General features: G+C 45.9%; 2 protein-coding genes across 2 annotated transcripts; one reads left to right on the top strand and one right to left on the bottom strand.

Moving 5' to 3' along the window:
• Nucleotides 1-24,878: 24,878 nt before the first annotated feature.
• Nucleotides 24,879-39,199, top strand: psmd6 (proteasome 26S subunit, non-ATPase 6). Its single transcript, XM_078414559.1, has 8 exons — nucleotides 24,879-25,200; nucleotides 27,631-27,836; nucleotides 30,849-30,994; nucleotides 32,130-32,349; nucleotides 35,886-35,994; nucleotides 36,798-36,966; nucleotides 38,643-38,720; nucleotides 38,825-39,199. The coding sequence occupies exons 1-8, from the start codon at nucleotides 25,056-25,058 to the stop codon at nucleotides 38,919-38,921; spliced, it is 1,170 nt and encodes a 389-aa protein (XP_078270685.1). The 5' UTR covers nucleotides 24,879-25,055; the 3' UTR covers nucleotides 38,922-39,199.
• A 3,826-nt stretch (nucleotides 39,200-43,025) lies between these two features.
• On the bottom strand, nucleotides 43,026-117,668 carry atxn7 (ataxin 7). The gene is made up of 11 exons (XM_078413889.1): nucleotides 117,503-117,668; nucleotides 117,280-117,348; nucleotides 76,588-76,692; nucleotides 61,803-62,043; nucleotides 57,888-58,159; nucleotides 56,262-56,344; nucleotides 54,186-54,451; nucleotides 51,480-51,675; nucleotides 50,473-50,594; nucleotides 47,816-48,797; nucleotides 43,026-46,278 (listed from the first exon to the last, which is right to left on the bottom strand). The coding sequence occupies exons 1-11, from the start codon at nucleotides 117,666-117,668 to the stop codon at nucleotides 46,261-46,263; spliced, it is 2,520 nt and encodes an 839-aa protein (XP_078270015.1). The 3' UTR covers nucleotides 43,026-46,260.
• Nucleotides 117,669-119,369: the final 1,701 nt, after the last annotated feature.

The following is a 119,369-nucleotide window of genomic DNA, read 5'->3' on the forward strand; positions in this document are numbered from 1 at the left end:
ATAACATTAAGAGATCAGTGACATTTTATAAGTGTTCACAAAGGATGCCCAGGATTTTAAAACATTGTTAACGATTTCTATCTCAATTGTATTATGGTTTAAATTAAGAATGGAGTAGGAAAGAACTGCAGATGCTGGTTTAAACAATGATTACATAGAAAATAGGTGCAGGAGTAGGCCATTCGGCCCTTCAAGCCTGCACCACCATTCAATATGATCATGGCTGATCATCCAACTCAGTATCCTGTACCTGCCTTCTCTCCATACCCCCTGACCCCTTTAGCCACAAGGGCCACATCTAACTCCCTCTTAAATATAGCCAATGAACTGGCCTCAACTACCTTCTGTGGCAGAGAATTCCACAGATTCACCACTCTCTGTGTGTAAAAAAACCTTCTCATTTGTCCTTTATCTCTCTACATCATCGTCTATATCTCTCGTTTCCCTTACCCATAACCAGTCTGAAGAAGGGTCTCGACCCATCCCTTCTCTCCAGAGGCACTGCCTGTCCCGCTGAGTTACTCCAGGTTTTTGTGTCATTCTTCAAATTAAGAATGGATTTTTCTCCACAGTTTTCTAGTTGTGCTGGCCAATTGTAACTCTCCTTCGTGTGCTTGCCCTGGTGTGTGCGGATAACTGACTTGGATAATGATAAGAATGCGGGAGGTTTGTTTCCTGAAAAGATCTCATGAAACCTTTAGATCTTTACCCCGTTGTGCACATCAGACTTTGCCTATGGATCTTCCAGGTCCTGATCCGAAACGTCACCCATCCATGTTCTCCAGAGATGCTGCCTGACCTGTTGAGTTACTCCAGCACTTTGGGTCTTTTATTTGTAAACCGGCATCTACAGTTCCTTGTTTCTAAGATTTAGATGGACATGAGATAAACACAGGCAATTTGGAGCAGCGTAGAAGGGGTTTTGACCCAAAATGTCACCTATCCATGTTCTCCAGAGATGCTGCCTGACCTGCTGAGTTACTCCAGCACTCTGTGCCCTTTTGTAGATGGGGCATATCGGCCGGTATGGACAGGTTGTGTGGAAGGGCCGGTTTCAGTGACCTTATGCCTATGACTAACATTCAGTCCTAGACCGTGTCACAGTGCAAGTGGAGGAAGAGCAACAACGTGGCCACACAATAAAATGCGAATAAAAAATCGGTAGCATAGGAAAAGGCGAAATCTTCACAGTTTTTCTCTCTCTGATCTCATTGTTAACATCTCCCCACAGACGATGGTGATTAATGGTGTTGTGCGTTGCCACGGCAACATGGGCCTTCTATATTTTCTCCAATGTGTTTTTTTTATTGCAGGCTCTAAAATGTGGCCTTTAACACAAAGGCACAGTTTAGCGAGATGCATTTAGTTCACATGAAAAATGTGTTGAACCACACATATATTCATCAAATCTATTCTGTTGCAGTTACCCTGATGGCTTGTCATTAATGCTGTGGCTTTTCGTTTAACTTGACACTGATCATTTTGCACCTCAGTCCAGAATCCAGAATGCATTTTTTAAAATTTGTCTTTGTTTTAAATGACTAAAACTACAGTGGCACGGTGGGGCAGCGGTAGAGTTGCTGCCTTACAGTCAGTGCTTACTGTGCCAGAGACCCGGGTTCGATCCTGACGACGGTTGCTGTCTGTACGGAGTTTGCACGTTCTCCCCGTGACCTGCGTGGATTTCCTCCGGGTGCTCCGGTTTCCTCCCACACTCCAAAGACGTGCAGGTTTGTAGGTTAATCGGCCTGGTATCATTGTACATTGTCCCCAGTGTGCGTCGGGTAGTGTTAATGTGCGTGGGTCGCTGGTCGGTGGGCCGAAGGGCCTGTTTCCACGCTGTGTCCCTAAGCTAAACTAAACGAAAAAATAATCCTTGAAGTTAGTGATTAATTCTACATTATAGAACACAAAGTACCATGACATTCTTTTCAATCACTACATGAAAGGTACACTCTGTCTGCTTTTCAATGTTCTTGATGGTGTGTAAGTGTTTACAATAAATTAAAACCATTGAATAAAAGGAAATTGAGTTACATATAACCTAGAAGGTCATTTTTAAATGATAGTTTTAAAAATATTTTCTGTTGATTTCACAAGTTCACAGGTTATAGGAGTAGAATTAGGCCATTCGGCCCATCGAGTCTACTCCGCCATTCAATCATGGCTGATTTTAGATATAGATTTAGAGATACAGTGCAGAAACAGGCCCTTCGGCCCACCAGGTCCGCGCCGCCCAGCGATCCCCGCACATTAACACTATCCTACACTCACTAGGGACAATTTTTACATTTGCCCAGCCAATTAACATACAAACCTGTACGTCTTTGGAGTGTGGGAGGAAACCGAAGATCTCGGAGAAAACCCACGCAGGCCACGGGGAGAACGTACAAACTCCGTACAGACGGCACCCATAGTCTGGATCGAACCTGAGTCTCCGGCGCTGTATTCGCTGTAAGGCAGCAACTCTACTGCTGCGCCACCGTGCCGCATAATACCATTCTCCTGCCTTCTTCCCATCACCCTTGACACCCGTTCTAATCAAGAATCTGTCTGTCTCTGCCTTAAAAAATATCCACTGACTTGTCTCCACAGCCCTCTGTGGCAATGAGTTCCACAGATTAACTACCCTCTGACCAAAGAAGTTCCTCCTCACCTCCTTTCTAAAAGAGGGCCCTTTAATTCTGAGGCTCTGGTCCTGGACTCTCCCTCCAGTGGAAACATCCTCTCCACATCGCCACGTGTTTCCCCGGGAACATTTGCCAAACACTTTCCCTGGTGTTTATTGATTTTGACAGTATTGACCATTATATTTAATCATAGCCTTGATTTCCCAGGCAGCTGGGAAGCAGACACTCTCAAGGTTAATCTGACGGCTGTGATTATGGCTCTAGCCACCAACTAGCCAAATGGGCCTTCACAAAGCTGTACATCGTGCCCCCTGAGAGGGTCTGATGCTGGAGGCAATTTACAGCTCAATCATTACTTTGATTTTTGCTTTAACAAAGGATTTCCCCTTAATTGACTGTAATCTTCAGGACTGTTCCAATATTCTGTTACAGAAAAAAATTAGAAAGGGTGCAGCTACTTTTGACTGATCGATTGGATTTGATTAAAACATGGAAACATGGATTGAAACTTGGCCCTTCGTCCCACCAAGACCATCCTCATTCACACTCGTTCTAGGTCATCCCACATTTCTCATCCACTCCCTGCACACCGGGGGCAATTTATAGAGGGCTAATTAACCTGCAAACTCCGACGTCTTGTGAGGAGACCGGAGCACCCGGAGGCAACCCACAAGGAGAACGGGCAAACTCCACACAGACAGCACCCGAGGTCGGGATCGAACCCGGGTCCCTGGCGCTGTGAGGCAGCAGGCCGACCCGCTGCGCCACCGTGCCGCGTTTCCGAATAACATGGGATTTGAAAGCTTTGCTTTAGGCCAAAAAATATTGTAGGTTAGTTTCCAGAAACCATTGATGCCTGACAAATTATGTAAAATTATAGTCCATTACTGGGCCTTTGAGGGTGGTGAATCCATGAAACTTATTGCCATAGACAACTGTGGAGGGCAAGTCATTGGGTATTTTTAAAGCAGAGATTGATAGGTTCTTGATTAGTAAGGACGTCAAAGATATCGGGGAAAGGCAAGAGAATGGGGTTGAGAGGAAAAAGTAGATCAGATATGATCGAATGGCGGAGCAGACTCCATGGGCCGAATGGCCTAATTCTGCTCCTATGTCTTGAGGTCATATGGCATTTGACCAATAGAACAAATAATGCAAAGGCTGGCAGCGAAATGTTTTCATAGAGTTTTTCACCCTTGTGTGAGAAGGTTACCCCTCAGATTCCTATTAAATCTTTCCCCCCTTCACCTGAAACTTATGTTCTCCGGTTCTCGATTCCCCTACACTGGGCAAGAGACTCTGTGCGTCTACCTGATTTATTCCTCTCATGATTTTATACATCTCTATACGATCTCCCCTCATCCTCCTGCGCTCCAAGGAATAGAGCCCCAGCTTGCTCAACCTCTCCCAATAGCTCAGGCCCTCGAGTCCTGGCAACTATACTCTACACCCTTTCCAACTTGACAACATCTTTCCTGTATCATGGAGCCTAGAAGTGAACAGAATACTCTAAATGTGGCCTCAGCAACGTCTTATACAACTGCAACACGACCTCCAAACTTCTATACTCAATGTACTCTATTTTCCTCCCAGATTACTCGTCTTTATTTTCTATGCACATCTATTCTTCAAACTCAAAGAAGACAGCTATGTACGTTCTAATGAAAGATCATTGAAGTGAAACATCTCCACAGATGCTGCTTTCCTGCTGAGTTTCCAGTATCTCTATTTTATTTGTCGTGTCTTGCTTTCCGAGCTAAGTGTCCCGTTGGGATACGAATAATTAGATGGCAGGATGGAAAGCATTTCTTTAGTTAATCATATTTCAGGGTTTAAAATACTTGAGATAAGTTCATTATGTTCAGAAGTCATAGGAGCAGAATGAGGCCACTCGGCCCTTCGAGTCTACGCCATCATTTATTCATGGCTGATCTATCTCTCCCTCCTAACCCCATTCTCCTGCCTTCTCCCCACAACCCCTGACACCCGTACCAATACACGCGTACATACTTGTGCGTCTTTGGAGTGTGGGAGGAGACCAAAGATCTCAGCGAAAACCCACGCAGGTCACGGGGAGAACGTACAAACTCCGTACAGACAGCACCCGTAGTCGGGATCGAACCCGGGTCTCCGGCGCTGCATTCGCTGTAAGGAAGCAACTATACCACTGCTCCACCAAGCCGCCCACAAACTCCAGCACTCTGTGTCCTTTTGATTTAGCTCTTTGGGTTACTGGAATCAAGGGATATGGGGAAAAAGCAGGAACGGGGTACTGAATTTGGATGATCAGCCATGATCATATTGAATGGCGGTGCTGGCTCGAAGGGCTGAGTGGCCTACCCCTGCACCAATTTTCTATGTAGATGGAGCATCTTGGCCCAGGGCCTATTTCTGTGGAAGGGCCTGTTTCTGTGCAGTATGACTCCTATATGCTATGACAATAATAAAGTATCGTATTTAGTCCTAGACTCTGTCACAGTGCAAGAGGAGGAAGAGCAACAAATATGGCCGCCAGACCTACACTTCCTGTTTCTACATAAAAACAAATGATATTCCTCGAACTTCCCAAAACGTTCATTTGTTTAGACACAAAATGCTGGAGTACTTCAGAGGGACAGGCAGCATCTCTGGAGAGGAAGAATGGGTGACATTTCAGGTCATAGAAACATAGAAAAACATAGAAAATATTTTTTGGCCATTGGCCATTTGGCCTTTCGAGCCAGAATCTGCCATTCATTCTGATCATGGCTGATCATCCACAATCAGTAACCTGTGCCTGCCTTCTCCCCGTGTCCCTTGATTTCACTAGCCCCTAGAGCCCTGGAGACCCTTCTTCATTCTCGACCCGAGACGTCACCCATTCCTTCTCTCCAGAGATGCTGCCTGTCCCGCTGAGTTACTCAATAGACAGTAGACAATAGGTGCAGGAGGAGGCCATTCGGCCCTTCGAGCCAGCACCGCCATTCAATGTGATCATGGCTGATCATTCTCAATCAGTATCTCCGTTCCTGCCTTCTCCCCATACCCCCTGACTCCGCTATCCTTAAGAGCTCTATCTAGCTTCACAGTGTAGAGTTACAGGATAAAGTGAATGACGTTTAGTGTTCGATTGTCCTATAAACTCAAATTAGAGCGAGTCTGAGCCTCAGAGAAGCCAGGCAAACAACTGTACTGAGATGTGAAGTGGCTATAAAGGAGAAGCTAGGGACCAATACAATTTTATTAATATCTGAGGCAAATATCACTATCTTCAGTAACATCACCCAATCCACATTTAATCTTCCTTAGCAGACAAGAGCAACGAAAACAACATAATAAATTAAAATAAATTAAAACTAAACTAGTGTTTTACTTGAACTCATGGAATCGTAGAGTCATAGGGTCATACCCCTTGGGCCCAAACCTCTCCTGCATTGGTGCAGCACCCTCTCCTCCCCCACTCCCCCCTCCCCTCTCCACTTCCTCCCCCCTCCCCCTTCCCCCCTTCCTTCCCCCTCCCCCCTTGTCACGCTATCGTGTACCGTTTTGGCTGTAGTTCAGGAACAAACAAACAAACAAACGAGAGTTTTAGTGTATAGATAGTGCAGAAACAGGCCCTTCTGCCCAACGGGCCCACACCGACCAACTTGTCCCATTTACACTAGTTCCCACCTGCCTGCGTATGGCCCATGTCTAGTTTCGTTTAGCTTAGTTTATGGTCATGTGTACTGAGGTACAGTGAAAAGCTTTTGTTGCGTGCTATCCAGTCAGCGGAAAGACGAAGCACGATTACAATCAAGCCATTTACAGTCAACCTATCCAATCCGTGTACCTGTCTAAATATTTCTTAAACGTTGCGATAGTACCTGCCTCAACTACCGCCTCCAGCAGCTGCTTCCATTCGCCCAACACCCTTTGTGTAAAAAAGGTTACTGTGTCGCCCGAGGCCAGGATGATGGGGGGAATCTAAAAGGACATGCATTCATCTTGTGAGACGTGGAGGGGGTTTTGTGAGTGGAATTTGAGGGTGTTTTCAAGGAAGCCATATTTTTGGCACGCTGAAAAAGTGATGGCAGGGTGGAGAATGTGTTTGCTGTGCATTAGGTGGTGGAAATGGCATGTGAATGGCAAGGTTGTTGAGGGTAGGGGAATTCTGTCATGGTTCTGGGGACAATAGACAATAGACAATAGGTGCAGGAGGAGGCCATTCGGCCCTTCGAGCCAGCACCGCCATTCAATGTGATCATGGCTGATCATTCTCAATCAGTACCCCGTTCCTGCCTTCTCCCCATACCCCCTGACTCCGCTATCCTTAAGAGCTCTATCCAGCTCTCTCTTGAATGCATTCAGAGAATTGGCCTCCACTGCCTTCTGAGGCAGAGAATTCCGCAGATTCACCACTCTCTGACTGAAAAAGTTTTTCCTCATCTCAGTTCTAAATGGCCTACCCCTTATTCTTAAACTGTGGCCCCTTGTTCTGGGGAAGAGGAAGGAAAGAGTTCAGGATGGATGTGCGGGAAATGGGATAAGCAACCGTGTACAAAAATAACGTTCACTGTACGCCTCGGTACATGTGTCAAATGAAGTAACATACCCATAACCATAACCATACCAGGACCATAAATTGATTCAAGATTAGTGTTAATCACGGTGCAGGGAGTTACTTATCAAGGAGAAAGAGAGGAGAGCTGCTGAGGCATTGTGTGAAAAGTAACAGGAGAGAGAGAGAAAGGAAAATCAAGGGGTAAAAGGTTTATTTCAGGCATTTGGGGGAATAATCGAGGAAGGGAGGGAAATTTGAAGTAGTCGGTCACAACACTGATAAAACAAGCAACGTGCAGCAAATAGAGAGAGGAAGGGAGAATACTCATGTAGGGTGGACAAAAGATTGTCCGTGTATTTCTTAAAGGGAGATTTGCACAAGATCGACATGAGTTTCCATGACAACACCATTTAAATGGAGGGAGTTGGGTGGTGGGTGTATGGAACGAGCTGCTAGACGAGGTATTTAGGACAGGTATAATAACAGCATTTAAAAGACACTTGGACGGGAACATAGATAGGAAAGATTTATGGACCCACACAGGCAAATGGACCAACTCCAAAGACGTATGGGTTTATGGTGTAGGAAGGAAGAAGAAGAAGGGTGCTGACCAGAAACGTCACGTATCCATGTTCTCCAGAGAAGCTGCCTGACCCCCCCCCCCGCTGTGTTCCTCCAGTGCTTTGTGTCTTTTTCTGTAAACTGGCTTCTGCAGTTCCTGGTGCTTCTATCTCCTTGCTTCAGGCATTGCCTCCAATTGAACACACCTCCCTCTTTTGCAACGTGTCTGGAATTGATGTGAGAAACAGAGGGAAGAGGTTAGATGAAGCTCAGAGATTTGCGTCACACCACGAGGTGTTTGCATCCTTTGGTGAGTCACAGATGTATTTCCGACATGATATAAATTGAATAAGATCAAGTCTGCCCCTAGCAATTGCTGTGGCTGTTTAAATGTTCTATCATTTTAGCTCCCTCCGCTCTTGATGTTGCAATAGCCAGCTCGGTCATTTTTCATGAGCAATCTTTAATATGCTGACATTCATGCATTTTCTGCTTCCACCTTTTCATGAATTAAATGGAAATGGTTACAGCTGAATCTACATCAATTTTATAATGAAGAAACTAACAACTGGAGGCCAATTCTCTGAATGCATTCAAGAGAGAGCTAGATAGAGCTCTTAAGGATAGTGGAGTCAGGGGGTATGGGGAGAAGGCAGGAATGGGGTACTGATTGAGAATGATCAGCCATGATCACATTGAAGGGCGGTGCTGGCTCGAAGGGCCGAATGGCCTCCTCCTGCACCTATTGTCTATTGTCTATTGTAACTGCAGATGCTGGTTTACCCAGAGGATATACACCAGTGAGCCAAAACATTATGACCACTGACAGGCGAAGTGAATAACATTGATTATCTTGTTACAATGGCACCTGTCAAGGGGTGGGATTTATTAGGCAGCAAGTGAACAGTCAGTACTTGAAGTCGATGTGTTGGATGCAGGAGAAATGGGCAGGAGTAAAGACCCGAGCGACTTTGACAAGGGCCAAATTGTTATGGGCAGACGACTGGGTCAGAGCATCTCTGAAACGGCAAGGCTTGTGGGGTGCTCCCGGTCAGCAGTGGTGAGTACCGACCGACAGTGGTCCGAGGAGGGACAGACCACAAACTGGTGAGGGCAACGAAGGCTATCCCATCTGGTCTGGACCGACAGAAGGTCTACTGTGGCACAAGTCACAGAAAATTGTAATGGTGGTCTCGAGAGGAATGTGTCACAATACACAGTGCATCGCACCCTGCTGCGTATGGGGCTTCACACGGAGGACCAACAGCATATTAGGCAGGTGGTCATAATGTTTTGGCTCATTGTTGTAAAGTGCTGGAGTAACTCAGCGGGGTAAGGCAGCATCTCTGGAGAACATGGGCCTTGAGACTTTAGACTTTGGAGATACGGTATGGTACCAGGCCCTTCGGCCGACCAAGTCCACATGGACCAGCCATCACCCCGTACACTATGTATAGCTTGACACTGCACATGAGGGATGATTCACAGAAGCCAATTAACCTACAAACCTGCACGTTGGAGTGTGAGAAGAAGCCGGAGATCCCGGAGTAAACCCACGCAGGTCACGGGGAGAACGTACAAACTCCGTACAGACAGCGCCCGTAGTCAGGATCGAACCCGGGTCTCTGGCACTGTAAGGCAGCAACTCTACCCTATTAAAATGGAGAACAATACCTGAGTGTCATAGAGTCAAACAGCATGGAAACAGGCCCTTTGACCCAACTTCCCCAGGCTGACCCACCTGCCCCATCTACCCTGGTCCCACCAGCCCACGTCTGGCCCATATCCCTCTAAATCTTTCCTATCCACGTACCTGTCTAAATGTCTTTGAAATGTTGTTATAGTTTCTGCCTCCACTACCTCTTAGGGTGGCCAAGTGGCGCAGCGGTAGAGTTGCAGTCACAGCGCCAGAGACCCGGGTTCAATCCGGACTACGGGTGCGGTCTCTACCGAGCTTGTACCTTCTCCCCGTGACCCCGTTGTTTTTTTCCGAGTGCTCCGGTTTCCTCCCCTATTCCTCCCACATCCCAAAGTCGTGCACGTTTGTAGGTTAATTGACCTCTGTAAATTGCCCTTGGTGTGCAGGGAATGGTTAGGAAAGTGGGATAACAAAGAACAAGAGTGAACGGGGGATCGCTGGTCGGCGTGGACTTGGTGGGCTGAAAGGCCCCTCACCAGGTACTCACCAGGTACTTTCCCCTGCAACCGCAGGAGATGCAACACCTGTCCCTTTACCCCCCCCCCCCTCGACTTCATCCAAGGACCCAAGCTGTCTTTCCAGGTGAGGCAGGGGTTCACCTCCCCAACCTCATCTCATCTACTGTATCCGCTGTTCCAGGTGTCAACTTCTCTACATCGGCGAGACCAAGCGCAGGCTCGGCGATCGTTTCGCTGAACACCTCCACTCAGTCCGTCTTAAACTTCCTGATCTCCCGGTGGCTCAGCACTTCAACTCCCCCTCCCATTCCCAATCTGACCTTTCTGTCCTGGGCCTCCTCCATTGTCAGAGTGAGGCCCAGCGCAAATTGGAGGAACAGCACCTCATATTTTACTTGGGTAGTTTACACCCCAGCGGTATGAACATTGACTTCACTAACTTCAAATAGCCCGTGCTTCCCCTCTCTCTCCATCCCCTCCCACTTCCCAGTTCTCCCACCAGTCTTACTGTCGCCGACTACATTCTATCTTTGTCCTGCCCCCTCCCCTGAGAGCAGTCTGAAGAAGGGTCTCGACCCGAAACGTCACCCATTCCTTCTCTCCAGAGATGCTGCCCGACCCGCTGAGTTACTCCAGCATTTTGTGTCTACACAATTTGATTGTTCTGTTTTGAAACTTATGACAATAAATCACTCCTGACTCTTAATATAACGAGATACCAGTTGTGTTAACCAGCACCTGCAGCACATTGGAATTCAGTCAGGTCCTGGAGATGTTGTACAGTGGGAATGTCAAGCTCACTCTTTGGAAGAGCAGAAGTTAGCGTCAGTAACTGGTGGGTCTCTGTGTTTCATTGCTCATGACGCTCTTCTACAAGACACTGTCAGATTCACGGGTGTAGAGATGGCATATGTTGGCAGGTTCACTGTCATTACAGTTGCAAAGTCTGCCTCATTATCTTTCTAATCTGGTTGATCGCATGGTTACACTCCCTGCTCCACACTCCTCACACAACACTTACATCCTGACCCAGCTCTGAACTCCTTCTGATTAGGAAGCTCATATCTCTCTCTCTCTCTCTCTCTCTCTCTCTCTCTCTCTCTCTCTCTCTCTCTCTCTCTCTCTCTCTCTCTCTCTCTCTCTCTCTCTCTCTCTCTCTCCTCTCTCCTCTCTCTCTTCTCTCTCTCTATTCTCTCTATTCTCTCTCTCGATTCTCTCTCTCGATTCTCTATTTGCTCTTTGCTTGGTTTCCGATGCTTTAAATAGCTTTTTTCGATCAGAATTTCGATCATCTCATCCAAAAAAAGGGAGGTTGGTTTATATGGCCCTTTCCTTGGCCATTGGTGTCAGCTCAGATTAGTTCTATACCTTTCCATAACTCTAGTTTCCCTCTCCCCTGACTCTCAGACTGAAGAAGGGTCTTGAGCCAAAACGTTACCTATTCCTTTTCTCCAGAAATGCTGCCTGATCCGCTGACTTACTCCAGCATTTTGTGTCTACCTTCAATATAATCTGTAGGTCATCTGAACAAAAAGCTTCAGTGATGTAATTGCCCTTAGTCATGGAGTCAGAGTGATACAGCGTGGAAACAGGCCCTTCGGCCCAACTTGCCCACACCAGCCCACCTACACAAGCCCCACCTGCCTGCATTTGGTCTATATCCCTCCAAACCTGTCCTATCCATGTACCTGTCTAACTGTTTCTGGGACAGTCCCTGCCTCAACTACCTCCTCTGGCAGCTTGCTCCATACATCCACCACCCTTTGTGTGAAAATGTTTCCCCTCGGATTCCCAGTCAATCTTTTCCCCTTCATCTTGAACCTATGTCCTCTGGTCAAATTTCATTGATTTCATTGATCTGCAAGGGAAACTATTTCCACAGAAGTAGGCTTGGTCAGGCATTGTGATGCATATTGTTATACTGTGATAGCCATCGGTCTGATTTTAGATTTAGAGACACAGCGCGGAAACAGGCCCTTCGGCCCACCGGGTCCGCGCCGCCCAGCGATCCCCGCACATTAACACTATCCTACACACACTAGGGACAATTTTTACATTTGCCCAGCCAATTAACCTACATACCTGTATGTCTAGAGTGTGGGAGGAAACCGAAGATCTCAGAGAAAACCCACGCAGGTCACGGGGAGAACGTACAAACTCCGTACAGATGGCGCCCGTAGTCAGGATCGAACCTGAGTCTCCGGCGCTGCATTCGCTGTAAGGCAGCAACTCTACCGCTGCGCCACCATGCTCTCCTGAAATATAATTGATCTTGTACGTCTTACATCTAGTCGTTTGTTCTGTTTGAGGGCTTGAGCCTCTGTTCACGAGAGCGTGAACTCTCCGAGCTTTCAACGCCGCTGTAATTATAGGGTTCCGGATATATCCATGAATCATTTTCTTTATTATTACTCAGGCAGCGCACAGCATCTGTAAGACTGCAAAGATCAAGCCTATAAAAGTCCGCTTCTTATTGCTTGAAAATTAATTTCTCCAAATCTCGTGACATAGAACCAGTGTGAACGGGTGATCAATGGGTGTGGACTGCTTGATCAGTACGGGTGTCAGAGGTGATGGGGAGAAGGCAGGAGAATGGGGTTGGGAGGGAGAGATAGATCAGCCATGATTGAATGGCGGAGCGAACTGGATGGGCCGAATGGCCTAATTCTGCTCCTATCACTTTTGACTTTACGACTTGGTATTTCCTAACTGCATCTTTCAATCAATCAATGCTTTGATAAAATATTGACCGAAATCCATATGTTTGATCAGTTTTTTTTTACCTCAGATGATAAAGAATGGGAGGCAGCGGTCTGGAGGAAAGAGAAATGAGTTAGGAGTTAGTGAGGTATCGTGGGCCTCTACAATCAGTACCCCGTTCATGCCTTCTCCCCATACCCCCTGACTCCACTATCCTTAAGAGCACTATCTAGCTCTCTCTTGAATGCATTCAGAGTATTGGCCTCCACTGCCTTCTGAGGCAGAATTCCACAGATTCACAACTCTCTGACTGAAAACGTTTTTCCTCATCTCAGTTCTAAATGGCCTACCCCTTATTCTTAAACTGTGGCCCCTTGTTCTGGACTCCCCCAACATTGGGAACATGTTTCCAGCCTCTAACGTGTCCAACCCCTTAATAATCTTATACGTTTCGATAAGATCTCCTCTCATCCTTCTAAATTCCAGTGTATACAAGCCTAGTCTCTCCAGTCTTTCAACATATGACAGTCCCGCTATCTGCATTGATCAATCTAGGAATTATGTTATTATACAGGATCACAGAAGCAAAAGGGGAAACAGAAAGTTTTCACTAGTGGGAGAGTCTAGGACCAGAGGTCAAAACCTCAGAATTAAAGGACGTTCCTTTAGGAAGGAGGAGGAATTTCTTTAGTCAGAGGGTGGTGAATCTGTGGAATTCATTGACACAGAAGGCTGTGGAGGCCAAGTCAATGGATATTTTTCAGGCAGAGATAGATAGATTCTTGATTAGTACGGGTGTCAGGGGTTATGGGGAGAAGGCAGGAGAATGGGGTTGAGAGGGGGAGATAGATCAGCCATGATTGAATGGTGGAGTAGACTTGTTGAGGAAAATGGCCTAATTCTGCTCCTATCACTTATGAACCTATGAAGAAGCTTGAAAGCGCGCAGCAACTCAGCTTCTTTGCCTCTGCTTTCAGGCATGTGATGAAACAGGCCTCTAAAGCCGCCATGAAGTGAGTGCAGAGTATGTGTGTGTTTTGAGTAAGTACAAGTCTGATAACAGGAGGGAGTAAGCTGTTCCTGAGTCTGGTGGTGCACAATTTCAAGCTTCTGTATCCTCTTTGGCTCCTGTGATCCAAAACTACATCGTGTTTTGAAAGATAGGCACAAAATGCTGGAGTAACTCAGCGGGACAGGCAGCATCTCTGGAGAGAAGGAATGGGTGACGTTTCGGGTCGAGACCCTTCTTCAGACTGAAAGTCACGGGAAAGGAAAATGGGAGATACCGACGGTGAAGTAGAGAAATTATAGAACAACGAACGAATGATATGCAAACAAGGTAACGATGATAAAGGAAACAGGCCATTGTTAGCTACTTGCTGGGTGAGAACGAGAAGCTGGTGCGACTTCGGTGGGGGAGGGATGGAGAGAGAGGGAATGCAGGGGTTACTTGAAGTTAGAGAAATCAATAATCATATCAGAAGCTGCCCAAGCGAAATATGAGATGCTGTTCCTCCAATTTGCATTTAGCCTCACTCTGACAATGGAGGAGACTCAGGACAGAAAGGTCAGTGTGGGAATGGGAAGGGGAGTTAGAGTGTTTAGCAACCGGGAGATCAGGCAGACTGAGCGACGGTGTTCAGTGAAATGACCGCCCAGTCTGCGTTTGGTCTCGCCGATGTATGAGTCATGTTTTGAATTAGTACGGAAGGTGGCATAATTGGGTTGCCACAGGGTGAAGGAAATGATGCTGTCAGGAAATTGCTCAGATTACTGGCAGGAGGGAGTTAGAACTATTACCAAGAGGTAATGAGAGAGATACGGATGTAAAAATCATCAGTTTGCTCAACTGAAGCCCTGCTTTGACCTCCCTCACCGCCAGCATGGGAATGCCTTACATCCTTTGAAGGGTGTGTTTGTGCTTTACCAAGGCTCGCTGTGGGAAGAGGGTGTGTTACCTGTCTGATCATAGCCGGCTGGCCATCGAACATTCAACTGCAGGCCAGCTATCCACAACAGCCAAGCACGGAAACTTAAAATCGCAACATAATCAACAACTTGTCCCACCCCAATCATTCCTCCATCTCCTTGCACCAGTCCAGCAGACAATGTCAGAATGGCAGTATAATTATCACCTAGAGTTTTGGCTGCATGCTGGAAATTCTTGGTCACATCAATCAATTACTAACTTCAAGTAGCCCTTGCTTTCCCTCCCTCTCCATCCCCTCCCCCTTCCCAGTTCTCCGACCAGTCTCACTGTCTCCGACTACATTTTATCTCTGTTTGCTTTCTTGTTACCTTCTCCCAACTAACTATGATCTATTCTACAAGTTCCTGGATCTCCATCCCCTTTGTCCTGTTTACACACCTTGCACTTCCTTATCAATGTACCTCCCACTCCCCTGACATCAGTCTGAAGAAGGGTCTCGACACGAAACGTCACCCAGAGATGCTGCCTGCCCCGCCGAGTTACTACAGCATTTTGTGTCTATCTTCAATCAATTACAATGTTGAATTGACTGCTGAAGTTCATGTTAGGATTGAACACCGAAACCATTAATAACAATTTCTAATAAAAGGAGAACATATAGCCACCGTATAGCCAACATAATCAAAGTCATTCCTTCTTCTCCCCGCTCCCATCCGGTAGAAGGTACAGAAGCTTGAAAGCGAACACCACCAGACTCAGGAACAGGTTCCCCTCTGTTACCAGGCTTCTGAACGGTCCTTCCATAAGCTAGGGTACTGTACCATTCACCTCTACCCCATTGAGGACATTGGACTTGGTCTATGGAATTTATGGGCTGCAATGCTGAGATCTCCGAGATCTTCGGTTTCCTCCCACACTCCAAAGACGTACAGGTATGTAGGTTAATTGGCTGGGCAAATGTAAAAAAATTGTCCCTCGTGTTTGTAGGACAGTGTTAATGTGCGGGGATCGCTGGGTGGCGCGAACCCGGTGGGCCGAAGGGCCTGTTTCCACGCTGTATCTCTAAATCTAAATCTAAACTAGATTCTCCACTCTGTAGCTTTCCCTGGGCTCTACCTATTGTACGAGTTTGACTTTGATTTTATTTATCTCAGTGAGCGAAAGACTATAGACAATAGACAATAGACTAAGAACTTTTCATGACCAAACTCCAATGCGGCCAATTAGTTATAGAACATAGAACAGTATTGCAGGAACAGGCCCTTCAGCCCACGATGTCCGGGCTGAACATGATGCCAATAATCTCCTCTGCCTGCGCATGATCCATATCCCTCCATTCCCTGCATAATCCATGTGCTTGGCCAAAAGACTCCTAAATGCCACTATTGTATCTGCCTCCACCACCACCCCTTGGCAGCAGGTTGCAAGCACCCACCACCCACTGTGTAAAAAGAACATGCCCTGTACATCGCACCAGTCAAGAGTGTTTATTGTCATGTCTCCTAAATAGAAAAATGACATCCCTGTCCCTGGGATGGCGGGACTGTCATATGAGGAAAGATTGAAAAGACCAGTATTCACTGGAGTTTTAGAAGGATGAGAGGGGATCTTATAGAAACGTATAAAATTATAAAAGGACTGGACAAGCTAGATGCAGGAAAAACGTTTCCAATGTTGGGCGAGTCCAGAACCAGGGACCAAAGTCTTAGAATAAAGATGAGGCCATTTAAAACTGAGGTGACAAGGAACTTTTTCACCCAGACAGCTGTGAATTTGTGGAATTCTCTGCCACAGAGGGTAGTAGAGGCCAAATCACTGGATGGATTTAAGAGAGAGAGCTGGATAGAGCTCTAGGGGCTAGTGGAATCAAGGGATATGGGGAGAAGGCAGGCATGGGTTACTGATTGTGGACGATCAGCCATGATCACAATGAATGGCGGTGCTGGCTTGAAGGGCCAAATGGCCTCCTCCTGCACCTATTTTCTATGTTTCCAAAAATTGGAATTCTTACTTGCAGCAGCACCACAGAATATGTACTCATAGTACTCTGTAAACAATAGAATAAACTGTTCATTATATATATATATAGTATAAGAAAATAACTGCAGATGCTGGTACAAATCGAAAGTATTTATTTCACAAAATGCTGGAGTAACTCAGCAGGTCAGGCAGCATCTCGGGAGAGAAGGAATGGGTGACGTTTCGGGTCGAAACCCTTCTTCAGACTGTATATATATATGGAAAAAAATGTACATTAGATATATATATATATATGGCTATATGTATGGCTATATATATATATATATATATATATATTCCTACACACGCTTCTTCTTCTTAGGCCCCCTCGGTCATGGCTGACCATGGGTGATGCATCCTAGTTGGCTGCTTGCTCCACACCTCGGCTAGAGCAGCGTCGCTTGTGGCTGAAGAGACCAATGTGGGAGTGACAGTCTCTGTCGCTAAGGTCACATTTGTGTGTGGTCTCTGGTCTGTTGAAGTTGCTGCGCTCCTTTCTGCGTGCCCGCTTGTTTTCCGCTGCGTTCATCAGTTTCTCTTCCCCCGTTTTGAGATGTTGGTTCAGGGTACCACTCCACCTCGTGCGGTCAGCTGCAAGGCTCTCCCAGGACTCCACATCGATGTTGAGCGCCTTCAAATGACATCCTTGTAACGTAGCTGGGGGTGGCCGATGGTTCTCCTCCCAGATGTCAGCTCTCCATAGAGGATGTCTTTTGGAATACGGCCATCCTCCATGCGGTGGACATGGCCCAGCCACCGCAGCCTGCGCTGCCTGAGTAGAGTGTACATACTCGGAAGGCCAGCGCGAGACAGAATCTCGGCGTTGGACACTCTGTCTTGCTAGGTTATACCCAGGATACGGCGGATGCTTCTGAGGTGGAAGGTGTTGAGTCTTCTCTCCAGTCTGGCAGGACAGTGGGAGAACTGGGAAGGGGAGGGGAAAGAGAGGGACAGAGGAACTATCTGAAGTTGGAGAAGTCAATGTTCATACCGCTGGGGTGTAAACTGCCCAAGCGAAATATGAGATGGTGATGGGTGCTGCCTGTACGGAGTTTGTACGTTCTTCCTGTGACTGTGTGGGTTTTCTCCGGGTACTCCGGTTTCCTCCCACACTCCTAAAGACATATAAACACCAAAGGGCCTGTTTCTAGGTTGTATCTCTGAAGTCTAGATCTGACATGGATGGGCATTCTTTGCATAGTATTACAGAAAGTGCAACAACTTTAAGATTGTATCAGTCTGTTCATTTTTGACTTGACAATGCTATTGATTACTGAGTTGGAGAAAGTATCCCTGAAAAATAACAATGATTTTGAGCCACAGGCCTCTCTCTGTCTTGTTTAACCTTGTGGTGACACAGACACAATAGCAAGGGACCAGGAATAATCGGTGAGGAGATGGACAAGGGACCTTTGAGGTTGCGAGAGTTATGTGAAAAAGTCAATCTTTTCTTTATCAGAAACCGTGGCTGGAATTTTCCTCTTGGCTATGACTGTAATCCAATCCCTCATACCCAACTTCCCTTTCAGATAGAAAGTAGATTCATGTAGATGGGATGTAGAAGGGTCTCGACCTGAAACGTCACCCATTCCTTCTCTCCAGAGATGCTGCCTGTCCCGCTGAGTTACTCCAGCATTTTGTGTCAATCTGGGGTGTATAATGAGTGGCTATTCCATCACTGCCAGCTTCCCCCTCTTCTCGAAAGTTCCACTATGTGAGCAAAACCTCTCGGAGAACTATAAAAATGGACACAAAGCGCTGGAGTAACTCAGCAGGTCAGACAGCCATCTTGGGAGAACATAGATAGGTGACGTTCTGGGTCGCGACCCTTCTTCAGAACATCCGTGTTCTCTAGGGATACTGTCTGCCCTATTCACAAAATGCTGGAGTAACTCAGCAGGTCAGGCAGCATCTCGGGAGAGAAGGAATGGGTGATGTTACGGGTCGAGACCCTTCTTCAGAAGAAACGTCACCCATTCCTTCTCTCCAGAGATGCTGCCTGACCTGCTGAGTTACTCCAGCATTTTGTGAATAAATCGATTTGTACCAGCATCTGCAGTTATTTTCTTATACTGTCTGCCCTGTTGAGTTACTCCAGCACTCTGTGTCTTTTTGTGGTATTAACCAGCATCTGCAGTTCTTCATTTCTACATTTCAAGAAATTATGAACACAGAAAAGCGTTTTTCATCTGATTGTCAGCCTTTCACTGGTGGTATTATACATTTTTGGCAATATCTATCAGGTTAAAATCTAAAATGCTTTTTTTAATAACAAATCTTTGCCCCAAAGAGGTATATAATTGTGCCATTTATCACAGCCTGTATGTACAAAACTGATCACTCCAATTCTGCATTAAAGTTCACATGCCTGCAGCACCACCTTTTGGCCATTTAAGAGGCTGCTTCAAAGATATTAAGGGCCTGTCCCACTTAGGCGATTTCAAGGCGACTGCCGGTGACTAGGCTGTCGCCGACAGTTCTCCGGGGTGTCGCGGGCATGATCGTGAGGAGTCTTCCAAGAATCGTAGTGGATCTCAGCGCATCGCTGAGAAATCATCCGGAGTGAAATTTCTCGGCGACAGCTGGCTTGTCGTCAGGTATCGTTGCTTATTGCGGGCGCTGTCGCATGCTGTCCCCAGGTTTGCTAGGTTCTCTTAGATGCATTTAGAAGCACATTATATTAAAATAAGTAAAGTCATTTCAAAATACCATAAAATGCTTGTGTTTAACCAATTTATTTACCGTCAGGACATTTGACAGGTAGATTGGAGGTGACAGTTTGACGGTCAGGTAAGTGTGGGAATTTCGCGATGTTTATGGCCATCAGCGATTACATTTAAAGTGGGCTCCAACCCAGATATGCAACCCAGAAACCAGATATGCATCTCCCGTACATTTTCAAAGAATGCCCACACACTTTTCACAAAAATCCACGTAACTACTTAAAAAAAATTTTTTTAATACAGCTATTAGTAAACTGGAAGTAAATCCAGTTTAGGCCTTGCTACAGTGAAGCTTGGTTTTTAAGTAACCCATACAAGGTGTTATAGTTCAAAACTCTCAAGTACTTACCGACTTGTCAGTGATTTCAGCGAAAATTAGGACGCCGGGAAGCATTGACAGGGTGGGAATTTTGCGATGTTTCTGAAGACGCTGTAACCTCGACCTGACTCGGCATTGTCGTGGTCATTGTCATCGGGTAAAAGAAAAGTTCGGCGATCTGCTACGACTTTAACAGTCGCCGGCAGTCGGCAAAAAGATCACCTAAGTGGGACAGGCCCTTAACTCCAATGACTGGAAGGAATGGGAGTTTGACTTACATTCTATTAAAATGAATTGTATACGTGGTTTATGATTTTTTTTCAATATCTTTTTTTTTAATTAATGGAGACACGTCCAAAAAAAGTCATCTGATACTACATGGAGGCACAAGGAACTGTAGATGCTGGAAATAGGCACAAAATGCTGGAGTAATAGCGGGTCAGACGGCATCTCTGGAGAAAAGGAACAGGTGACATTTCGGGTCGAGTCCCTTCTTCAGATTCTGGAATCTTGAATAAAACACTGGAGTGCTGGAGTAATTCAGCAGGTCGGGCAGCATCTGTGGCAACGTCAGTCGGAAGAAGGGACCCGACCCGAAATATCAGCTATCCATGTTCTCCAGAGATGCTGCCTGATCCCGCTGAATTACTCAATAGTCAATTTAGTTGTCACATACACATAAATGTGCAGTGAAATGAAAATTTACCCGCAGTTCAACAATAAGACCAATAAGAATAAGCAATAAAAATATGCAATAACACATACAATCATAAACCAACACCAAACAAAAGAAACATCCATCACAGTGAGTCTCCTCCAGTCACCTCCTCACTGTGATGGAAGGCCAGAATGTTTTTTACTCTTCCCCTGCCGTCTTCTCCTGCGGTCAGGCTGTTGGAGTTGCCACGTCGGGGCGGTCGGGGCTCCCGACATTGAAGCCCCCGCCGGACGGTGCACTTGGTGTCCATCTGTGGAGGGAATGGACAGGCGACATTTGGGTCGGAACCCGACTGAAACATTGCCTTTCTATTCCCTTCAGGACAAGTAAATAGAGATGAGAAACAGTAATGCAGTCATGACTCAGTAGACCAGCGAAAAGGCTGAGACCATCATGAGGCCAACGGAAGTCTAGTGTGGAACATAAGACCACACGTTATAGGAGCAGAATTAGACCATTCGGCCCATCGAGTCTGCTGCACCATTCAATCATGGCTGATCTATCTTTCCCTCTCAACCCCATTCTCCTGCCTTCTCCCCATAACCTTTGACACCCTTACTAATCAAGAACCTGTCAATCTCCATTTTTAAATTTACCCAATGACTTGGTCTCCACAGCTGTCAGTAATAATGAGTTCCACAGATTCACCACCCCCTGGTTGAAGAAATTCCTCTTCATCTCCATTCTAAAGGTACATCCTTTTATTCTGAGGCTGTGCCCTCTGGTTCTAGACTCTCCCACTACATCCTCTCCACATCCATTCTTTCTAGGCCTTTCAATACTTGGTAGGTTTTCCTGCAACAATGTGATACAATTGTCCACTTCCCTCCTCCTCGATCGCTGTGGGGGGTTGTGTGTCGGAAGGAACTGCAGATGCTGCTTTAAACCGAAGACAGACCCAAAATGCCGGAGTAACTCAGCGGGACAGGCAGCATCTCTGGAGAGAAGGAATGGGTGACGTTTCGGGTCGAGACCCTTCCTCAGTCTGAAGAAGGGTCTCGACCTTGAAACGTCAGCCATTTCATCACTTGGGGTTATGATGGATATAGAGAAAAGAGCGAAAAGAATGGTGAACAGCTCTTCATTTGGCTGCGGAAATAGAGAAGGGGAGGATAAGCTGAGCATCTGTTTCCAGGGCAACCATGTAGGTGCGTATCAGTAGTCACATGTATTGTAATTCCAGGCGTACAATTGAAAGTGTTTTTTTTCACAGCAGATTCACATCTCCCACTGATAATAGTCACACGCAGAATACTGAAATATAATTTTAATTGATGATCTTATGATTATACTCAAAGGAAATATTTTTGCACACAAAGCCAGAGGGGGTGATTTGCAATGGAACATCTGAACATACTCATTATTTTTTTTTTAAACAAACTTCACACTTGCATTGTATGGGACTAAACATTGTTATATCTAACGCTTAGGAAGGAACTGCAGGTGCTGGTTTACACCGAAGATAGCTACAAAGTGCTGGAGGGACTCAGCGGGTCAGGCAGCATCTCTGGAGAAAAGGAATCGGTGACGTTTCGGGTCGAGACCTGTCTGCCTTCTTCTTCTGGGTCTGAAGAAGGGTTCCGACCAGAAACGTCACCTACTCCTTTTATTCAGAGATGCCGCCTGACCTGCCGAATCACTCCAGCATTTTGTGTCTATCACTGATATAGCTAATACTTCAATACCATGTCAGAATGCCTTAGAATTTCCAGTTATCAATTATTTTGTGTGGGTTCTTCAGGAGGAAAGTTTGGATCCATTCAGTCTATTAATCAGCATCGTTACAGATAAATATTTCACTGTACATGACAGGTATGGGAATGTTTAGAATGAGGAAATTCCACTCAGAAGCCCTTTATCGACAAGTGATTATCAACCAACCTTGCAATGTTATGAGAGCTCTGCTCTAAAATTCAGCAGGGCCTCCTGACATTCCCATTGCGTTAACACTGATATTGTGAACACAGTTCAAGAGTCAAGGGTTGTTGTATTGTCAATATAGACACAAAATGCTGGAGTGACCCAGCGGGTCAGGCGGCATTTCTGGAGAGAAAGAATGGGTGACGTTTTCGGGTCGAGATCCTTCTTCAGACTGTCACCGAAACGTTACCCATTCCTTCTCTCCAGAGATGCCGCCTGACCCGCTGAGATACTCCAGCATTTTGTGTCTATCTTCAATTTAAACCAGCATCAGCAGTTGAATGAATGAATGAATGAATGAATAAGTTTATTGGCCAAGTATGCGTATCCAAGGAATGTGCCTTGGTGCTCCGCTCACAAATGAAAACACAAACATACTTCCTTCCTAAGCATGTGTTTTATTGTCATATGTCCCAGATAGAACAATAAAATTCTTACTTGCAGCAGCACAACAGAATGTGTAAACATAATACACTGTAAACAATTAATATGATATAATCACTATGATAATCACAAAATAATCTATCATACTGGGGGCCAGCAAGAGAATGGTGACCTACCTCAATGACTACCGTTGGGTAGCATTTACATCAACCATAATGAAGTAAATCTGAAGAAGGGTCTTGGCCCGAAACGTCACCAATTATTTTTCTCCAGAGATGCTGCCTGACTGCTGATTTACCCCAGCATCTTGTGTCGATCTTCGGTGTAAACAGCATCTGCAGTTCCTTCCTACACACTAAACAAAATAACTACTACTTCATGAATCAAGGTTCAGTCTGCTGTTCTTCAACTGATTGTGGATGAGGGTCTTTTATTCACAAAATGCTGGAGTAACTCTGCAGGTCAGGCAGCATCTCGGGAGAGAAGGAATGGGTGATGTTTCGGGTTGAGACCCTTCTTCAGACTGATGACACGGGGGCGGGACAAAGGAAGGATATAGGTGGGGACAGGAAGATAGAGGGAGATCTGGGAAGGAGGAGGGGAAGAGAGGGACAGAGGAACTATCTAAAGTTGGAGAAGTCGATGTTCATACCGCTGGGCTGCAAGTTGCCCAGACGAAATACGAGGTGCTGTTCCTCCAATTTCCGGTGGGCCTCACTATGGCATTGGAGGAGGCCCATGACAGAAAGGTTAGACTGGGAATGGGAGGGGGAGTTGAAGTGCTCGGCCACCGGGAGATCAGTTTGGTCAATGCGGACCGAGCGCAGGTGTTCAGCGAAGCAATCGCTGAGCCTGCGCTTGGTTTCGCCGATGTAAATAAGTTGACATCTAGAGCAGCGGATGCAATAGATGAGGTTGGAGGAGGTGCAGGTGAACCTTTGTCTCACCTGGAAAGACTGTGGTGTGGGTCCAATTTGGTGCACTATAGGTTGTACTGTTTTGCTGTAGTTGAGGGTCTGCCAGTTGTACCGCGAGTGAGGGTAGGTCTGGTTGTTGTGCTGTGGATGGGTGTGTGTGTACTGTGTGTGTGAGTACTGTGTGTGTGTGTACTGTGTGTGTGTGTACTGTGTGTGTGTGGGTGTACTGTGTGTGTGGGTGTACTGTGTGTGTGAGTGTACAGTGTGTGTGAGTGTACTGTGTGTGTGTGTGTGTACTGTGTGTGAGTGTATTGTGTGTGAGTGTACTGTGTGTGAGTGTGTGTTCTGTGTGTGAGTGTACTGTGTGTGAGTGTACTGTGTGTGTACTGTGTGTGAGTGAGTGAACTGTGTGTGAGTGTACTGTGTGTGTGAGTGAGTGTACTGTGTGAGTGAGTGTACTGTGTGTGTGTACTGTGTGTGAGCGTAATGTGTGTGTGTGAGTATACTGTATTTGAGTGTGAGTGTACTGTGTGTGTGTGAGTGTACTGTGTGTGTGTACTGTATGTGTGTGTGAGTGTACTGTATGTGTGTACACTGTGTGTGTGTGTGTACTGTGTGTGAGTGTACTATGTGTGTGTGTGAACTGTGTGTGTGTGTGTACTGTGTGTGTGTACTGTGTGTGTGTGTGTGTGTACTGTGTGTGTATTGTGTGTGTGAGTGTAGTGTGTACTGTGTGTGAGTGTACTGTGTGTGTACTGTGTGTGTACTGTGTGTGTGTACTGTGTGTGTACTGTGTGTGTACTGTGTGTGTACTGTGTGTGTACTGTGTGTGTACTGTGTGTGTACTGTGTGTGTACTGTGTGTGAGTGTACTGTGTGAGTGAGTGTACTGTGTGTGTGTGTACTGTGTGTGAGTGTACTGTATTTGTGTGTGAGTGTACTGTGTGTGTGTGTACTGTGTGTGTGTGTGTGTGTACTGTATGTGTGTGTGAGTGTACTGTGTGTGTACTGTGTGTGTGAGTGTACTGTATGTGTGTACTGTGTGTGTGAGTGTACTGTGTGTGTGTGAGTGTACTGTGTGTACTGTGTGTGTACTGTGTGTGTACTGTGTGTGTGAGTGTACTGTGTGTGTGAGTGTACTGTGTGTGTACTGTGTGTGTGAGTGTACTGTATGTGTGTGTACTGTGTGTGTGTGAGTGTACTGTGTGTACTGTGTGTGTGTACTGTGAGTGTACTGTGTGTGTACTGTGTGTGTACTGTGTGTGTACTGTGTGTGTGTGTGTACTGTGTGTACTGTGTGTGTATTGTGTGAGCAGTGAGAGTGTGAGTGTGCGGGCGCCAAGGCAGGCGGCGCTGGTGCGGGAGTGAGGGGGGGGGAGAGTGACTAGGCCGAGGAGTGAGAGTGTCACTGGGCCGGGGAGAGTGCGTGTCTGTACCGGGGACAGTGTGTGTGTGTGAGAGAGAGGCGGAGAGTGAGAGTGTCACTGGGCCGGGGAGTGTGTGAGTGTGAGCGGGACACAGTGAGTGTGGGCCGGGGGGAGCGGAGCGAAGCGAAGATGCCGCTGGAGAACCTGGAGGAGGAGGGGTTGCCGAAGAACCCCAGCCTGGCCATCGCACAGGTCCGCTTCCAGCTGACGCTGGGCCCGGAGCGCGCAGTCCCCGCCGCCCGCGGGCAGCTGATGGACGCCGTCAGGGACAACAGTGAGTGGCGGCGGCGGCCCGGGGCACGCCAGGCCGAGGCTCCACCCGGGGCCTACACACACACACACACTCCCGAGGCCGGGCCTTTACCCCAGGCCGGCAGCCACCAGCGGATGACGCCTCGACTGGGGACTCCGGAGGCCGAGGACCTGCATCCATCCGGAGCCGAGGCTTCACTCGGGGCCTGCAGTCAACCAGGGCCCAGGGCCTGCATCCGAGCGACACCCGAGGCTTCTCCCCGAGTCCGAGCCTGGTGCCCGGGGGCTGCACTTACCCCCGCCAATCCTCCCCCCCCACCACCCCATTCATAGACCATACCCCGGCCGCTCCCCATCCTCCACCCCACCCCCTCCTCTCCCCACCACCTCCATCCTCTCCTCACCTCCCCCCATCCTCTCCTCATCCCCAACCCCTCCTCTCCTCATCCCCAACCCCCTCCTCTCCTCTCCCCACCCCCTCCTCTCCCCACCCCCTCCTCTCCTCATCCCCAACCCCTCCTCTCCCCACCCCCTCCTCTCCCCACCCCCTCCTCTCCCCACCCCCTCCTCTCCTCTCCCCCTCCCCTCCTCTCCCCCTCTCCTCCCCCTCCCCTCCTCTCCCCTCTCCCTCCCCTCCTCTCCCCCTCCCCTCTCCCCCTCCCCTCCTCTCCCCCTCCTCTCCCCCTCCCCTCCCCTCCTCTCCCCCTCCCCTCCTCTCCCCCTCCCCTCCCCTCCTCTCCTCCTCTCCCCCTCTCCTCCTCTCCCCCTCTCCTCATCCCCATCCTCTCCTCACCTCCTCCCATCCTCTCCTCATCCCCAACCTCTCCTCATCCCCAACCTCTCCTCACCCCCCCCCCCCCCCCCCCCCCCCCCCCCCCCCCCCACACACACACACACACAAGTGCTGGAGTACCTCAGCGGGTCTGGCAGCATCTCTGGAGAACGTTGGATGGACGACGTTTCGGGTCGAGACCCTATTACCTATCCGTGTCCTCCGCAGATGGGCTGAAGGGTCTGTTTCCATGTTGCATAACTCTATGACTCTGACACCGATGCCTGTAATTGTAAGTTCCAGCAAATCATTTCCCATGGTATGTCTGTTTGGTCCGGATAAAGGTCCTTCTTCAGACTCGGAGAAGATCCAGACTTCAGATTCATCCCTCATAACCCGTCCTCAGGCCTGAGTTTGTTCCCTCCCTCTGCTTTCTCCCTTGATTCCGTTAGCCCTAAGAGCTATATCCAACTCTCTTGAATACATATGTCAGTCCCGCCATCCCGAGAATTAAACTGGTGAACCTACGCCGCACTCCCTCAATAGCAAGAATGTCCTTCCTCAAATTAGGAGACCAAAACTGCACACAGTACTCCAGGTGTGGTCTCACCAGGGCCCTGTACAACTGCACTAGCTAGGTCCTCTTTGCACCTATTTACTCAAATCCTCCTTAATATATTCTATTCTCTCATGGTTATACAGCTCTATCAGATCACCCCTCGTCCTCCTGCGCTCCAAGGAGTAAAGTCCTAGCCTGCTCAGCCTCTCCTTGTAGCTCAGGCCCGCAAGTTAAGGCAACATCCTTGTAGATCTCTGCACCCTTTCCAGCTTAATGACATCTGTCCTGTAGCAGGGTGACTGCAGCTGAACACAGGGCTGTACTCCCAAGAGCTGTTTCACCAATACCTTGTACAACAGCACCCTAGCATCTAACTTGTCCAATTTAAGAGGTTTTGTGTGATCAAATACACTATTCCGCTTGTTACAACCTCAAAAAGAACTCCCAGCAAAACTGTCAGAACTGTCCCCTTCATGAATCCATAACAACTCTGCCCCCAGTCCTGAGTTTATTTTCTTCACTTCTTTTATATATTAGATTTTAGTATGATTGCAAAATCCACACGGCTGTCAGCATTGCTCCCTCTCTTATACGGGTCGACCACTGATTTCTGGCACCTTTGTTTCCAGAGTCATGCCATATTATCCGTTTTGCCAGACCAACAGAGGTCATGGCTTCCTGGGGGGGGGGGGGGATACTGGCCTGTAAAGTCAGCCGCAGAAGTCGGCGATGGGAACAGGATTGCTGGCTCTGGCCAGGCTGGAGTTCTAGAGCCGCAGGTAGCAAACTCGACCCCGCCGATCGGCTGTAGAAGTCGGCCATCGGAATGGGTCTGCTGGCCGCCGGGTCAGAGTTCCAAAGCCCAGGCAGCAGGGGGTCAATTCGACCCGCTGATCAGTGTGGAAGTCTCGATGAGGTCGAGATCGGACGCCTCACCCGACCGAGGCACCACATTTTGGGGGGGGGGGGGGTTGTAATTTTGTCCACATTAAAGGAAGTGCCGGACCACCAGTTGCCGAAAAATCAGCGGTGGACCTGTGTTTCAGTTTATATTGCCACAGAGCGATGGGGAAATGAATGTGTGAAGTCCTTGAATTCCAAAGCGATGATATGTTTTGCAGATATGGCTCCATACTATGAACAGCTCTGTAAAGATGTCGGATGGCCAGTTGACACAGACCTCTTGAGCAAAATGAAAAAGGCAAATGAGGAAGAACTAAAACGCCTGGACGATATACTAGAAGATGCTGAAAAAAATCTGGGTGAAAGTGAAATCAGAAATGCTATGATGGCCAAGGCTGAGTACCTCTGCCGAATAGGTGACAAAGTAAGAATTATCTTCATACAGCAATTAATTTATTGAGGGAAACATAGAAAATAGGTGCAGGAGGAGGCCATTTAGCGCTTCAAGCTAGCACTGCCATTCAATGTGATCATGGCTGATCATCTAAAATCAGTATCCCGTTCCTGCTTTTTCTCCATATCCCTTGATTCCTTTAGCACTAAGAGCTAAATCTCTCTTGAAAACATCCAGTGAATTGGCCTCCACTGCCTTCTGTGGCAGAGAATTCCACAGATTCACAGCTCTCTGGCTATTGTATAGTTGTGAAAGCAATAAGGTTTGCCTCGGTCAATCATGGCAGCTAATTGTACGGTCCCTAAAACCCTAATTGCATGGTTCCTAATTGTATGTTCAGAAATAGGTTAGTGTTGTATCAAAGAACATGTCAGTTGAAACTGCATATCATACTCCTCTTTAATAAAAAATCTACGCAGGTAGTTCTGCTTGAACACAAATTGGATATAATGCGATTGATGAATTGTGGAATACTTTTTGCGTTATGTGGGCCCAATCAGTTATAACACGATTTTTGCTTGGAAATTGAGAATTTGACCGAAATTTCATCAGAGAATTCAGGTCTCGACCCAAACCGTCACCCATTCCTTCTCTCCAGAGATGTTGCCTGTCCTGCTGAGTTACTCCAGCATTTTGTGTCTATATTTGAAAATGAGAATTTGGAAATCGCCGAGCTGAAAAAAGCTGTCTTGGGGGGGAGAAAGTCTAATGAAGGGTCCTGACCTGAATCATCACTTGTGTGTAAAGAAGGGTCTAGATCCGAAATGTCATCTGTTCATTTAGTTTAGTTTAGTTTTGAGATACAGCGCAAAAACAGGCCCATTTCGGCCCACTGGGTCCGTGCCGACCAGCGATCCCCGCACATTAACACTATCCCATACCTACTAGGGACTATTTTTACATTTACCAAGCCAATTAACCTACAAACCTGTACGTCTTTGGAGTGTGGGAGGTAACCGAAAATCTTGGAGAAAACCCACGGGGAGAACGTACAAATACAAACAGCACCCGTAGTCGGGATCGAACCCAGGTCTCCGGCGCTGCATTCGCTGTAAGGCAGCAACTCTACCGCTGCGCCACCGTACCACCTAAATTCCTTCACAGATGCTGTCTGTCTGAGTTCCTCCACAGGTTTTTTTTAATGTTAGGAGAAAAAAACTGTGTAACCTCCCTGCAGGTTCCATGTCACCTCCCTGCAGGTTCCATGTCACCTCCCTGCAGGTTCCATGTCACCTCCCTGCAGGTTCCATGTCACCTCCCTGCAGGTTCCATGTCACCTCCCTGCAGGTTCCATGTCACCTCCCTGCAGGTTCCATGTCACCTCCCTGCAGGTTCCATGTCACCTCCCTGCAGGTTCCATGTCACCTCCCTGCAGGTTCCATGTCACCTCCCTGCAGGTTCCATGTCACCTCCCTGCAGGTTCCATGTAACCTCCCTGCAGTAGGCCGACACTGTTATCCCAGAAAACCACAATCTCAGTTTCACGTAGGTGATAATTGCAATTGACAAACAATTGCTTCTATTGAAACCAGTGCAACAAGACTTTATTAAGCAATGTAACATAGCCTTTACTATTTTTTGTTTCAGTAATAAAATGAAACTTGTAGCTAAGGCCTTAATTTTGAAAATTCGGCTGGGAATTTACTGCAAGCCTGAAATTCTCTTGCCCCTAGTCCCCTTTTCCCCATTGACATAATTGTTTTTGTATGCAATTTTTTTTAATGCTTTGTTTCTTAGAAACGCAACTATTGCGTTATTGCAGAAACATCCGTACTTGGAAAATGATGAAATCCGGATGCAAAATTATCGTGTTATACCTCCCAATTTCCCACTTTATTCTGTAGCCAATTGTCACACATTCCCTCGAATGGTCCTTTGAGTGGAACGCAAAGATTTAATATGTAAAATGTCAATTGCAAATCCTGTACTCTCTCAGACTTGGATCATGAATCCAAATTGGAGCGTTTGCTGATGGGATTGCCATCACAGATGCCATTTGCCCACCCACAGTTGTAAAATTGTTGGACTACCCAACTCCCACCCCCTCCTTCTTCACCTGCCAGGCTTTATCCCACCTCCACCACTTGTTCAACTTTCTCCTGCCACTCCATTCAGTCTGAAGAAGGGTCGCAACTGGAAAGGTCAAAATATCACCTATCCATGTTCTCCAGAGATGCTGCCTGACCCGCTTAGTTACTCCAGCACTCTGAAACGTCACCTATCCATGTTCTCCAGAGATGCTGCCTGACCCGCTGAGTTACTCCAGCACTCTGTGAAACATCCTTATCCTTGTCCTCCAGAGATGTTGCCTGACCCGCTGAGTTACTCCAGCACTCTGAAACGTCACTTATCCATATTCTCGAGATGCTGCCTGACCCGCTTAGTTACTCCAGCACTCTGAAACGTCACCTATCCATGTTCTCCAGGGATGCTGCCTGACCCGCTGAGTTACTCCAGCACTCTGAAACGTCACCTATCCATGTTCTCCAGGGATGCTGCCTGACCCGCTGAGTTACTCCAGCACTCCGTGAAACGTCACCTATCTGTGTTCTCCAGAGATGCTGCCTGACCCGCTGAGTTACTCCAGCATTCTGTGAAACGTTGCCTATCCATGTCCTCCAGAGATGTTGCCTGAGCTGCTGAGTTACTCCAGCGCTTTGTGTTATTTTATGCTTGAATACTATTGAGTTTTGGTTGGCTTCTAGGATTATGTGAAGTTTCAATATTAATGTGGGGTCATATTGCAAAATAGTTTGGGAGGTCGTGAAATCTACTTGGATTTCAAATTTGGTTCCTGTTGAGTTGAATATCATTCAAGTTTGTCACTTTGTAAATATTAAATAAGTTGCTTGGAGCTTTGACAATAAGTGATTGATGTTATTGAGAGTAAATGCTTCAACAGTCTCACTGAGTGGCCTTAGTAACTATTTTCAGTCACTTGCCTTGATTTTACTTTAACAAAAAATAATCTTTTCAATTTAGGAAGGTGCTTTGACTGCCTTCCGGAAAACGTACGACAAGACTGTGGCTCTGGGACATCGCCTAGATATTGTGTTTTACCTGCTGAGAATTGGCTTGTTTTACATGGATAATGATCTTATTACTCGTAACATTGAGAAAGCTAAAAGGTACTTGTAGCATTTGTTTCATGGGTTCAGGTGCAGCTGTTCATTTTCCATTGATTCATGTGAATTCTTTAGCATGCCCCTCATGGTCAATATTTGGCACTGATCTGTATTTACACCGATCAGCCAAAACCTTATGAGCTAAAACATTATGACCATCTGCCTAATATGCTGTTGGTCCTCCGTGTGCAGCCCCATACGCAGCAGGGTGCGATGCACTGTGTATTGTGACACATTCCTCCCGTGACCACCATTAACATTTTCTGTGACTTGTGCCACAGTCGACCTTCTGTCGGTTCGGATCTGACGGGATAGCCTTCGTTGCCCTCGCACATTGATGATCCTTGGGCACCCAACACCCTGTCGCCGGTTTGTGGTTTGTCCCTCCTCGGACCAATGTCGGTAGGTGCTCACCACTGCTGACCGGGAGCACCCCACAAGCATGGCTGTTTCAGAGATGCTCTGACCCAGTCGTCTGGCCATAACAATTTGGCCCTTGTCAAAGTCGCTCAGGTCTTTACGCCTGCCCATTTCTTCTGCATCCAACACGTCAACTTCAAGAACTGACTGTTCACTTGCTGCCTAATATATCCCACCCCTTGACAGGTGCCATTGTAACAAGATAATCAATGTTATTCACTTCGCCTGTCCCTGATCAAAATGTTTTGGCTGATCGATGTATATGCATTTCAATGCTGTCCTGTACATGAGTAACCATCCTACCATCAACTAGAGAGCAGTCCTAAACTACTGTCTACCTCATTGGAGACCCTTGGACTATCTTTAATCAGACTATACTGGCTTTATCTTGCACAAAACATTATTCACATTATTCTCTTTTTCATGTAGCTGTACACTGTGTGCAGCTCGATTGTAACCATTTATAGTCTTTCCGCTGAGTGGTTTGCACACGACAAAGGCTTTTCACTGTATCTCGTCCGATTCGAGTGTCTCCAATGATGTGGATGGTAGATAAGGACCCTTCACTTGTTGTGGCACATCTAACGTACTGTGGGCCAAGCTTGTGCCAGCTAGCAACAGCAGGATCACAGCCTGTTCAAAACTTATTTGTGGAGATGACCAGAATTAATAAGTCGTAAATGTTTTTAGTGTATTTAACGTGAGGATTCTTTTGCAGCTTAATTGAAGAAGGTGGTGACTGGGATAGAAGGAATCGTCTAAAAGTTTACCAAGGGATGTATTGTGTGGCAATTCGAGACTTCAAGCAGGCGGCGGAGCTGTTCCTAGACACGGTCTCCACATTCACTTCCTACGAACTCATGGATTACAAAACCTTTGTGACCTACACTGTTTATGTCAGCATGATTGCGTTGGAGCGACCCGATCTTCGTGAAAAGGTAAGCGCTATAATAGTGAAACTATTATAAACTCGGAGTAGCAAAGGTGGAAAGGGCAACTGATAGAAGTGGTTGTAACTTTTAATTTTGTTTAGTTTAGAGATACCGCGCGGAAACAGGCCCTTCGGCCCACCGAGTTTGCGGCGACCAGCAATCCCAGCACATTGACACTACCCTACACACACTAGGAACAATTTTACATTTACACCAAGCCTACAAACCTGTACGTCTTTGGAGTATGGGAGGAAACCGAAGATCTTGGAGAAACCCCACGCAGGTCACGGGGAGAACGTACAAACTCCGTAAAGATATGCACCCGTAGTCAGGATCAAATCCGGGTCTCTGGCGCCACAAGGCATTGGCTGAACCACTGTGCTGCCTTTAAATAAGGAAAAAACTTGATTCCAGTGGGACTCAGATGACCAATGCATAGATGTTCATGATAATTGGCGATAGAACCAAAGGTGACTTGTGTCGTCTTACTGTGACCTGTTGTCATCTGGTATGTACGATGAGATCATTTAATGGAGAAATTGCACAGAGTAGGCAAGGAGAGTTAATTGGATAGTTCGTTAACGAGCCAGCAGGGACAGAGGTTGGAATGGCACCTTCATTCTACAATGAGCATGCCGTTATTTTTCAGTGGAGTGGTAACAAGGTGCCATCTCACTGTGGGAGGTACGGTAATGAGTTAATTTGCAAGCTGCATGCTGGTTTATCAATGTTAAATGAAGAATTCATGAACACGTTCAAAGCTAAAAAGAGTGCAAAATGCAGTCAATTAGAAAAAACGTGATTTGCTCTTTAGGAGTTCCGCACACAGTCTCTTCCCAGGGTCTTGGCTCAGTGTGGTGGATTTTGTTTCGTTAAGAATTATATGCTAGATATGGATCGGTTTCAGATGGTGGTCGGGCGATGTGTGAATGGCCATGTCCATCCTGTGCGATCTTGTCCCCTGCTTGTCATAGTTTCACAGAACTGGGAGACTCGTCTGGGTGTGCGTCACTTTCAGAGTGATGTGATGAAGAAAGTCATCTGTTTATTATCTTTGCTGAAGATAGACACAAAATGAGACACAAACTCAGCAGGTCAGGCAGCATTGAGCCCGAAACGGCTCATGACCCTTCATCGGACTTGGTCGACAAATAGCATTATCAATGCTGTTCCTATCGTGTGTATTCTGTGAAATGGAGAGTCGTTCCTGGAAATGAGGATGGAGTGGAAGGTCGAGGACGCGTGGTCTTTGGCAAATTGAGCATCCATTGCATGACAAAAAAAATCTTTAAAGGGCAATAAAGCTGGATGATACCTATGATTTTTTTTTTCCGCCAAGCATTTTGCAGTGTGCAGTTGTGGAGCAGGTGATGAAATAGGTAGTGGAAAATAATATAATTACTACGTTTGAAAGGCATTGAGACAGACCTTAAATAATCAAGGCACTAAAGGACATGGTCCTAATGCGAGTAAATAAATGAATAAGTTTATTGGCCAAGTATGTACACATACAAGGAATGTGTCTTGGTGCTCCGCTCACAAGTAACAACACGAACATACAGTAAACAATTAAGAATAAAGCATAAAAACATTAAAACATTAAGAATCCAACATTACGGTTTAAACGTGTGAGTGAAATAAACCAGAGCAAAAAGAGACTACAGACTTTTGGTTATTGAGTAGAGCTACTACTCACGGAAAAAAAACCTGTTTTAATGTCTGGCTGTGGCTGCTTTGACAGTCCCGAGTCGCCTTCCAGAGGGAAGTGCTTCAAAGAGCTTGTGGCCAGGGTGAGAGGGGTCAGAGATGATCTTACCTGCTCGCTTCCTGGCCCTTGCAGTGTACAGTTTGTCAATGGGAAGGTTACAGCCAACAACCTTCTCAGCTGATCTCAGCTAAATGGGCTTAGAGTAGATGGGCTTAATGGTTTGGCATGGACATGTGGGCCAAAGGGCCCATTTCTGTGCTGTACAACTATCACTGGCTCTCAAACAAGGCTGTAAAATGTAATGTTTTTGCTGGTCTCAGTTATATTAATGTCTACACGTACTAATCATTTTTAAATGAGCACAGTATGAATGCAATGTACTTTGTGTTAATCACCTAAGATCACTAAACCTTCATTTATACTTGGATTTTTTTTTAAAGGCTGTAAAAAATGCGGTCAATATCATTCCTAAAATGAGATGCAGCTGCTTTCAGTTTTGTGATTTTCATCAAGTATTTTCTTATTGGTTTTTTTGGGTGTAGGGCAGGACTAGAACATTTCTAGTTCTAGTTTTTCTTGTAAGTGGTGTTTTCCTATTCTAATCTGGGTTATTTTTAATACATCGACTAGAGTTGGCAATTTTCTGCTGTGTTAAATTGAAATAGAAAATCCATGTCGCACTTGCTGGGAGAGAAACAGTTTGTACTTTAGACTGGCATTTCAGCACAATGGGAGGGAGTTAGTTTTGTACTGCATTAAGGCATGCAATAATCATTGTCAATTTGTGGAATTCTCTGCCTCAGGAGGCAGTGGAGGCCAATTCACTGAATGCATTCAAGAGAGAGTTAGATAGAGCTCTTAAGGATAGCGGAGTCAGGGGGTATGGGGAGAAGGCAGGAACGGGGTACTGATTGAGAATGATCAGCCATGATCACATTGAATGGCGGTGCTGGCTCGAAGGGCCGAATGGCCTCCTCCTGCACCTATTGTCTATTGTAGGAATTTTCTTTTGGTAACTCTGCTGCTTTAGTGGAGGAAAGAGCATTCGCTGCTTTAGTGGAGGAAAGAGCAGCACTTCTCTCATTCAACTTACCTCACTGTTCAAATTTAATTTCAATGCAACAGAAGTTGGGGACTTGTCTTTTCAATAGTAGAATAAAGGGCAGGAAATTATGCTTCATTCGGGTCGAACCATGGTGGCACCTCATCTCAGGTCTAGTTGATCCTGCGGTCTGATTAAATGGCTTGCATTGGAGGCAAGAATGAATGCGTCATTCAAATGGATCATTGAGGTACTTAACATTTCTGAAAGGATAGATGAAAACTTTGAGGTACCGAGCCTGAAGACAGGCATTAAAATCACTGCTCGATTATTGATAGATTGGAATACATTTTCCTTGGAGGATAATAGAGTTCTTGCCTCAAAGGCTATGGATTCTAATTCGAAGATAGACACAAAAGGTGGAGTAACTCAGCGGGTCAGGCAGCATCTCTGGAGAGAAGAAATGGGTGACGTTTCAGATCGAAACCCTTCTTCAGACCCGAAACGTCACCCATTCCTTCTCTCCAGAGATGATGCATGTCCCTGCTGAGTTACTCCGGCTTTTTGTGTCTATCTTCAGTTTAAACCAGCATCTGCAGTTCCTTCTTACACACTAGATTCTAATTCAATTGATATTTTCAGAGCAGAGATTATTGTTGAGCATATTTAATGATAGAGGTACAGATCAGCCTTGCTCTGATTCAATGTTTCATTCTACATGAAGTCCATCGTGTACCATTTCATACAAACTGTCAAGAAGTCTAATTGATGGGGTTTCTTATTTAAAATCAGGTCATCAAAGGTGCCGAGATTCTTGAGGTCCTGCATAGCCTTCCAGCGATTCGGCAGTATCTGTTTTCACTGTATGAGTGTCGGTATGGCGTTTTCTTCCAGTCCCTTGGTGAGTGCCTTTTTATATATTCCTATTCTCTGCTGAAGGCCAAATTATTCATTGGATAGGGCATAACATTAGTACCCACTAGGATGAAAATCGCACAAGCAAGAAGTTTACAAACGAAAGATTCCTTACCTCAGTCAGTTTTCGCAGGGGATGCTTTTTAAAGTTTCTGCTGATATGACTTTCACTGCATCCGACGTTCCCAATGTGAGTTCCTGTACATTGGTGAGACAAAGCGCAGACTCGGCCACCATTTTGCTGAACACTTGCCCTCGATCCGCCAAGGCCTACTGGATCTCCCGGTTGCTAACCACTTTGACTCTCCTTCCCATTTCCACACTGACCTTTCTGTCCTGGGCCTCCTTTGCCATTGTGAGTCCACAAGCAAATTGGAGGAACAACACCTCTTATCTCGCTTGGGTGGCTTACAACTCAGCAGTATGAATGTTGAATTCTCTAAATTTAGATAACTTCTACTTACACCTCTCCACCCCCCTTTCCACTAACAGTCCATTACCCAGTTCGACAGTTCACAACAGTGTATCCCTCTTGGGATTACACTATCTTTAGTCAACAATTGGCCGATCAGGAAACCTCCTTTCCTTGACTGAGGTCATCTGTTGCCGGCCCCAGTTTGTCGCACGTTTTTCTTGCTTCCAGTTGAAGGGTCCTGACCCGAAACGTCACCTTTCCATCTTCTCCTGAGAAGCTGCCTGTATTAATTTACTCCATCATTTTGTATCTGTCTTTGGTACAAAGCAGCATCTGCAGTTCCTTTTACACGTTAACTTTCCTTTTTTCTTCAGCCACGGTGGAACAAGAATTAAAGAAGGACTGGCTCTTTGCTGCTCACTATCGCTACTATGTACGTGAAATGAGGATCTTAGCATATAGCCAGCTGTTGGAATCCTATCGCTCATTAACCCTTACCTACATGGCAGAAGCATTTGGTGTTGGTGTCGAGTTCATTGATCAGTAAGTCGGTTTTTATCTTCTGAATATTCAATTGAAAATGTTATACTTTTACTTTTAAGCTTTACTCAAATACACAAGTTGTTTTAAGCATTTTATCTGGTTAGTCTTTAATTATTTTTTATAGCTCTTTTACTTTCCCTTCTTACCAAAGGTGACACCTTCACGAGAGAGTTAGATTTAGCTCTTCGGGTTAACGGAATCGAGGGATATGGGAAAAAAGCAGGAACGGGGTACTGGTGATCAGCCATGATCATATTGAATGGTGGTGCTGGCTCGAAGGGTCAAATGGCCTAATCCTGCACCTATTTTCTATGTTTGATATGACTTTAGGCACCAATGACTTTAGATACAGCGCGGAAACAGGCCCTTCGGCTTACCGAGTCCGCGCCGACCAGCGACCATCCATACACTGGCGCTATCCTACACACTAGGGGGAATTTACAATTTTACCGAAGACTATTAAGACAATAGACAATAGGTGCAGGAGGAGGCCATTCGGCCCTTCGAGCCAGCACCGCCATTCAATGTGATCATGGCTGATCATTCTCAATCAGTACCCCGTTCCTGCCTTCTCCCCATACCCTCTGACTCCGCTATCCTTAAGAGCTCTATCCAGCTCTCTCTTGAATGCATTCAGAGAATTGGCCTCCACGGCCTTCTGAGGCAGAGAATTCCAGATTCACAACTCTCTGACTGAAAAAGTTTTTCCTCATCTCAGTTCTAAATGGCCTACCCCTTATTCTTAAACTGTGGCCCCTTGTTCTGGACTCCCCCAACATTGGGAACATGTTTCCCGCCTCTAACGTGTCCAACCCCTTAATAATCTTATACGTTTCGATAAGATCCCCTCTCATCCTTCTAAATTCCAGTGTATTAACCCACAAACCTGTACGTCTTTGGAGTGTGGGAGGAAGGCTGAACACAGGGAGAAAACCCGCACAATCACAAGGCGAATGTACCAGTTTGGTACAGACAGCACCCATAGTCAGGATTGAACCTTGGTCTCTGCCACTGTGAGGCAGCAACTCTACCGCTGTGCCACCCTGTTACCTTTAATCCACACATTAACATAAGCAAGTCAATCGTAATTTAAATATGTGTGCAAGTCTGGGTGAAATACCCCCTTAGATTGTAAAATTGCAGAGCGGCGGGCGCTGTCATTCAAGAACTCTCCTCTCTAAATATAACCTGTGGAACAAGGTTAATGGCCCATCTTCTGCATTACAATATTATCCTGACAAATTGTGAAATGAAAGAAAATTCTCTTAAATTCAGTTCCCCCCTTCCTGACCAGATGTTGACTGAATATACTGCTGATTGAGGTTGCTGGAAGATTAGGGTGGCGCAGCGGTAAAGTTGCTGCCGTGCAGCGTTTGCAGCGCCGGAGACCCGGGTTTGAACTAACCGGGTGCTGCCTGTATGGAGATTGTGCGTTCTCCCCGTGACCGCGTGGGTTTTCTCCCACTCTCCACAAAGATGTACAGGTTGGCTTGGTATTGAGTGTAAATTGTTCCTATTGTGTGTAGAATAGGTTAATGTACGGGGATCACTGGTCGGTGCGGACCGAAAGGCCTGTTTCCGCCCTGTGTCTCTAAACTAAACTAAGTTAGCTTTATACCGGGGCATTTTTTGTGCACTGGAGACTAAGGTTAATAAAACGTCCATTTGATTTCCAGGGAACTCTCTCGTTTCATCGCCGCTGGTAGACTACACTGTAAAATAGACAAAGTGAATGAGATCGTAGAAACCAACAGGTATGTATGTGTGACAAGTTTGAAGTTTGCCACAAGTCTCCCGGTGCAATATTGTGATCTGTAAGGCTGGACCAAACTCTGACTGTTAATTTTGATTATTACAGGCCTGACAGTAAGAACTGGCAGTACCAGGAAACCATAAAGAAAGGAGATCTGCTGTTGAACAGAGTCCAAAAACTCTCACGGGTGATAAATATGTAATGGTTGATAACTCCACAATGGCCATTTAGTTTTTGAATTGTTCTAGTTATTTCTCTTACGATTTACAAATCATGGGTTTAGTTTGTGCCATTGTTGAACCTTTTATGTATTAAACTTTGTAGTTTACTTGGCTGTGTAAACAATTTGAGCAATGTATATAAAATAAACACCCAGAGCATGTTTTCAAAAATGTCTCAAGTATCTCAAAGGGAATTGGACTTCCAGCTTAAATACCAATTTTAAGATGTTTTTGAAAGTAGCTCTGGGAAATTAAACATTTCAAACTGACTTGGTTTTCTTCCCATTGACATTCAAGTCTTGAGTTATTTACACCAGTTGTTCATTCCCTTAAATGGAAAGGATGGATGTCCAGTCACTCTACACCTCCATCCCCAACCAGGAAGGTCTTAAAGCCCTCCATTTCTTCCTCGACCGCAGAACCAGCCAATTTCCATCTACCAATACTCTCCTCTGCCTAGCAGAGCTGGTCCTTACCCTCAACAACTCCTTTGACTCCTCCCATTTCCTCCAAATCCAAGGCGTAGCTATAGGCACTCGCATGGGCCCCACCTATGCCTGCCTCGTTGTCCGGTATGTCAAACAATCACTGTTCCGGGCATACACTGGCCCTATCCCCGAACTCTACATTGACGACTGCATCGGTGCTACCTCCTGCACCCATGCAGAACTCACTGACTTCATCACCAATTTCCATCCTGCACTCAAATTCACTTGGACCATCTCCAACATCTCCCTACCGTTTCTAGATCTCACCATCTCCATCACAGGAGACAGACTATTGACCGACATCTACTACAAACCTACTGACTCCCACAACTATCTAGATTACACTTCTTCCCACCCTGCTTCCTGTAAAGACTCTATCCCCTACTCCCAATTCCTCCGTCTACGCCGCATCTGCGCCTGGGATGAGGCTTTCCATACCAGGTCATCGGAGATGTCCCTATTCTTTAGGAAAAGGGGGTTCCCCTCTTCCATTATAGATGAGGCTCTCACTAGGGTCTCCTGGATATCCAGCAGCTCCGCTCTTGCTCCCCCTCTCCCAATTCGTAACAAGGACAGAGTCCCCCTTGTCCTCACCTTCCACCCCATCAGCCGTCGCATATAAAATATAATCCTCCAACATTTCCGCCATCTCCAACGGGATCCCACTACTGGCCACATCTTCCCATCTCCACCCCTTTCTGCTTTCCGCAGAGACCGTTCCCTCTGCAACTCCCTGGTGAAATTATCCCAAACCACCCCCTCCCCGGGCACTTTCCCCTGCAACGCCTATCCCTTTATCTCCCCCTCGACTCCATCCAAGGACCCAAACAGTCGTTCCAGGTGAGGCAGAGGTTCACCTGGACCTCCTCCAAACTCATCTACTGTATCCTCTGTTCCAGGTGTCAACTTCTTTACATCGGTGAGACCAAGTGCAGGCTCAGTGATTGTTTCGCTGAACATCTCCGCTCAGTCCGTCTTAACCTTCCTGATCTCCCGGTGGCTCAGTGCTTCAACTCCCCCTCCCATTCCCAATCTGACCTTTCTGTCCTGGGCCTCCTCCATTGTCAGAGTGAGGCCCAACACAAATTGGAGGAACAGCACCTCACACCCCAGTGGTCTGAACATTGACTTCTCTAACTTCAAATAGCCCTTGCTTTCCCTCTCTGTCACCTCCCCCTTCCCAGTTCTCCCACCTGACTTACTGTCTCTTGACTACACTCTATCTTTGTCCCGCCCACACCGGACATCAGTCTGAAGGGTCTCGACCTGAAATGTCACCCATTCCTCTCCAGAGATGCTGCTGGTCCTGCTGAGTTACTCTGGCATTTTGTGTCTACCTTCCATTTAAACCAGCATCTGCAGTTCTTTCCTACACAAGGAGTAAGTAGTGTTTGAGACCAAACCTGTAACTCCACTGTGGAAGCAGCAAACTTCTTCCATTTAACCATGTTTATGAAAGAGAACGGTGACAACCTTAAACTAGGTTGTAGACACTTGCAGCACTAACTAGGTTGTAGAACAGGCAGCACTAACACCAACTTAGGGGCAGATTTCTAAAGTTAGAGAGCAGAAGCTAACAAACCCAAGTCGCACCAGTTTCTCGTTCTCACCTAGCAAACAGCGGCCTGCTTCCTTTATCATTGTAATTTATTTGCATATCCTTCATTCATTTGTTCTATATCTCTCCTCTCCCTTGACTATTCTGAGGAAGGGTCTCAGCCCAAAGCATCACCCATTCCTTCTCTCCAGAGATACTGCCTGTCCCACTGAGTTACCCCAGCATTTTGTGTCTATCTTTGGTTTAAACCAGCATCTGCAGTTCCTTCCTACACAATTCTTTTGAGGTGATTCTTGCAACAATATCCTGGTCATAGCTGTGTGTTTTAATATTTTGATGCAGGAATTGTAATGCAAATTTTGAATTTGGACATTGTGAGGAAGATGACCAGAAATGCTGAACGCAGATATAATAACCCGCAGCTACTGGAATCCTGAGTGAAACCATGCTGGAGGAACTCAGCTGGTCAGGCGGCCTTTGGGGAGGGAATAGTCAAGCAACGTTTTGGGTAAATGAAGTAAACCATGTGGCAATTCAATAGAGAGAAGCAAGGAGTTCAAGAGTCCGAAACGTCACCCATTCCTTCTCTCCAGAGATGCTGCCTATCCCGCTGAGTTACCCCAGCATTTTATAGACAATAGGTGCAGGAGTCGGCCCTTCGAGCCAGCACCGCCATTCAATGTAATCATGGCTGATCATTCACAATCAGTACCCCATTCCTGCCTTCTCCCCATACCCCCTGACTCCGCTATCTTTAGGGGCTCTATCTAGCTTTCTCTTGAAAGCATCCAGAGAATTGGCCTCCACTGCCTTCTGGAGGCAGAGAATTCCACAGATTTACAACTCTCTGACTGAAAAAGTTTTTCTTTATCTCCGTTCTAAATGGCCTACCCCTTATTTGTAAACTGTGGCCCCTGGTCCTGGACTCCCCCAACATTTTGTGTCTATCTTTGATTTAAACCAGCATCTGCAGTTCTTTCCTACACATTAAAAGGCTGTCAGCGTTGTACATCTACAAAAGCAAATTGCTTTTGGAACTTAGTCAAGCAGCATCAGTGGAAGGAAATGGACCAGACTTTGTTTGCTCCTGACCACGGGTGCTGTCTGTAGTTTGATCATAAGTGATAGGAGCAGAATTAGGCCATTGAGTCAAGTGTCTACTCTGCCATTCAATCATGGCTGATCTATCTCCCCCCCCTAACCCCATTCTCCTGCCTTCTCCCCATAACCTCTGACACCCGTATTAATCAAGAATCAATCTCTCTCCGCCTTATATATATCCACTGACTTGGTCTCCACAGCCTTCTGTGGCAAAGAATTCCACACCCTCTGAAGAAATTGCTCCTCATCCCCTTCCAAAAAGCACGTCCTTTAGATTTTAGAATTTTTTTTAGATTTAGAGATACAGCGCGGAAACAGGCCCTTCGGCCCACTGGGCCCACGCCGCCCAGCGATCCCCGCACATTAACACTATTCTACACACACCAGGGACAATTAAAAAAAAAACATTTGCCCAGCCAATTAACCTACATACCTGTACGTCTTTGGAGCGTGGGAGGAAACTGAAGATCTCGGAGAAAACCCACGCGGGAGAACGTACAAACTCCGTACAGACGGCGCCCGTAGACAGGATCGAACCCGAGTCTCCGGCGCTGCATACGCTGTAAGGCAGCAACTCTACCGCTGCGCCACCGTGCCGCCCTTTAATTCTGAGGCTATGACCTCTAGTCCTAGACTCTCCCACTAATGGAAACGTTCTCCTTGTCTCTCTGAGTTTGCTCCGGTTTCTTCCCACATCCCCAAGACGTGTGGATTTGTAGGTTAATTGGCCCTCTGTAAAGGATTGTGGGTACAAGTGTTGTAGGGAGTGGATGTGAAAGTGGGCTAACATGGAACTAGTACAAATGGGTGACCGATGGTCGACCTCACCCAAGCTGTAAATCTCTAATTTAAACTTTACACTTTCATTAGCAAACAGTAGACAACCAGACACTGGATTTGTTATAAATAACAGTATAAATTATTTTTATTTACAGACCTTGTTACAAAACAAATAGACTATACATTTTCAAATATCGAAAGATTCTGACCCATGACGTTTGTTCATGAATTATACAGCAGGCAGCACAAAGTCCAGCTGATACCATAGTGAACCAGTGCACTCCATTTTGCGTACTTCTGAAACTATTCACACTTTTGCACAGAAAGGTCGCTTTTAGAACCAAGCTCGGAACAGGCTTTGCTATCACAGGCTTACATTCACATTTGAGATGTGTAGTGTTCAACTCTTCACATGTCTCTATTGCTTTTGTCACTGCAATCGTTTTATTCCTTACAATTGAACCCAAAATCGCTTCAGGTTCGAGTGCCTTTTAAGACAAGATTTCTTGTGTTCTGATCGTTCAACTCGGCTTTTTAAAATAAAATTTCGCGAATTATTATTATTTTTCAGTACGGGGAATATAGGTGCTGCCGAGGAACAACAATGTTGTGGGAAGACAAAAACTCCAATCTCTTGGAACATTGTATTTTCTAACCCTATTTAATCGACAAAGAATCGCAGGAGATACTCAGTGAAATCCCAAGGTATTTCCTTTCAAATAAAGGCACCGTCACCTTCAAAATTGCCGGGATGAGAATATTTATTTACATTCCAGTAGTATTAGATACTATGGGACAATGGGTAAAACTTGAAAGTACAATTGTTTTAATGAGCCAAGTTGAACAGCAATAGTGCTTTAAGACCTCTTTCATAGTCAAAATCATTGAAAACATGGTACTTCAAAGGTACAGAAAGGTAAAGGCCTTTTGATTTGCTCTTGGCTGGTGGTGTCACCACGTACAAATATACATACAAATCAAAAATTGGTTTCATTTCACAATTGAAAGATTTGTTGATTCCAAATTATTAAGGTTTAGGCATAATAAATACTAGGAACTCGCAAGGTGGAAAAAGCAAGCTCCTAATCCAGTTGAACATTTAATTACTTGTTTTTAATGTTCAATTTAAACAGTCATCTTGAAGCAACTATCAGGCACTTTAAATTTTGACTAAAAGCTGCAAAAAAAAAAGGTTCAAGTGGTTTTCCAGATGAGTCTGGGATGATATTTATTTTTCTAATGAATTTGTTACACTGGGAGTTTAGACAACAAATGAATATATTAGTGAAATAGTTTTGAGGCTCTCTCTTTCCCCCTCCCCCACTTCCAAAAAATAAATCATTTCACTCCCAAAATTCCAAAATGGACAAAAGTTTTTATAAAAAGTGCCCCAAAAATTTTATACTGTAGGTATTTTGCATTATTAGCTGGGCAGTGAATATCTAAACAATAAGGTACTTTTACTGTTATTTATTAATTCCTAAATAAATAAATACCAGATGATTTCAAAATTGTACCAAAACTGGATATAAGAAAATGACCTGTGCAAAAATACATGTTTAATATGTACAATTTTAACAAAATATGCATTCTGAAATAGGGATATTTCCATACTTTTGTATAATCCATTAAACAAGAAAATTCAAAATAAAAGGTACAAAAATCATGACATACTTTCTCTTAGCTTGTTGAAAATTGGGGTAAGAAAACAGAGTTACAATTGGTAACTGTCCCACAAGGAACAAGCTAGCTTCAGTTTAAGCCAGTTTAAAAAATAACTACTAGGAGGCATAAGGTTACATTTATTACAGCAGAGAGGGGAATTTTTCTTTAAGAATTTCCTTTATAGCCTTTTGGAAATGGCCAAAAGGAAATGGCATTATTACTTGGTCTCCAACAGAAACTGCTCTGTAACTATTTGCAATAAGTGGCTCCTTTTATTGCTCACCTGCCAATTATCCAACAATGATTCTAAGAGTATTTGAGCTATACACTATTTATGTTTCTTAAAATTTATATAGAATTCATGACACCGCCCACAAAAATCTGTAAAGATTAATTGAACAGACTGTATTAGTAAATGCTTACGTTCTCCCCCCCTGTGCACACATCTGCCATAACTTCACGATTTGGGAGGAAAATGTCACTACACTAAGCAGATATTGAAAAAAAAAAAAAATTGTTTTCATTCTGATATGCTCCCTAGACCAATAGGGAAAATGTTGAAATGTGTGCAAATATTCACTAAAGTGGTCATTTTAAACATTTTTTGAGGAATTTTCATTCTGAAATCCCTGATTTAAACAGATCTTTAAAAAAAAATTATTTGTTTCTTTGACAAACTTGCAACACCGTCCCTTTTCTTTTAAAATTAAAATCTATTCCAGCGTAGTTGGGAGAATGGATATAATCTATTAGTGCAAACATTATGTGGACTACTAAGACTGTTCTGGAGGAAGCAGCATTCATTACAATTTTTTATTTTCTTACCTTTTAAAAAAAATAAAAATAGGCAAGACCAAGCTGCAAATGCCACTGAACCCCATTCTCACCGAATAAAATTTAATCATAGATCTATTTAAGGAACATCGTTTTAATCATTTAAAAAAATTGTTGCATCAAAACGCCATATATGATGCAAGCTTCTTCAACTCTCCATTCTGCTGTAATTCCAACCAGGAACCAGTTAGAATTTACACCATTTCTGCTTGTGTGTTGTGTGTGTGTGAAGTACAATGAACAAATCATTCGCTGGACTGACTTCCCCTTGTTATTTTAGTTCCACAATTTTTCTGCTCCAAACAACAACAAAAAAAGCCAAGGTTTGTGGATTTAACAAAAAATAAATTTCAAAATAACTACCTGACACAAGTCAGCATACTTGGCAACTGGTTCAAAGTTTAAATGTAGACAAAGTACACATATCTCTTGCAAAAGAAATAAATACAACATATCTGCTCTGTGATATAAATTTCCAGTAGATGTCAAGGGGCTACCGAACTCACGCTAAACCTGTAAAGATGCTTAAACATTTGGCAGTTCAACATCCAAACCTGTTTAGCGAATGCGCCCTTCAGCAGTAAATAGTCTAAAAACTGCACCTTTTGCATAAATCTCAGATCAGTAGTCATTCTTCTAGCTAGGTACCTAATACTTAATACTGATTTGAACAATTGAAAGCTCAATTTCTAGCCAGAAAGTCCATGTCAACTCAATTTAAGCTGTGAGGAATTCCACAAACCTGGCTTCAAAACCTGTAATTTTGATTATACTATCCACAGACCTGAGCAACAAGAGGGAAGTTGAGAAAACTCCAAGGCTTCGTGCAGTTCAGAGTGCCTACTTCTGATTTCAAAATAAGATGTCCAGTTTCTTCCAGAAGAACATTGGTTATCATGGTCGAGCCTTTGGCTACAAAATATAGAAAACAGATTAACCCATCAAATTCACATTGTGACAGCAGAACACCTCATTTAATTCTCAACAAACCTTATCCTCAATGAAAACTAAGTGAAAATGAATAAAAAGCCTCGTGCAGGGCAGGCAGCGTCTCTGGAGGACATGGTGCGGGGATGTTTCAAGGATCGTGACCCTTCCTCACATATGAAGAAGGGTCCTAACCCCAAACGTCGCCTATCCATTTCCACCATAGATGCTGCCTGACCGGCTGAGATACACCAGCACTTTGTGTTTTACGCAAGATTACAGCACCTGCAGTTCCCCGTCATGTTCCGGACCGGTGAGCCATCTGATATAGGGTTCCCAGCCTTTGACAAACTGCAGTGGCTACATCTCCCATCCCTCCGGCCCAGGCTGATGGAGATGGCCATGCAAGTTGGAGATTGTCACTGGCTGAAACCCGACGCACAAATGTTGCTCGCCATTAACCAGCCCTTGGCTGAAATATTGTTCACATTGTGTTGATGTGGACTGTTTTAGTTTTTATATGGGGTGGCAAACAGAATTGAAAATCGTGCGATTATCAATGAACGTCCCATTTCGATGCACCTGGCTAAGGGCCTGCTGGGAATGGTTGAGCTGAGGACACAGTGCTGCATAGATGTCTTACTGAGATGGTCAATTTTCTAACAACCCAATCTTGTCTTCTACCCAGGGCAGTGGAAATCAAGAACCAAAGGACATAGGTTTACGTTGAGAGGGGAAAGATTTAATGAGAACCTAAGGGGCAACCTTTTCACCCAGAGGGTGGTAGGTGTATGGAACAAGCTGCCAGAAGAGGTAGTTGAGGCAGGTACTATAACAATGTTTAAAAGACCTTTAGATGGGGACGTGGATATGGAGTGTTATGGGCCAGACTCTGGCAGGTGGGACCAGCGTAGATGGGGATCCTTCGTCAGCATGGACAAGTTGGGCTGAAGGCAAGGCCCTGTTTCCATGCTCTATGACAATATGACCAAGAAGACCTTCACAAATTTGTAGGTTGTTGCAGAAATAAATAGGTTAGAGAGGGCAACATTAAAAGGAACAGTAACTTAAGCACAAGAGTAATCCAACTAAACATCTGAAAAGTTCCCAACCCAACCAACATCATGTGGTGGGAACAGGATTGAGAGCCTTTAGTCTTTTAGACTTTAGAGATGCAGCGCGGAAACAGGCCCTTCGGCCCACCGAGTCCGAACCGGCCAGCGATCCCCACAGCCATACACCCTATCCTACACACTAGGGACGATTTACATGTCACAGAAGCCAATTGACTGTACGTGCTTGGAGTGTGGGAGGAAACGGGAGCATCCAGGGAAACCCACGTGGTCACAGGGACAACGTGTGAACTCCACACAGACAGCACCCGTAGAGAGGATTGATCCCTGGTCTCGGGCGGTGTCGGGCAGCAGCTCTACCGCTGCGCCACCGTGCCGCCCCAAAGCTCGTCTAAAGCTAAACCACTTATTGAAGCATAGCGCCCCCTGGTGCTCCCTCCGTACCGTACCTGATGGAGGAGAGTGTTGTTGGAAAGTCCCGGCGTCCCTGCGATCACGCCGGCATGCTTCGAGTGAACATTGTTGACCACGGGCGCTTTGGCGAGCTTGTTCGTCCTGTTGAGGGCGCCGGAGCCCGGCGCGCCTTTACGCTTCCGGCCTTCCAGCCTGTCCAGCGGAGCGTGGGGATGCGGGAAGGTGGAGTGCGGGCTGGCCGACTGCTCGTTGGACTGATGCACAAAGGGCCCCAGCGACAGCGTGGAGTCGCCGCTGTTCATCACCACACTCATCCGCTTGATCGACTCCGCGGGGATCGCCGTCTGAAGCCCTTTCCCCGACGGGTCGTGCTTGAGACCCAGAGAGTTCATTTTGTTCGTACAGTTCAGGCCAGCGTTGTGCGGGCTGCCGTACGGCGACGAGACGGACGAATAATTAGACGTCCCCAGACTCACAGAATTCACACAGTTTCTCTTCAGAGCTTCCATGGAATGGACAGGAGGAGGATGCAGTGGCAGTGCTGAGTTGTTCTTCCTCCTTTTCCCAGAGCTGTTGCTGTTGTTGTTGCTACTGGAGTTGCTGTTGCTGCTGGTAGACGGCGGGTCTTTCGCTTTAAAAGACCTGCTGGGTTTCACTTTCTGAGGTTTGTTGAAGACGTGCGAGGGGACTGAGGAGAGCCCAGAAGGCATAGCAGATGGTGAAGGTACGTGTCTAGATTGCATACAGTAAGCTGGGTCCATAGAGCCCAAGGCAGCGGGGTGAGCCGTCAGAGTAGTTGCATACGACAGCACAGGTTTGCTGTCGGCCGAGAGGAATGGAGGAGACACCAACGCCGGAGAGGACAATGAGGAGGAGCAGGAGGAGGAGCAGGAGGAGGAAGAGGAGGCCACACCTGCAGTACTGACACTGGAATGCGAGAGGTGAGAGGGAACCATGCCGCTGTTGGGAGCTTGGCATTGCCTCGACGCCGGACTATCCACCGCAGGGGGGATTTTCCTGAAAGAGAAGAAGGACGTTGTTTTAGAGTCAGAATCGTACAGCGTGGAAACAGGCCCTTCGGCCCAACGTACCCACGCCGACCAACATGCCCCATCTTCACTCGTCCCACCTGCCTGCGTCTGCCCCATACACCTCTTACAATCGCTCCACACAGTCACATCTCCACCCCTACCTTGCACTAAACGTTATTCCCTTTAACATGTATCGAAACACTGCAAATGGATTGATTGTAATCATGTCTTGTCTTTCTGCTGACTGGTCAGCACGCAACAAAGGCTTTTCACTGTACCTCGGTACACGTGACAATAAGCTAAACCATCTAAACTATCCATGTACCTGTTTAAATGTTTCTTAAATGACTCTGCACATTAGGTCAGACACAGAAAAGAGATGATAGTCTACATGGAAGACATTTTCATGGAAAACATTTTGCATGGAAAAATGGCCCCTAAAGTTCCTATTCCATTTTTCCCCTTCACCTTAAACCCATATCCTCCATTTAATTTAGTTTATCATTGTTTCGTGCCCTGAGGTGCTATGAATAGCTTTTTGTTGCGTGCTATTTTCAAGAGAGAGTTAGATTTAGCTCTTGGGGCTAAGGGAATCAAGGGATATAGGGAAAAAAACAGAACGGGGTACTGATTTTGGATGATCAGCCATGATCATATTGAATAGCGGTGCTGGATCGAAAGGCTGAATGGCCTACTCCTGCACCTATTTTCTATGTTTCTATGTTCTACTCAGTCAATGTAAAAGTTTGACATGATTATAATCAAGCTGCCCACAGTGTATAGATACTGGATGAAGGGTATTTTATTTAGAGCAAGATAAAGTCTGATTAAAGATATTTGAACAACCTCCCCAATTTCCCCTGTGGCAAAACGGGAAATTTGAATGAGGGTTCCATGAGAATACTGGGAAGTTTAACAGGCACATTAATATGTGTTGCTGTGGTATCCTAAGCATTGTTTATCAATAAACCAGATCAACGATTGGAAATATTTGGTTGGTCTCTCAGTGTTATTGATGGATCCCTCGTGTATAAACTGACTACTTCATTCTTCATCTTCAGCTTAGTTTAGTTTTAGAGATACAGCACAGAAACAGGCCCTTCGGCCCACCGAGTCCGCTCCGACCAGCGATCCCCGCACATTAACACTATCCTACACACACTAGGGACAATTTTTTTTTGCATTTATACCAAGCCAAATTAACCTACAAACCTGCACGTCTTTGGAGTGTGGGAGGAAACCGAAGACCTCGGAGAAAACCCACGCAGGTCACGGGGAGAACGTACAAACTCCGTACAGACCAGTAGTCGGGATCGAACCTGTGTCTCCGGCGCTGTAAGGCATTAGCTCTACTGCTACGCCACCTAAACGTTTAATCTCATAAATTTTATAAAATGTTTAATGAAACATTTGTTTAATCAAATGTTTAATTAGTCAGGTTAATTGGATTGGTATAAATGTAAATTGTCCCTAGTGTGTGTAGGATAGTGTTAGTGTACCAGGACTGCAGGTGGGCCAAAGGGCCCATGTCCGAGCAGTATCTCTAAACTAAACTCTGTGATGTCCTGACCATTTCATTTGCACACAGCAACTTCCGCAGATCTTAAATTGAAAGAAAATCAACCATTATTTTTTGGTTTTTTTGTTGGTTGGCTACTTACTTCCACATTTGTGAATTAAGATGCTTTTCGACCATGGAACTAAGTGCACATCGAAAGTGGTCCCATCGCCTCTCAAACACGAAGCAGCCTCGACCAATCTGACGACTTCCAAACGTGCAAAGCTGGTCGGGAACAAGAAAGTTGAGAAAAGCCTGAAAACTACTGAAGAAATTGATCTGACAGATTACATAGAACTTAATCATTCTTATGGCCACACCTACGTCTGACCATCAATCACGTCAAAAGATAGGCTGTATTTGGTATTAATAGACAATAGGTGCAGGAGGAGGCCATTCGGCCCTTCGAGCCAGCACCGCCATTCAATGTGATCATGGCTGATCATTCTCAATCAGTACCCCGTTTCCTCATCTCAGTTCTAAATGGCCTACCCCTTATTCTTAAACTGTGGCCCCTGGTTCTGGACTCCCCCAACATTGGGAACATGTTTCCTGCCTCTAACGTGTGCAACCCCTTAATAATCTTATACGTTTCGATAAGATCCCCTCTCATCCTTAAATGGTATGTGGGTCCACCACCGGTCTCCCGGCACCCTCGGTTCCACAGCCGTTCTGGATTATCCGTTTTGTCGGACCGACAGAGGTCACGGCACCCCTCGAGAGGAGTCCAGCGGCACTGGAACGTTCCGCCTGGGCCGCCGAGGGGCCAAGATACCGGCTTGCAAAGTCGGCCGTGGGTAGGGATCTGCCGGCTCCGGGCGGGCCGGAGTTCCACAGCCCCGGCAGCAGGGGGCAGGTTCCACCCGCCGATCGGCCGCGGAAGTCCCGATGAGGTTGAGATCGGCCGCCTCACCCGGCCCGGGTGCCACATTTTCGGGGGGACTTCCGCTAAGGGAGGGGTGGGGGGGGGGATCAAATGCGTTCTCGGAATTTCGTCCGGATTAAAAGGTGGTACTGGACTGTAAAAACCCAGCGCCACACCATAAAAACCTGAAACACTGAGTGTGGTGATATATATTTTTTAAATCTCTACTCCCGTTTACAACTTACAGCAGCCGGCCGAGGGTGCTGTCCAGAATAATGGCAGTCGAGCTTCTCTGCCAGTTCCTCTTTCTCCTCGCATTCCCCCTCGTCGCTGGACAGCCTGCACGCAGTGTCCGATGCTGCAAGGGAGCCGTGCGGTTCATGTACCGTAGCAGGGTCACCGATGGTGCTGCCACTGAACTGTAACTGACAAGCGGCGGGCCTTCAAAAGAAAGTTAATATCTGTTGGCATGTGGAAGGACGCAACATCTTGCAGCAAATACATATCAAGCAAATTTGCAGCACAGATCGCCACAGGAGATCCTTCTTCCCCCCGTGGCTATAGACAACAGACAATAGGTGCAGGAGGAGGCCATTCAGCCCTTCGAGCCAGCACCGCCATTCAATGTAAACATGGCTGATTATTCTCAATCAGTACCCCATTCCTGCCTTCTCCCCATACCCCCTGACTGCGCTATCCTTAACAGCTCTATGTAGCTCTCTCTTGAATGCATTCAGAGAATTGGCCTCCACTGCCTTCTGAGGCAGAGAATTCCACAGATTCACCACTCTCTGACTGAAAAAGTTTTTCCTCGTCTCAGTTCTAAATGGCCTACCCCTTATTCTTAAACTGTGGCCCCTTGTTCTGGACTCCCCCAACATTGGGAACATGTTTCCTGCCTCTAACGTGTCCAACCCCTTAATAATCTTATACGTTTCGATATCAAACTGTGCAACACCTCCCCCTTCTGTCGTGGGGTAGACTGACTCCAATCTTTGCACATCCCCAATCCTGGACTTCCCACTCTTCACTTCATGTTTCGTGTATCTTGTTGTGCTTTATGACTGTTGCCAGATCAACTTCCCTCCTGGGATAAAGAAAGTTCTACTGTATCGTATCGTGTCGTGTCGTACGCATCAGTAGTGACAAAGTTGCTTCATATCACAAACGGCTTGTAAAAGGAGCCCCACATAACACCAAACCTCAACGTTTGAGCCACACCGCACTGTATGAATGTGCTGATGAAGCATCGTGAGCCAAAACGTCAGCTATCCACGTTCCCCAGAGCTCCTGTGTAGGAAGTGACTGCAGATGCTGGTTTACACCAAAGATAAGACACAAAATGCTGGGGTATCTCAGCACGTCAGGCAGCGTCTCTGGAGAAAAGGAATTGGAGGAACAGCACCTCATATTTCGCCTGGGCAGTTTGCAGCCGGTATGAACATCGACTTCTCCAACTTTAGATAGTTCCTCTGTCCCTCTCTTCCCCTCCTCCTTCCCAGATCTCCCACTGTCTTCCTGTCTCCACCTATATCCTTCCTTTGTCCCGCCCCCCCGACATCAGTCTGAAGAAGGGTCTCGACCCGAAACGTCACCCATTCCTTCTCTCCTGAGATGCTGCCTGACCCGCTGAGTTACTCCAGCATTTTGTGAATAAATACCTTTGATTTGTACCAGCATCTGCAGTTATTTTCTTATACGCTTCGGGTTGGGACTGAAAGAGAGGCGGGGAGGGGGGGGGGGAAGAGAAGTGGGGGGGTGGGAAATGGAGGTGACAAAAGGCCAGAACTAATCATGGCCATGACTATAATGGCCCATTGTGGCCCACACCCTTCCTCAGGTCATCTGTTGCCGGCCCTCATTAGTTCTGACCTTTTCTCGTTTCCAGGTTCCACCCCCCCCCCACCCCACCTCTATCTTTCAGTCCGAAGAAGGGTTTAAACCCAAAACGTCACCCATTCCTTTGCTCCTGAGATGCTGCCTGACCCAATGAGTTACTCCAGCACTGTGTCTTTTCTTTTGTAAACCAGCAATTGTGCACTTTCATTACTGTTTTTTTATAAATTAATTAAAACTACTGATCCACATTAAAAAAAAAAAAATGCACCAAATGTCACAATTATAGCCATCTATAATCTCCTTATGAAATATTGTCTGAAGGGTCTCGACCCGAAACGTCACCCAGTCCTTCTCTCTAGATCTTAAGGGGTTGGAGAGGCTAGATGCGGGAAGATTGTTCCCGATGTTGGGGAAGTCCAGAACCAGGGGTCACAGCTTAAGGATAAAGGGGAAGTCTTTTAGGACCGAGATGAGAAAACATTTCTTCACACAGAGAGTGGTGAGTCTGTGGAATTCTCTGCCACAGAAGGTAGTTGAGGCCAGTTCATTGGCTATATTTAAGAGGGAGTTAGATGTGGCCCTTGTGGCTAAAGGGATCAGGGGGTATGGAGAGAAGGCAGGTACAGGTTACAGAGTCTGAAGAAGAGTCTCAACCTGAAACGTCACCTATCCACGTTCTCCAGAGATGATGCATAACCTGCTAAGTTCACGTTTATAGGAGCAGAATCAGGCCATTCGGCCCATTGAGTCTACTCTGCCATTCAATCATGGCTGATCTCTGCCTCTGAATCCCATTTTCCTGCCTTCTCCCCATAACCCTCGACACCCGTTCTAATCAAGAAGTTGTCTATCTCTTCCTTGAAAATACTCCAGCACTTCGTGTTGATAATCTGAAGAAGGGTCCCGACCCAAAATGTCACCTAGCCATGTTCTCCAGAGATGCTGCCTGACCCGCTGAGTTACTCCAGCACTCTGTGAAACATCACCTATCCATGTTCTCCAGAGATGCTGCCTGACCCGCTGAGTTACTCCAGCGCTCTAATCCATACTTTACTCCATCTACTTTTTTTGTTTGTTAATGGTTTCATCGCACCTGCATAAACGCCACGTACCTTGGAAGACTTGAATTGTAAAATTTGGTTTTGCCAGACACCGTCTGTTTTACATCTGATGCAGCATTTCCATGGGAATTCGGGTGCAATTCCGGGGAAGCTTTCAATGGCGAGGGATGCAGTTCCCTGAGAAGGGGTGTCTGGTGGTGATGATCGGACATTCTATGCAATTCTTTTTCCCTGGGTTTATTTCTGTGCTCCGCCAACAGGAGGTCAAAGTGTTTCCGTCGGCCCAGGACCGATCGTCGATGGCTCAAGGAATGTGTCTGAAAGTTTCCAGGGGGAAGGACACGTCAATCTCAAACACAGGCAGTTTAACATTTTCATAACAAACTTAACATTTCCAATGTCTAATCCAACTAAACAAACAGCTGTGTGCTCTACCCCATTAGAAGATTCGGCGGCAGGGTGGTGCAGCGGTAGAGTTGCTGCCTTACAGCACCAGAGACCTGGGTTCAATCCTGACTACGGGCGCTGTCTGCACGGAGTTTGTACGTTCTCCCCATGACCGCTTGGGTTTTCTCCGAGATCTTCGGTTTCCTCCCACACTCCAAAGACGTACAGGTTTGTAGGTTAATTGGCTTGGTATAAATGTAAATTGTTCCCAGTGTGTGGAGGACAGCATAAATATGCGAGGATCACTGGACCGAAGGGCCTGTTTCTGTGGAGTGTGGAAGGAAACCCAAGATCTCGTAGAAAACCCAAGCGGTCATGGGGAGAACGTTCAAACTCCATGCAGACAGCGCCCAAAGTCAGGATCGAACCCAGGTCTCTGGTGCTGTATCTCTAAACTAAACTCAGTCTGCTGTCACTCTCTTGAACTTCTAACATAATAAAAAGTTTTAGTTTAGTTCAGTTTATTGTCACGTGTGCGGAGGTATAGCAAAAGGCTTTTGTTGCGTGCTATCCAGTCAGTGGAAAGATAATACATGATTACAATCGAGCCGTCCACAGTGTTCAGACACACGATAAAGGGAATAATGTGAATAACATTTAGTGCAAAATAAAGCCAGTAAAGTCCGATCAAAGATAGTCCGAGGGTCTCCAATGAGGTAGACGGTAGTTCAGGACTGCTCTCTAATTCTTGGTAGGATAGTTTAGTTGCCGGATAACAGGTGTTACGACTGTCAAGGCAAAAGGAACTGCAGATGCTTTTTTATGCCAAAGATAGACACAGAATGGTGGAGTATCTCAGCAGCAAGTCAGGCAGCATCTCTGGAGAACATGGACAGGTGATGTTTCGGATCAGGTCAGTCCGGAGAAAGGGTCCCGACCCAAAATGTCACCTATCCATGTTCTCCAGCGATGCTGCCTGACCCGCTGAGTTACTCCAGCATTTTGTGTCTACCTCTCTTGAACTTCTACAGGTGTACAGTGGAGAGCATACTGACTGGTTGCATCACGGCCTGGTTCAGCAACTCCAATGCCCAGGAATGGAGATCACTAAATGTGGTGAACACTGCCCGGTCCATCATGCGTACTGATCTCCCCACCATCGAAGGGATCCACAGGAATCTCTGCAGCCAGCAGAGACCGGCATCACCTTGGCTAACCCTCTCATATCACCCCTGCCGTCGGGACGGTGATATCACAGTCTGATAACTGGAACGTCCAGGTTCAGGAACAGCTTCTTCCCAACAACCATCTTGCGTGCGGGCTCGGTGCACTATTTCTGTGCACTTGCTAATCAGGGATGTGTTTTGAGAATGGAAATACTGTACTGTACATAAGGAAAAAATTGCACTGTGCATTTGCACATACGTAACAGGAGCAGAATGAGGCCATTCGGCAAGCACCATCGCACCCTTGATTGATGTGGGGCCAGCGAGGACTCTGTGGGTCAAGGTTTCTGCTTCCATGCTCATTAAGCTAATGTTATATGAGTAGAATTAGGCTATTCGTCCCATCAAGACTGCTCCGCCATTCAATCGCGGCTGATCTATCTTTCCCTCTCAACCCCATTCTCCTGCCTTCTCCGCATAACCCTTGACACCCGTACTAAATCCCCGTGCATGCTGTGTCTCTAAACTAAACCGAGGCATCATGATGAGGATAGAAAGCTCAGCGTTAACCTACCTTGCATGTCAAGGATCTTGTGCATGGTTTCTTGGTTTCAAGATCAACAACACCACAATGTCTGTTTGGGTCGAACTCCCTGTCTGCAAAGCAATGGAAAATATTCAACACACCGTACAAAATATCCCTGCGATTTACCATTTCGTTTTCATGGGAAGAATGTCAAAATTGTGCTGAAAATTAGGCACGCAATGTTTAATTTTGTCACCAATATTTGTGACTCAAATCTGCTTACAGTGAGAGGGGCAGAGTTTAAATGAGATGTGCAAGGCCACTATTTATACAGAGGGTGGTGGGCACCTGAAAGAGCTGCCATGGTTGGTGGTTGAAGCAGACAGGATATGGATATCCAGGGAATGGAGAGATATGGATCAATAGACAATAGGTGCAGGAGGAGGCCATTCGGCCCTTCGAGCCAGCACCGCCATTCAATGTGATCATGGCTGATCATTCTCAATCAGTACCCCGTTCCTGCCTTCTCCCCAAACCCCCTGACTCCGCTATCCTTAAGAGCTCTATCTAGCTCTCTCTTAAATGCATTCAGAGAATTGGCCTCCACTTCCTTCTGAGGCAGAGAATTCCACAGATTTACAACTCTCTGACTGAAAATGTTTTTCCTCATCTCTGCTCTAAATGGCCTACCCCTTATTCTTAAACTGTGGCCCCTGGTTCTGGACTCCCCCAACATTGGGAGCATGTTTCCTGCATGCGCATGTAGATAAGACATGGTCTTGGCATCATGTTCAGCATGTACATTATGGGCTGGAGGGCTGGAGGGCTTGGTCCTGCTCTCCATTTTTCCATATATTCCATGTTTACCCTCGAGACAAGTTCAACTCCAGCAGTTCAACTGAAGAAGTTCCTCAAGTTCAACTTCCCCTGACACCATGTTGGGGATTTGTAAATCCGAGCCAATAATCTCAAACTCTGGGTTCTACACCAGTGAATCAAATACTGTACTATCATGCGCCCAAAAAAGGTTGGAGTCACAAGTGACTGCAGATGCTTAACTCTAGCGGAACAATCAGGAGGGGCGGCACGGTGGCGCAGCGGTACAGTTGCTGCCTTAACAGCACCAGAGACCCAGGTTCGATCCTGACTACGGGTGCTGTCTGTACGGAGTTTGTACGTTCTCCCCGTGACCTGTGTGGGTTTTCTCCGAGATAGACAATAGACAATAGGTGCAGGAGGAGGCCATTCGGCCCTTCGAGCCAGCACTGCCATTCAATGTGATCATGGCTGATCATTCTCAATCAGTACCCCATTCCTGCCATCTCCCCATACCCCCTGACTCCGCTATCCTTAAGAGCTCTATCTAGCTCTCTCTTGAATGCATTCAGAGAATTGGCCTCCACTGCCTTCTGAGGCAGAGAATTCCACAGATTTACAACTCTCTGACTGAAAAAGTTTTTCCTCATCTCAGTTCTAAAAGAAGGGCTGATGCAGCGTTGAGACAAGGATATTTGCAACTCCTTTCCCCCACCCTCCCAACAGATACCGCTCGGCCCACTGAGTTCCTCCAGCAGATTGCTTGTTGCCTCCAAAGAAGAATTGCATTCAAACATTGTTTAAACTCCAAAAGTTACAGAAGCTTCCATTTGCTCTACGCATCTACGCAAGACTCACCTGACAAGCGCTTGTGAGAGGAGGGCTTCTTGGTGTTTTTACGGTCTTCGAGTTTCTTTTGCGAGGATGAAGGAGCCGACAGAAGATTCTTCCCATTGGGTATCTGCCCGACGGAGGACAGGGGTGCCTTTGGTATTGCGGGATTATTAAGGCCAGTCTTTAGTGAAGCACTCACAGTAGTGGAATTAATGGACACAGGCATCACTTTCAGCGACGGGACATCAATCTTCACGTTAGGATGCACCTTCTCTGCTTTCACCACTGAAGCCAGGCTGCAGAATAGAATGGTTTTCACTTCACAAACACTGGAAAGCAGCATGTTTTGTAACCTTGGTCTTTAGTTTGATTTAGTTTAGTGTTATTGTCAAGTGCATTGTTTGCAGGCACTATCGCTAAACCTTTATAGAAACATTTCGACGGGTACATGGATAGGAGAGGTTTATAGGTTTCTGGGCCAAACGCAGGCAGGTGGGACTAGTGTGGATCGGGCATGTTGGTTGAAGGGCCCGTTTCATAAGTGATAGGAGCAGAATCAGGCCATTTGGCCCATCGTCTACTTCGCAATTCAATTATGGCTGATCTGTCTCTCCCTCCTATAAACATTGACTTCTCGAACTTCAAGTAACCCTCTCCCTCCATCCCTCCCCCTTCCCTGGCCAGTCTTACTGTCTCCGACCACATTTTATCTCTGCTTGCTTTGTTGTTATCTTCTCCCAGCTAACAATTGTCTATTCTATATGTTCTTTGATCTCCATTCCCTTTGTCCTATTTTCATGCCTTACACTTCCTTATCTATGTATCTCCCTCTCCCCTGACATCAGTCTGAAGAAGGGTCTCAACCCGAAATGTCACCCATTCCTTCTCTCCAAAGATGCTGCCTGTTACTCCCTCTGAGATACTCCAGCATGTTGTGTCTATCTCCCATTGTCCAGCCTTCTGTCCCTGACCCTTGTACCAATCAATGCTGCCTGACCTGCTGAGTTACTCCAGCATGTTGTGAATAAATACCTTCGATTTGTACCAGCATCTGCAGTTATTTTCTTATATAATCCATCTATCTCTCTCTACTTCTACGCTTTCTCTCTAAAGCCTAAAGATCAGATATAGTTTGCATTAATACAATCAAGGCGATCTCCCTTTCTCGGTTTGCCCCATGGGCCTGGCCAAGATGGCCGTCCACCAGTCCAGGCAGCAGGCAGTCGAAGGCTCTGCCCGAGTCAACTCCCTGCCCAATTCCGGGCCCGCATGTCCCTGGACAGGGAACAGGCGGTGTCCATGGGGACTGGAGGCCTTCCGTGAACACTGGTCGCCACGGGAGGGCGAGTACATCATGGATAAAGATGATAATATTGTAATCTGATCAATGATTGATGATTGCAAACAGCTGGGCAGTTTTGATCTTTCCAGTACTTTGTAACTATGAGATGGAAAAACAGAACACCTACTTCATCGATCCAGTACTGCCAGGACACCAGACATTAAGTCAAGTCAAGGGAGTCAGAATTTGGTTGTCATTTGTACCAAAATGGAACCATCAAATTCTTACTTGCAGGAGCACAACTGGTTTGTAAACCGCTGGGGCTGAGGCTCTGTAAGGCACTGGTCAGGCCACATTTGGAGCGCTGTGAGCAAATATGGGCCTCATATCTGAGGAAGGATGTGCTGGCTCTGGAGAGGGTCCAGAGGAGGTTTACAAGAATGATTCCAGGGATGAGTGAGTTAGCATATGATGAGCGTTTGACAGCACTGGGCCTGTACTCGCTGGAGTTTAGAAGGTTGAGGGCCAACCTCATTGAAACTTAGAGAATAATGAAAGGCACAGATAGAGTGGGTGTGGAGAGGATGTTTCCACTGGTGGGAGAGTCTAGGACCAGAGGTCATAGCCTCAGAATTAAAGGGCGCTCTTTTAGAAAGGAGGTGAGGAGGAACTTTGGTCAGAGAGTGGTGAATCTGTGGAACTCATTGCCACAGAGGGCTGTGGAGGCCATTAGTGGAGATTTTGAAGGCAGAGATAGACAAATTCTTGATTAGAACGAGTGTCAAGGGTTATGGGGAGAAGGCAGGAGAATGGGATTAGGAGGCAGAGATCAGCCATGACTGAATGGCGGAGTGGACTCGATGGGCCGAATGGCCTAATTCTACTCCTATAACTTGTGAACTTGTGTAATCACAGTCAAGTGAGATATTAGAATTGAAGGTCTCCTTGGGCCAAGATCACATATTTCGGAGACTTGCAAGATGGTGTCAGAACCTAGTGGGTCATGTTCATAAGTGATAGGGGCAGAATTAGGCCATTTGGCCCATCAAGTCTACTCCACCATTCAATCATGGCTGGTCTCCCTTTCCCTCTCTTCCCCATTCTCCTGCCTTCACCCCATGGCCCATGACAGCTGTACTAATCAAGAATCCACCTATCTATCTCTGCCTTAAAAATATGCACTGCATGCTACATGATGTTCCAGAAGAGAATCTTCCAGAAGAGGTGGTGGGTGTTAGGATCGAGCTACCAGAAGAGATGATTCCATACTGTACGACTCTGACTTAGTTTAGTTTAGAGACACAGCGTGGAAACAGGTCCTTCAACCCACCAGGGACCCTCCGTACACTAGCACTATTCTACGCACTAGGGACCATTTGCAATTTTTACTGAAGCCAATTAACCTACAAAACTGTACGTCTTTGGAATATGGGAGAAACCGGTGATCACCCACGCAGGTCACGGGGAGAACGTACAAACTCCGTACAGATAGCACCCGTAGTCAGGATGGAACCCGGGTCTCTGGCGCTGTGAGGCAGCAACTCTACCGCTGCACCACTGTGCTGACTCTGCCTATTGTACACGTATGATATGATCTGATGGGCAGCATGTGGAACAAGCATTTCACTGAATCTCTGTGCACGTGGCATTCAATAAACCTTTGCTACAAAGGATGCAAGTACAGATGCTCCTCGACGTACGGTGCTTCGACTTACGGTATTTTAACGATGGTGCAAAGCGATGCACATTCAGTAGAAACCGTACTTTGCATTTTGAATTTTGATCTTTTCCCGGGCTGGCGATATGTGGTACGATACTCTCTCGTGATGTCGAGTAACGGCAGCGAGACACAGCTCCCAGTCTGCCACGCCATCACCAGTGTAAACAACCCATACTCTACACTGTACTGCGTTGCCAGCGTTGTGGGGGATTTTGCCCAAACCGTAAGCTAATGTAAGTGTTATGAGCACGTTTAAGTTACGCTTGGCTAGGTTATGTTCGTTAGGTTAGGTGGCTATGATGATCGTTAGGTTAGGTGGCTATGATGTTGGGTAGGTTAGGTGGCTATGATGATCGGTAGGTTAGGTGGCTATGATGTTGGGTAGATTAGGTGGCTATGATGATCGGTAGGTTAGGTGGCTATGATGATCGGTAGGTTAGGTGGCTATGATGTTGGGTAGATTAGGTGGCTATGATGATCGGTAGGTTAGGTGGCTATGATGTTGGGTAGGTTAGGTGGCTATGATGATCGGTAGGTTAGGTGGCTATGATGATTGGTAGGTTAGGTGGCTATGATGATCGGTAGGTTAGGTGGCTATGATGATCGGTAGGTTAGGTGGCTATGATGATCGGTAGGTTAGGTGGCTATGATGATCGGTAGGTTAGGTGGCTATGATGTTTTGTAGGTTAGGTGGCTATGATGCTTTGTAGGTTAGGTGGCTATGATGTTTTGTAGGTTAGGGGTGTGTTAAATGCATTTTCGACTTACGATATTTTCGATTTACGAAGGGGTTTATCGGAACGTAACCCCATCGTAAGTCGAGGAGCATCTGTACTCAGATTAGAAGCTTTGAGTTAAAATATCTGAATGAGATACAAGAAAACAATACAGGAGTAATTTGCAGAGCAGGCAGAAAGAAAGAAGAGCGCACACTAACTTTTTATCATGGTGCATCCTGCCATGATGAACCATGTAGAATGGTCTGTTCATGCTGCTGATGTGGAGTTTATCTTTGGGGGATTTTTGTATCTTCGAGCTGGACGAAGGACAGGTGCCAACGGATGAACGACTACTCCCACAGTCGCTGCCACCTCTGCTTTTGGAGAGCGCAGAAGAATAAGAGTACGCAGAAGTCGGAGGAGTTACAGGCGGTTTGCTTGACGTACTGTGTCTTCTTTCTGTAAGGAAGAACAATCAAACAATTCAGTGTTGGCCAGCAATGGAGATTAGACACAAAGTGCTGGAGTAACTCAGCGGGACAGGCAGCGCCTCTGGAGAGACCCTTCTTCAGACTCGGAGTCAGGGGAGAGGGAGACACAGAGATATGGAAGGGTAAGGTGTGAAAACACAGCTCGAAGGGGACGATGGTCAAGGAAATGACCCGACCCGAAACGTCGCCCATTCCTTCTCTCCTGAGATGCTGCCTGACCTGCTGAGTTACTCCAGCATTTTGTGAAATAAATACCTTCAATTTGTACCAGCATCTGCAGTTATTTTCTTATACTATCAAGGAAATGAAAAATGGTTCATTGTTAGCTGAGGAGAAGGTGACAACGAGGAATACAATCAGTAAAATATAATCAGGAGGGCAGTGAAACTAGTCGGAGAACTAGGCTGGGGGAGGGACAGAGAGGGTTACTTGAAGTCAGAGAAATCAATATCTATACCACTGGTAGACACATTAGATAATGTTGTAATGCAGCGGGACAGGCAGCATCTCTGGAGTGACGTTTCGGGTCGAGGCCCTTTTGTGTCGACCGTTGATTTATTTAAACCAGCATCTGCAGACCTTTCCAACACATTCATACCGCTGGGGTGTAAGCTGCCCAAGCAAAATACGAGGTGCTGTTCCTCCGATTTGCGCTGGGCCTCACTCTGACAGTGGAGGAGGCCCAGGACAGAAAGACCACTGTGGGAATGGGAGGGGGGGTTAAAATGTTTAGTGACCGGGAGATCGGATAGGCCCAGGGGAACTGAGCAGAGGTGTTCAGCGATGGATTTTTCTTAATCCATACTTGCGTTGTGAAATATTAATTCCAAATTTTAGTTTTTTGCTTGGAGATACAGCGCAGAAAAAGGCCCTTTGGCCCACTGAGTCCGTGCTGATGACCAATCGCCCATACACTTTAGTCTGGGGAAGAGATACAACACGGAAACAGGCCCTTCAGCCCACCTAGTCCGTGCAGACCATCGATCACCCGTACATTACTTTAGTTTAGAGATACAGCGCAGAAATCATTCATAAATCTGCTAATTTCTCTCTTCAGCAATTACATGGTGTAGTTAATTACTAAGTCCTCTCTTTGCAGACTCACTACGTTCCTCTTGCTCTGGGCTTCGAGATATTGCATAAACAATTTCTGGAACGATGAATCACAAACCACCTCAAAATATTCCCTGCAATTTATGGATGTTCCATTATCATAAATGTTGTACAATCTCGAATTACCAAGAGGAACATAGAACGGTACAGCACAGAAACAGGCCCTTCGGCCCACAGTGTCTGTGTCAAACATGGTGCCAATACCAACCCTAGCTTGCCAGCAGGTGATCCACAACCCTCCATTCCCTATTCCCATCCTACCTATCCAAACGTCACTTAAATGCCACTATCGTATCTGTCTCCACCTTAAATTTAAGTGCATTTGAAATTGAGAGAAAAAAAAAAAACTTGCATATACAGTGCCCTCCATAATGTTTGGGACAAAGACCCATCTTTTATTTACTTGCCTCTGTACTCCACAATTTGAGATTTGTAATCGAAAAAAATCACATGTGGTTAAAGTGCACATTGTCAGATTTTAATAAAGGCCATTTTTATACATTTTTGTTTCACTATGTAGAAATCACAGCAGTGTTTATACATAGTCTCCCCCCCCCCCCCCCATTGCAGGGGACCATACTGTTTGGGACACAGCAATGTCACGTAAATGAAAGTAGTCATGTTTAGTATTTTGGTGCATATCCTATCTTAATTCGTTTAAGAAAATAACTGCAGATGCTGATACAAATCGAAGGTATTTATTCACAAAATGCTGGAGTAACTCAGCAGGTCAGGCAGCATCTCGGGAGAGAAGGAATGGGTGACGTTTCGGGTCACTACATACCCATGTGAAGTATTGGGAGAGTAACCTTAGACCCTACCTTCAATGGAGTTTAAAATGAAAGAAGCAGCAAACATATTATGTAGGAAGGCACAGCAGACACAGGTTTACACCACAGATAGACACAAAGTGCTGTAGTAACTCAGCGGGACAGGCTGGATGGAAGGAAGGAAGGAATGGGTGACGTTTCCGGTCGAGACTCTTCTTCACACTGAGAGTCAGGGGAAACCAGAGATATGGAAGGGTACAAAGTTAAATTAAGGTGGGAAAATTACAGATGAAAGCAGACAATGATCAAAGAAGTGTTGAATGAGTCATTGCTGGCCGAGGGGAAGGTGACAACGAAGCACACGTATATTTTTGTGCTTCATTCTGATGCCAGAGAATTCCTACCGGATGAAGCACAGATTAATACAGCCATGATAACTCATTGTGGATGACTGCTCAGTGAATGTCTGATATTGCCGCTGGACTTAGTCGTTTCTACGTAAGCAGATCAAATTCCAACATTCACTCTGTCGGTTAGTCCCTTAGAATTTGCCTTCAGCTGGACTTTAGCCACAGTCAGAATGTCACATGCACATCTGTTCCAGAAAGAAACAGATCTTGCTGGATTCACTGGAGGTGGTCTTGGAGGGGAGGATGCTCCTCAAACTGCGGAGCGTCCTGGACAATACAGTTCACCCCCTCCATGACACGCTGGTCAGCCTGAGGAGCACCTTCAGCAACAGACTGGTCCCACCAAGATGCAGCACAGAACATCACAGGAGATCCTTCTTCCTTGTGGCTATCAAACTGTGCAACTCCTCCCCCTTCTGTCGTGGGGTAGACTGAGACTGACTCCCCGTCCCCCCAATCATTGGACTTCATGTTTCATGTATCTTGTTGTGTTTTGTGACTGTTGGCAGACCAATAAATAAAATTCTATTGTACCGCATTTTAAATATTAAAGATGGACACAAAGTGCTGGAGTAATTCAGCGGGTCAGACAGCATCTTTGGAGAAAAATAGGTGATAGTTCGGGTCGAGACTCAGTCTGAAGAAGGGTCTCGATCCAAAATGTCACCTATTCCCTTTCTCCAGAGAGGTTGTGTGACCCGCTGAGTTACTCCAGCATTTTGTATCTATCTTCGATTTAAACCAGCATCTGCAGTTCCTTCTGAAGAAGGGTCTCGACCCGAAACGTCACCCATTCCTTCTCTCCCGAGATGCTGCCTGACCTGCTGAGTTACTCCAGCATTTTGTGAATAAATCGATCTGCAGTTCCTTGTCACATAAGCACATCAGTTCGAGAATGAAACAGATTTACATGTTGAAGATAGACACAAAGCGCTGGAGTAACTCAGCGGGTCAGACAGCATCTCTGGAGATAAAGAATGGGTGACGTTTCGGGTCGGATCACTTCTTCAGACTGGAGGTTTAGTTTGGGTCCCTTCTTCAGACTTTTCTCCAGGGATCTCAGCCTGATCCACTGAGTTACTCCAGCACTTTGTGTCTATCTTCGGTATAAACCAGCATCTGCAGTTCCCGTCTACAGATTTTAAATGTTACTCTATGTTCAAAATCTGTTTAAAAATTGTGAGAATGGGGATCATGCCAAGAGAGGAAATGAAACGTAGAACGTACACAGCTAAATTAAAATGTTATTATTGTATTTCTCTAACTAGTAAAGTTTCTTAACACTCGTTTTTAAGATTTGGTTCCAATTATTCATGTGTGACTTTTGATAAATGTCATCAGTCTATTTAAGTATTATCAATGTCATAGCCTCTCTCCATCATTTTCTCAGCTGATCTAAAAGTGTACATGCCCGTAGAGACTGCTAGATAGTGTCTAAGAAGGGAGTTAGCCGTTATTTACTTTAGTTGTTGCTTAGTGATACAATGCAGAAACAAGCCCATCAGCCCACCGAGTCCACACCGACCAGCGATCACCGCGTACACGAGCACTATCCCACACACTAGGGGCAAAGTACAATCTTTACCGAAGCCAATTAACCCACAAACCTGTATGGCTTTGGAGTGTGGGAGGAAACCAGAGCTCCTGGAGAAAACCCACGCAGGTCACAGGGAAAACGTACAACCTTTGTGCAGACAGCACCCATAGTCAGGATCAAACCTGGGTCTCTGGCGCTGTGAGGCAGCAACTCTACCGCTGCGCCACAGTGATGCCCTAACTCCCCAAAAGGTGGATGTGTGTGTGTATATATGTATGTGTATGTGTGTGTATATGTGTGTGTATATGTATGTGTGTGTGTGTGTGTGTGTGTGTGTGTGTGTGTGTGTGTGTGTGTGTGTGTGTGTGTGTGTGTGTGTGTGTGTGTGTGTGTGTGTGTGTGTATACATGCACACACAACTTATTTTTTCTTTCCCGTTTATTATATTGTTTACAGTGTACTATGTTTACACATTCTGTTCTGCTGCTGCACGTAAGAATTTCATTGTTCCATCTGGGACGTATGACAATAAAATACTCTTGACTCTCTCTCTCTCTTGATTATAACAATTCACTGACTTTAAAGACTGAAGATTGAACACAGGAGGGATTCTCTGTTCAGTAAAACGTTAGCTTTCTGCTCAGCAATGTGCTGTAACATTGTCAGTGGACGTAATGTCTAAAGATTGAAACTGACTACACAAGAGAGAATGGAGCTTTCTGAAGCTGCAAGTAGAGGATCACAAACAGTGTGTTTAAAGAGAAGGAATACCACTCGAGAAATTAGACAAAGTTGTCCCAATTGCAATAATGAGAGTGTAAATGCAAGTTTCAATCGTTTTTAGAATTTGTCTCGTTTATATTAGCCAACAATCTCACTTCGCCCTTCTTTCTATCTATCCAGGAATCCACAAGTTTAATTAGTTTAGTTTAGTTTAGAGATACAGCGTGGAAACAGGCCCTTCGGCCCACCGAGTCTGCATCGACCAGCGATCCCTGCACATTGACACTATCCTACACATACCAGGCCAAGCCAATTACCAAGCCAAATGACACTATCCTACACACACACTTATACCAAGCCAATTAACCTACAAACCTGCACGTTTTTGGAGTGTGGGAGGAAACCTGAGATCTCGGAGAAAACCCACGCAGGTCACGGGGAGAACGTACAAACTCCGTACACCCGCAGTCAGGATCGAACCCGGGTCACTGGCGCTGTAAGCGCTATAAGGCAGCAACTCTACCGCTGCGCCACCGTGCTGCCCATTATTATATTCAAGTAATGAACACCAATAGAGTGAGATGGCATTGTAAAATAAACTTTTTGTAGCAGATTAGAATTAGAATTAGAATGACGCAATAATTAATATTTAACAATTGCCCCGCAGCGAGTTAAAATGTTGTTTAGCTGTGCTTACCTCCAGCCTCCCATCCAAACCACAGTGCTTGAAAAACACCCGTGGTTTCCATGTACAATGAAAATACGTTTGAAACGGCAGCAACCAAGTGCTAGTTCAGTTCAGTTCAGTTTAGATTAGTTTGGTTTAGTTTAGTGTCACGTGTACACACTTTGCCGACTTTTCCAATCACTAAGCAGGGAAGAGCTTTAGAAATCAAACAAGATTTGGTAATTCTGCAGAGTAATATATTGATTGAAAGCACCGTAGACAAGGAGATAGAACATTCAGTTCTGAATAAGCAGTAAAACGTTGGGATTGTACATCACGATTTAACGAGCCCATGTCAAGATCATGCAATATCGAACACCCAAAAGCACTCCCATTCTATTTTATTTTAAAATATCTTGGAACGCAAATTCATTGCAAATAGCTTGGTCCTTGACCAACTTTCTCTTGCGGTCTTTATCAGCATGGACGTGTATTTTAAAAAATCCCATTCGCAGAAAGGGACAAAAACTTATCGAATAGTTAAATGCCTATATAGAGTGGCTGTGGAGAGGATGTTTCCACTAGTGGGAGAGTCTAGGACTAGAGGTTATAGGCTCAGAATTAAAGGATGTTCCATTAGGAAGGAGATGAGGAGGAGTTTCTTTAGTCAGAGGGTGGTGAATCTGTGGAATTCATTGCCACAGAAGGCTGTGGAGGCCAAGTCAATGGATATTTTGAAGGCAGAGGTAGACAGATTCTTGATTAGTACGGTGTCAGGGGTCATGGGGAGTAGGCAGGAGAATGGGGTTGGAAGACAGAGATAGATCAGCCATGTTTGAATGGCAGAGTAGATTTGATGGGCCGAATGGCCTAATTCTGCTCCTATCACTTATAACCTTAACGGGAATGTACTTTTGAAATTACTAATGAAAAAATGCAGGTACTGATTCTATGGCGCAGCTGGTAGAGTCACTGCCTCACAGCACCAGATGCCCTGATCCTGGCCTTGGGTACTGTCTGTATGGAGTTTGCACGCTCTCCTTATGACCGCATGAGATTCTTCCGGGTGCTCCGGTTTCCTCCCACATTCCAAAGATGTGCGGGTTATGTGGCTTCTGTACATTGTCCATGGTGTGTAGGATAGATCTAGTGCACTGGTGATCACTGGTTAGCGTGGACTCGGTGGGCCAGAGGCCTGTTTCGATGCTGTATCTCCAAAGCTAAACGCTAAAACTTCTAACTGCCTTAATATTGAAGAAAAATGATTCAGACCTGTTCACTTTGCCGCCCTGTTTCATTCATCAGTAATTCCTTGAAGGGGTGTTGGCAATAATTACATTTTCAAGAGTATGACCCACGGCGTGAATGAGATGGAACCGAACATTAAACTAACTGTGCGGTAGGGCAATATACTTGCTCCACAGAGAATGTCGCCAGTAGGGTTGCCAACTTCCTCACTCCCAAATAATGGACAAGGTGACGTCACCGCCCCGCGCCCCACCTGACCTCACCCAGCCAGCGGCCACGTGCTCCCGCTCCACCAATGGCGGCTGCCCGGACCGGGAGGCGGGTTGCAACGCAACTTCCGTGTGGCGGTGCCCGGGCCTACACTGTCTGGGCCTATAGCGGCCCCGAGGGTTTCAGTGTCCGGGCCCACAGCGTCCGGGCCCACAGCGTCCGGGCCTAGAATGTGTCCGGGCCCACAGCGTCCGGGCCCACAGCGTCCGGGCCTAGAATGTGTCCGGGCCTAGAATGTGTCCGGGCCTAGAATGTGTCCGGGCCTAGAATGTGTCGCCTACAGCGACCGGGCCCACAGTGTCCGGGCCCACAGCGTCCGGGCCTAGAATGTGTCCGGGCCTAGAATGTGTCGCCTACAGTGTCCGGGCCTACAGCGACAGGGCCCACAGCGTCCGGGCCCACAGCGTCCGGGCCCACAGCGTCCGGGCCCACAGCGTCCGGGCCCACAGCGTCCGGGCCCACAGCGTCCGGGCCCACAGCGTCCGGGCCCACAGCGTCCGGGCCTAGAATGTGTCCGGGCCTAGAATGTGTCGCCTACAGTGTCCGGGCCCACAGTGTCCGGGCCCACAGTGTCCGGGCCCACAGTGTCCGGGCCCACAGTGTCCGGGCCCACAGTGTCCGGGCCCACAGTGTCCGGGCCCACAGTGTCCGGGCCCACAGTGTCCGGGCCCACAGTGTCCGGGCCCACAGTGTCCGGGCCCACAGTGTCCGGGCCCACAGTGTCCGGGCCCACAGTGTCCGGGCCCACAGTGTCCGGGCCCACAGTGTCCGGGCCCACAGTGTCCGGGCCCACAGTGTCCGGGCCCACAGTGTCCGGGCCCACAGTGTCCGGGCCTACAGTGTCCGGGCCTACAGTGTCCGGGCCTACAGTGTCCGGGCCCACAGTGTCCGGGCCCACAGCGTCCGGGCCCACAGCGTCCGGGCCTACAGTGTCCGGGCCCACAGCGTCCGGGCCCACAGTGTCCGGGCCCACAGTGTCCGGGCCCACAGTGTCCGGGCCTACAGTGTCTGGGCCCACAGTGTCCGGGCCTAGAATGTGTCTGGGCCTAGAATGTGTCGCCCACAGTGTCCGGGCCTACAGTGTCCGGGCCTACAGTGTCCGGGCCCACAGTGTCCCGGCCTACAGTGTCCGGGCCCACAGTGTCTGGGCCTAGAATGTGCCTGGGCCTAGAATGTGTCGCCTACAGTGTCTGGGCCTACAGCGGCTCACCCCCCCCCCCCCCCCCCCACCACCACCGTGTGGAAAAGCTTACACTTCTCGAGCACAGGGGAGGAGAGCAAGGATAAAAGACTTTGCACTACATCCGTCCAAACGTGCTTACTTGCAGGAAACAGCTGCACACCGTGACCAGTCATGAATTACTCGCAGCACCCTGTTGCTCTACACTTGTACAATGACAGGGGGAAGTAAAGATGCCCATTCTATGTCGTGGCATTGTGGGTCTTGTAGTTCAAATCAATCTTAAATGGGCAACACTCTATAAAACAGGTTAAGACTATTAAGCCAGCACTTGATTTATTTAATAAACCAAAGTACAACCAGTAAAATAGACAGACGCACAGCATCTCTTGCCCAGAGTAGGGAGAAATGGGGAGGGAGATAGAGTGAGGGGGACAGGGAGGGAGAGGGGGGGGGGGACAGGGAGGGAGAGGGGAGGAGAGCAAAAGATAAAGAGAGGAGGGGGGAGAAAGAGGGAAGGAGATAGAGAGAAAGAAAGGGGGGGAAGAGAGAGGGAGGGATGAAGGAGAGAGAGAGAGAGAGTGAGAGAGGGGTGGGAGGGGGAGAGAGAGATGTATAGTGTTAACAGCACTCCAGCAGAGTTAACTTTAAGCTTTGCTCCAGGTGATGCTGCCAACAAGTACTCCAATAATATTGCAGAGGGACTTATATGCAGTGCTGGTCACAGCTCCTAATCCCATACTTTGCAATGATCCACTTTGATTTACTTCCTCCACTTGGGTCGTTAAACCAAACCTTCAGCGACTTTTAGCCGTAGATTAGTCACAGTAACAGATTACAGAAGACGGGACACTTTAGATTCACACTAACCTCCTCAGAGCTCCTCGCTAGCCAGGGCCTTCAGCCAAGCTGCTTTATAGACAATAGACAACAGGTGCAGGAGGAGGCCATTCGGCCCTTTGAGCCAGCACCACCATTCACCGTGATCATGGCTGATCATTCTCAATCAGTACCCCGTTCCTGCTTTCTCCCCATATCCCCTGACTCCGCTATCATTAAGAGCACTAACTCTCTCTTGAAAGCATTCAGAGAATTGGCCTCCACTGCCTTCTGAGGCAGAGAATTCCACAGATTCACAACTCTCCGAGTGAAAAAGTTCTTCCTCATCTCCGTTCTAAATGGCCTACCCCTTATTCTTAAACTGTGGCCCCTGGATCGGGACTCTCCCAACATCGGGGACATCGGAAATTCCCAATTACAGACAGCGGTCCTGCACCAACCAGCAAGGGGTGATCCCAGAAGCCTCCTCATTAACTCCAACTTACAACATGTTTTCTCTTTGGCATTGAACTGCACACAGATGCCTGCTGTCATGTTGTGTTTACCCACTTAACATCAGGGATCGCGTTTGGGGTTTTGCAATACTTGTTAGCAGCAATACACTCAGGACACAAGGTCCTGGAAGACAGATACAAAACAGGAGCTACTCTGAAGAAGAGACCGACCGGAGCAGAAACGTCACCCATCTTCCAGGGATGCTGCCTGACCCGCTGAGTTACTCCAGCACTCTGTGCAACATCACCTATCCACATTCTCCAGAGATGCTGCCTGACCCTGCAGTGGTAGAGTTGCTGCCCTAGAGTGCTTACATTGCCAGAGACTCGTTCGATCCTGGCTACGGGTGCCGTCTGTACGGAGTTTGTACACTCTTCCTGTGGGTTTTCTCAGAGAATTTTGGGTTCCTCCCACACTCCAAATATGTGCAGGTTTGTAGGTTAATTGCCTTGGTGTGAATGTAAAGATGGTCCCTGGAGTGGGATAGTGTTACGTGCGGGGATCGCTGGTCGGTGCGTACTCAGTGGGCTGAAGGGCCTGTTTCTATACTGTATCTCTAAAACTAAAACTAAATGAGTCTCTGGTTTCGTTCTACACTGCCTCCAATACTTGCGTTTAGAACAATACAACACGGAAACAGGTCTTTCATGCCTACTTGCCCATGCAAACCAAGATAAGGTCATGGGTAATAGGAGCAGAATTAGGCCATTCGGCCCATCACGTCTACTCGCCATTCAATCAATAGACAATAGGTGCAGGAGGAGGCCATTCGGCCCTTCGAGCCAGCACTGCCATTCAATGTGATCATGGCTGATCATTCTCAATCAGTACCCCGTTCCTGCCTTCTCCCCATACCCCCTGACTCCGCTATCCTTAAGAGCTCTATCTAGCTCTCTCTTGATTGCATTCAGAGAATTGGTCTCCACTGCCTTCTGAGGCAGAGAATTCCACAGATTCACAACTCTCTGACTGAAAAAGTTTTTCCTCGTCTCAGTTCTAAATGGCCTACCCCTTATTCTTAAACTGTGGCCCCTTGTTCTGGACTTCCCCAACATTGGGAACATGTTTCCTGCCTCTAACGTGTCCAACCCCTTAATAATCTTATTCGTTTCGATAAGATCTCCTCTCATCCTTCTAAATTCAATCAATCATGGCCGATCTATCTCTCCTTCCAAACCCCATTCTCCTGCCTTCTCCCTACAACCACTGACAACCCCGTACTAACCAAGATGTCCATCTAACCTAGCCCCATTTGTCCAATAGTTTTTCGGTTTTGTGCATTAAGATGTAGAGGCTACTCACCTTCATTCTTGTTATTTTTAAAAACATTATTTGTTTTCTGGACTGCAGACCCTTAAAGCTTTCGCAAAATGCTGGAGTAACTCAGCAGGTCAGGCAGCATCTCAGGACAGAAGGAATGGGTGACCTTCAGGGGTCTCGACCCGAAACGTCACCCATTCCTTCTCTCCTGAGATGCTGCCTGACCTGCTGAGTTACTCCAGCATTTTGTGAATAAAAACCTTCGATTTGTACCAGCATCTGCAGTTATCTCCTTACACCACTTAATCCTTTCGCTCTTGATTTCCTTGTTGTTTGGTTTTGTATATTACTGTTATTCCCTCTCATTTTTCCTCCCCTCGTCACTTTGCTTACATTTCAATCCCCCAGCCTCTCTGTCCTAAACCCTCCGTAACAGCGACAGCAAACATCAGTTGGATTATTAGTACATCTTGTTGCTTAACATGAAGTTTCATCTCCCCACCATGAAATCGTTATAACCTCATTGCTAATGCGTAATGAGCGCAGGAGGTCTTATTCTCACTAGATGCAGCGGCAGTAAATATAATTTGCCAAGAGACACAATGCTGCTAAAAATGTATTCCACTAATGACATCACTCATGCATTTACCCACACACATACATACTGCACGCCATTACCTTGCAGTTGTACCATATTTAATGAAAATTCAAATTCTTTGTACTAGTTTTTTCAAACGCTCACAAGCCTAGCTGAAAGGAATAAGAGTGGGGTTTTAAAAGAAATTAAAGTTTAGTTTAGTTTAGTGTGTAAACAGGCCCTTCAGCCCACCAAGTCCGGGCCGACCAGCGATCCCTGCACATTAACACTATCCTACACACATTAGGGACATTTTTTACATTTGCCCAGCCAATTAGGCCACAAACCTGTACGTCTTTCGAGTGCGGGAGGAAACCGGAAACCAAAGGGGTACTGATTGAGAATGATCAGCCATGATCACATTGAACGGCGGTGTTGGCTCAAAGGGCCGAATGGCCTACTCCTGCACCTAATGTCTATTGTCTATCTCAGAGAAAACTCACGCAGGTAACAGGGAGAAAGTACAAACTCCGTACGGACAGCACCCGTAGTCGGGATCGAACCCGGGTCTCTGGCACTGCATTCGCTGTAAGGCAGCAACTCTACCGCTGCTCCACCGTGATTGTTTACAGTGTGCTACTGTTTCATATTCTGTTATGCTGCTGTGTGAGAATGTCATTGTTCTATCTTGACTCTTGAATCTCCTGCCCATTGGCACTCATCTGGGACATCCTATTGGCTCGGAGGAGACATTACAGTTAGAAACTCGTGGCTTAATACCTCAAAATGGAGTGAAGGACTTGAATCCTAAATGATGGACAAAACGAAAAAAGCAGAAATCTAACTTTGATTGTAACTTTGATTGCTCTGTTGATGGATACTGCTCTTTAATGATGCATTCTGCGTAGCAATGACAAATTTGTGCAAAGCATAGACAGGATTTAAATCAAAACAGCTGTACCCTGAGTTCATAGCAAAACAGCAGTTCATAGCGAGAGGATTTGAGTATAAGAGCAAGGAGGTCCTATTACAGTTGTACAGGGATCTGGTGAGACCAGACCCAAAGTATTTATGGTTTGATCTCCTAATTTGAGGAAGGACATTCTTGCTATTGAGGGAGCGCAGCGTAGGTTCACCAGGTTAATTCCCGGGATGGCGGGACTGACATACGATGAAATGTGTCGGCTGGGCTTATATTCACTGGAATTTAGAAGGATGAGAGGGGATCTTATGGAAACATAAAATTCTGAAGGGATTGGACAGGCAAGATGCAGCAAAAATGTTCCCGATGTTGGGGGAGTCCAGAACCAGGGGTCACAGTTTAAGAATAAGGGGTCGTCCATTTAGGACTAAGATGTGGAAAAACATTTCACCCAGAGAGTGGTGAATCTGTGGAATTCCCTGCCACTGAAGGCAGTGGAGGCCAATTTACTGGATGTTTTCAAGAGAGAGTTAGATATAGCTCTTAAGGCTAACGGAATCAAGGGATATGGGGAGAAAGCAGGAACGGGGTACTGATTTTGGATGATCAGCCATGATTATATTGAATGGCGATGCTGGCTTGAAGGGCCGAATTCACCTATTTTTTAATGTTTCTATGAAGGAACAAATTGCACGTTACATTTTAATGCATTGTTCTGGCCAAGCTAGTTCCTTCATGAAAAGATTAAATGAACCGGCCCTGATGGGTTATCCCAATATATATAAATAACACACGATGAACTACGAAAACGTTAGCATTATGTGTGGCTAAATTAGATTTTAAATACCCGAAATATTTTGCTCAACATTTTTTTTCAATACTTCCAACTTCTCAATTTCTCAAATATTTTATCTTATCAAAGTTTTCCCTGTTGGGACCAAATATTAGGTAATTGAGTTAAAATATACTTTATCGTACTTAAGTCTTAAGAATGAGGCATCTTTTTTTCCTCCAAACCTAACCAAGTATTTCCTAATGGTGAACAAGCAGAGAGGCCAACAGGTAACAACACTGGTAGCTTCTTCGTGACAGAAGAACGAAAACTATTCAATCCAGGTGGTTACCCAACCGTTGTAGACTTTACAAAATAACGGAAGGAAATTCTCCAGTGATGGATGATCAAATCCCTTTGCCCCTAATTAGACTCGAGCTGTGTGGGAAGAAACTGCAGATACTGGTTTAAACCGAAGGTAGACACAAAATGTTGAAGTAACTCAAGCATTTCTGGAGAGAAGGAATAGGTGACAATAGACAATAGGTGCAGGAGGAGGCCATTCGGCCCTTCGAGCCTGTACGCACCGCCATTCAATGTGATCATGGCTGATCATTCTCAATCAGTACCCCGTTCCTGCCTTCTCCCCATGCCCCCTAACTCCACTATCCTTAATAGCTCTATCTAGCTCTCTCTTGAATGCATTCAGAGAATTGGCCTCCACTGCCTTCTGAGGCAGAGAATTCCACAGATTCACAACTCTCTGACTGAAAAAGTCTTTCCTCGTCTCAGTTCTAAATGGCCTACCCCTTATTCTTAAACTGTGGCCCCTTGTTCTGGACTCCCCCAACATTGGGAACATGTTTCCTGCCTCTAACGTGTCCAACCCCTTAATAATCTTATACATTTCGAGGCGAGACCCTTCTTCAGACTCGAGTCAGGTAATAATGGCCTGTTTCCTTTCTGATTGTTACTTTTTTGCATACCATCCATTCATTTGTTCTATATCTCTCTATAATCACCATCTATCTCTGGCGGGTTTGGACCCGATAGGATCACCTATTCCTTTTCTCCAAAGATGCTGTATGTCCCACTGAGTCACTCCAGCTTTTTGTGTCTATCTTCAGATTAAACTCAAGGTGTTTGGAACACCACAAACATTTTTAACCAGATCATTTTATTAATTGTCTACGTTGAATGCTTTGAATCAAATATGCTGCTCAGTTTCAGGACTACACTTTGCTAACAATGTCCTTATGGCAAAACAATTCATTCTCTCAGCCATAGACCTTTATGATGTTCTGATAGAACAGACCACAACTACTGTTGGGCTTTGACGTCAAAATAAAGTATTCACAACAGCATCTGACACTTTAAAATTTAAAGGCAATGCTGATACTCAGAATTGAAGGTCTTCACTTTAGGAAGGAGATAAGGAGAAATTTCTTTAGTCAGAGGGTGGTGAATCTGTGAAATTCTTTGCCACAGAAGGCTGTGGAGGCCGTCAGTGGACATTTTTACGGCAGAGATCGATAGATTCTTGATTTGTACGGGTGTCAGGGGTTATGGGGAGAAGGCAGGAGAACGGGGTTTGGAGGGAGAGATAGATCAGCCATGATTGAATGGCGGAGTAAGACTTGATGGGCCGAATGGCCTAATTCTACTCCAGTCACATGGACTGGCCTTTCCTTTACAAAATAATGGCTTAAGAGTAAACTTTGAACTCACCAAAATGTGCTTGGAAGGCCTGGGGCTTTACAACCTGATTACAATGATTACACATCACCAGATAGAAGTCATCATGTGATGGGCAGTGGCCAAATATTGGCATATCTGTGTAAAAACAAAACACAAACAAGATTAAATGTCAGCTTTCATCAAGTCTATTACATTTCACATCATATTCAATAATGAAATCCTTCGGCACTAGTTCAGTTTAGTTTAGAGATACAGCGCAGAAACAGGCCCTTCGGCCCACCGAGTCCGTGCTGACCAGCGATCCCCGCACATTAACACTATCCTACACACAGCAGGGACAGTTTACACTTATACCAAGCCAATTAACCTACAAATCCGTGCGTCCTCGCAGTGTGGGAGGAAACCGAAGATCTCCGAGAAAACCCACGCTATCACGGGGAGAACGTACAGACTCCGTACAGACAGCACCTGTAGTCAGGTTTCAACCCGGGTTACTGGCGCTGTGAGGCAGCAACTCTACCGCTGTGCCACAGTGTCACCCGTTAAATTATATCAGCGCTTTTTCCAAGTCTATTAAATTTCACACCATATTCAAAAATCATATCCTTCAGCATTAAAAGTATATTTTGTACTTTTAAACATAGTACACACATTGTCGTTACGGGCTGTCATCAGGAACTGCAGGACTGCTAAAGATACAGGGTGCTGGAGTAACTCAGCGGGTCAGGCAGCATCTATGGAGGGAATGGATAGGAATGGAGGGAATCAGACTGAATGTAGTAAGGGAGGGGAGAAAGCTGGTGGAGACAGGACAAAGTCTGACAAGTGACGGGTGGATACAGGCGAGGGGGGGGGGGATGATGGGCAGATAGGTGGCAAAGGTCAGACGTGAAAACGAGGCAAACGGCTGGAGGATAAGGAGTGAGGTGTGAATTGTGAGGCCAGAGGGATGTGGGTGAGGAGAGAGGGGAACATAAAACGTGAAAGGGGGAATGCATAGATGTGCGAGCTTCCAGGTGGGGTAGAGGGAACCGTGATGGGTGGGGGAGAATTACATGCACATTACATTTTAATCCAAAACATCTTCAGTGAACGTGTTGAACTACTACTACCTACCTCGTTGGTGACCCTCGGACTATCTATCATCAGACTTTGCTGTCTTTACCTTGCACACTAAACATTATTCCTTTATCACATGTAGGAAGGAACTGCAGGTGCTGGTTTTACACTGAAGATAAGACACAAAATGCTGGAGTAATGCTGCCTGTCCCACCGAGTTACTCCAGCATTTTGTCATGTATCTGTACACTGTAAATGGCTCGATTGTAATCATGTATCGCCTTTCTGCTGACTGGTTAGCATGGCAGCAAAAGCTTTTCACTGTACCTCGGTGCACGTGACAATAAATTAAACCGAACACGATGTCACTAATGTAGAGTTGACACATTAAGATAGAATTAATTTCCATGAAGGTATCTGCTACACATTTGGCAAAGCAAATTGCTTCAAAGTTGTAGATACAATGATAGGACAGTTCAATTTCACGTTTAGAAGAGCTAGATTGGATGGAGAACACAGCAAATATTAAGGAGCAGCAAATATTCAGTGAACTCCCTTTTTATCTCTGGTCCTTCCCAAGGCCACCAAAATAGTGACCATCTATCTCACCGTGAATGCAGTCAAGGTTATGCAGGTCAGATATTGCTCTCAGCAGCAACAGTTGCCCACAACGAGATACACAAATTTGTACATGGTGGTGCAATCACCAACACACAAAACTTGTCTGAAGAAGAGTCTCGACCCAAAATGTCACCTTCTATCCAATGACTAGGGTTACCAACTTCCTCACTCCCAAATTCGGGACAAGGTGACGTCACCGCCCCGCGCCCCACATGACCTCACCCAGCCAGCGGCCACGTGCTCCCGCTCCACCAATGGAGGCCTGGGCGGCTGCCATTGGTGGAGCGGGATGGTGGAGTAGTCATCTGCCCATCGATGGTGGAGTAACTCAGTGGGTCAGGCAGCATCCAGGGAGAAAAGAAGGAGGTGACCTTTGCAGGTCGAGACCCTTCTTCAGAATTGGAGACAGGGGAATGGGAAACGAGAGATATAGATGGCGACATGGAGAGATATAGAATAATAAATGAATGAAAGATATGTAAACTAACAATGATCAAGGCACGGTAGAACCCACAATGGTCCATTGTTGGCTGTGGGCTAGGAGATAACGAGTTGTACAAATTGGTCGATTCTGGCATCGTGGATATTGTGGGCCAAAAGGCCCTGTCTCTGTGCTGTATTTTTCTGTGCTCTACATTTACAGTTGGTCTAATTCAGGCCAACTTTAAGCTTCACTTCCGGCAACGAACTGTTAATAGAACCAGCACATAAATGTCAGTCCAACAAGCTAATCTTTTAATCCCCAAGCACCTGCTGTGGAAACATACCCTTTACTTCACGTTATGTCACTCCCAAAATTTAATTACTGCACCAATAGCAGCCAACCTTCACCACCAAGGACCCCACGGTCTAAATTCAGTTTTTTTTCCCTTCCTAAAGATGCCCCTTAAATATTCAGAACCATAAACATTTGTTCAGCGGCTGCATTAATATTGACAAGCATCCATTTTCTCTTTCTCAATTTTGGGCAGCATGGTAGAGTTGCGCAGCGGTAGAGTTGCTGCCCTACGGCACCAGAGACTCGGATTCCATCCTGGCCTCGGGTGCTGTCTGCACGGAGTTTGTACGTTGTCCGGGTTACCCGCGTGGGTTTTCCCCGGGCGCTCCGGTTTCCTCCCACACTCCTAAGGCGTACAGATTTGTAGGTTAATTGGCTTGGTACAATGGAAAAAAACCACCCCTAGTGCGTGTAGGATAGTGTTACCGTGTGGGGATCGCAGGCTCGATGGGCCGAAGGGCCCATTTCCGCGCAGTGTCTCTAAAACATTTAGCATAAAACCTATAAAGCTGTAAGATGCTCTTGTAAAGCATATTTTTACTTTAAAAAAAAGGAAAATAATCAATAAAAGTGCAAGTTGTATTGGGGACAATATGGGAACGTATTCATGGAAAAAGATGACAGAGTAGTTCTTGATTAATAATTTGGACCATGCTCTGACAGACAGGGAGCAAGGATAGATTTTGCTGTTAACGAATGAAATGTTGATGGAATTAACACACAGATGAGGATGGATTAAGTGATTTAGCATCTTTAAAAATCAATGACCGCGTCCTCGGCTGTTTCGATGAGGACAGGAAGAAAAACAGATTCAATATATATTTTTTCCCCAATCCTCTTGGGTTACAGACTTTGTGCCCGAGGCCTGGAAGATCATGAATACTGCGCCATTGTTCAATCAAAGATCAGCTCGCCGGTCTGGCCAACATTACTGGGCATCAGTTCATCAGAAAGCAAAAACCAAGTGACAATATCAATCAGTTATGGAGAGGGGAAGAGAGAGAGAGAGGGGGGAAGAGAGAGAGAGAGAGAGGGGGGAAGAGAGAGAGAGAGAGAGAGGGGGGAAGAGAGAGAGAGAGAGAGAGAGGGGGGAAGAGAGAGAGAGAGAGGGGGGAAGAGAGAGAGAGAGAGGGGGGAAGAGAGAGAGAGAGGGGGAAGAGAGAGAGAGAGAGGGGGAAGAGAGAGAGAGAGAGGGGGGAAGAGAGAGAGAGAGGGGGGAAGAGAGAGAGAGAGAGGGGGAAGAGAGAGAGAGAGAGGGGGAAGAGAGAGAGAGAGAGGGGGAAGAGAGAGAGAGAGAGAGGGGGAAGAGAGAGGGGGAAGAGAGAGAGAGGGGGAAGAGAGAGAGAGAGGGGGAAGAGAGAGAGAGAGAGGGGGAAGAGAGAGAGAGAGAGGGGGAAGAGAGAGAGAGAGAGGGGGGAGAGAGAGAGAGGGAGAGGGAGAGGGAGAGGGAGAGGGAGAGGGAGAGGGAGAGGGAGAGGGAGAGGGAGAGGGAGAGGGAGAGGGAGAGGGAGAGGGAGAGGGAGAGGGAGAGGGAGAGGGAGAGGGAGAGAGAGAGAGAGAGAGAGAGAGAGAGAGAGAGAGAGAGAGAGAGAGAGAGAGAGAGAGAGAGAGAGAGAGAGAGAGAGAGAGAGAGAGAGAGAGAGAGAGAGAGAGAGAGAGAGAGAGAGAGAGAGAGAGAGAGGGTAGAGGGGGAAGAGGGGGAAGAGGGGGAAGATGGGGAAGAGGGGGAGAGGGGGAGAGGGGGAGAGGGGGAGAGAGAAAAGACAGGTTAAGTCAAGGACACTGAGCAGGAACTGTTTTAAAAGCTAGGTTGTATTTGACTAATGACTGGATGTCCGAGATGACAACTAGACGCCATTAGCTCATTAACCATGGTGAATGTAGGGTGTTAGCTGGGGAATTTGCACAGTCCCAGCTTAGTCTTTTTGCAAAGGGAGATCATTTGCAAAGGGAGGTCCAACGCAAGATGATAAACCTAAAATTCAAAATTGTCTCAGTTATAGGAAACAAAAGCTAAAACCTTACGGAGTGCAAGACTGTTTCCGGTGGAGTTCCCTGGAGTTCTCCCAACCTTTGGTGATGTGCCACAAAAAAAAAAAGAGAGACAATAATTTAAGACCTCATTGTAGTGGCCGTAATTTAGCAGGTTTCAGAGCGGGATAGTGATGGGGGGGTGGAAGCAGCATGAAATGATCTGATGTGGGTCCCGGCTTCAAACGTCTCTGGTCCATTCCCCTCCCCCACATGCTGCCAGATTGATGAGTTCCTCTAGCACAGTGATTCAAAATGGTTAGGTAGGCAGAAAGCAATTCATATCCAAATGCAAAAAAACATAACCGGTGGGATACCACAGAGGATATTGTATCAGTTCAGTTTGGTTTAGCTTGATTGCAATCATGTGTACTCTTTCAGTTGACTGGATAGCACTCAACAAACAGCTGTTCACTGTACCTCGGTACACGTGACAATAAACTAATATGGAGGAAGCCAGGAATTCTGGACTGCACATTGACACGCTGCCCCTAGTGTACACAAGGTGGATGTGCAAATAGGGTAACATGGATGATCCTTGTTCGATGTCGGGCATGGACTCACACAAGTTATAGGAGTAGAATGAGGCCATTCGGCCCATCAAGTCCACTCCGCCGTTCAATTGGAGACAGGGGAATGGGAAACGAGATATCTAATTAGATGGTGACATAGAGAGATATAGAATAATAAATGAATGAAAGATATGTAAACTAACAAAGATGATCAAGGCAAGGTAGAACCCACAATGGTCCATTGTTGGCTGTGGGCTAGGAGATAACGAGTTGTACAGATTGAACCATTCATTCATTTGTACAGCGACAATATTTTCACCCGAGCTGCTGGTTAAGAACATTCAATCGTGGCTGATCTCTGCCTCCTAATCCCATTTCCCTGCCTTCTCCCCATAGCCCTTGACACCTGTTCTAATCAAGAATTTGTCTATCTCTGCCTTAAAAATATCCACTGACTTGGCCTCCACAGCCCTCTGTGGCAATGAGTTCCACAGATTAACCACCCTCTGACTAAAGAAGTTCCTCCTCACCTCCTTTCTAAAAGAGCGTCCTTTCATTCTGAAGCTGTGACCCCTGGTCCTAGACTCTCCCACCAGTGGAAACATCCTCTCCACATCCACTCTATCTGTGCCTTTCATTATTCTGTAAGTTTCAACGAGGTTCCACCCTCAACCTTCTAAACTCCAGCGAGTACAGGCCCAGTGCTGTCAAGTGCTCAGTGGGCCAAAGGGCCTGTTTCCACGGCTGTCCTCTGATGATCTGGCAGTCCTGGGTTTGTGATGATGCTGGAGTATCAGGTTTGCCTGGATGATTGAATGTCAAGGCTATTAATACAGCGAGCAGGGCTGGCGGAGTTGGAAGGATGGGAGCACAGGAAACATCACCTGCTGAAGCAGATGCTGAACCATGAAGGTTTCAGAGTTGACATCCAGCTGATCATCGGAATTTTACTGCAGGGCCGAGAGAGGCTTAGCAGATGAGATATTTATTTATTCTTAACCAGCAGCTCGGGTGAAAATATCGCCACTGCACAAATGAATGCATGGTTCACATCATCCATAAATCAACACTAAAAAGGTACAACGTAACGAGAACATTTAACACTACTGAACAACTACCACCCTCTACAGGCACAAGTGGCATTGCATCAATGTTGTGGGAGTCAAGTCAACAATCAAGAGTGTTTTATGGTCATATGTCCCAGATAGAATGAGTTCACATTGACAGCATCAGCCAACTATGAACCATAAGTGTAAGAAAATAACTGCAGATGCTGGTACAAATCGAAGGTATTTATTTCACAAAATGCTGGAGTAACTCAGCAGGTCAGGCAGCATCTCAGGAGAGCAGGAATGGGTCACAAAATATGAACCATAATATCTCAACAATATTGGATCGGGGCTTTTGTTAAATAAAACCCTCAAATTGAGGTGTTTTTAGATTAGAGATACAGCGCGGAAACAGGCCCTTCAGCCCTCCGAGTCCGTGCCTTCCAGCGAACCCAGCACATTAACACTATCCTACACACACACACACACACACACACACACGGGACAATTTACAATTTTACCGAAGCCAATTAACCTACAAACCTGTTCGTCTTTGGAGTGTGGGAGTAAACCGGAGCACCCGGAGAAAACCCACGCAGGTCACGGGGGGGGAATGTACAAACTCTGTACAGACAGCACCCTTGGTCAGGATCGAACCCGGGTCTCTGGCGCTGCAAGGCAGCAACTCTACCGCTCCTGCCCAGTTTTACACTCAGAGAGAAAAGGAAATCTCATTTTAGTCCTCGAAATAAGTGCACCAACAGGTATGATAGTGGAATTTAAGATACTTTTAAATAGGCAGATGAAAATAAATGCAAGGATTGGAGAAATATGGATCATGAGCAGGCAGGGGAGATTAGTTTAACTTGGGCACCATGTTCAGCAGGCACATTGTGGGCCGAAGGGCCTGTTCCTGTGCTGTACTGTTCCATGTTCACAGCCAGTCAAGTAAATTAACCCACACAACTTTGAATATTACCATAAACATGGCCTGGAATTGCTTTGGATATCTTACTTTGGAGATAAAGCACGGAAACATGCCCTTTCACCCATCGAGTCTGCACCTGTACTGTGGCCTACACAATAGGGACCATTGACAATTTTTACAGACAGCAATTAAACTACAAACCTACACGCCTTTGCAGTGCGAGAGGAAAGCGGATCGCCCGGAGAAAACCCATGTGGTTACCGGGAGAAAGCACAAACTCTGTACAAACAGCGCCCGTAGTCAGGGTGGAACCCGGGTCTGCCTCAGAAGGCAGTGGAGGCCAATTCTCTGAATGCATTCAAGAGAGAGCTAGATAGAGCTCTTAAGGATAATGGAGTCAGGGGGTATGGGGAGAAGGCAGGAACGGGGTACTGATTGAGAATGATCAGCCATGATCACATTGAATGGCAGTACTGGCTCGTAGGGCCGAATGGCCTTCTCCTGCATCTATTGTCTATTGTTAATTGGCCCTCAGTAAAATTGCTCCCAGTGTGCAGGGAGTGGAAGAGAAAGTGGGACAACATGCAACTAGTGCGAGCAGGTGATTGGTGGTCGGCACGGATGGTTGGCCCTGGTTGACAAGGGATATTGCGAGGGTCTGAGGAAAAACAAAAAAGGAGGCAGGAGTCAAATTTAAGCAACTGAGATCAAGTGAACCCAGATCTCCCTCTATCTTCCTGTCTCCACCTATATCCTTCCTTTGTCCCGCCCCCCTGACATCAGTCTGAAGAAGGGTCCCGACCCGAAACGTCACCCATTCCTTCTCTCCCGAGATGCTGCCTGACCTGCTGAGTTACTCCAGCATTTTGTGAATAAATACCTTCGATTTGTACCAGCATCTGCAGTTATTTTCTTATACCCTTACACTAGCACTACCCTGCAACCAGGGACAATTTACAAAAGCCAACCAACCTGCAAACCTGCAAGTCTTTGGAAAGTGGGAGGAAACCGGAGCACCCGGAGGAAACATAAGCCATCACGGGGAGAAGGTGCAAACTGCGTACAGTCAGCACCCGGAGTCAGGATCAACCCCGCGATCCCGACGCGGTCAGGTTTTTTTTTAAATTGTCCTTTTTAAAAAAAATGCATTCAAGAGAGAGCTAGATAGAGCTCTTAAGGATAGCGGAGTCAGGGGGTATGGGGAGAAGGCAGGAACGGGGTACTGATTGAGAATGATCAGCCATGATTACATTGGATCGCGGTGCTGGCTCGAAGGGCCGAAGGGCCGAATGGCCTCCTCCTGCACCTATTGTCTATTGTCTCACCAACGTCTTATACAACTGCAACATGACCTCCCAACATCTGTACTACACTACTGGACACAGGCTTCTAAACACAAAACAACCTCCATCAATGCCTCCGCCTCCTTTTACCAAGTCAATTTTGGCTCCAATTTGCCACCATTATCATAACCTTTTGGACCAATTACCCATGTGCGTTCTTCAAAGCCAATTCATCTACAAACCTCCAAGTTCAAAATAAAATAATCTATAGTTTAGAAACTTAAACTTTTAGACTGACAAGAGGGAATTAAACTAGTGGGTGGCACGGTGGCGCAGCGGTAGAGTTGCTGCCAGACAACGCCAGAGACCCAGGTTCAATCCCGGCTACGGGTGCTGTCTGTACGGAGTTTGTACGTTCTCACTGTGACAGCGTGGGTTTTCTCCGGGACATCCAGTTTCCTCCCGCACTCCAAAGTCGTACAGGTTTGCAGGTTAATTGGCTTTGATAGAAATTGTAAATTGTCCCTAGTGTGTGTAGATTAGTGTTAGTGAGCGGGGATCGCTGGTCTGCTCGGACTCGGTGGGTCCATGTGCCTGTTTCTGCACCGTATCTCTAAACTAAACAAGTCAGATAAACCCTGGTTAATGAATAAGTAGGATTGATATATGCGTTTAGAGATACAGCGCGGAAACAGGCCCTTCGTCCCACCGGGTCCGTGCCGACCAGCGATCCCCGCACATTAACCCACTCGGGACAATTTTCACATTTACCAAGCCAATTAAGCTACAAACCTGGACGTCTTTGGAGTGTGGGAGGAAACCGAAGATCTCGGAGAAAATGCACGCAGGTCATGGGGAGAACGTACAAACGCCGTACAGACAGGACCCGCAGTCGGGATCGAACCCGGGTGTCCGGCGCTGCATTCGCTGTAAGGCAGCAACTCTACTGCTGCGCCACCGTGCCGACCCATATGTAGAAAGGTATAGCATAATATTCAACACACCTTGCTTCCATTAGTAAATTTAAAGAAGGGGTGAACTTGATTCTTGTACAGCAGGCAAATGAAACCTCTGATTTGCATGCAAACTTGGACGACTTTTTTTTTAGGATTTCATTGTGAAAGTAACAGGAACAGAAATAATTTATTGAGCGAGGAAATGGTTGAGGTGAACAGTGAAGCCATTGAAAATATTCAATGGATCACAGAGGTCCTGGGTTACAACTAGATGATCGAAAGGCAATGCAGAGTTTTTCTTTAGAAAAAAAAAAGGAATTAAAGTCACAACCTGTCAGCGTAGGTTCAACCTAGGAGCCTTAATGAGAAACATTGGCGCGTCATTAACAAGGCACTTGAAGTGCAGATGATAGGAGATGGTCACAACTATAGCAGGAAACTCCCATCATGCCTGACAAATCAGGAAGTCACTGGACGATGGATGGCCAAAGTTCAGATGTCACTTTTTAAAGAAAGAGAGCATTATTTCCCACTAAAGTGTCACAGGAGAATTTGAGCAAAAAAACAGTCCTTCACTATCCATGCCTGATAGACAATAGAGTGATCAGTTGTAAATTGGCTAGACTGCAGGGCTAATTGCCAGCATTATTATTATGGCATTATTCATGCCATTGCGTATTGCTATTTTAGCATTATTCATGCCATTATTGCCAACATGATTATTCATGCCATTATTGCCAGAATTATTATTATTGCTTATTATTATTATTATTATGGCATTATTGCCAGCATTATTCGTTATAATTCATTGCCATTACGGCCAGCATTATTTTCATTACAGCCAGCATTATTTTCATTACAGCCAGCATTATTTTCATTACAGCCAGCATTATTTTCCCCTAAAGTGTCACAAGAGTGCGAGCAAGAAACAAGGCCTTGCTATCCAAAGTCCGATGGGTTTCAGGTTGGCTGCAGACTGCAGGGCTAATTGCCAGCATTCTTTCTTCAGGCATGGGGAGTCCCAGCATTCTGTCATAATGTCTAAGTCACGTCATAAGGAATAGGAATAGAATTAGGCCATTCGGCCCATCAAGTCTACTCCGCCATTCAATCATGGCTGATCTATCTCTCCCTCCTAACCCCATTCTCCTGCCTTCTCCCCATAACCTCTGACACCTGTACTAATCAAGAATCTATCTATCTCTGCCTTAAAAACATCCACTTGGCCTCCACAGCCTTCTGTGGCAAAGAATTCCACAGATTCACCACTAAAGAAATTTTTCCTCATCTCCTTCCTAAAAGAACATCTTTTAATTCTGAGGCTATGACCTCTAGTCCTAGACCTCCCCACTAGTGGAAACATCCTCTCCACATCCACTCTATCCAGGCCATTCACTATTCTGTACGTTTCAATGTGCTCCCCTCCCCTCATTCTTCTAAACTCCAGCGAGTACAGGCCCAGTGCTGACAAACGCTCATCATAGGTTAACCCTCTCATTCCTGGGATCATTCTTGTAAACTAACTCTGGAGCATCTCCAGAGCCAGCACATCCTTCCTCAGATATGGTGCCTAAAAGATTGCTCACAATATTCCAAATGCAGCCTTACCAGCGCCTTCTGGAACCTCAGCATTACATCCCTGTTTTTGTACACAAGGCACTCTTGAAATAAATCCTAGCATTGGCACTATCCATGTTCAGCTCGCCTTATTGAATTATGATTGACTCAAAGATACAGAAGATGGAGAGGCGAGGAATCGAGTGTTGAGGTACAGATACAGCATGGAAACAGGCCCTTCGGCCCGCCTAGTCCACAACAAAATCAGGGTATTCTGGGACCTTTGTGCATATGTGCGTGACCAATACCTACCATCACCCAAGTGGAACACTTTATTACCAAGGCACATAACCTTGCACTTCCAGGTTTAGTCGTAGTCACACAGCGTGAAAAAGGCCCCCTTTGAGCCGGTCTGAAGAAGGATTGCCTACTCATTCACACCATAGACGCCACCTGGCCCGCTGAGCTCCTCCAACACTTTGCGTTTTGCTTGCTCGTCACTAGACGTTGGATGGAGTCGGTTCATCTTTATTTTCACACTCATGCACTGCAATCCTCAGGTCAGAGACCTGGAGACCAGACATTCACGCGTCTAGTGATGGATGCAACGCAAGGTTGGGGTTCAATGTGTTTCACGTGCAGCCACTGGGCTTTCTGCCAGAGACGGCAGGCATTTGAAGTGCAACACCCTCCAAATTGATAGAACGTCCTTGACAGAAAGACTGAATACAGGCAAGTAGTTTGGTAGACACAAAATGCTGGAGTAACTCAGCGGGACAGGCAGCATCTCTGGAGAGAAGGAATGGGTGACGTTTCGGGTCGAGACCCTTCTTATGACGGAATAAAACACTCCAGCATTTTGTGTCTATATCATCGGTGTAAGCCAGCATCTGCAGTTCCTTCCTACACAGGCCAGTAGTTTGGTTCATTTAGATTTAGAGATACAGCACGGAAACAGGTCCTTCGGCCCACCGGGACCGCGCCGCCCAGCGATCCCCGCACACTAACACTATCCTACACACACTAGGGACAATTTTTTTTAAACATTTGCCCAGCCAATTAACCTACATACCTGTATGTCTTTGGAGTGTGGGAGGAAACCGAAGATCTTGGAGAAAACCCACGCAGGTCACGGGGAGAACGTACAAACTCCGTACAGACGGCGCCCGTAGTCAGGATCGAACCCGTCTCCGGCGCTGCATTCGCTGTAAGGCAGCAACTCTACCGCTGCGCCATCGTGCCGCTTTGAAGAGTTGACATCATTATTTATCTATTATCTATTGTCTATTGTCTATTATTTATTTAAAGTCTGCTATTTACAAACATTTTAAACTTCGTCATGTTTGTTTGAATGTTTGAAACATGTTTACGGTCACTGATAACAGAGAAGGTTTAAGGTCACAGAGAATTTAAAAATAGTTCAGAGACCTTGATGCAGTTACAAGCTGTCAAAAGCTTCGAAGTATCCCACTTTCACATCCACACAAGGGACAATTTTAGAGGCCAACTAACCTGCAAACCTGCACGCCTTTGTGAACCTTTACCACCTCAGACAGTTGAGGAAATTCAGAGTCTCTCTGAGGACCCTTCAGTGCTTCTACTCTGGGGCTGTAGAAAGCATCTTGTCCGGGAACATCACAGTCTGGTTTGGGAACAGCTCTGCCCAGGACAGGAAGGCCCTGCGGAGAGTAGTGCGTTTGGCTGAACGCACCATGGGAACTACACTCGCCCCCCTGCAGGGCCTATACATCAGGAGGTGCAGATCCAGAGCCAGCAACATTATGGGGGACCCCTGCCACCCCAGCAACGGACTGTTCCAGCTGCTACGGTCAGGCAAACGCCTCCGCTGTCACGCTGTGAAAACAGAGAGGATGAGACGGAGTTTCTTCCCACAGGCCATCAGGACTGTTAACTCTCATATCACCAGGGACTAATTTAATTTACTGTAGTAATTTATTTTTTGTGTTAAAAAAATATAATTCTATTGTGTTTTGTAGTTTAGCACAATCCGCAGGAGTTGCCACTTTCATTTCACTGCACATCTTGTATATGTATGTGACAAATACAGTAGACTTGACTTAGACAATAGGCAATAGACAATAGGTGCAGGAGGAGGCCATTCGGCCCTTCGAGCCAGCACCGCTATTCAATGTGATCATGGCTGATCATTCTCAATCAGTACCCCGTTCCTGCCTTCTCCCCATACCCCCTGACTCCGCTATCCTTAAGAGCTCTATCCAGCTCTCTCTTGAATGCATTCAGAGAATTGGCCTCCACTGCCTTCTGAGGCAGAGAATTCCACAGATTCACAACTCTCTGACTGAAAAAGTTTTTCCTCATCTCAGTTCTAAATGGCCTACCCCTTATTCTTAAACTGTGGCCCCTTGTTCTGGACTCCCCCAACATTGGGAACATGTTTCCTGCCTCCAACGTGTCCAACCCCTTAATAATCTTGACTTGAACCTGGAGAAAACCCACACGACCACAGGGAGAACATGCAAACTCCACACAGCACAAGAGGTCAGGATCAAACCCGGGTCTCTGGCGCCGTGAGGCAGTGGCTCTACCAGCTGTGCCTCCCAAAGGACACTACTTCCAACAACCGAACACTTCCATACACAGTACATCTCACATCTTTACATCTCCACCCATAACACAGCAAGATTAAAATTCTCAAACTGCAGCGTTTGGGTTTCCAAGTCTTGGGACAATGAAAGGAATGAAACTGATGAGTATCAAACATTCTCCCACACAGGCAGAGTGTATTCAATTGAAGCTGATGGGAGAAAAGGACAACAAACATACCATCAAGTGTAATCTTCACAAGTGATTACATTTAGCAAGAGCACTATAATCATTCCACAAAAAATAAATACAGGCAAGAGACATGAAATCAAGTCAATCAATAAACAAGGAAATAGATTATAATGCAATCTCTATATATTACTGCTGCCTCACATTAAGTTATCATTTGGTACATTTCCTGCCACAATCTCTCAGAAATTGACCCATAAATCAAAATAATAATGACAGTAGCATTGTGAAGAGTTCACCATCACAACTCTATGCTAAGGCTGCAGAATCTTTGTGTGTCTACAGTTTAATGCCCACATCCCGAAACCACTACAGGCAATATAGTGGGTGGCACGGTGGCACAGTGGTAGAGTTGCTGCCTCACAGTGCCAGAGACGCAGGTTCCATCCCGACTACGGGTGCTGTCTGTACAGAGTTTGTACGTGTGACTGGTCCCCCCCCGTGACCGCGTGGGTTTCCCACCAGGTACTCCGGTTTCCTCACACATCCCAAAGACGTGCAGGGTTAATAGATTTCTGTAAATTGCCTCCCAGTGTGTAGGGTGCAAGCAGTGTTGCAGTGCTAATTGTTTAGGTGCCGGAGTAGTCACTGGTGCCAGAGCGACCGTTGTTAAATTCCCCGCTCGTTAAAACTCCCCGCTGTTTATTTTATTTTATTTTTTTTACAGAGGTGCCAGAGCGGCGCTCCGGTGAGCCCTGGCAACACTGAGACCCTGGATGCAAGTATACATAGACAATAGGTGCAGGAGGAGGCCATTCAGCCCTTCGAGCCAGCACTGCCATTCAATGTGATCATGGCTGATCATCCACAATCAGGACCCCGTTCCTGCCCTCTCCCCATATCCCTTGATTCCGCCAGCCCCAAGAGCTCAATCTAACTCTCTTTTGAATGGGATGGGATAACATAGAACTCATTTGAAAGGGTGATCGATGGTCAGCATGGACTCGGTGGGCCAAAGGGCCTGTTGCAATGCTGTATCTGTAAACTAAACCCCTCGCTACAAAGGGAAAGCTATGCCCTGTAGTATTTGATTTTTCCATCTTGGGAAAGAGGTTCTGTCTACCCTGTCTATGCCATTTTTTTGGAAATCACTTTTTGTTGAGTTTAGATACAGCATGGAAACAGGCCCTTCGGCCCACCAGGTCTGTGTAGACCAGTGATCCCACACTTTAACACTATCCTACACCCACTAGGGACATTTTTTTTTACATTTACCAAGCCAATTAACCTACAAACCTGGATGTCTTTGGAGTGCGGGAGGAAACTGAAGATCTCAGAGAAAACCCACGCAGGTCACGGGGAGAACGTACAAACTCCGTGCAGACGGCCACCGTAGTCGGGATCGAACCCGGGTCTCCGGCGCTGCATTCGCTGTAAGGCAGCAACTCTACCGCTGTGCCACCATGAACGCCCAATGGGATTCTTGGATTTGGTCACATTGTCCACACCCTCAATTTTGTTGGTGCTTAAATAAACTCAATAATACAGTTTTGAATTGCATGACACGCATTATTGAGCAATTTCAATTGCCAAAATGTATTTGAAACCGGCAGTCAACATCTAATAAACACTATACTCGGAAACTGCGGAATGCTAGACCCATTTATATTAAAGAAGATCCCTCATGGAGATTATAATTTTAAGAGATCTATTACCAGTTTTATTCAAAAATCAGAAAGATTTGATTTCCAGGCAAATTTACAAAATTATGCAAACAAGGGAGATTGTTACAGGAAGAATGAAGCTCAAGAAATATTTGGATGAAAGATTATAAAATGACTGGGTAGTTTAGTTGAGTTTATTGTCACATGTACCGAGGTACAGCAAAAGGCATTTGTTGTGTGCTATCCGGTCAGCGGAAAGACAGCAGATGATTACAATCGAGCTATTTACAGTGTGCAGATACATGATAAGGGAATAACGTTTAGTGCAAGATAAAGAAATGTTGCTGTAGGAGTAGATTTGAAAGTGTGGAATGATTGTAATATGCGATTGTAGATCTGTTTCTGTGGTCTGCATGTAAATAGTTGCCTTGGTAGGACCCCATCTTGGAAGCCTAATGTCGGTCGGTGATGCAGATCACGATGGGATATTTCACCATCGATATCCCTTTCAACAGTTCCCAGTTCTTAACTTGCAGGAGTTTAGATAGAATGTTGAGATGGAAGAAAATAGGATGGATTCAAAAGGACTTTAGTTTAGTTTAGAGATACAGTGTGGAAACAGGCCCTTCGGCCCACCGAGTCCACACCGTCCAGCGATCCCCGCACACTACCACTATCCTACACACACAAGGGACTATTTACATTTATACCAAACCAATTAACCTACAAACTTGGACGTCTTTGGAGTGTGGGAGGAAACAGGAGCACCCGGAGAAAACCCACGCGGTCACGGGGAAAACGTACAAACTCCGTACAGACAGCACCCGCAGTCGGGATTGAACCCGGGGCTCCAGCGCTGCAAGGCAGCAACTCTACCGCTGCACCACCGTGCCAGCCCAAACTGTAGACTAATTGCCAAGACAGGTTTCCGTAATTAGCCAACATTTCTTATTATATCCTGGCGCGGTGGAAGGTATTACATTGTCTCTTTTGCGCATCAAGCAATTCTTGCACTTTACACACTGTAGAATAGTGACTGATAATTTGCTTTTGTAGAACCACATCACATAATACAGACTGGTGGTAGAGAGAAGAAAAAAAAAATCACACAAGTTCAATGTGACGTTGACAAGCGCGTTTACGGTCACGGTGGCGCAGCGGTAGAGTTGCTGCCTTACAGCGAATGCAGCGCCGGGGACCCGGGTTCGATCCCGACTACGGCTGCTGTCTGTACGGAGTTTGTACTTTCTCCCCGTGACCTGCGTGGGTTTTTCTCCGAGATCTTCGGTTTCCTCCCACACTCCAAAGACGTACAGGTATGTAGGTTCACTGGCTTGGTAAATATTTTTAAAAATTGTCCCTAGCGTGTGTAGGATAGTGTTAATGTGCGGGGATCGCTGGTCGGTACGGACCCGGTGGGCCGAAGGGCCTGTTTCCGCGCTGTATCTCTTTAAAAAAACTTAAAGTGGGCATTATCAGTAAAACAGTGTACAATTCCAGTTCTAGATGAAATGCTGCTTCCTATTTGTAATTCCCACTTAATAGGCTCCCAACGTTAACACCAGAAGATATCCACAAAGGTAAATAGATTTCATGCAGGAAAAGGTATCAGCGGCAGGAATAGAAAGTGGAAGAGAAAGACACAGGCATTTTGTTTCACTTTCCAAAAGCAACTAAAGGAATCCTTACGCAGAAACAAAGAGCTGCAGACGCTGGTTTATCCCAAAGATAGACACAAAATGCTGGAGTAACTCAGCAGGTCAGGCAGCATCTCTGGAGAAAATGGATCGGTGAATCCTTCTGTCGTCAGTTCAGCTGACAACTGAGCTCAGGAGCAATAGTATGTTTTATAGAAAACAGGGCTAGAAAATGGATTTGGACTTCCGACACAAAGAATTAACCGTGTCTGTACTGTAACAGTATTGGGGGTGGGGTGGGGGGGGGGGGGGGTGTAATTTTAACAACCAGAGAAATAACTGGCACTTTGATAATGCTAATAAACTTATTTTTGTAGGTACCCTGCTAGTTGAAAAATAGAGGCAGTTAAGGTACCATTTGTGCAGTAAACATCCAAAGAATGTTTCCACCAGCGGCAGAGTCTTGGACCAGAGGTCATAGCCTCAGATTTAAAGGATGTTCCTTCAGGAAGATGAGGAGGAATTTCTTTATTCACAGGGCAGTGAATCTGTGGAATTCTTTGCCACAGAAGGCTGTGGAGGCCAAGTCCATGGGTATTTTTTAAGACAAATAATTAGATTCTTGATTAGTACGGGTGTCAGGGTTTATGGGGGGAAGGCAGGAGAATGGGGTTAGGAGGGAGAGATAGATCAGCCATGATTGAATGGCAAAGTAGACAATGGGCCGAATGGCCTAATTCTTCTCCTATCACTTATAACCTTAAAACAAGTAACAATCCACAGTGGAGTTACTGGATTGGTCCCATTTTATCATTCAAGAAATTGTGTTTAACCCTAATCTAATACCTCTAGTTTCCCTCTCCGCTGACTCTCAGTCTGAAGAAGGGTCTCAACCCAAACGTCACCTATTCCTTTGCTCCAGAGATGCTGCCTGACCCTTTGGGTTACCCCAGCATATTGTTCAATTTCAATTTTTTTTCTGTAGATAATCCCAAGATCTGTAATTGTTCTATGAAAGTAGAGTTCTTTAAAGCACAATAACTAAGATCATACTTTTAGTAGATCCCCCTTTTCAACAAGTTATTCCAATACTAAAGGCAGCACTTGTTATAGACTCAGAGTCATAAGGCATGGAAACAGGCCCTTCGGCCCAACTTGCCCATGCCCCATCTACACTAGTCCTACCTGCCTGTGTTTGGCCCATATCCCTCTAATCATGTAACTGTCCAAATGTTTCTTAAACATTGCGATAGTACCTACCTCAACTATCTCCTCCAGCAGCTCGTTCCATACACCTACCACCCTTTATGTGAAAAAGTTACTCCTCAGGTTCCTATTAAATGTTTAAAATGTTCTAAAAAAAGGTTTGCACCACCTGAGGAAGCAAATATTCAGCTTAACTCATGTTGTGTGATCAAAAGCATTCAAATAATGGCCTAAATCAATCCCAAACAGATCTCCAGAGCGCTGACTATATTTTTAAGATGATCACTAGCAGTAGGAACTCCACTTTTTTAGAAAAGTTTTGCCATTACAAAGCCTAGTGAAAAACAACAAAAACCGCTGCAAACATTCAAGGCAGGATTCACTTGTGGAAAGAGCAACAAGTTAACATTTCAGGTCAACAACACTTTGTCAGGGTTTCCAAATCTATTTTCATACACACTCCTCCGAGAGGAGATCTCAATCCTGAAAAGTTAACTCTCTCTCTTTCCGCAGATGCTGCTGGACTTATTGAATATTCCGAACATTGTTTTTATTTCAGATTTCGAGCATCTGCAGTTTTACAACTTACAACGTTATCAGGCAACTGAACCATCCAACCATAACTAAAGAGCAGTCCTGAACTACTATCTACCTCGTTGGTGGAGCCTCCGACCATCTTTGATCAGGCTTTATTGGCGTTACCTCGCGCTAAACATTATTCCCTTACCATGTATCTGTACACTGTGGACAGCTCGATTGTAATCACGTATTGTCTTTCCGCTGGCTGGTTAGCACGTAACAAAAGCTTTTCACTGTACCTCGGTACACGCGACAATAAACTAAACTGATTTTCCATTGTATGTCATATATATGCATGACAAATAACCATAAATCAAGAAAATTAAAACCTGATACAAGAAATACCCACTAATGCACTATTTGCTCCAATGCCCCATTTTTCCAATGAACAAGAGTCAACAATTAATTAAGCAAAATTGCAACTCTTCAAAAAAAATGTCACGCTGTAGAAATGCACTTTGATATAATATCAGCAACTCCAAGTTTCCAACAAGGCCCCCAATCCAATCCAAGTCTTTGCCACTTGGTACAGGTCCACCCTCGATTTACCAGCACCCATGGTCTCAGAGCATTGCCATATCATGGCAACGGAGGTCATGGCCCACGAGATGTGTCCAACAATACCAAAAACAGTTTGCCTAGGCCGCCGGGGAGCCGAGATTCCGCCCCGCAAAGTCAGCCTCAGAAGTCATAAGATAATAAGTGATAGGAGCAGAATTAGGCCCTTCGGCCCATCAAGTCTACTCCATTCAATCATGGCTGATCCATCTCTCCCTCCTAACCCCATTCATATCATATCATATCATATATCTACAGCCGGAAACAGGCCTTTTCGGCCCTCCAAGTCCGTGCCGCCCAGTGATCCCCGTACATTAACACTATCCTACACCCACTAGGGACAATTTTTACATTTACCCAGCCAATTAACCTACATACCTGTACGTCTTTGGAGTGTGGGAGGAAACCGAAGATCTCGGAGAAAACCCACGCAGGTCACGGGGAGAACGTACAAACTCCTTACAGTACAGCACCCGTAGTCAGGATCGAACCTGTGTCTCCGGCGCTGCATTCGCTGTAAAGCAGCAACTCTACCGCTGCGCTACCGTGCCGCCCTACATCTCCTGCTTTGTCCCCATAACCTCTGACATACGTATTGATCAAGAATCCATCGACCTCTGCCTTAAATATATCCACTGACTTTGCCTCCACAGCCTTCTGTGGCAAAGAATTCCACAGATTCACCACCCTCTGACTAAAGACAGTTCTCCTCATCTGCTTCCTAAAAACATAGAAAATAGATGGGTCCCTGGATTTCATTAGCCCCAAGAGCTGGATCTTACTCTCTCTTGAATACATCCAGTGAATTGGCCTCCACTGCCTTCTGTGCAGCAAATTCCACAGATTCACAACTCTCTGGATGAAAAAGTTTTTCCTCATCTCAGTTCTAATTGGCCTACCCCTTATTCTTAAACTGTGACCTCTGGTTCTGGACTCCCCCAACATGGGGAACATTTTTCCTGAATCTAGCCTGTCCAATCCCTTAAGAATTTTGTTTCTATATGATCCCCTCTCATCCTTCTATATTCCAGTGAATATCAGCCCAGTTGACCCATTCTTTCATCGTATGTCAGTCCCGGCATCCCGGGAATTAACCTGGTGAACCTACGCTGCACTCCCTCAATAACAAGAAAGTCCTTCCTCAAATTAGGAGACCAAAACTGCACACAATTCTCCAGCTGTGGTCTCACCAGGGCCCTGTACAACTGCAGTAGGACCTCCTTGCTCCTAACTCAAATCCTCTCGCAATGAAGGCCAACATGCCATTGGCTTTCTTCACTGCCTGCTGTACCTGCATGCTTACTTTCAGTGACTGATGCACTAGGACACCCAGGTCTTGTTGCACCTCCCCTTTTCCTAATCTGACACCATTCAGATAATAATCTGCTTTCTTGTTCTTGCCACCAAAGTGGATAACCTCACATTTATCCACATTATACTGCATCTGTCATGCATCTGCCCACTCACCCAACCTACCCATGTCACCCAGCTGCCTCATGGCATCCTCCTCGCAGCTCACACTGCCACCCAGCTTTGTGGTCATCCGCAAACGAGGAGATGTCACATTTAATTCCCTTGTCTTAATCGTTAATATATATTGTAAATATTGTAAAGTCGGCTATGGGAACAGATCTGCCGGCTCAGGCCGGGCCAGAGTTCCAGAGCCCCGGCCACAGATTCCCAGCCCGATCGGCGGGTTGAAGTCCCGATGAGGTAGAGATCGGCCGCCTCACCCGGCCGAGGAGCCACGTTGTCGGGGGGGGGGGGGGGGGGGGCTTCCAGAGGGGAGTTGAAGTCATTTTGAAGTGCGCTTTTGTAATTTTGTCCGGATTAAAGGAGTTGCCGGAAAATTGGTGTTGGACCTGCATCAGGAAGAACGCTAAAGGTAAACAGCTGACAGAGGAATATAATACAGGCGTAGGAAGAGTATCACAGAAATATAACACACAACCCTCGGACAGTCGGCAGCGGAGACTGCGGAAGGTTCAACAGCCCCGACCGCGGGTGAACAAAGAGGAAGATGTTGGAACTTTATTACCTTCCATCACAGTGAGGAATCTGCTGCGGTGGATGTTTACGTTTAATTTCACATTATGTGGCTGTGGGTCTTGTTGCTTTTCACTTAGTGTGGCTGTATGGTAACTCAAATTCCACTCTACCTTAATTGGTATATGTGACAATAAATTGAATCTTGAACCATAAGATTTAGGGAATATCTAGGAAATAACTGATGTAATATAAGCATGCATTTATACTTCATAAGAAACCAGGTAAATAATAGATAGCCACCTCCACAACTCCTCATCTTATGATAAGTTTTAAACTACTGATTCCATGCTTGCAACACCCGCTCCCACTAGAAGCTCAAATAGTCAAAACTAAAACACTCATGCAGTCTAAAGATAGTATAAGAAAATAACTGCAGATGCTGGTACAAATCGAAGGTATTTATTCACAAAATGCTGGAGTAACTCAGCAGGTCAGGCAGCATCTCGGGAGAGAAGGAATGGGCGACGTTTCACAAAATGCTGGAGTATTTTGCCCATTCCTTCTCTCCCGAGATGCTGCCTGACCTGCTGAGTTACTCCAGCATTTTGTGAATAAATGCAGCCTAAAGATGTTCATTGATCATCCCCCACACCATCCCAATCCTGCCGAATATCACTAGGAATAAAAACCATACTGCCGTGAAGCATTTAAAAATCAAAGTTTTAAACGTCCCTATTTAGCTAACAGCATACACCAAAATCTATTGGCTCTTGCTTCTCAAGTAATATTCTACTTAAAATAGTGGTGTTTTTAAAGCGTTCGACATCCAGAACAAATTTCCCGACCGGAAACGTCACCCATTCCTTCTCTCCAGAGATCCTGCCTGTCCCGCTGAGTTACTGCAGCATTTTGCGTCGATCTTTAACATGTGGTCTGTAATGCCTTTTGGTTACCAATTTGCCAAAAGCATTAGATTTCATTTTAATCTCTTCAACTTAAAAGCAGGGCTGTGGTCGAAGTCGGAGCAATTTAGTTGCTGCTGGAGTCAGAGTCGGTAAAAAAGTCCCAATAGACAATAGACAATAGGTGCAGGAGGAGGCCATTCGGCCCTTCGAGCCAGCACCGCCATTCAATGTGATCATGGCTGATCATTCACAATCAGTACCCCGTTCCTGCCTTTCCCCCCATACCCCTGACTCCACTATCTTTAAGAGCTCTATCTAGCTCTCTCTTGAAAGCATCCAGAGAATTGGCCTCCACTGCCTTCTGAGGCAGAGAATTCCACAGATTTACAACTCTCTGACTGAAAAAGTTCTTCCTCATCTCTGTTCTAAATGGCCTACCCCTTATTCTTGAACTGTGGCCCCTGGTTCTGGACTCCCCCAACATTGGGAACATGTTTCCTGCCTCTAACGTGTCCAATCCCTTAATAATCTTATATGTCCCGACTCCAACTGCAACATAAATTTCAGAGACTAGGTAAATCGGAAAAAAAATCCCACTTTTTAAACATTCCGCACACTTTCTTTAAATAAATTTTGGAGTAATGCTTTGAAATTTTTAATTTAATTCAATGGAATTTTAATTTTGTAATAGTCCTATATGTAATTTTTTTTTTCTTTTAGCATAATGAATGATGTTTTCTTTCCAAGAATAAACTATTTTTAAAAAGCCACAATAGCACAGCTACAACCATTAAGACTCAAAACTTTAAGGACATGGATTTAAAAGCTAGCCTGATGATTCACGTCGTTCTTATGAAATGCCATCTTGTGTAATGTCATCATAGCAGATTTAGAATTATTATACCTAGGGGCCATGGTCGGACACACAAGAAATCACGGAGTCCGTGTCGGGTGTTTTGGGTATCCACTCCACAGCCCTGCTTAAAAGTGTTCCAATAATTTTCCTTTTAAACTAGTAAATCTTTAAACTATCCTACAAATCATCAGTCTGAAGAAGGGTCTCGACCCGAAACGTCACCCATTCCTTCTCTCCTGAGATGCTGCCTGACCTGCTGAGTTACTCCAGTATTTTAGATTTTTAGATTTAGAGATACAGCACGGAAACAGGCCCTTCGGCCCACCGGGTCCGCGCCGCCCAGCGATCCCCGCACACTAACACTATCCTACACACACTAGGGACAATTTTTTACATCTGCCCAGCCAATTAACCTACAAACCTGTACGTCTTTGGAGTGTGGCAGATGATACTAAGTTGGGGGGTAGTGTGAATTGTGAGGAAGATGCAATAACGCTGCAGGGTGACTTGGACAGGTTGTGTGAGTGGGCGGATACATGGCAGATGCAGTTTAATGTAGGTAAGTGTGAGGTTATTCACTTTGGAAGTAAGAATAGAAAGGCAGATTATTATCTGAATGGTGTCAAGTTAGGAGGAGGGGGAGTTCAACGAGATCTGGGTGTCCTAGTGCATCAGTCAATGAAAGGAAGCATGCAGGTTCAGCAGGCAGTGAAGAAAGCCAATGGAATGTTGGCCTTCGTAACAAGAGGAGTTGAGTATAGGAGCAAAGAGGTCCTTCTACAGTTGTACCGGGCCCCGGTGAGACCGCACCTGGAGTACTGTGTGCAGTTTTGGTCTCCAAATTTGAGGAAGGATATTCTTGCTATGGAGGGCGTGCAGCGTAGGTTCACTAGGTTAATTCCCGGAATGGCGGGACTGTCGTATGTTGAAAGGCTGGAGCGATTGGGCTTGTATACACTGGAATTTAGAAGGATGAGGGGGGATCTTATTGAAACATATAAGATAATTAGGGGATTGGACACATTAGAGGCAGATAACATGTTCCCAATGTTGGGGGAGTCCAGAACAAGGGGCCACAGTTTGAGAATAAGGGGTAGGCCATTTAGAACGGAGATGAGGAAGAACTTTTTCAGTCAGAGGGTGGTGAAGGTGTGGAATTCTCTGCCTCAGAAGGCAGTGGAGGCCAGTTCGTTGGATGCTTTCAAGAGAGAGCTGGATAGAGCTCTTAAGGATAGCGGAGTGAGGGGGTATGGGGAGAAGGCAGGAACGGGGTACTGATTGAGAGTGATCAGCCATGATCGCATTGAATGGCGGTGCTGGCTCGAAGGGCTGAATGGCCTACTCCTGCACCTATTGTCTATTGTCTATTGTCTATTGTCTATTGTCTAAAACCTACGCAGGTCACGGGGAGAACGTACAAACTCCATACAGACGGCGCCCGTAGTCAGGATCGAACCGGAGTCTCCGGCGCTGCATTCGCTGTAAGGCAGCAACTCTACCGCTGCGCCACCGTGCCGAAAAACTTCACACCACATGCAAATCGATGCCAAAAACAACTTCTACTCTTGATTGATGCCACCGCTGAAAATATGGTTTCATAATTATAATGTTGTCAGGAAATGGAGCAATCCTTTCCTTGCATCTTACACAAAAACAGAAGGCCAATAATGAGAAGGTACTCGTTCCTGAAACTTAAATTTGAGAGTCACTGGATAGTTCCTCTTCCGTTTTCTAATCGTGCTACAAAATACAGTAAACACAGAAGAAAATGGATATGAAACTCAATAATACTCATCTGCCCCGATATTCAAAATAAACTCTCAAGTACTCGGCCAAAAATCACAAGATCATCAGGTCGTAAGTATTAGGAGCAAAATTAGGCCATTCGATCCATCAAGTCTACTCCACCATTCAATCATGGCTGATCCATCTCTATCTCCACACCACATTCTCCTGCCTTCTCCCCATAACCTCCAACACTTGTACTATTCAAGAATCTATCTCTGCCTTAAAAATGTCCACTGACTTGGCCTCTACAGCCTTCTGTGGCAAATTCCACAGATTCACCACCACCTGACTGAAGAAATTTCTCCTCATCTCCTTCCTAAAAGAACGTCCTTTAATTCTGAGGCTATGAACTCTAGTCCTAGACTCTCCCACTAGTGGAAACATCCTCTCCACATCCACTCTATCCAAGCCTTTCACTATTCTATACATTTCAATGAGGTCCCCCCTCATTCTTCTAAACTCCAGTGAGCACAGGCCCAGTGCCGACAAATGCTCATCACAGGTTAACCCACTCATTCCTGGGATCATTCTTGTAAACCTCCTCTGGACCCTCTCCAGAGCCAGCACATCCATCCTCAGATATGGTGCCCAAAATTGCTCACAATATTTCAAATGCGGCCTGACCAGCACCTTATAGAGCCTCAGCATTACATCCCTGTTTTTGTATACAACCCCTCTTGAAATAAATGCCAGCATTGAGTTTGCTTTCTTTACTACTTTCTGCAACATAATCAAAACTTCTTTCACATGTTCAACTGTTTGCCTTTGCACCCTAAAGCTTGCACCCAAGAGCTGACCCAAAGTCCATGTTCACTCGCACTTCAATCTAGCCTTCCCAAAGTAGAATTTACTTCAAAATTAATTTTCAGCAGAATTATTCAACACACCTGCATTAAAACCATATACAACGCCATTCATTTCAAATTGTATCTGTACAACATGCAATTATCTATAAACGTACAAGGCAGCATGGTGGCGCAGCGGTAGAGTTGCTGCCTTACAGCACTTACAACGCCAGAGACCCAGGTTCGATCCCGACTACGGGTGGTGCCTCTAGTTTGTACGTTCTCCCCGTGACCTGCGTGGGATTTCTCCAAGATCTTCGGTTTCCTCCCACACTCCAAAGACGTGCAGGTTTGAAAGTTAAATGGCTTGGTATAAATGTAAATTGTTCCTAGTGTGTGTAGGTTAGTGTTAGTGTGCAGGGATCGCTGGTCGGCACGGACTCAGTGGGCTGAAGGGCCTGTTTCCGCGCTGTATCTCCAAACTAAACTAAAACTACAGCTCTTGCACTTCCACCACCAGTACTGTGGCCTGTCTTAGTGCCAACACTTCCAAACAGCAACTACATTTCCCCTAACTCATCAATTCCGATTGATGAAATCGATCCAATACTTTTCCTGTTATAGAATGACAGAAATTATTTGAAAAAACATTTAACACCAGAGATAAATTCACAATTACACTGCACTATCAATCCACATACAACAGTATATTGGGCGGCACACGGTGGCAGAGTTGCTGCCTTACAGCACCAGAGACCCGGGTGTGATCCCGACTGCAGATGCTGTCTGTATGGAGTATGTACGCTCTTCCTGTGAACTGCATGGGTTCTCTCTCTGGGATGTCCGGTTTCCTCCCACACTCCAAAAATGCAGAGGTTTGTAGGTTAACCGGCTTCGGTAAAATTGCAAATTGTCCCTAGTGTGTGCAGGGTAGTGTTAGTGTGCGGGGATCGCCGGTCGGCACGGACTCGGTGGGTCGAAGGGCCTGTTTCCGCGCTGTGTCTCTAAACTAAACGTAGCACATTCATACGTAAACTCTGACCCACTTCCAATAGATCCATGCTCAATGTCCCCGAGTGTTCTCTCTTGTATCTCTTTATGATTTCATCCCTCTGTAACATCAACAGTCCTTCACTAAAAATACCCAATTACAACCGGTATTTATTTCTGAACAGAGTGCAAAACATCTTCCACCCAATTTAGATTTCCACTGAAGGATTATCCACAAACAAAATAAAGTCGTGCAGCCTTCAAGTTTGTGAGGTTTCCTTCATTATCAATACAATTCAGTTTAGTTTACTGTCATGTGTTCCGAGGTACAGTGAAAAGCCTTTTGTTGCGTGTTCTCCCGTAAGCAGAAAGACAACACATGATTACAAAGCCCTGACATCAGTCTGAAGCAGAGTCTCGACCCAAAACATCACCCATTGCTTCTCTCCTGAGATGCTGCCTGTCCCGCTGAGTTACTCCAGCACTTTGTGTCTACCACACGATTACAATCGATCCATTTACAGTGTATAGATACACGATAAGGGAATAACGTTTAGTGCAAGGTAAAACCAACAAGGCCCAATCAAGATAGACACAAAATGGTGGAGTAACTCAGCGGGACAGGCAGCATCTCTGGAGAGAAGGAATGGGTGATGTTTCAGGTCAAGACCCTTCAAAGTCCGATCTAAGATAGTCCGAGGGTCATCAAAGAGGTAGATAGTAATCCAGTGCTAGCCACTGATGCAAAGGCAAGGTTCTACAGAGCATGTGCACAAATATGCAATGAGAATATTGTTCTGTCATACTATTTGACGTTCTGAGAATGTCCCCATTGAACTCCATCATTAAATAAACAACAGACATTGAGAGACTTAAATGTGCAAATTCTGCCCCACCAATACAACGGCATGTGCTAACTATTATAAGCTCATAAGTCACAGGAGCAGAATTAGGCCATTCAGCCCATCGAGTCTATTCCGTCAGTCAATCATGGCTGATCTATCTTTCCTTCTCAACACCATTCTTGTCTTCTCACCATAACCCTGACACACGTCCTAATCAATAATCTGTCAATCTCTGCCTGAAAAATACACAATGACTTGGCCTCCACAGCCTTCTGTAGCAACGAATTCCACAGATTCACCACCCTCTGACTAAAGAAATTCCGGGTTCGATCCCGACTACAGGTGCTGTCTGTACACAGTCTGTACGTTCTCCCCGTGATCGCGTGGGTTTTCTCCGGGTGCTCTGGTTTCCTCCCACACTCCTCCCACACACGTGCAGATTTGTAGGTTAATTGGCTTTGGTAAATTGTCCCTAGTGTGTGCAGGATAGAAATAGTGTACAGGGATCACTGGTCGGCGTGGACTCAGTGGTTGAAGATGGCCGGGCAAGGAGATGGACGACAGATCGAGGGGACGATGGGCCTTTACGTCCAGCGGCCGCTGGGACTGTGAAATGGCACCAAGACCTGGCGACCCTTGCACGTGGACCCAGAGGGGTTTGGTAGCATAATGTGCCAACTGGGGATTGTACCCATGTATGGCAATAATCTCACTGATCTGTATGCAAAAACAAAAGAATCTCACTGTACACGTGATAATAGAGAAACCACTGAACCACTTTAGAAAATAAATAGATTAAAAAATCAAAGGAAACATGGCAGCATCATGGCCAATTTGTACTACGCAAGACTGAATACAATAGACAGCAATGTTTTCAAGAGACCTCTTAAAGTAGTTTATTCCTTTTACTGAAGAAGGGTCTCGACCCGAAACGTCACCCATTCCTTCTCTCCAGAGATGCTGTCTGCCCGCTGAATCACTCCAGCTTTTTGTGTCTATCTTCGGTTTAAACCAGCATCTGCAGTTCATTCCCACACATTATTCTTTTTTCAATTTGCCTTTAAGAATATCCTGCAGTCCTTCCGGCTAATGAACTACATGTAACTTGGTGTAACGCCTTCCAGTTTACCGTAATGATCCTCTCTCCTTATAAGTAGCTGTTCTCAAAGCTTTAAAACACCCTTCTATTTAGATAGTACCTTCAATGATCTCAGGATGTTTTGAAATGATTTAGAACTTTGGGGACGGCACGATGGCGCAGCGGTAGAGTTGCTGCCTTACAGCGCTTAAGAGACCCGGGTTCAATCCTGACTACGGGTGCTGTCTGTACGGAGTTTGAATGTTCTCCCCGTGACTGCATGGGTTTTCTCCGGGTTCCACGCACACTCCAAAGTCGTACAGGTTTGCAGGTTAGGTTAATTGGCTTGGTATAATTGTAAATTGTCCCTAGTGTGTGTGTGTAGGATGGCGTTAGTGCGCGGGGATCGCTGGTCGACTTTAAACAACCAATGCCCAGAAATACTTTTCAATATCCCACCTGCTTCTCATTATGTCAACCATTGGTTGTCAACAAAAAAAAACGAAACTGTTCGGAGGTCTTCACCATTCTTCGTTCCACAATGAATCAGCCAGCTATTTGTACTGAAGCAGAACACAGAGAAATGAGCCTTGAAATTGTACGAGCAGATAGGAACACAAATGTTAATTTGATATTCCTTTCTCCCCTTTTTTTTTTAATGAATGTGCTGTTAGCTAATCTCTCAAAACTGCAGAGAATATTCAAACAAGTTAAATATTTATTCTCGAGGACCAAACGGTGGGGATACAGGCGGGTGATGAAGGGGTTCGGTACATTTGCCTTTCTTGGGAAGGGTATTAACGAGTACAAATATTAGAACCACATGGTACAGCTGTACAAGTCGTTAGTGAGACCACACTCGGGAGTACAGTCTGCAATTTTGGATGCCCAGGTATAGGAAAGACGTCATTATATTCCAGCTCACCCCCTCCATGACATACTGATCAACCTGAAGAGCACCTTCAGCAACAGACTGGTTCCGCCCCAAGATGCAGGACAGATCAATCCTTCTTCCCTGTGGCTATCAAACTATACAACACCTCGCCCTTCTGTAGTGGGATAGACTGAGACAGATGCCCTCCAACCCCTCTCCCCCGCCCAATATTTTCACATTGCCAATCCTCCTTTTGCAAGAGAAATTGTCGAGGATGTTACCGGGACTTGCGGGCTCAAGTTACAGGGAGTAAACCAAGAAGATTAGTTTATTTTATTGTCACGTGTACTGAGGTAGAGTGAAAGTGTAAGAAAATAACTGCAGATGCTGGTACAAATCGAAGGTATTTATTCACAAAATACTGGAGTAACTCAGCAGGTCAGGCAGCATCTCAGGAGAGATGGAATGGGCGACGTTTCGCGTCGAGACCCTTCTTCAGACTGAAGATGGGTCTCGACCCAAAACGTCGCCCATTCCTTCTCTCCTGAGATGCTGCCTGACCTGCTGAGTTACTCCAGCATTTTGTGAATAAATACCTTCGAGGTAGAGTGAAAAGCTTTTGTTGCGTACTGACCAGTCAGCAGAAAGACAATACATGATTACAATCGAGCCGTCCACAGTGTACAGATACATGATAAGGGAATAATATTTAGTGCAAGGTAAAGCCAGTAAAGTCCAATCAAGGATAGTCCGAGGGTCACCAATGAGGTAGATAGTAGTTCAGCACTGCTCTCTGGTTGTGGTAGGATGATTCAGTTGCCTGATAACAGTTGGGAAGAAACTCTCCCTGAATCTGCAGGTGTGCGTTTTCACACTTCTATACCTTTTTGCCCGATGGGAGAGGGGAGAAGAGGGAGTGGCCGGGGTGCGACTCATCATTGATTATACTGCTGGCCTTGCCGAGGCAGCGTGAGGTATAAATGGAGTTAATGGAAGGCAGGTTGGTTTGTGCGATTATGTGATGGAAAACTACAGTAAGCCTAATGCCAAAGTAGTATCTAAACTACCTATACACACTTATGCTATAGGGCAAAAACTCCATATTCAGTAATGAGCTATCTACATGTTAACAAACACACATGCCAAATGTTTAGCCAAAAAAATCCAATCCCAATGCCGCATGAGAATCTAAGATGCCTTTACACAGTTGAACTGTGGAACAACACAAACTAGGTGTGGAGATGCCAATATAAGATGCAAAGTTCTCCCGCGAGGTTTACAAGATGCTGAAGCTCTTCCGGCAGAAGGAAAAGAAGGCCGAGCTGGAGAAAAAGAGGGCAGCCCCCCGGAGACGGGTGGTGGCCGAGGAGGAGGAGGAGGTGGCCGAGGAGAAGGAGAACGCCACCCTGGCCACGCGCGATGTGGTCCCATCTCAGTTCAAAGACTTTAGGTAGACGTTCATGTTTCATTCATGGGGAGAAGGCTGGAGAATGGGAGTAGGAGGGAGAGATAGATCAGCCACGATTGAATGGTGGAGTAGACCCGATGGGCCGAATGGCCTAATACTGCTCCTATTCCTTATGACCTTATTTGAGCAGAATTAGGCCATTTGGCCCATCGAGTCCACTCCACCATTCAATCATGGATGACTTATCTTTCCCTCTCAGCCCCATTCTCCTGCCTTCTCCCCATAACCCCTGGCACCTGAACCAATCAAGAATCTATTTATCTCTGCCTTAAAAATATCCATTGACGAAGGGTCTCGACCCGAAACGTCACCCATTCCTTCTCTCCCGAGATGCTGCCTGACCTGCTGAGTTACTCCAGCATTTTGTGAATAAATCCATTGACTTGGCCTCCACAGCCTCCTGTGGCAAAGAATTCCACAGATTCATGGCGGCCGCCATTGATGGAGCGGGAGCACGTGGCCGCTGGCTGGGTGAGGTCACGTGGGGCGCGGGGCGGTGACGTCACCCTTTGTCCCGTATTTGGGAGTGAGGAAGTTGGCAACCCTACAGTGAATGGCAGCGAACTGTGTAAAAACAAGCAATCGTTTCCTATTCCGAAAGTAAATGCAACTTTCACTCTGTCATTATATTGATAATGAAACTGAAACTTAGGCAGTACAGTTAGGATTCAATTCCCACAAGAGCTGACTAATGGGTAGCCCAGTGGCACAGATGGTAATGCTGTTGTCTCACGGCACCAGAGACCCTAGATCAACACCGAGCTCGGGTGTTGACCATGTGGAGTTTGCACGCTCTCTTATGCCTTCCTTCGTAAACCTTCTCTAAACTTCTTCCACACCAAAAAAACACCCTTTCTTAAACAGGGAGATGAATACTGTTGACAGTGCTCCAGAAATGGTCCTATTTAACCTGTCTACTTTTGAATTAAATTCCCCTAGCAATAAATGATAACATTGTTAGCTTTCTCAATTACATGCTATAGCTGCTACCTTTTCGTGATTCATGCACCAGAGGACACCTAGTTCCTCAGCAATCTCTATTTAGATCTAGTTTAGTGTAGAGATACAGCACGGAAACAGGCCCTTCTGCCCACCGAGACCACACCGACCGGCGATCCCCCCCACTTTAACACTATATCCCTACACCCACTAGGGACAATTTTACATTTCTACCAACCCCAGTGACCTAGAAACCTGTACGTCTTTGGAATGTGGGAGGAAACCGAAGATCTCGGACAAAACCCACGCAGGTCACGAGGGGTGAGAACGTACAAACTCTGTACAAATAGCACCCGTAATCAGGATTGAACCCGGGTCTCTGGCGCTGTAAGGCTATAGCTCTACTGTTACGCCACCGTGCCGCCTAGATAATGTTTATTTTTAATTTTCCATACTAAATGGACAATTTGACATTTCCCCCACATTATACACTATTTGTCACATCTTTTTCCATTTTTAAGCAGCACACTTGCTTGTTCACCTCACTCTACACCATCGTCTAGTTCTCTTGTTTCCCTTTCCCGTGACTTTCAGTCTGAAGAAGGATCTCCACCCGAAACCTCACCCATTCCTTCTCTCCAGAGATGCTGCCTGTCCCGCTGAGCTACTCCAGCTTTTTGTGTCTATCTTCTGTTTAAACTAGCATCTATCTGCAGCTTCTCCCTACACATGCCATCATGTGTAGCATCTATGTCCACTTTGTAACACACTTTTCTACCAACCTTTGGGACCTCTGCAACTTTTACATCCATATCTTCGGTGCCTTCACCCAAGTCATCATGCAAGTGGTGAACACTTGAGATCCTGACAATGATCCCTGAGGAAGGACTTGCTACATTTTACAAATAAAACATTTAAGCCATTTCCTTGCTTAATATTTGGCCAAATAATTTTTAATCTGCATCAACGTTACCTCCTACATCATAAGCTTATATATTTAAGTACCAAGAGGGCAGAGGTTTCAGGTGAAGGGGGAAAGATTTTAGAAACATAGAAACATAGAAAATAGGTGCAGGAGGCAGCCATTCAGCCCTTCGAGCCAGCTCCGCCATTCATTGTGGTCATGGCTGATCGTCCCCAATCAATACCCCGTGCCTGCCTTCTCCCCATAGATTCCACTAGCCCCTAGAACTCTAGGAATCTGAATGATAGCTTTTTCACACAAAGGCTGGTGGGTGCATGGAACAAGTTGCCAGTTGAGGCAGGTATTATTGCAATGCGTAAGAAGCAATTAGACAGGTACATGGATAGGACAGGTTTAGAGGGATGTGGGCCAAACGCAGGCAAGTGGGACTAGTGCAGGTGGGACATGTTGGTCGGTGTGGGCACATTGGGCTGAAGGGCCTGTTTCCACACTGTATGGTTGTTATGTTCAACAACTTTTAATGCAACACCTTAAATTTTTCCTGAAACACCTTCCTGCCCTGACCGGCTCATCTATATCCACGGCATTTATTCACAAAATGCTGGAGTAACTCAGCAGGTCAGGCAGCATCTCAGGAGAGAAGGAATGGGCGACGTTTCGGTTATCCACGGCATGTTACTTTTTCCAAAGATCTCCAATGAATTGCTTAAACACAATTTCCTTTTTACTAAACCTTGTTGACTTTGCCCAATTACTTCAACCTCTTCCAAATACCCTGCTATAACATGTTTAATAACAGCACCTACATTTTCCAAGCCAACAACCATTTCTTTTAAGACACAAAATGCTGGAATAACTCAGCGGGTCAGGCAGCATCTCTGGAGAGAAGGAATGGGTGATGTCACCCATTCCTTCTCTCCAGAGATGCTGCCTGACCCGCTGAGTTACTCCAGCATTTTGTGTCTACCTTCGATTTAAACCAGCATCTGAAGTTTTCTTTCCCAAGCATTTTTTCTTTAATGTTCTTCCTTTCTGCATCGCACCCTTTATTGAGTAAAGGAGGTATGTTTGCTCACTTAAAATCTAGTTGAATCTAACAAATTTATTTTAGGTTAGAAATACAGCGCGGAAACAGGACCTACGGTCCACGCTGACTGCTGATCACTCCTACACTAGTACAATGTCCGACACACTAGGGGGCAATTGACTGAAGCCAATTAACCCACAAACCCACATGCCTTTTGGATGTGGGAAGGAACAGAAGCACCCAGAGAAAACCCACGCGGTCACAGGGAGCTTGCAAACTCCACGCAGACAGCGCCCGTAGAAAGTTATCCCACTTTCACATCCACTCCCTACGCGTTAAGTAGGGCCAATTAACCTACAAACCTCACATCTTTTGGGAGGAAGCCGGAGCACCAAGAGTGAACCTGGAGTGTCACAGGGAGAATGTGCAAACTCCCCATTGACAACAGCCGTAGTCAGGATCAAACCTGGGTCTCAGCCGCTGTGAGCCAGCAACTTTGCCGCTGTGGAATTTTAGAAGATTAAAACTGACCCATCAACAAACACATGGACTGCTCTTTAGAACTCGGGTCGATCGACATCTGCAAAGAGAAATAGAGTCAACATTTCAGCTCAGCAACTCTTCTCCAGATTTGCTGCCTGACCAACTGAGTTACTCCAGCACTTTGTGTCTATCTTTGGTCTAAACCAGCATCGGCAGTTCCTTGTTGTTACTTCATCACAACTGGACGTTTGGACAACACGTCTCAAGATCACGGACGATGTGATTGCAACCTCAGCTTCAGAATAGTTTATTGTCATGTGCGTCAGAGTGCAATTAAATTCCTTGTTCACATGAAGCGCAGAGTACACGGCCTACATGATAACAAATAGATACAGCAACAAGTACAAGGAATGCCAAGCTGAATGCTGAAAGGATTGGAGAACCATCTGCAGTAGTACAAAAAATACTCGTGGTTGATAACAGAATAATCAACTTGGTGGAGGTGAGAGAGCGGATCGCACTGTTGGAAAGGAGGTATAAAAGAGGTAGTTGCTTCAGGGGTCTCATAGCAGTGGAAAACAAGCTGTTCTTCTGGCTTTCGAGCCCCTGCATCTTCTCCCAGGTGGTAGGAGAGAGGAAAGGGATTGGCCAGGGTGGCAGGTTTGCTTGACGATAACTCCAACCTTCCGGATGCAAGGCACCGTGAAGATGGAATGGATGCAAGGAAGTGCCGAGCCTGTGATGGACTGGGCAGTGTTCGCCACTGTCTGTCAAGAACAGAGCAGTTGCCATACAAGGTCAAGACATATCCTGCGAAACTACTTTCTGCAACACATCTGTAGAAGTTGAATTCTATCTTATAGCTTACTATTGCAAATGGAGTTAGTTATTGTCCTGCAGCATAAGTGTGTACAAATAGCTTAGATACTACTTTGGCTTTGGGCTTGGTTTTCTTGGCTGGAGGCTTATCCTGCTGTTATAGCACAAGGACCGTGTGTTTTAGTAGTAATTTGCAGAATTCATTGCCACAGATGGCTGTGGAGGCCAAGTCAATGGATAATCTTAAGGCGGAGATTGACCGATTCTTGATTAGTACGGGTGTCAGGGGTTGTGGGGAGAAGGCAGGAGAATGAGGTTGAGGGGGAAAGATAGATCAGCCATTATTGAATGGCAGGGTAGACTTGATGGGCCAAAAGCCCAATTCTGCTCCTAGAACTTATAGAGACGTATAAAATTATAAAAGATCTAGACAAGCTAGATGCAGGAAAAATGTTCCCAATGTTGGGGGAGTCTAGAACCAGGGGCCACAGTCTATGAAAAAAGGGGAGGCCATTTAAAACTGAGGTGAGAAGAAACCTTTTCACCCAGAGAGTTGTGAATTTGTGGAATTCTCTGCCACAGAGGGCAGTGGAGGCCAATTCACTGGATGAATTTAAAAAAGAGTTAGATAGAGCTCTAGGAGCTAGTGGAATCAAAGGATATGGGGAGAAGGCAGGCACGGGTTACTGATTGTGGATGATCAGCCATGATTACAATGAATGGCGGTGCTGGCTCGAAGGGCCGAATGGCCTCCTCCTGCACCTATTTTCTATGTTTTTATGTTTAGAACTTATGGTGCCCAAGAGAATCGTCATGAACATGCCAAGTCTCAGATCAAGGATCAAGAAAGTAAATACACTGAGGTGGTGATCAAGAAAGCACATCAGGGTGAAGGGATCAGGTCAGGTTGCTGGTGATATGGATGCCTTTATGAAGTACTAAAACTTTTGAACTTGTCCAAATCTGACGAAGAGCTCTTGATCCAAAATATTGTCCGTTTCTCTGCGGACACTGCCTCGCCTGCCAGATTCTTGCAATGTCTTGGATCTCCATTGTCGATAGTCCATTGCATCAACTATCTCGGTGGCTACTTCCGTTGACAACACTGGATGGAATCCTTCAGGAGCCAGCCACTTGTCAACTCAAAGAGCCAAACTATTTGGTTTGGTGCCACTTCCCCGATGGTTATAATTCCCATCCCCCACCCTTCTCCCCACTTACCAATTTCTAGCTATTCCTGGATGTTGTTTGTTTACAGTCTAGTGAACACTAAATACATTTTGTATTTGATTTTGCCCCCTTGATTAGACAATTTGAAGCCAGTGTGGGAAACTATGCATCGATATTTACTGGAAGTCAAAACCCCAATAAGCACAGAGCAAGGGCCACCCAATTCGATTGTTGAAATTAGGTGCAGAAACATGGAACTATAGACAATAGACAATAGGTGCAGGAGTAGGCCATTCGGCCTTTTGAGCTAGCACCACCATTCAATGTGATCATGGCTGATCATTCTCAATCAGTACCCCGAACCTGCCTTCTCCCCATACCCCCTGACTCCTCTATCCTTAAGAGCTCTATCTAGCTCTCTCTTAAATGCATTCAGAGAACTGGCCTCCACTGCCTTCTGAGGCAGAGAATTCCACAGGTTTACAACTCTAACTGAAAAAGTTTTTCCTCATCTCAGTTCTAAATGGCCTACCCCTTATTCTTAAACTGTGGCCCCTTGTTCTGGACTCCCCCAACAATGGGAACATGTTTTCTGCCTCTAACATGTCCAACCCCTTAATAATCTTATACGTTTCGATAAGATCCCCTCTCATCCTTCTAAATTCCAGTGTATACAAGCCAGTCTTTCAACATATGACAGTCCCGCCATTCTGGGAATTAACCTAGTAAACCTACGCTGCACGCCCTCAATAGCAAGAATATCCTTCCTCAAATTTGGAGACCAAAACTGCACACAGTACCCCAGGTGCGGTCTCACTAGGACACCTTTCTCAATAACTACAGATACTGTTTAGTTTAGAGATACAGGGTGGAAAAAGGCCCTTTGGTCCACCGAGTCCGTGCCAACCAGCGATCACCCCGTACACTAACACTATCCGACACACACTAGGGACGATTTACAATCTTTACCAAAGCTAATTAACCCACAAACCTGTACGTCTTTGGGGTATGGGAGGAAACGGAGCACCCGGAGAATATCCACGCAAGTCACGGGGAGAACGTTCAAACTCCGTACAAGACGGCAACCGTAGTCAGGATCAAATCCAGATCTCTGGTGCTGCAAGGCAGCAACTGTGCCGCTGAGCCACTGTGCCTCCCTAGTTTACAAAAAAGAGACAAAGTGCTGGAGCAACTCAGCGGGTCAGGCATCATCCCTGAAGAACATGGGTAGGTGATGTCTGAAGAAGGGTTTTGACCCAAAACGTCACCCATTCTTTCTCTCCAGAGATGCTGCCTGTCCCGCTGAGTTACTCCAACATTTTGTGTTTACGTTTGGTGTAAACCAGAACCTGCAGTTCTTTCGTACACATGGATAGGTGACGTTTCGGGACGGGACACTTCCTTTACAGACTTTGGGAAGTTATTTTGTCGTTGTCCTCACACGTCCAGATCCTCTGCCATCCAAAGAGCTAAAGGACAGCGGGCAGATGGATCACTGCACTTCCCTCCACTGTGAACCCCACCTCAACGTGGAAGTCTATCGCTCTTCCTTCATCACAGTCTTGTTAACATGATGGAACTTCTTACCCAACAGCAGTGCAAATGGAATGAAGGTACAAAGGCCACAATGGTTCCAGTCATCAGCTCACCACACCTTTCTCAAAAACCAATAAAGTATTGGCATTAAATACTGATCCTATCAAGGATATCCATCTAACATAAATAACCTTAAGCCGAGGGAAAACATTTTGCCAGTAGCATCACATATCGTTGCACTGGTTGCACATTCTTATTGACTGGTGATAAGAATGTAATGCTATTTTTTACCTGGTATCATAAAAGCTTAAAAGGGGAATAAAACTACACCCGTTACTCCTGAAAACACTTCAATCCTACCTCAAAAGCAAACTTGGAGACACATGGAACTGTAGATACTGGTTTACAAAGAATACACAAAGTGCTGGAGTAAGTCTCCACAGACAGACATACTGGTTTGTAGATTAATTGGTTTGGTAAAATTGTAAATTGTCCTTGTTGTGCGTTGGATAGCGTTAGTGTGCAGGGATCGCTGGTCGGTGCAGACTCGGTGGGTCGAAGGGCCTGTTTCCACACTGTTTCTCTAAACTAAACTGAAACTAAACGCAGCAGAGACACACAAAATGCTGGGGTAACTCAGCGGGACAGGCAGCATCTCTGGAGAGAAGGAATGGGTGATGTTTCGGGTCGAGACACTTTTTCAGACTAGTCAGGGGAAAGGGAAACAAGAGATAAAGACAGTGATGTAGCAATATATAGAACAAATGAATGAAAGATATGTAAAAACAAGTGACGATGATAAAGGAAACAGGTCTTTGTTAGCCGTTTGTTTGGTGAGCGGGAACCTGGTGTGACAGGTGGGGGAGGGAAAGAGAAAGAGGGAGTGCTGGGGTCACTTGAAGTTAGAGAAATCACTATTCACACCGCTGGGGTGTAAGCTGCCCAAGCAAAATATGGGGTGCTGTTCCTCCAATTTGCACTGGGCCTCACTCTGACAATGGAGGAGGCCTAGGACAGAAAGGTCTGTGTGGGAATGGGAAGGGGAATTAAAGCGTGTAGGAAAGAACTGCAGATACTGATTTAAATCAAAGATAGACACAGAATGATGGAGTCTTCTTCAGACTTTAGAAGGGTCTCAACCCAAAACGTCACCCATTCCTTCTCTCCAGAGATGCTGCCTGTCCCGCTAAGTTGCCCCAGCATTTTGTGTCTACCACATGATTACAATCGATCCATTTATGGTGTATAGATACATGATAAGGGAATAAAATTTAGTGCAAGGTAAAGCCAGCAAAGTCCAATCAAGAAAGACACAAAATGCTGGAGTAACTCAGCGGGACAGGCAGCAGCTCTGGAGAGAAGAAATGTGTGACGTTTCAGGTCGATACCCTTCAAAGTCCGATCAAGGATACTCTATGGGGGAATTAAAAATGTTTGGCAACCAGGAGATCAAACTCAGCAGGTCAGGCAGCATTGTTGGAGCACTCAAGATAGGCGATGTTGTGGTTCAGGACCCTTCTTCAGTGCTGAAGCATCGCCGATTCATGTCTTCCCGAGATGCTGCCTGACCTGCTGAGGTACTCCAGCACTGCTGTGCATTAACCAGCGTCTGCGGTCTTGTTTCTCCAAGAGCTCTGTGTTTTGTCAAAAGCAAACCTATTACACACATCCAATTCTTACAGTGCCATGGAAGGTATTTATTCACAAAATGCTGGAGTAACTCAGCAGGTCAGGAAGAGGTCTCGACCCGAAACGTCACCCATTCCTTCTCTCCCGAGATGCTGCCTGACCTGCTGAGTTACTCCAGCATTTTGTGAATAAATACCTTCGATTTGTACCAACATCTGCAGTATCTTCTTATCTTACAGTGCCATGGTTCCTTCCAAAACCAAATGGATGCAGAATTGTGGAGAATTTTATACTTCGATTTAATTTCCAATTTAAAATGTGTCAAATTAAATTTTACTGAAAGCATGTACAGATGGCATAGGAATCTATTATTACCTTGGACGGATTAAAACAACTCTCAAAACATTAAAAACACTAAAATATAAATATGACTGGGCAGTGACAAGAACCACAGCACATTTCCACTGAAGTTTGAAGAGGTGCGGCTAATTAAGAGTTGTATATTTTTGAAATGGAAGAACGTTCAAGATTTCGGGAGCAAAATAAGTGAAGTTGCAAGAGTCTTTGTCCAATTTCATTCTCTGTAAAAAGGTAAAATGGCCGAAACTAAATTCAAACTCAGTACTTTATCTGCGAACACACACAGGAAAATTCCTAAACTGTGGTTCGGTTTAAGAAAGATCACAAAGTGACCAAATCATCGTCACTGATTTAACCTAGTGTTCATACCCTGCTACCAATCATCAGTAGATTGTTACCCAAATAATATGCAGAATTTAAAATCATTTAACGCAGTACAAATTACATATGATAAACTTAAGCCTGATGATGTTTGTGTATCTGAAGTTTAAAGTGGTTTTATCACACTAATGCCATTAAGCAATAAACAGGGGAACTAGTTAATAAGTCCATTACTCATTCTCATTTGACATAAATGAAACCAAGAGAAGTTAACCTTAATCTCTTGAAATAGATTAATAGCTTCTGTGGAATCACCAACACACAACATTACAGTGATTTCATTATTACTGATTTAAAGTTGTAATCCCTCCAATAATACTATCTGGGACCACTCCCTCGTTACCTGGCAGACATGAGAGCAATTAAACCCCAAACGTGTAGACCAAGGAAAGGAACCTTTCCACCCAAAAAAAACTAGACTAGGAAATGATTATCAGGGTAGAAGAAATGGGGAATCTGAACTGTTTATTGCTTGGATGTTGGTCAACCTTGCTCCTGGAGATATGATGTGGGGGAGGGAGAGAGAGAGAGCATGAGTGTAGAATGCATCCATGTAACAGGGGCCCCTGTTCCTCTGGCTGCCAGTGCCTGAGAAGCAGAGTGGCCAACCCGCCAGTGTACAGTGAAGAAGAGCCCATACAACACACAGCCCAGCCATACAGGGTCAGGGGCAAATACAGCAAAGTTTGACGGCGAGCCTCACCTTCCCTGCTCAACCGCATGACCTCCCGGTTTTTCCCGCACTCCTTAAAAGTTTCTTCCAATTCGGAGCCTGTGTAACAATTGGACAACATCAGTCAGTCACATAGTTACTACACTTGCCCTGCCTGGCTGCCTGTGCCAAGTAGGTGCATAAACATTCCCAGCCCCGCTCGGCACACGCAGCCAAAAGTCTTTCTCCGGGTTAAGCGGCGCTTTGGGCTCACCGTCGGCCCCTTGATGTTTGGCGGCATCGATCCAGTGGGTCCAAGGCTGTCCCAGCAGCGCCTCGGGACTGGGTAGTCTCCGCTCCACAGTCGCCATTGCTGATCCTTCTTGCTGCCCGGCCGCTCTTCGGGCCGCGCTGACGTCAGCCTCGGCCGTTTCCGCCATCTTTTCGCTACATTGTGCGAGCAGAGAGGAGAGAGGAGAGCAGAGGAGAGGAGTTCCCTTCCCGTCCCTGCCCGTCCCTTCCCTTCCCTTCCCCTTCCCTTCCCGCCCCGTCCCGTCAAAGCGAGCGGCTGCTACACACTGTGGAGAGCCGGGCTACACTGTAGCGACTCAGGGCAACACTGTAGCGACTCAGGGCAACACTGTAGCGACTCCGGGCAACACTGTAGCGACTCCGCGTCTCCTCCCCGCCGCAACAATGTATCGTCTTTGCACAAACTCGCAACACACAAACTCGCAACAGATACATAGTGAGCGCCGGGGAACTGCAGCTGTACTCGGTCACCGGCGGAAAAGGGACAACATAGACTGGGACAGTGTTGGAGTAACGCAGGCGGCATCTCACGTTTGAAGTGCCCGAAAAAGCATCTCCTAATCTAAAGCCAAAGATAGACTTTGTTATACTTGTTGTTAATATTCATGCATTTTAAAATATATATGTTATGTTCTATACTTTGGCAATATAATGATGTATCTTATCATGCCAATAAAGTATTTTAAATTGAATTGAAAAATTGATAGACACACACACACACACACACACACAAAAAAAAGTTGGAGTAACTCAGTGGGGCAAGGCAGCATCTCTGGAGAGAAGTTTTGGGCCGAGACCCTTCTTCAGACTGAAAGTCGCGGGAAAGGGAAACGAAAGATTTTTTTTTTTTAAATGATGTAGAGACTTAAAGAAGAATGATGGTAAAGGAAACAGACCATTGTCAGATGTTTGTTGGGTGAAAATGAGAAATAAGCTGGTGCGATTTGGATGGGGGAGGGATGGAGAGAGGGGGAATTGGGTGCTGGATTATCTCAGCTGGTCAGGCAGCATCTCGCCTTTGGAGTGTTGGGAGTAACTCAGACAACATCCCAGGTCTAAAGTGTTGGAGTAACTCAACGGCTAAGGCAGCATCTCCAACGCAAAGTGCTGGAGTAAGTCAGGCAGCATCTCAGATATAAAGTGTCGGATTAACTTAGCTGGTCCGGCAGCATCTCAGATTTAAAGTGCTGGAGTAGCTCAGTCTGAAGAAGCGTCCCGACCCGAAACATCACCTATTCCTGTTCTCCGCGTATGCTGCTGAGTTACTCCAGCTTTTTGTGTCTGGAGTAACTCAGTGGGTCAGGCAGCATCTTAGATTTAAAGTGCTGGAGTAACTCAGGCAGCATCTCATAATTTATTTTTTACATGAAAACACTGCCTGAAATAAATTGGAAGCAAGTGCAGTTACAGCTTTCAAAATCGTGTTTAAAAAAAACCCCCATAATAACTCTGCCTGAAATAACACCACAAGAAAATGCAATTCCAACTTTCAAAATGGTATTAAAAGCATTCTCCTGAAATGTTAATGACCGGAAAGGTTATCACTATATATCCCACCTGTGGCCTGGTTTACTAAACACTTAAGATTTTTTTGATTTCGAATTTCCTACAATAATTTTTGTGTTGACTTTTTTTTTAACATAGTGGATTTCGAAGTAAGACCACACCACGATAGGCCTTTCCTTTAATAAATTTGCTGGATCAACGGTTCAAATCCATTCTCGTTACGTGATGGACGAGGCTGGAGAGTGGGGTGGAGACGGATAGATCAGCTACAATAGAATGGCGAAGGCGACACCGGACTGTCAAAGCAGCCACAGCCAAACATA

Source organism: Rhinoraja longicauda, chromosome 17, assembly GCF_053455715.1.
Source record: "Rhinoraja longicauda isolate Sanriku21f chromosome 17, sRhiLon1.1, whole genome shotgun sequence".
Lineage (NCBI taxonomy): Eukaryota > Metazoa > Chordata > Chondrichthyes > Rajiformes > Arhynchobatidae > Rhinoraja > Rhinoraja longicauda.

Coding starts and splice junctions, on each gene's coding strand:
- psmd6 (XM_078414559.1), top strand. CDS start 25,056: ATGCCGCTGGAGAACCTGGAGGAGGAGGGGTTGCCGAAGAACCCCAGC. Junction 30,995..32,129: donor AACATTGAGAAAGCTAAAAG/GTACTTGTAGCA, acceptor ATTCTTTTGCAG/CTTAATTGAAGAAGGTGGTG. Junction 35,995..36,797: donor CGTTTTCTTCCAGTCCCTTG/GTGAGTGCCTTT, acceptor TTTTTTCTTCAG/CCACGGTGGAACAAGAATTA.
- atxn7 (XM_078413889.1), bottom strand. CDS start 117,668: ATGGCGGAAACGGCCGAGGCTGACGTCAGCGCGGCCCGAAGAGCGGCC. Junction 62,044..76,587: donor GGCCTTCCAAGCACATTTTG/GTGAGTTCAAAG, acceptor TCTTCCTTACAG/AAAGAAGACACAGTACGTCA. Junction 58,160..61,802: donor AGGATGCACCATGATAAAAA/GTTAGTGTGCGC, acceptor TCTATTCTGCAG/CCTGGCTTCAGTGGTGAAAG.